The sequence below is a fragment of the Parasteatoda tepidariorum genome, chromosome X1 (assembly GCF_043381705.1).
Source record: "Parasteatoda tepidariorum isolate YZ-2023 chromosome X1, CAS_Ptep_4.0, whole genome shotgun sequence".
Taxonomy (NCBI): domain Eukaryota; kingdom Metazoa; phylum Arthropoda; class Arachnida; order Araneae; family Theridiidae; genus Parasteatoda; species Parasteatoda tepidariorum.
Genome location: NC_092214.1, coordinates 32,703,907 through 32,821,908, shown reverse-complemented (window position 1 = coordinate 32,821,908; position 118,002 = coordinate 32,703,907). Strand labels below are relative to the sequence as shown.

Sequence of the window (118,002 nt, the reverse complement as noted above, 5' to 3'; positions counted from 1 at the left end):
TCTTTACAATTTAAAAACTCCTTGAAAAAGTTTTTTTTTGCAATAACGGACCCTATTTGCACAAATTCATAAAAGCGGACCCTGGTTGAAAGAATGTGAGTAATTTTTTCACAATTTCACGAAAAACGGACCTTTCACAAAATGTCTGGACAGACCCCTGACAATGTATACATAATTCTAAATGTAGCTACAGAAAAATGAGTATGTTTTTCCTTTTTACAGAGACATTCAAGTTAGTCATATGATTCAAAATAGGTGCTCTTAGTCCTACCTCACTTTTTCAGATGGTTCGATTGTTAAGTTTACTCCTCCTAACACCTCCCTATCTCTAGATGGGAAAGATGGTAATACCTCCTTGAAAGTAAACCCCCCACTAAGCACAGAAAGAAAAACAGCAATGCATAAGACATGAGACTCTGTGGAGCTGACATTCACAATTGATAATCTGTCAGATGTCTGAAGAAATGTTTCATTTATATGAACACCTCAATGACTAGATTTCTGTTATCGTTTTTTAGACCCGGCTGTGTTGAATATAATCCCCAAATTGATAATAAGTAGAAAGCAATTTTCCATGGGGGAAGAAATTGAGAGCATTTAAGGCACATCAGCTTGTGGGACCTCATAACCAAGTATTATCCAGATGAAAAGATCAAAAGATGTCACAGTCTGAAATATTTCACATGAGCAGTATCATTTTCTTTCCTTTCTTTGCAAAGATAAAGGAAGGTGAGAAGAGAATATATATATGTATACAATCAGATCTCGATATAAGGTCATCCCCGCATATAAGGTCACCCCGCATATAAGGTCACGTTTCCAAAGTCCCGGCTCACTGAATAGGAATTCTTTGTTATAGATTATCGGATATATGGTCAAGTTTTAAAAATTATTATCGCATATAAGGTCATTTTTATTCAATTACCCCTCTCGAATTCTAGGAAAATGTTGCAGCCAACGAATTTCTGAAATTGTTTCACAAGTTGTGGACAGTGGTCCTGAGACTGTAGCTGTAAACCAAGTGGAAGCCTTCAATGCAATAAATGTCATACGAATTTTTTTTACAAACCATGAGGGAGCTGGGAAACATATTGAGAAGCTAAAAAATCTAGAAAACATTGTTCGAATAATGAAACCAAAAGCGAGACAGACCTGCATGAATGATTATTTTAAATAAGGTAAGATGTAATGTATGTATGTACACTTTGAGGAAATTTGCTTTACTTTAAGTACATTTTTTAAAAGAAATCTAACTTTCGTTAATTCTTTACTAATTCTGTTAAAATTTATTGACTTAAATATTTAATTTATCGTTTTCGCTTGTAATACCATTTTTAAAAAGTCATAATGTGTACTATTTACGTGCTTATTTACGAACTGTCAATGAATTGGTTAAAAGGTCACCCCGCTTAGAAGGTCACTTTTGCGACGTCCCTTAGGGTGACCTTATATCGAGGTCTGACTGTATATATATATATTTAAATCATGATAAGCTGTACAATATATGTAAGAACTTGGTCTATTTTAATTTTAGTAAGCTTTGTAATAAAGCATGTTTTTTCCAAGGGTTTAACTTCAAGACCAGATCAATTTCTTCGAAGAAGTTTTAAGACAAATGTGAAAACCTGTTAACATCATCATGTTAAGAATGAGCATTACTTAGTCTTTTTAATTATTCTGAAATCTTCAAAAAATGTTTGGTCCAAAAAAGCAGTGAGCATATATTGAAATGAATTTCTAGAACATATAATGTGCAACTTATTCATTTATTTGTATGAATTTAGTTAGCTTTGAAAACAAACAGCAAAAGCAAAAATAAATTTTTTAAAAAACTGGAATACAGACTACATTACTGAATGATAATAATAATTTAGAGTCAGTAGGAAAGTTCAAAGTTTTATAAAGTAAAACTACATTAGGGTAGGACCTCATTAGGGGATTTATATATTCCATGCAACAGCAAGTTTCTTTAACAGATTCAACATTACATGTTCTTACAGGAGATGAAAACTAGCTTTTCATACTTGTTGCATTAGGTTAAGGAAGTTAATTATTAGTTAAATAGAGGTCATAATATGTTTAAGTAATAAGAGTAAGCAAATCTGCTAAGACACTGAACGAATTGAAAAAAAAAAGTTTTAATAAAAAATACAGCATTTTGCTCTCTGAAAGTCAATTTCCTACAAACAAATAATTTTGAAACCATCTAAAATGAAAGGCAGGTTGATTGATATTGAAAGCATGAGAAAACAAGACATTTTGGAGATATATGTGGTCGGACATATGAGCCCAAGGGTACAAAAAGGATTAGTAAGTATAATGCAATTTCTCTAAGATACTTTTAATAAGTAACTAAGTAACCAAAAACTAAAACTCAGCGGCGCGACAGCCCAAAGAGGGCCAAGGTCTACTGTGCCCATCTCAGTTTTCTTGACCTTTGGGCTCTGGGGTGCAGGAGCAGATGTTCCGGTTAGGTGGTCAGCCAAACGTGAAACCCCCAGTGTTTAGTTCCCAAGCATGCTTGGTACTGATTTATCGACCCACTGAATGGATGAACGGCTGAGTCAACCTCGCCCGGCTCGAGGATAGAACCAGGGACCTGTGGCACGACAGCGCGAAGCGCTACCGCTCAGCCACCGTGCGTCAAGTAACCAAAGCTTTACATAAAAAACTTACACAGAAGAGGTGACTTGAAACATGCTTCGATCATAGTTGGTTCCAGAATACATCAGATGATCAGTTGAAGCAACCTAAGTGACACCCACTTTAGTTATTACAGATACAGGATGTTCTAAATTACGTTAACTTATTTGAAAAATTTATAACAAGAAAACATTTGAGCTTAAAACACTATGCTGGCAGTGAATTCATGTGACGGCACATAAATTTTTTCCCCAGAGCTTTTGATTTTAATATTAAAAAATTTCAAACACTGCTATTCCCTTTTACTGTTCTTTACTAATTTCATCCTTGGATTCAACAAATGATTACATCTAATAATGAACATTTAAAAAAAATTTTTTTTTCATTTTTATTCCTAATAGATTTTGAAACATATTGATGTAATTTTTAATTAGTTTTCTTCTGTTTAAAGGTTTAAAATCAAAAACGCTGGAAATAAAATTTATGCCCTGTCACACGAATTTGCTGTAAAAATTGTTTTCGTCTCCTTAACCATTCTACAGTAATAAATTTTTGCTAAAAGTCTAGTTTAAAACCTGGAAGTAAAAAAATTTTGATTCATCATAGTTGCATACATCTTAATAGCACTTTAATCAATCAAGTATTTTACAATTGCATAAAGTTATAGCAATATTTCTTCTCAATACATAGCATCCTTCTTGAATAATGAAGATGAAAACTTTTTTTGTTTTAAAAACACGAGGTGAAAGGACATCTTTAGGTGCAACAGACACTCAGTCAGTTAGTAATTTTATTCAAAGAAAGTAACATTTTATTTAAAAATAATAATAAATAAAAAAAACTGTGCTAAGAACACAGAAAAAAATTTTACTGTATCAAGACTTTTTGTGCCTAGGGATTGTTTTTAAAACTATAACAATGTAAAAACATTTTCTCAGACCTTGAGTAGACCTTTAAATTTTCATATATTTGTGAAGAGTATTTTTGTATATATATATTTATGCTTGTGATCTAATTAAAAATTATTAGAATTTTTTTCTTCTTGTTGTTTCTTAGTTAGCTAAAACATTTATTCTGCCTCAATAACCACATTAAAAGAGTTGTTGAAAAGACAACAGTGAAAGAAAAATAACTTTAGGGATAAGAATAAATTATGAATGGAATAAAAATGTTAAAAAGTCTGATAATAGTGAAATCTGTAAATGTTTAAATATAAATAATTTAGGCAGCATTAAAAAAAAATTGCAAGCATTATTTTAAAATAAATAAATCTCTAATTAATTTTTTAAAAAAGAGTAGATGCTGTATTTTGACAGTTTAAAAATAAATAACACAGCAATAGGTATATTTGTAATAAACTATGTAAATATTTTAATAGATAATTATCACTTCTAATATAATAAGTGTGATAAAAATAAAAAGCTGAAGCGGAAATTACATTTAGTTTTTTTTTAAATAATTTCTGATGTTCCAGATCTTCAACTTCAACATGAGACTTCTAATTAGTCACTAAAGAAATTTTCAGGGTTTTACCACAATGACAGTGGAATAAGAAATAAGATACTCCATCAATATTTCATTTTAATATTATATATATTCTTTTATTACGATTCCTGAAAATGCACCTGTATATGCATTTCTCTTACTCAGCAACAAAGAAAGTCCATTTTTCTCTTTTGAGTTGGCAACTAAGAATTGAAATTTCAAGTGTAAGCTGTCATAAGCATGAAAGTGTAAATGTAAATTTTTGCAAATTTTTGAATGAAAATTCTTTTCTCACATGAACTATGAAAAGCTAAAACAAACAGAGTTTTAAGTTGGTTAGAATAGAAAGGTTAAAAGAGAACACCTCATGTCAGCAAACTAAGTGTTCTATGTTATGTTTTAAATTTACTTATGCAGGTTCAATAATCATAATTTTATTCATTATTCATTGGAAAATGAGTATTAACTGAACTGTTATGCATTTTAAGGATTTAATAAAAAAAAAGCTTGCTTAAAGAGGAAAAAAAAACGTTGATGACAATTATGAAAGATGCAACATTGAAAGACGTGCTGTCATATATGTTGTTTACAAAAACAGAATTGTTTTCTTTTGTAAGGTTTTCTATTTCTACCACTAGTGAGAAGCAGGTGCGGAACTCACTAGTGGTGGGAAAAGCTTTAATATCTCTGATAAAAGTATTTTCAACCCTTCATGAAAATATTTTCCTAAAATTTACTTAGACAGAATTTTAAACATTTTCTATTGCACCTGCTATTCGCAAGGGATCTTTCTGCAGCACCCAGGAAAATTTCTCTTTAGACAAGTCTGTGGCTTAGCAAGAATAGAAAAAATTTGCCATATGTGTGGAAATTCAAGAAAATTTTTACTAAACTTTGCTCCATTACATGATAAAAAAAAAATTCCAAATAGATGGCTCTTTGACAAAATGTTTACACAATCACAGCATCACAGATAGTTAGTAATTAAGAAATATATCACAGACAGTTAGTATTAAAGAAAACAACAATCTGAATAAAAATAACATTTTTAAATCAAAAATTATTAAGTTTTAAAAATTAATTATGAAAAACTGCATTATAAATGTCCTTAAGAAGTGCTAAAAATGATACTGCTGAGGAGAAATATAATCAGCAAAATTTAGATATTTTAACACAAAGTGAATTGGCATTGAAAAATGTATTTAAGTACCTGCTTAACAACAGAACAGATACAATGTACTATTATCATAATGTAAAATGTTAGTATTTTATTCTTATTTTAGTAGAAGGACAAATTTATTTACATCACACTAAAGATGCACAATGGACTATTGACGTCAATCTGGAAAACAACCCTGAGGTTAATCCAAAGACATACGATTATAAATTTTCAGAGAGGATGTCTCCTTCACCTTGCTAGCCAGAGGAACTGTAGACGTTTAGTTGAGCACTTTATGGTAGAATATTTTAGCAAAAACCGATACCACACACCTTTGGTTACTTTCACAGGCGGATCAAAGTGGTCATTCACCAACACACTGACTACTGTCAGTGATGCTTGATTTGCGTTATCTACTAAAAAGAGTGTCTTACAATCAGTCGACAGTTGGACTATTCTTATTTGATGATCATATGCTGATAACATATTCGGTTGATGATGATTTTATATGTTATTTCTGTTAGAAGGCACTAACTAATACATGTATCACTGAATATAAAATTCCAAATATTTTTAAACCCTAACTTTGATTTTACATAAAACGTATGAAAAACAAAAATTAGAAGCTAAATTATAAATGTATTTGAAAAACATGCTATAATATCAATCTCATGTATAAACTAAGTACTTAATTCACAAATTAATTTAGAGTATAGAACTATAAATGGATTATAATTACAAACAAAAAGATATAATATAATTATTTACAAGAATCTGACCGTCCAGTTTGATAATTCAAAATAACTTACAAGAATGCGTCTACACTTCTGGTTCACAATATTTCCTTTATACATCTCAAAGTTAACAGAACTCAGAGTTTTCCTCAAACAAGCGTTAGAAAATTCCACTAAAAATAACATAAGAAACTCGATGGTTACAAAAGAAATGCATTACATTAAAAACATATTCCATGCTGAAACTGTGTTTCATAATACACAAATAAATAGAAGATGTATATGTATTGGCCCACACAAAAGGCACTGAATTTCAAAACTAGCACTATTTATTTTTCACTACAAATTTCAATCAAACTGCTAAATAACCAATAATAGTTAAGTGTAAAAAATCTGTTTTCCATACACAATATTTTCAAGAAACAGTGCCACACTATAATAAAAATGGTTATAAAAATTATTATAGTTATCCATAAAATGTTAACTAGTAAATATAAATTATTACTATAAAAATAATAAAGATAAATTTTAAGAAAATAAAATTGCGAACTCTCAGTAATTATCATCTGCTAAAACTCTTTAACAAAATATACACGACAAAGATACAAGATATACACGACAAAGATGCAAAATAGTTTTTATACATATATTTACACATAAGATCTATTCATAATTCCTTTTTACTTAATATTTGTTTTTTTCTACTCTTGTAACATTTTTGCTTTAAAACTTTCATTAATTCTGCCTGGTCATTATTAAATAAGCATAAATCAAAATGCCATCAAATGCATTCTTAGAAATTTTATCCTTTTAATTGAACTAGCAAATGATAATTGGAATAAAAAATTTCAATTCAATATTCTGCTGTTCAATAGATGAAAAACGTAAGAGAAAAGAAATTCAAAATTGAGATTTTTATACATTTGACATTTTTATATACAATGCTACATATTGCACATGACCACGCTGCATTATACATAAACTATATATTACAAAAAAAAGTTCTAAAACTTATTCTATTTTATCATTTTTCTAAAAATCTATTCTAGCACTCGTAGCATTAGAAATGGAAAGAAAATAGTTGTCAAGCTGTTTTTTTTAAAATCCAGATTGAAAAACGAAGTTTTTCAATTGCTCGGCAATATTATCATTTGCAAATTCATCTTCCCCATACATTTTTTTTTGTTGCTCAACAAGCTTTCTCTTATCATGCTCATTACTAATTTAGTATCTTTTCATACAAAGTAATCCCTTCAAGCACTACCACCATTTTTTTTTTAAACATCTTTAACATTGCTTCAAATGAAAACCCTTAAGCTACATTGAGAGAAATCCACAGAAAAAGAAAAATGGTAAATCTAAACTAAAATGAAACAAAGGATTAATAGTATTAAGCTTAGATTTTATTTATTGAAAGAAAAAGAAAATTAATGAAATTTTTTTAAAGCTAATAAAATCATTTAACGTAAAGAGGTAGGAAAAAACTGACTATTTATATAAGTAGGGCTTCCTCAACTGTCAAATGAATCTTAAAATCTCAACATAAAAAATTAAATAATCTGCAGGAATATAACTAAGGCAAACTGGAAATATCTGTGTATTGACTGCAGCTAATCTAAATTTTAATTTAAATGAAGTGAATGATTTCAAAACATTCTGACGGATATTTATTCAAAGACAGAATAAATTTTAAATTTTTAAAGAGATTTGACAAAAGTTCTAGTTCAATGAATTCTGACAAGCTCAGACTTTATTTTTAATGAAAAAAAATGTTCTCATTAATTCTTTGTAATTTAAAATAAAAATTTCGAACAAACTTCTGAAAATTTGTTAGGTCAATTCCTCAGAACCCAGTTTTTATCCTAGAATAAATACCATGTCATGTACTTCAAAAAATAATTTTAAAAAAAGCTTCTTTTTGGATCAAAAGTTCATCCAAAGTGTTAGTTTTTTTTTTAGTACAATATTAGTACAATAAGTTTTTTAAAATAAAGTTTATGTAAGAAAAAAATTCCTTAGAATTTACACAATTCTTGAATAAATGAGCATGTGTGTAATAAAATTATAGAACTCAAATTATATTGAAATAATAATAAATAATTATTTGAATTAAATTTAAGTTCAGACTTATAANAAAAGCTGGATTCAGTTCGCAAAAAACAAAGTATTGCAATTTGATCATATGTAACTAACAGTAGAGGGTTCACTTCAGAACATATCAAATTTTCATGCCATTTGAATGATTTTTCTCAGTTCTATGAACATTTGAATTTAGGCCTTTTCTTTGCAGATTTAAAAATTTTCGCAAACTTTTGACCGGTAGTGTATTTTTAACAAGAAAATTCGACAAAAAGCAACACATTTTTGAACACAATATTTAGTAGGAATTGTTTTACACCAAAAATAACTGCCCAATAGCTGCCTGAATATCCTCTAAAGCCTTATTCGCACAGTCAGACATAGTCTGCTTTTCTGAATATAGTTAATAACTACAGAGATTGAGAATCAATTAAAAAAATTATACATTGAGATCAGATAATTATTGGTAAAAGCACTTAATCTAAAAATTTTATCTTTACTTAATCTAAAAAATCTGCCTAAATTTGTAACATAATAGAAATAAAATCAAGTTTTTAACAGATAAATATCTGACCCAAACAAAATTTTTTATGACAAATTTTTCAAATAAATTTAAAACTTAGGCATTAGGCAAATGAAATTCGAGTATTCTTTATGTTTAAGGAAAACTTAAAATACTTTGTTGAAAATAACATACTTTTTACCAAAAAAATAAAAAACAATTAAGATAAGAGAGATCAAAGTGGTTCAGGGACTGAGCCTCTCAATAAGGTGGCCTATGTTCAAATCCCAGTGATGATTGGTTGATATGGCAGACAGAAAATGGGTTAGAATACCCTTTTTGGCGGGCGAGTTATGGGAGATTTGTGTGGTTTTCCTATTTATGTAATGCAAATGACAGTTTGTCCCCACCAAACTCTAACTTAAGGGCTAGTTAGTCTCGATGCTTGATCCAGGAGTTTCCTTGTCTTCTGGGTGGAGATTAAAAATTATAAGATAGTTGAATAATGAAGTCCAAATTGGCTCGGCTCTTCAATGCTAGTCATATACCAAAACAATTACTATAAGAATTTCTACTTGTATTTATCAGTGTNACTTGTAAATTTTTTATTCTTTTAAATGTTATATTTCTACCATTTTTTTTTTCTCTTTAAAGTTAGGAGTACCTTTCTATTTTCTCTTACTTTATGCATTACACTTGTCGGTATTGCAGATAAAGTACGATAAACAAATTCGTAAATTAAAATCCATATTAATAAAAGTCTAAAACGAAAAATATGCAAGAAAATTTCAGCATATATCTTGAAAAGAGGGGAGGAGTGGGGGAAGGAGGGGAGGGCCCAAAAACGGCTATGCCTAGGGCCTACGAAAGGTATAATCCGGCTCTGTGCCTAGGGCCTACGAAATGTATAATCCAGCTCTGCCCGCGCCACTTGCCCTTTAATCTCTGTAAATGCACCCTCTTTGCCCTTTTTGTAAAAATAAGCCGCCATTTCTTAAAAATGCAACCTTTTTATTCGATTTTTTCAGGAAAATATTATTTTCGTAACCATTAATTTTAATGAAAAGTCCACTTCTGATTTATTTTGTGGTTGACAGTTATATAATTTTAATTTTAACTTGTTTCCTTCATTTCAGTAAGATTTTTCTTATGTTGTCTAGTTGCATAGTTAAAATTTGCATAATATTTGGCCTCAGGGATATTCACATCTTTTATTTGGGGGAGGGAGTATTAATAATTTAAGTTGTCATTATTTTTTTGAACAAATACCTTTTATCTAAAAATGCACCTTTAAATGTGTATTTTATCATAATTTTCAGCTTAAAATATAAATAAAATGCTTTAAGCGATTAGTCCTTTTTTAGCATAATTTTTTGAAGAGAATTCAAACACAGAGAATGTCTTTTAGCTTGACTTTGATTATTTTTCAAAAGCTTCCAAACTTTTTGTTATTTTGATAATGAGTGAAAATTATTTTGTGAAATATACACATAAAATAGCATAAGAAGGCAATTTAAAAATTGAGGATCAAATTCAGTTATGACAAAACATTACATATTTTGATAAATTTTAACAGTGGTGAGTTAACTTTCACAACCCAAAGTGCCCTTTCCTGAGACGAAGCACCCATCTCTTTTTATTCTTAGGAAGAACTCTGCATTTACATACATATGAGTAAAATTAAATTTAAACTTTAATGAATAGGTTTATGAATAGGCAATACTTTTTTTTAAAAATTAAATTGTCTTTTTTTTTTAGCTCAATTCAGAGATTACATTACTGTAAAACACTTGAACAAGCCCCCAGATTTGATTTACCTACAGTTTCATACAACCCATCCCTCTCATAGAATAAGCATAATAAATAGAATAATAATAAAATAAGTACCCATCCATCTCCCACATACAGAGTTAAATAATACAGAAATATGCATGCACACAGAGAGCAAATACAACCATGGAAATTCTTAAACTTTGCAGATACTCTTTTAAATTAACAGGAGTGACCATAGGATTAAGGAAAACAAATATCCCGACTCAAATAAGAGTGATTCAAAAATCAAAAGTCGCGATTCATATTCACGCTTCATTAAAATTCAATATCACGATTCTTCAAGCGATTTTAAAATCAAAGATCGCGATTCGTATTTACGTAATTTTAAAATCAAACATCGAAATCACGAAATTAAAAATCCGAAATCACGATTTGTATTCATGCGTTTTTAAAATATAATATCGCTATTCAAATTCACACGATTTTGATATCAAACAACGATTTACGAAACTTAAAACTTACACATTGCAACTTGTATTCACACGATTAAAAAATTAAATATCAGGATTCAAATTCGCGAGATTTAAAAATCAAACGGAATCATTCGTATTCACGCGCCTTTAATGTTCAATATCAGGATTTGTATTCACACTTCTTTAAATTTTAATATTGTGAATCGCATTCACGTAATTTTAAACTCAAACATCGCGATTCGTATTCACTCGATTTTAAAATCAAACATCTCAATTCATATTCTGTCGTATTTAAAATCAAACATTTCGATTCGTTTTTATGCGATTTCAAAATTAAACAACTCGATTCGTATTCACGCGATTTTATACGCTTCATTAGGAGTGGTTTAAAAAGTATTCTCTCTCAATTAGATATGGTTGTAAATAAATATATTCAAATTAAATTTTTTGTTCTTTGTGTTTAATTTTTATTAAAGAATGTTTACTTTCTCGCTAATTGACGTTGGAATCATAATAATTTTGGAAAATAATGAAGATGAAAAGCAAGCTTCATAAAATGCAATATATTTTAATGACTTAATTTCACTTTAATTTGTTTTATACGTAATTAAAGAGAGTAACATTTCCATTTCATTAAAAAAGATTGCATTTCCATTTCATTTAACTATTCTTTTTAGAATCATCAAAATCCAAGAGTTACCATGATTGAGGCATATCTGTATATAATACTTTTATCTGCGATTTAAAAACTTATGAAAAAAAGATTATCATACCTAAGCATAAGGCTTTGTCGTTAAGTGATTCTTTTTCTTCATTGATTTGCTTCTTTTCCTTTTTAATTTCAAACTGTGACTCCATCATTATGGGTATTCACTCTATAGCTAATACCTAGAATTCGATGTTAAAAAATTTTATTATTTACATATAAAAACAAAATCATTACTTTCATCAGAAAATTATAATTCCCTGTTTAACATAAAAATGATAATAAATATTATTTAAAAGGATACACTTAAAAAAATTTTAATAAATAATAATAAAGAAATGACGAACGTGCAAAATTTAGAAATATTTTCAGTAGTTCGCACGATATTTCATGCTTTTACTTAAAAAGTAATAACATAGCAGCAAATTATTAGAAAAATATATATGGAAAATCTTTACGTCTCCTGTTGAGTTTTCCTACAAACATAAAATCAAAACTAGCACTCCGGCTCCAAAAATGTAAATAAGGACCATGACGTCATGCCCACCAGTGAATGAAAAAGAAAAATAATCAGAAAGAAAAATATTGTTATTTTATTATAAAAAATGCTATTCTTTTATTCTTAAGAATTAACTTAATCAATAAAGCATTGAAGCAGAGCAGGACAACGAAGAACCTTCAAACTTCCTCAATACCCTTGATGAGCGAGATTTCCGATTGGGCAGAAATAGGCAAGATCAATCTATGGAGATTTTTCATTGTAAACAAATACTGGAAGTACCGTATGAACTCTAGTCATAGTGTAAAATTTAACTTTATAGAATAAAACAATGGAAAGTAAACCAACTGTGCCACTTACTGTCCATCAAAAAACTCCAGCTGCAAAAGCTAGTGGACAAAACAGTAAGCTTAATGCTGAACAAGAAGCCGGTGGACGATTGAAAGGTGTTCAAGTCGTAAAACCTATTGTGTACGGCAACGTTGCTTGGTATTTGGGTGAAAAACGGCAGGAAGATGGACATACTCATCAATGGAATGTTTATTTGAAAGCTTATGATCATGAGGACATGTCAGTGTATGTAAAACGTGTTCATTTTAAATTGCATGAGAGCTATGCTGATCCAAACCGAGTTTGTCATGCTCCACCCTATGGAGTGACAGAAACTGGTTGGGGAGAATTTGAAGTTGTGATCAAAATATTCTTTCAAGACAGCAATGAAAGACCCGTAACTATTTATCACTTCCTGAAGCTTTTTGATAGGGAAAAGGATGGTAATGTCAAAAATACGACAGTGCCTGTAAATTCAGAATTTTACGATGAGCTTGTGTTTTGTGATCCTACTGTTAAAATGCACAGATTATTAAGTCACCCTAAACTAAGTACTCCAGAACAACAACATAATACTGATTATGAGGGGAAAAAGGTTCAAGATTTACAAAAAGTATTAACAGCTAAGAAAAAAGTGAAACAAGAAATTGATGAATTGAAAACAAGGCTTGCAGAAGCAAAAGAAAATATCCTGAAACTGAAATCTAATGTTTCTTCATAAGTTTCCGGATACTTCATTTGTTTATGTTGGAAAATGCCACTTTTTTACTGAATCATTAACTATGGAATTTGAAACTGTTTTTCATCAATAATCTTTAAAGCAAAACAAACAAAAAATTATTTCAAAATTTATTCACATGATATAGAATTTGTTGGCAATAATCTCTTTGCATTTTTATATCTGCTTTACTTTCACATTCATAAGATTTTAAAATTTACTTTTTTTTTATTCACATGATTTTAACATCCATTGCCTTCATTTACCATGCTATTTTTTCCCCCCTCTTTTTATTGAAAACCACAGTTTATTAATTTTATACTGTTATGTACTGTTTCTTCATCATAGACAATGTTTGAGCTTGATAGTATATCTTTCATTCATTTTTTAAAAAAATCTCATTTGTTGACTGTTTCTTTTATATCATCTGCTTTGTAAGATTTTAATCTGTGTATAATAATTTTTATTAAAATTACATTGTTATTAGTTTGTTTTTGAGGTAATCTTTAATAACTTCACATAAATTTACGATTTATTATTAAACATCTTAGTGTGTAATCTTAAAGTGGTGTGAAAAATATGATATATATTTATACTCATATATAAGCATTAATCTTAATTGGGAACAAATTTGCAGTTCTATTACAAGTGGATTTCAATTTTAATAACTTACATGTTTGAAAATGTCCAGGGATGGCTTAGTGGTTAAAGCTCTGAACTGTCATTGTGACAAACTGGAGTTCGATACCCGGTGGCGGCTTGAAGCCCAGCCAGCTTCACATCAATGGATGCCAGTTTGTCTGTTAAGTAAAGGCTGCTTGTGCGCAGTGCTGACGACATTTCCACACTCATGCCGTTGGTCTCAAAATTGTAGAGCCTTAATCTCTATGACCCCCCTGACTCACAATGGATTGTTGCGGGAATGCTTTACTTTTAAATGTCTGAAAATATTTATTGAACAAACGTTAATATGATACAAATTGTACCTATTTTAATGTTAAAGCGAAATGCATGATGATTACATATGCATACCATAAAACATGTATAGATGTTACTAGAAAATTCTGTTGCATAAATCATTATTGAGTTGAAAATTTATGAGCATTGTCTGAATGAAACCAGATTTTCTACTTGGATTCTAAACAATGGATTTATTTTACAATTTTTCTATAAAATTATAGAGTATTCTCTAATTCATTTTAAGAGGCCTGATATCAGACTAGTGACTTGCCATAAAAGAGGGACAAAAACCAGTTTAAATAGTTTTGATTATTTGAACTTGTTGTCAAATTTTTAGAACTTTGAAAAGTTTCATAAATAAGGGAATTTCAATCTAATCTTAATTTTTCATAATTTGGTTCACTAGTTTCAAATTAGTTTTTTTTATTATAAGGAAATAATTCAAGAGTAAAATTAGCATTTTTATGTTCTTTACTCAAAATTTTAACTCGTATCTTGTTTATTTAAATTAACATGAACTATTTCATTTAAAATGTCTGAAATTTTTAAAATCATCACATATATTTATGTAAGAAAAAGAAATATGTATGAAATGTTGACAAAAAATTCATTGTAAACAAATTAACTGCTTTAGAAAATAAGATTGAATGCTATAGTTTAACAAATAATTTTAGTCTAGGTATATTCCCATGTTTCAAAGTTTTGTGCATTTTACTGTGAGAGTTTCACCCACAAGCTATAGCACTCTAATGACCGGAGATCGGTGTCAGATAGTTTGGTGTCAAACTTAAATTGTTTCTTTATTACAACCAGAATCCATTGTCAATCAAAATTCTGTTTTCGAAAAAAGATTTAGAGTTCTGAAATCTCTTTTCCTGACAACAATACAAGTTTTAATCATTTCTTGAACTATAATAGGAAATTGTTACATTTAAGAAAATTAATATTGATGTTACAATTTAAAAAATTAATAATAATCTATGGTAGTAAATAAATTTATTTACATATTAAAATAATGGATTAAAAAAATGTATATGTACTTGTATTCGGATATAGTCATTGAGTGAAAAAAACAGGCAATTATGGATTTCAAAGTTAACAAATAAAGGCCGAAAATAGGATCAATAGTCATTAAATTGAGGGGTATATGATCATTAAGGAAAAGTGGTAGTACAATGCTATTGTGGGATTACAATAACCCAATAGGTTCAAATGGTCACAAAGTGTGAGGTTTCAAATTGGATAAATTGGTATCACCAAATTTGGAATAAGGGTTGAAAACTAAAATTAATCAAAATCAAAGATTAAAAGATAAATAAGACAAAGATATGGTATATCCAAATATAAATATATCATTTAGCACAATTTAGAGATGTTTCCAAAGAGAAATGAAACAAATACCCATAACAATAATAAAAGTACTCACCAAATACAGGAGAAATAAAAACAACTCTCACCAAATGGAAACAAATAATATTCACACATTTCTTTAAATTCAGCACAACATTTAATTGTGAACAAATTCGCAATTTATTTAGTAAAACATATCTTTTGGCACAATTTGTAACACAAGAAAGCCTAGAATTAGAAATGGGTGATAAGATAATTGAAAGTGAAGGGTCATGCATAAAAATAAAATATAAGAGAACAAGAAATTTGACAGTTGAACAAGATAAATATCGAAATAAATCTTGAATTTGAGACAATCTTTAATGCTAAAGGTATAAATGTAGATATTTAATTTTCGGAAATTGATTATGGTTTGTAGATTTTATTTAAAATTAAAGGCTAAGAAAAAGGATGTGCAAAAAAAAAAATATCTTCTATACGGACATTAGCCCGCAATTATCTGCCACTTTTAAATATGTTTATGCATTTGGTGTAGTGTGGTCTTCCAAGTTCAGTATCAAATCTTAAGATGTTATATTAATCAAATAACATCCTTTAGAACACATTTAATTGATGTGTCAAAAAATCTTATGTTACATTTGAAATTAATTAGTACATATTAAAAAAATGGAATTTATTGGTTAAAAATTATAAGAATATTAAACATAGCTAGTTTATCAAATTTTGCCAAAAAATTTATTCTTGAAACAAATCATAATAAAAATCTCAAGTTCTATGTATACTGAAAGTTGTTTTCTGTTATGAAATGAAAATGAATGCCATAAAACTTTTGACTTTAAAAAAGGGTGTCTTACTCTATGTTGATAAAAAAAAATTCATTACAATTATATTAGGTTGTCAAGGAAGAAACTTGTAGATTGCATATGTCAACTTTAGCTGTTTATTTTTTGACACTGGCTTAAAATTTACTACATTTTCTTTTGTAGAAAAGTTAAATCTCTCTTGCTTAAAGAAATCATCATAAGCAACCATATCATACCATACCCAATTTTTTCATTTTTTTTAAAAGCAAAAACTTGAATTTCTGACAATCTGTAATATCTGCTGTATTTAAGAAATATAGTTCCAATAGTTAAGTCAGAAAACTGATCAAAAGTTTAAGCCACTGCTATTGATTTGTTTCATTTTTTTTTTTTTTTTTCGTATCTCTAGAATTATTAATGTTTTTCAAATTATCTTTGCATTCAAAGATAGCTTCGAGCAAAAAATATACTTTCATAATAATTTATTAATTTTAAATAAAAAGTGGCAGTGATTGAATTTTTATGTCATCTCAAACTATGAAATTTGATATACCAAAATCAAAAATTTTAAAAAAAATTTATTTTATATTTCAGAAATAAAATTAAAATTTTTTATATCTCATAAACTAATTAACTGAAAATTTTCAATTAATAATTTAAAATGACATTATTAAAGAAAATTAAAAACATTATTATGAAATTAAAGTTTAAAATTGTTTCATCATTATATATAAAATAATAATGTTTGCATATGAATAATTGGCTGAGTACTATCAAAAATGGATAACATTTTAATTTGCACCATTATTCTTGGCGATATTGAAAAATGTGCATTAAGTTAAAATAAAAGTTCTTTCTAAACTATAGGGACTATATCTTCTATATTTCTACCTATCTCCGATATTGTGGGGCAAAGATCCAAATCATGTAATAAGGATACATTTATTAATTTGTGAAATATGGTGCAAATAGTTTAGTCAGGAGAGCGGTCGAAAGTTAATTACTTATTGGGTATTTATTTCCCCACATATCCAGGTCCCGCAATGGATTGATCGTTAAGTCACGGTTCCCAGCAGATCACTGGCAGCGGTTAATGTGCGGGTGGGTGACCACTTAGATTAGTTTGCGTAGGGATCGAGGGTGTGCGGTATTGGTCCTCGTTAAACTGTTCTACCGTAAAGTGCTCGACTTCGCATGCAGGTCGTCGAGGATCAAAATTGTGATGGCATGTCTTCGGATCATCCTCAGGGATGTTTCCCAGACCGTCGCCAATAGCCCATTGTGCAGCTCTAGTGCGACGTAAAATGAACTACAACTCAGGAACTTTTTGATCGAATCCAAAAATTTATACACAAAATAATTTTAGAAAATTATTTTTTACTATTTTATTTGATAATATTTAAAAAAAACTTTGAATTGCAACGTATGAAAATTTTTACATCAGTTTAAAGAATGTTAATGACGTATTTAAAATTTCGTAACTCAAAAATCATTCGACTAATTTAGCTCAAATATTGTATTTTGCTATTTAAAATTAAATTCTTTAAGATAGCGTAAACAATTGTAACGGCATTGTCTACAATGCAGTGACCGCATCGCTGATCAGAAAGATAAACATCACTTATCTGTTGTTTTTTAACGTCAATCTAAAAACTGAGCCTTTTTTATGTGCTTATTATTTCAACGGGATGAAAAGCATAAAAATTAACTAATGAAACTTGGAGGTGTTTCAAACAGTCGCCTTTCAACTTCTCTCTGTTTCCTTACAGCAATCGAACAGTTTTCGAAGTTTTCAGTCCCTATCTCTTCAATAGTGTACTGTTTTATTTTCTCTCTCGCTTAATTTGAGACCGTATCATATATACTTCTTTTAACTGATTTTTGATAGGTATTCTAGAAATATACATTAAGGGTGGTCAGTACGAAATACCTTGATCGCGAAAAATGTTTGAAATTAACAAGTAACTTACATCTAGTTTTCCATTATAAAGGAAAATGACTAAAGTTCATTTCAAAAATGAAAATACACTTTCAGAAATAATTTTCCAACGTTAACTTTAAATACGATGCAAATTTGCTTTTACATTACAAAGATACTAAACAGAACCATATTCCCGTTAATGTTGAATAATAGTAACAGGTAATGAAGTTTAAAAAAAAATACTGTAAAATGGTCAACTAAACACCATATTAAGGTTTCACCAAATTTAAACGATATTAAGGTTTACTACGCTCCGAAATTTCTAACAGTCGGCTTGCAATGCGGAACTGTATGATATTCTGTAGATCTCAATGAACTTTTATCACACTTCCGAATCTACCATATATTTTTATGGGAAAAAAAGTGAAAATGTTTTCGACATTTCTCGGTAGCTTTATGAGATATTTTTACATATCAGTTGTAGGACTTCATTCTTTATGCCCTTGATCGGAAATAATAAACTTTTTCCACGCGATCACATTTTTCCGAGCGAACAATACATTCCAGTATTATCGAGATTATGTACTGATTTTGAAAGGGAGCGATCTTATTTAAAGCTATTAAGTTTCAAGCACAAACTCTTAATTGATTGTGACAAAATAATTTACAATACTCTTTATAATATAGTCAAATTAGAGTTCAAAATCGACATTTAAATTCAATATAACAAGACGTAACTTATTGAAACTTGTTTTGTCTCCGATGAAAATTTAAAATAAATAAATCCAACCAGAGATTACGATAAACGATTCCCAATGAGTCTCGGCTAATTATTTTGAATAGCTGGGTATGGCTATTTTTATTTTAGCTTAATTTGACTATATTATCTTTAATTATACTTATATATACTATTAAATATTAACAATACGACAAATATTAAAAACATTTATTTCCAATAGCTTATGAAATACTCTTTTATTTTATCAGATAAAAATAATCATTATTTAATTTTCGATGTTTTATTTTCATTCCCAAGGAAATTGACTTATTAAATACAACATTTAATAAAAGTTCATATAGCCAGAACAATTGTATCTACGCTTTTATTTATAAATAAGATGGAGAGGAGCATGTTCTTAAAAAAATAATTTCGAATTAACTGATTTCAGCTTTTAATTCAGAAAACTATTTAAGTTTTCTGGCTTCATAAATTGTTCAAACAAAAGTCTACGCATATTTCTAAAGAGTAAACTTTGATATTTTGTAGAATTTTCTGAGTGAAAAATATGGTGTCGTTCAGCTAAGAAATTAAAATTATTTTAAATATGAATAGTTTTATTGTCAGGGAGGTAAATGTGTAGTCTAAGTTGCAGTTTTTTGTGTAGTTTGAAGTTTTATTCCATATAGTGCGAATGAGTATAGAAACATAAAATACATAAATGGCTCAGTGGTTATAGCACCCAAGTTCGAATACTAACAATGGCAAATGCGATTCATATATTTCAGGCAGCGGGTCATCCATAGTGATTATGCTTTTATAGTCCAATATTCGTAGGGCTAGCAATGAAAAATTTTCGCTTTTACGTCTCTATATGATGCAAATACGGGTCAGTTTCAGTTAAAAAAAATTCTGGTACGATGGCTGTTTGTTCCGATATTTGACTCATTCTTTTAAAACAGTCTAATGTTTCTATACAGCATAATTTCTTATGCTTCTTTTTTAAGTTAAATGCATCAACAACCAAAAGCTGACAGAAGTTATAAAAATACACTAACTATTGCACTCCTCTGTAAATTGAGGAATCATGAAAAGAGTATAGATTATTTTTTTGTGGGCTCAATCTTTAACATATGAGTTCCGTTTATGTATACCACATATGTCTATATTGGGTTGAGTTATTTAATTTAGTTAATTTTTCACATTTTTTAAAGTCATATATTTATATAAAGGTTAATCAATGATATATGTTCCTTTTTATTCGATGACCTCTTGCTATTGTTCGGTGAGCTTCACAATTCTTCGTACATAAAAAAAAACCTGACTTTATTCGCGAAAACTGGAAAAAGCATCATCTGAATTTAACGTTATTCCTCGCAAGAAGTTTTAAAGGGAGCGAAACAATGGGAAGTCTGTCGACGCAAGGTCAGAGGAGTATGGTGGTAGGGGCAACACATCCCATCCAAGCTCCAATAATTTTTGACCGGCCCCAAAGATGTATGTTATCTCGCGTTGTCATGATATAACACTTTTCCTTTACGATTGACGAGCTCAGGACAGATTGACGAGCTGAATGACAGATTTGTTCAAATTGTCCAATTTCGTACAGAACACGTCTGAATTGATTGTTCCGTTCCTTGGTTGGAGCTCAAAAAACACCACACCCTTCCAATCCCATCACACTGAGAACATAACTTTTCTCTAATGAAGTTCTGGTTTTGAAGTCATTGAGGGCGAATCTTCATCTTAGGACAAAAACAGTTTACGCTCCACATTGTTGTAAGGAATCCACCTCTCATCAATAGCTATCATTCGTTTTTTTTTTTTTCTTTTTTTTAAAGGGAGTTGTTTTCTTCACGTTTCATAAGCTTATCGCAGATGTTTATTCGTATCGTCAAGTGAACTTTTACGAATTCATAAGAACGCAAATTTCGAGCTTGCTTATGTAGCCCAGTTTCTTTAGATGAACGAGAAGACTTTTTTTTTATTGATCTCTAATGTCTCTGCAATCTATCGTGTCTTATACATATGTTTAGAGTATATGCTTTGATACTCTAGACATAGGTACATATGTCTAGAGTATATGCTATGAACTAGTTAATTAAACTACTATTTTGTATTTTTACAGTTAAAATAAAAATAATTAATTGCATTTCTTTTCACAAGTTTTGATATAAAGTGTGAAGTATATAAATATTCATATTTTGTCTAATGCTTTGTCTATTCCCAAATTTGAGTTTTTGTTAGCATTATATAGCAATAATAATAAAAAATTATAAATTTGAGCAAAGTTATGTGATTTTGAAAAAAAAAGTAGAATTTTGGTCTTTTTTTTTGGCGTTTTCTCCATTTTACTTATTTATTTATTTTGTTTCGTTGTATTTATATCATGTTTTAGTATATGATACACACATAAATCCAAATTAAAAAAATTTCAATGTTGTCTCTGAAGATATTTGTGTACCTTAATAACTGTTTCATTCAAATAACTACAATTAATAGATATTTAATGAAAGGATACTAATCCCTATGTTGCGTGTCGAATGATCATCAAAATAAAGCTATTATGATTCATGATTTCCAGCGACGAATTATAAATCGATTTATGTTGTTCACGAAAGAATTTTGAGTTATGTCAAATCTAAATATATTAGAATAAATCATACATTTTTGATAAAATAACTTTGAGGGATAATTGTTTTTTCTAATCTATTTTCAAAATTTCCCCAAAAGAATAAAACATTATGATGAGATCCTCCAAGATTGCAGTATCGCAAAACAAGATATATGTTCTTATGGACTTTTCTAAAAACAGAATGTAAAAACTTAATACTTTTCAAAAATGCAATTATAACCAGACTTAAACTGTTAAAAAAAGTAAATTGTTTCTTGTTTTAGTTTTAACCCAAGGAGTAAATTTTGACCCAAGGAATGAATTTTATAATCTAGTTTTCACTTTAGTCTCACTACTAAAAACATTAAAAGGGCTAATCATTTCATTAAAACTTGAGATATTAAGAGTTATTGAGATATTATACATGATATAATAAGAGTTATTGAGAGTTTGTGTTTGAATTGCTTCTAAGAGTTCGTTTAAAATATGTTTGTTGTAAGGACCTTTGGAACTTTTTTGATTAACTCACACAAGGAATGAGTGCTTCATTATTAAAACGTTGGAAAATACTTTTCCGATGCCATGTTATTCATTAATAATTAAAATTATTGATACAGTGTTGGTTCACAAGGTTAGAATTTAAGTTTATTGAAATGACTATGTTTAAGAGTCGATTGAAACTCTAATCTAGGTTCCCGATGTATGTGCCACAGCCTCCAGAGCACGGAATTTCTGGAGGCAGCAACTTTCAGAAGAAATTATTATAAATAATAAGTATTTTAAAATTAATATATTTCTTATTTGGAAATATCTTTTACATTTTTAACAGCTATGAATGTTGCAGTTCAAAGAATATAAAAATATTAATTGCAATTCAATAGTGCCATGTAATTTTCATCTAAAATTGCTTGCTGTTCTATATACAAAAGCTCTAAAAATCTGAGGCAATTTTTCTCTTGCTTTTTAAAATACAAACTATCATTTGTGAATTTTTTATCAAATTGTTTCCTTTATATTCATCGTTGTGGTACGATAGTTTACAATTTGTATACTAATTTGTTTAAGCGTTTTCTTACCTTCCTCAGTGTTTGACGCTGAGGAACCTTCCTCTGTAGTACTTGTGAGGAAGGTTCTTGTTTATAGAATCGAAACTATAGTATGCCCCATTTCTGTACTTTCATTTGAGCTTTATTTGCGCTTCTTTCTTTTTTTCTTCTTTTTTCTTTGCTTTATTTAATTTAAATTTCAAGGTAATATATTGAACGTATTTTATGCGAACACTTTTAAACATGAAATACTTTCAGGAAAATTGCTAAATTAAGTTTGATATGAATACTTTGGTGAATAATTATTTTAATTATTTAGAGCATGATGAAAATTACATTTTCATATAATTAAAAGTGTTAAGCAACTCAAAAAAAGCTTTTATTCAAGGAAAATCGAAAAGCATCTGTTTTGCAAAGTGGGCAATGATCCAAAAAAGGTTGGGAACCTACGCTTTTTTGGATCATTGCCCACTAAATTTGCTGTCACTGAACCTAATTTGCATTACATGGAGAGGATCCCCCACCACGAAAAACCCTCTATGGTTAGACTGACGGCATGAGGACTCGAACCCAGTATCCGTCCACTACTGAGGATATTTTACGTCAGCACTGAGGTCGGTGCAAGCCGGGTGCAGAATTCGTATCGACCAGCCATTGCTGGGATTTGAACCGGTAAATATCTCTGATAATTGTCTGCCGACATGTGCAACTAGTTGCTGACGACTTTGTGACCAAAGCATCTTGACGGGCGTGCCACGCCTTTAAGTGGTTAATCAGTATTGCGCTCTACTACTACCAATAAATTATATTTTTTTTATTGAATGGCTTGCTCTCTAATTGTTTAAAAAAACGAATAAGTATAAACTCGTTACATTTTTCAATAATTAACGAGATTCAATCTGTTTTCTTTCATATAATCTCAAAACTATGCACTCACATTCTTTTCAAGCACAAAGCTAATTAAAAGACAAAACAAACTATGCGGAAGAAATGTTATTCTCTGAGTCGTTCTTTCTACTTGAGAGAACTAAGAAGACTATTTTATTCTTTTTGAAGGTTAGTCAAGAGAAACTGATGGATCGAAATTACATGAGACAAATAGAAATAAAGCATTTCTTTTTTAAATAATTAATGCTAACAGTGTCAATGTATTTTAATGTATCTATTTTAAATTATTCTTTCTATAAATGAATTTAGAATTTTTTATTCACTGATGTAAATTTAACTCAAAGGGAATTTGTACAATAATAAATAGTTTTTTAATCAGTGGTTTTCTTTATGTTTAACGGTTGTTTCTATCGTTTAAATTAGCTTATAGAAAAATAGAAGGAAAATTTTCTAAAGTTTTTAAATTTAAATGCAACATTAAAAATAATTACATTCTTCAAAATACTGTTGTACTCTTTTGTGTCGAACACTGAATTATGCCGACACCTCTTAGAAATGAAAATCTCTAAAACTCGCTATGCAAGCATACTTCTCAGACTGCTTTAAGAAAACTGTTTTGCAAATTATCTAAGTTTTACAAGGAAGCGTTTTAAAACAATAAAAATTAAAGTGATAGCAAACATACATCATCATTATCATCATATTTGGCACGACAGCCCAAGGTGGGCTAAGGCCTTCAGTTAAAGATTCCTTCAGGACAACTAAGCTTTTAACCTGAACTGCCTGTCTTTTATCTCAATTACTTTAAAATCTGATTTCACAGAATCGAGCTATCGTTATTTTGGCCTTCCTGTTTTTCGATTAGTGAAGATCTAAGAATTGATGTAAAAATTTTCTTTACTGGACCTTTTTTAATTCACTCTGGTAATGTGAACAGACCAGTTCATTCTTTTAATCTCAAAAGAATAAACTGGTCTCATAGTCTGGAATTATAGTCTTGATGATATCGGGCTTTTTAAAAATTCTATCGATTTCTGCGTTAAAATTTCTTCCCCAAAGATCATTATCTTTCATACCACCAAAAATGCTTCTCAGAACCTTCTTTTCAGAAACTGCTGTTTTGTGTTTTCGAGTTTTATTTAGACTCCAGGTTAGCGACTATACACATTGAACTTTATTTTGTTGGAGAATAAGATTGATTTTTTTCACTTCTTTGTCAAACACTAGATATAAATAGATCAGATAAATAAATACTTTATTTTTGAAACAACGTTGAACAATCGACCTATTTAGGGTTCGTGGCTAACAATGTTCAGATCCGTAGCCTTGTAATTTTGAACCCAACGTAGAAGACAAAGAAACTCTTGGGAGTAATGATATCATTGGAGCAAATTTGCCTTCACTTTTTGGTACTTTTTGATTAAACTAATTTGCATTTGTTTCATAGTGAGCGGAATCATAAAAACTTCCTACTCTTAAACCAATGGTTAGGGAATTCTAACCCACGAATCATCTACAACTGTTGCCTTTTTTAAGTCAGTTCTGTGTCCAGTGTGAGCCAGGAACTACATATTTGAATCCAACGTCTATTGCTGCTATTCGGCAGAACCATCTCGGCCGATATATAAATACTGAGGTAAGACTTTGAGTTCGATGAATCTTATATACTTAAAGAAGTTGGCTAATGCCGCAAATTCAATAACTTCTTAAGATGCCTAAGCAGCTTACTTGCGAAACTTCTAGAAACTGATGATAATGCTTGATTCGTTTATTTAAATTGAGGTAAATTGAAAAATATTTCTATCCAGTACATGTATGGTAGTTGCAATCTTATGCGTAGTTCACAGTACACAGTTTAAAATTTCTAGGAAAATTGGTTAAATAACAATTTATTTAATTTTTATTTTATCATATTCAACTAAAATAGTCAAATAATCATTAAAAAGAGGATATTCAAGCTGTTAACTATATGAAAAATCGTTTATTGACTGTTTTCATCTAATAAGGTCCACCTAATGAAGCTACTCATAGTTCTAGCAGCTGGGTACATATTATAGCAAAGAGGGCTAATCTTTCAATCTCATGACCGGCTGAACGGGGTTCGAATCCCAGCGTTGACACCACAACATATCTTCAACACATGCATGAGCTTCCAGTATCCTGCATTTCCCAATTGGTGACCATGGACTTTTAAAATACGAAATTTTCATCCATGCACAGATGGCAGCACCACAGAGCTGCCTAACACAACAAACTCTAGTATTTCCCATCTCTCACGATAGATGAAACTACCAGAAAAACTACTTAAGAACATATTCTATTGTTTATTTGACAAAACACAGCTCAACTACAACCTAACTCCAATGTCCAGATAAATTTTTTATATATTTTTAACCTTTGAAACCATGCTAGATGTAAATAATTACAAAATCGCACAGTTTTTACTGATAGTTTCCAGTGCCAGTTGTAAATGGTATCAAAACCGTAAAGGTAAAAGAATGTTCCTAAACGTAAACTTTAAGGTTAATAGGATGGGCTGACTGCTGGTCATTTTACCGTAATTTTAGAATAAGAATTCTAATAGTGCGTAACGAAAATTTATCATTTTTATGATTTTGATAATTTTTTGTTATCAGAATTATTTTTAATTGCAATTTTTAATTATTTCTAATTTCTTAATATGATGAATGTGGTTTTCTAAAAAATTTTAAAAACTTACAGACACTGTTTAGATTTTGCCTTAACAACAAAACTTTTTTACTGCATTTTTTTAGAAAAGTTTTCATGTCCGTTCGGAATATCACTATAACATTTTTAAATTTAATCTGAAAATCATTTACTTTTTAAAAATTTTACAAAATTAACTATTTTATACTTGAATGATTTTGTTCATCTTAGTATTTTAAAAGTACAAATATCATGACCAATAATATTATTTCGTCATTTTGATATTGGGTCCTAAAATCAGATTAGTTTATTATTTAAGTAATGCCGTTCAAGTTTCACTGAATGACATGGAAGGACTTACTTGTTGAATTACAATTGAAGCACTGAAAAAGGAACCAACTCGGATGTGTACCTTTCTGAAATTTTAAAAACCAGGTGTCAAAATTACGTAATTTTAAAAAAAGGATGGAAAAAGTCGCCAACTATATTTCCATTAAGAATCATAAAAAAACTGTAATTTTTGTGACATCAGTATGAAATTTTCGAAGAATGTACCATATACGCCATTCATTTCTTTTAATTTTTTCTTAATTGCTTTGCTTTATATAGTTTTATAATCGTCTTTGAGCAGCCATCCTAATTTTGAGTTTATGACTACCAATTTTCAACTCCTTGAAATCTTGAAGCCTTGAAATTTTGAACCCAATTCAGAAAACAAGGGAACTCCTAGATAAGTATTGAAAGAAATTTGCCTGAGTGAAGGACTTAATAATGGAGCTAACCAGCGTTTGCTTTCAACGGAGAAGAAAACCACGAAAATATCCCATAGATAGCCTCACGGCAAGGAGACTCTAGCTCATGATCCGCCTACCATTGAGGATATTTTACGTCAGTACTGCGGTAGGTGTGAACTGGGTGCTGAATTCTTATCGACCAGCCGTCGCTAGGATTCGAACCAGGGTCACCTCATTGGAAGGCGAGCTCTCTATCCTTTGAGCCACCATATTGCTTCTCATAAAATTATTTCATTGATATGAAATAATTTTATGAGATGATATGTGAAGATGATATGTGAGGAGCTTAAGAGATTCTATGAGACATTTTCGTGAATTTGAGAACATCAGCTTTTTAAAATGTAGCAATATCAGGAATTTGTCTACAACACACATTTACACATTGAAAAATATCTTATTTAATGACCCGGCAGAAAAAAATTAGTACTATAAATACAGCTGTCCATATAACTTAAAAGTTTAAACTTTTTTGGATTATCACTTGGTGCTTTTCTCTATGTTCTTCATATATTAAATGTATTCTTATACTTCAAACATAAAATTTTCAACGGTACCTTACTTTCTACATATTTGGAAGAAATATAAAATTCAGTATTTTACTTTCTAAGTATTTTTAAGACTCAAATGTTTTGTGCAATTCCTTTTTACGTAGCATGCTTACAAACTTTTTCCAGCTACACGGTTTGTTTGCAAACTTTATCTGCACTTACAGATAAATCGATTCATCGTTGAACGATAATATCGCTGACTTGATCCTTAATATGTTCGATATTTTCTGCAACTTTAACGATTTTTTAAATTGAACCATGTTTTTTTTTTCAAGCTGAACATCCGCGTAATCAAGTTTAAAAGGTACTATAATATGGTTCAACTTAGCACATTTTTGAAGTTGCACTGACCCATATTATGGTTCAAAACTCTCCGAAAATTTCTATCAGTGAAAGCTTTTTTTTAGTAACCCTTTTTTAATACGGAATTACTTGTTAAGAATAAATTCAAATAAAAATAAAAATAACATTCGATAAAAAAATAAATAAATGAAACTGTCTTTTTCTTATGGCGTCTCCAAACTGGAAGAAGTGATGAGTTATCGGCTGAGTGGTTTTCAGATGTGCTAAAACATCTTGTTTACATTACAACAAAGTATCAGTCAAATCTGTCACCTTGTTCCACCATATGTTATTATGTCACTAGATTGATTGGCAGAAAAAAACAACGTGTTTCCTTACTAATTTGCTGTTACTAAATTTACTCATTACTAATGTTTAATGCACTAATAATGTTTTTACACTTGATATTGGTGCAAAGTTAGGGGCAGCTAATTTATGGGTACGAGGGAAGTTATCGTGGAAAATATTTTTGAATTTTATTTTTAATTATTATTTTGAAATATTTTGAAAATCTGAATTTCCATATGAACGGTAAAATTACCAGATGAGTGATCTAAGTACCTAACATTTTGTTTTTTTTCTTTCTGTTTTTTTAAGCAAAATTATGTTTTTTTTTACCCTAAATATCTTTACCATACAGCACAGTAGTTTTACCAGAATTTTTTCTCTGTGAGGAGTCATTTTGTTTATTTAAGCTCCGTACATCCATACATCCGTTAATTAAAAATAAAAGGCAAGGGAAATATGAATATTAAAATATTTCATAAGAATAATAGTTAATATTTTCTTATTATTAAAAATTGTCGAAAGTTGCAATTAAAAAGCAAATAAAGAATTTACTTTTTTACCATTTAAACCTTCAAAACTTACAGATAAATTTTGAGCGATCAATAACAAAATAATTCCAGTTGCTCACAGTAGCAAACCACAGTTTTCACATAAACCTCTCTTTTAACTACCTGTTAGAAGATAATATAAATAAGCAAAAATCAACTGGAATGAAAATTAAATAAAAGAATACTCATGTAAAAAAGGATAACTAATATTGTTGTTTATTTTGAACTGTAATTTTTTTTAAATTTCAGCTGGAAATACTGTATTTAATACTGTATTTATGCTGATGAAAGCACATTCTTCTTCATTGCAATCTGTATGCGAGTGCCCGAATTAAATTAAAGACTGATTTGAGGCGTCATTCTATTTGTCGACCTCCTTTTTTTCAGAACTGGTCAAAAGTATCGAAAGTTTTGCTTCCTTGCGGAATTTTGTTTTTAATGTAAATTTGTAAATTTTCTTGTTTTTGTTTTCTACTTACTTATGTAAACCTCATGCTATACTTTGTGGAGCATGAGAAATTTTCAATCATTTAAATAAAATAAAAATACTGTACTTATAAAAAATACAAATTAATTTTCTTCAATGAGCTATAAATTTTATTTCAAATTATGAGGCATTTATTTTTTATGAATATTTTTATGTGTATAAGTACTTATTTACATCTTTTGGTATTAGTGTACAAAATTCCACTTATTCAAAAACTTTAAACGCTGGTGTAAACACCTTGAGCATTTTCACTGTAAGCAAGTTGCAATTTAATTTTTTTTCATTATAATTTTATTTTAAACTAAATTGTGTTAAGAATAGCTAATTTTTTAAAAAAAGTTGAGAAGTTTTCTACTTATTTTGCTTTGAGGGAACATATTATTTAAGTATCTGGAAACATATTATTTCACTTGATTATTTAAATATAACTGACACAAATGTATGCTTTTTTTCTGTCATTTTTATCAAGTAAAATCGTTGTGTATCGAAAGATATATTATTATTAAACAAATGCCGATATTCATTATAATTTAAAATACTCATAAGTATTAAAAGCTTAACCGTTTGAAATAAACTTTGACTCATATTGAACAACAGTATATGAACATTTTATAACTATAACAGTGAAAGTATTAAAATATATTTATCAGAAAAAAAATCCCATTTTCTTATGATAAGAAAAGCAAATTTTTGCTCTCGCGTACGTCTGACTTCCTATAATGTGAAAGAGTGAAGAATTCGATGTTTTATAAGAAAGAAATAAACTATTTTCATTTTTTTATATTAATCCTTAGAGCTCTATGACGCCCTCACAAAAAGGATAACCAGTAAAAATGTTAAGATACTAAATTTCTTTTTTTAAAAAACTGTGGTAGTTAGTAGGTAATCTCAAAATTTTTATTGCTTATTACTAATATGCTTTTCCTTTTAAGTTCTCGGAAAACGAGAATCGAATTTAAGCTCCTGTAAAAAATATTTATAACCATTGCATGCATAATAAAATTTGATTTTCTTGCAATATGTCGATTAAAAACGATTTTTAATGTGGAAAAAGTTTGTAAATGTAACTGCTGCCTAGACTAGACCACTGCAATAGAGCGTGTAATAGTTCTTGTCCCTGGAAAAGTCTATAAGGACTCACGCAAGTTGACCTGAACGAAATTTGTATTGTTGAGTACCGATTTCCAAATACATGTCATATCATTGTAGGAGTTACGAACACTATTTTATTTTTCCGAAAAAAAATAGCATGATAAACGCTTAAACAATTATTATTTTTTTCTTTTTTACACACCGCAACCAGACGAAAAGATAGATAACTTGCTGTGTCACCTGTGAAACCGAACAACCAATCAGAAGAGACTTCTCTTTCCTATTCCTAAACAGACACTATCAGGTGGTTGCTCTTCACGGACCGTTGAATGAGATGACCGCTTCCTTTGCGGATCAGCATCAGAACGAAAAAGTTTGGACACATCGAAACATATCGTTTGGCGCTTTTCTTTGCTTACATGTGCCTTCAACGGCGCGGCTGATGAAAACACGAGGTCTCGGAACATATTGGTTCCGCTCTTATTTCACGATTTGATTCGTTTTGCGTACGAGAATATCTACTATTTACCTCTACTTGCCTATCAGCTAGTTTTTTATTCGAATACCTGAGATGCGTGGAATACTTTCTCTGTGACTGTGAATAGTGAATAAATATTTTATTCAATATCTATTTATTAGATGTGTTGAAAATTTCCTCGAGGGATACGGATTTGATCGCTACTCAAAACTGATTGATGAAAAAATAGATTTCGATCGGAAGTAAAAGAAAACGATTTTTAAAGAACTTTCAAATTATCGTTTGAAATCATTTAGTTTGGTTGATTGGTTAAGTTATTGTGAAAATTATATTTTGTTCTACGTCATTACTGTAGCACTTACTTAGATAAATATATTTATTCAATTATTTATCTACACTTTTGAAAATTGAATATTTAAAATCAAAATGTGAAAACGATATGCATCATTATTCTTATTAATTTACTAATAGCATGATTAATTCCATGATAAAGTTATACGTTTTCTAGTCTCACTTACAAAAAGTTTTCATCATGCCGCTATTTAGTGCAAGAAAAAAGAAAGAAGAGTTTAGAAGCAATAATCACACAAATGGCTCAGGATCTTCATCTCCGAACTCTCCAAGTACTCCGGAGCGATCTAATACACCTAATAATTATCATCAAAATGGACAACATAGTCCGGTGAGTCCTGAACAAGTACGTGAACTTCCAGTTCATAAACCAAAATTGGTTTTCCATTGTCAACAAGCGCAAGGAAGTCCAACAGGAATAATATCTGGATTCACTAATATTAAGGAGCTATACCAGAAAATATCAGAGTGTTACGATTTTCCTGTATCTGATGTAAGTAAAAAAAATTTTTTTTTTTATAAAATCAAAAATTATACCTTAAGTACAAATAAAAATAATGGAAGAGCGGCTCTATCACACATACTCACTAAAAGTTCGAAGGTGTAGAGAAGTTCGCAGATTACACTTAAATTTTTGCCGCTGTAATCTCAATATATCCTACGTAGCTATATGTCATATCTATATATTGTATAGCTATATATTATTTAGCTATATATTAAGTTGTTATGCGAAGTGAGAGCAAAGAGCAACGCTGTTATGCGTTGTTGGAGCAAAGCTATTCAAGCTATGCATTATATAATTTATATTATATAGTTTCATGTTTATAAATGCTTATTTTTTCCCTAATTATAGGTGGTTGTAAATTTTAGTTATCTTATTAATTATTTTTAATTAATGATGATATTATTAGGCAGAAATATTTTGTAGTGTATAATGAGTATATTAATTTTTATAAACTTAATGAACATAATCTCTCAGCTGTTCTATATTTTTTCCAGACGTACTTCGTCAATACTGATTTTTCAAGCATTTTATATCTATTGTTTGCATCTTTCTCTCATTTAGATGTCGTGCAAGTTTTAAGCTAATTGCGTAATGTTCCAGAATTTTTCTTTTTGTTCCTTGATTTTAATTTTAAATTAATAATTTATTGACAGAAGCTACAATTTATGATATAAGTGAATTTCAAAAAAACTTAATTGTATGTCAGATAAGTTAATATATATTTTTATACGTTAATATATATATATTTCTTATAAGTTAATTATATTATATTTCTTCGTGTATTTCTCTACATAACATCAAAGGCAAGTGAATAACGAATTTCATTATAAGCGATTTCAATATAAACGAATATGGCAATTAATTTAGCAATTTGATAGGTTATCAATTGATCACGATGCACGGAGAAAAAAATTCTGGTAAAAGTACCGTGTAATGACATTTCTGATAAAAAATAAATTTAAAAAAAAACAAGCAAGCATAATTCTGGTTGTAAAATTCAAATTACGCGGTATTTAAACCATTCATTTGTTAATTTTTCTATTCATATGGTAACGGTTTACCGGAAATTCTGATTATCAAAATTATAGTTCTTATTACCACACATCTAGTACAAAATACAAAAATGAAAAATAAATTTAACTGAATAAATGATTTTATGCCATGCTCTTAGGTATCATGATAAAATTACCAAATTTAACTACATTTACCAACTTTTATCACGCGTTTTAAAACCATATTTTATTGTTAAATTTACCAAAATCATAACCGAAACTCTTCGGAAACAATAATAAGAGCTGCTCGGTGTTCCCATAGAGTCAGAAATGGAGGAAATTTTATCACATTCTGGTAGTTTTGACAATACTTTTTTTTTCTCAGTGGGTTTTTAATACACACTTTTGTTATGCCTCCTAATTTGAATGTCATCAAAGTGCTGAAGTAAAATAAAATGTTGGGACTAAATATTCAGTTATAACTTGAACGAACAGCCTATGAAAAATATAAGAATCAAGAATATAAATTTAATTTTCTTTCATTCATAGCAGATTCCTTGAACTTATTAATGAAAAATTAAAGTGTATGGAATGGATGTATGAAAATATAACTATTTGTACTTTTATTCTTAATTCCAAAACTGTTTTGAACTCTTTAAAAAAATTGTGAAATTGAAAATAAATTTTGCCAAAAATTTTCTTTTCATTTATTGGATAAATTCAATGAAAATATATGAAATAAATATAATGGCATGTAAAATAAATCTGTTATAAAATTGTTAACATTTCACAGTTGTAGATTTTTAATGGACGGCCAACTGGTTATTAAATAGTTTTAGTTTCTATTGCTTATATTCAAATTTAGAACTTTTCAAAAATAAATAAGGAACTTCTATAAAAAAAATATTAACAGACCATGAACAAAAATGTGTACTTTTGAATTTATTTTCACAAATATAAATTTTTATTAAATTTTAAGCCCGAATGACAAATAATTTTAAGCCAAGTCGATGTTGGCTCCCTTTTGTTTTCGCTATATTTTCTTTTTAAAAGAAGTGTGCAATTTAAGGGTTCATTTATTTCTTTTCAAAGGAAATGAGTTTCAAATTGTTTCTTTCTGCTTTACTGTCATTATTGCTAACGATGTACCTAAATTTTTTGACCTGCATGTAATAATAAATCAAGTCATTTTCTTACTTTTTTGCTTGTCCAATAGCCCTACATTTCGTGAAGAAAACATTAAATCGGACGACACGGAAGTAGAATTGGGCAAGGAAAACCGGTGGGATCATCATTCTGGCAATATTAGTTTTTTTTTTTCAGTCAAAAACGGGACAAGTAAACTTGCAAGACAAGTTAAAATTTCCAAGTAAATTACAATCATTCAATAATTCAAGGAACTCCTTTGAAAAATTGATTGTAATAAAAAATTAAACTAAATTGAAATAACTGCATCTATTAATCTTTGAAGCTGATTCTATTACGGATATCCTTAATTACGAATCTTTATAATTGATGTTTTGCTTAGAAATGCACTAAACACGTATTAGAAAAGGAAAGAAAAGCTAGAAAAACAATAAGTAAAATAAATTTTTTTTTGAAATTTATTATATACAGGTTGCTTCGGAAAGACCAATTGGGTAATTGGAGATTGAAACTTAAAAGTGCTTCTAAAAATAGTCTTTTAATTCCTCCGATTCTTCAAACTTGTGTTGTTTATTACATTCGCCTTTCTGTTTTATGACTTGCAGATTTCAATAGCGTTATGTTTCTTTCTCGTTGAAACATTAAATTGCAATCCCCAAATTTATTACTTTTTTGTTTTTATTTTTATAAGGACTAAAAAAAATACATATTAAAGGGAATCTTTACGGAACACCCTATAAATTGCTTTTGTTAAATTTTTCTAACTGGCCAAAAAACTTGTTTTTAAATTAAATTAATTTATACGAAAAGAAAAGGTTTTAAAAATTTTTGCTTTTTCATGCAAATAAAAAGAAGAAAAACAAAACAGGCACAGAATATTCGATGTTAATAAAATTGCTGATGGGCTGCTTGACTCGATGAATATCTTCCTCATTCATTCTTTCTCATTTGTTTTACTTTCCATGATAGGTTTAGTTAACTGAATTTTATTAAATAACGTTCGCAATGCCGCTGCTTGTATAGTCAAATGACTACTTTGTGGTTCTGAAAGGGATAAAAAATAATATTTCAATAACCTGAATAAGTATTTTTGCTTTTCTTAATAAATCTAAAACTCAGTTTAAATCTCACCGATGAAGGAATTGAATATTTTTTATAAGGGTACATATTTTTCTTTAAGGGAAACGCATGTCGTAGGAATTACTTTTTTATACTAACTGATTAAATAAATTACAAAAAAATAGAAATTTTTAAAGCAACTACCTCAAAAATTATGAATCTAAATATGATATTGTTAACTAAAATATTTTAATTCGTGGTTCAATTACCTTGATAACATAATTACAAATATTTTTTTTTATTATTGAACCATAAAAATTGTACTTTTAGAATATATTATTTGGAAACTTAGAAGCAATGCTATATAAAAAACTATGTACTCCGTATAAATCTTTAGTCTGCTCTGTTGTTTATAAAAGAAACCCTGCAAAATTGTTATTTTTTAATTTTTAAATTAATTTCCTGAAATTTTTCTGCTAAAATTTCACTTTTATCCTCCTTTTCTCATAGAACTCTCATTTGTGATAAATAAAACTGTGAAACACAGAACCGTTAAGGTTAACACGAGGTTTAAGAAAATATACATAAATAATTTTATTTTCTTCAACGATAATAATAATTTTTTTCTTAGAAAATAAATCAGAGTTAAATATGCAGGATTTGTCGTGAAGGCCGTCTTCAGTATATATATTTTAACTTTTACGGGGCCCTTTTAATACCTCTTATTATGAAGCCATAAGAAAAATTAAACATTTAGAGCCCTAGAATTTTTACTTATATTATTGAAATAAGTATGATTTTTTTTCCTACTTTTATTCCTAAAAAGAAGTATTTTTACATTTTCTGTCTATCTTTCTTTTAAAAAAATTTACACTATCATTTTATGTAATTGAAATAAATAAATTACTGAAATAAATTTGATTTTTTTTCCTTAATTCATTTCGAAAAACAAAATAACTTAACATTTTGTCTATTTTCTTTTTTAAAAATTTACCCAATCATTTTATTTTTATACTTTACACGCACAGTATTCATGGTTCTTGAGTAAGGAATTTCGCATTTAATAGTTCACCTTTAATAATAGTTTAAAGATATCTAAATAAATCTTATTTTTTAATTCTATTTTTTTTTTGTGTGTTAGGGGTCTTTAGAGATGTTGTGACTACTGCCTCCTACCTATTTCATTTATATGAGACTAGAAATTAGGCTTACAATTTTCAATGCTAAAATTAACTTCAAGCGGCTCTGCTGTCTGGAACGTCCGGAAAATTTTCTAAATAATCCTTTGAATTTTTATCGCCTTATTTCATATTTAATGCGAGATACATTCTTCAAACGCTTATACGCAATTAACAGGCTAAGGGTATAAAATTACGACAGATGAATCTATAATATTATGACAGATGAATCTCTGAAATTACGACACATAACTAAATATTAAATTTTCCTTATAAGTATTGAAAAGTTTAATAGAAGACTGTACCGAGAAACATTCAGAAAAATGCGCCAAAGTTTATGATTAAAAACATGATGTATTAGAGTGCAAGTGTGTTTTAGAATTAAATTTATTTTTCTGTGAGGCCATTAAATAATATGATTTTTAATGAGATATTGAGTTTTTTATTACACTTTCACGCTATTGTTATATTTCAAGCTGATGTCACTAAACTCACTAAAATATTACTTCACTGTTGAAAATTCTAGATCAAATTCAAGTATAAAGTACCGGCACTTTGGGTGCATCATTCGTAAAATCCAATTTCACCGTAAAATATTATATCGTAATTTTCGCATGAATATTTATTTAACTAGAGGAATTCAGTGATTTTGTGGTAATTATTAATGTAAAATTACGGTATATAAGATATTTTGTTCCGTAACATGTTCCGGTAAAAATGGATTTTACGGTAAAAAGTACCGGCACCCTGAGTGACGGTTTTTTATACACTGTGCTCTGATGTTTCTAAATTATATTTCTGTGTTGAGAGCAAACCTATCAAGGTTAGTAAACTTTTAAACAGTCCGTTGCCACGCCTATTTCGTAATAATCTGAGCCAAAATCGTGAATATTGATATCCAAGCTCACCTGCTTTCAAATTTTGACCCATACTTTCTCTTAATTTAAAAACAATAAAGAATCACTTTGCATACTTTCCTTGATCTCATTTCTCATAAACGTCCGATTCTAAGTCATTTGTAATGCGGTTAAAAACAATGCACCAAGCACGTGTTTATTTTTCATTTTCACTTATTGTATTCTTAATTCAGATACTTTAGTGAAAACACATTCTTAACAGGGTCATCTTAGTTGTGAGAATTGTGGATATGCCTCTAAACTTAAACATAACATCTACTTTTTGGGACACGCATTTTTGACCTCATTGGGCGTCCGGTTCAGATTCATAACTAGAAACTAAGCTTCTACTGCATCACACGCAAAATATAAACGCCCAACAACAGGAAATAGAGAAAAAAAAATCTTTTTTTCTTTTTACCCATGCAAATCACGAAAACTATCCTAAAATACAATTATATATACATTTTTTTTAGAAAAAGCGTTAATTAGTTTCCTCTCATCACGGTTGACTTAGCTTTAGAATGATATCATTTGCAATGGGCTAGTTAATATTTGCGACCATTAAAATAAAAAAAACCGAATTAAGTTAAAGCAAAATTTAAAAGAAATAATTTATAATAAAATAAAATCTGTGGTTAAACTCTAGAACTGTTTTTTACATAAGGTAAAATAATTTACTAGAAATGTGTTAACTTCATTAGAATGAAAACCCGAAGTACATTTTAAATCTTAACTTAGTTTCAAAATGACCTTTTGCTACGAGCTACGTTGAAAAACTTCCCGGTCAAATTATAAAAAAAAGTACCGGCATTTAGCGTGCCTGTATTTTATCATAAAATCCGGAACATGTCACTGAACAAAAAATCTGATACACCATAATTTTTACAGTAAAATCAATGAACCACTCTTATTAAATAAATATTACTGTAAAAATCACTGTATAATATTTTACGGTAAAAATAGATTTTACGGATGATACATGCAAAGTGCCGGTACTTTTTATCGTAATTTGATCGGAATTTTTATGTTGCAGTTTATAATTGTGACTATTAAAATAAGAAACCGAACCAAATAAAACCCACATAAGAAATCACATAAACATTAAAATCTGCAGTTTAACTTAGCAACTCCAATGTTAATATTTTATGAAATATTATGTAATTCATTAAAATTGTGCTAACTCTTATTAGAGAGAGAGCCCAACGGTTTAATTGCGATATTTGATTTTATTTTAGAATGATCTTATCTAATAGGAGGTCTAATTAATCTGATTATTAAAATATAAAACAAATTAAATTAAAAAATAATTTTAAAAAACTGTTAAATAATAAATCTGATTTTATAACAATAATTATTTCATTGTAATGAACGAGAAAATATTCATTCTAATAATTTTCTGTGAATTGAAAAACGTAGTTTTCACGATTTTAAAATAGGTCGTTCTTACATTGAAGCCACGGAAATGGTTTCGAATTTCAATAATTTTCACAGTGCTTGAGTAATTGCTGAATCCAATGTATCAGATTCATTACGTTAGAATGACATTTGACGTTTTATCAATATTCTTTCTACTTTCCCCTTTTTATTCTTCTATCTTAATACTTCTTTCAAATTTTGTACAATTTTTTCTTCATTTTAATATCCTTCTTTTCTTTACCAGTTTACTTCGTTAGTTTCGTTACCAATATTTTATATTCGTCAGCGGTTTGAATAATCGTCGACATTATTATCTCACACATAGTCACTGAAATACATTTCTAACGTTTTTCTATGATTCAATGATTAAACATAACATTTAATTTAATTAAAATAAAGCAAATTACATTTCTAATTTTATTTCAGATTTTCTATGATTTTCAAAGAGATAAGGAACGTTGAAAGCTATTTACAATGATTTAAATTTCTCAACGTTTAATAAACGTTTCTATTACAATTATAACAATTGTTATTCCAAATGTTTTTGTCTTATTTAACAGCAAAAATGTTTAGGTTTTCAAATGCACCAGAATTATAACTACAAGCTCTGCTTTTTTTAAATTTTATTTACTCTCAATCTTAATGTTTTTTATCAATAAATGTTACCACCTTCTGTTCATTTAACAATGGCAAAATTTGTTAACTTGTTAAGGTTAAAATCTTACGACATATATGTTGCAGCAAGTCATAACGTTTTTTCTCAAAAGTGGCGTGGTATTTTCAATACAATTAAAAGAATTTTTGCAGATTTTAAAGAAACAATAATGTAATGTGCAATTTTAAGCGAGTTATATGCAATAGCTTCTAATGCTGTGTGATTAGACTTCTAATGCTGTGTGATTATTGCTAGGTTAAGGGACGCGTGAATTATAATTTACTTGCGTGCACACGAGTGCAAAACTACCTTAATGTAAATATAACTCATCAGACAGCAATGGTGTTAAATAGCTCACGCATTGTAACATCATGCTCCACTTAGCTGACGATTTGCACGAAATACTTTGTAACTGTGCTGTATATCTGGGAAAAACCGTTGTAAAAAATATTTATGAATTTTAATTTTATTTTGTTTTTATAACTTTCTTGAAATTTCAGATTTATGTCTGTAAAATTAAGCATGGTTCTGCTTAGGAGAAATTTGGACCCTTTAACGGAGTCTTCAGAATTTTTTTTTTTTAAATGGACCCTTTACAATATTTTTTTATTTTAAAAACAGACTTTTCACAAAAATCTTCCGTTTAAAAAAAGAAGATGATGACGTCATTAATTGGATTTTGACGTGTTTAAAACTCGTCTAAATGGTGCTTTTTAGTCCAGTGTATAAGCAATTGAAATTTATTTTTGGAAATATTGAATATATTTTTACATTCTTGTTTTTATTATAATTTTACAGTGTCAGATATCATCTTGTATTTATTTACAACTTAAAAGCTTCAACTTCCTGGAATGCAAATGGTTTTCAGGATTTCTTATAAAATCACAAAAATAGGTTTTCCTGTCCCCACAAAATCAGGGCTTTTAAATTTCATACATTCATAAGAATAGGAATCTGGCTGAAAGTACTTTAATCCTAATTTAAGATTCACAAAACTATGGGTAGATTTTTTCCTAATTCACAAAAACAGGATCCTTCACAAAAAGTTTGTACAGTTCCCTTCTTTAACTTCAATAAATGACAAAAAAAAGTTTGCCATGTTTGGAAAAATAGTTATTAGCCACTTATCACACTGAAAATAGCATTCCCTGAATAAATGAGAAGTTTACAAATCGTATGATAATAAATTAATGATTTACAAGTGATTTAGAAGTGCTAAACGTTTTTGAGTTTTCGCTTTACTAAAAATACCATTCTTATAAAATTATCTCAAATTTTAGTATTCTCAATCTTATTTACACAATCTCATATGAACAGGCTCGTAACATATTATTTCGATTGATAATAGAGAAAATCCGGAAATTTTCAATCAGATTAACGAACTTAGATTAATAATAAACTATTAATAAAAACTTGCATTAAATCGTTTTAGATAAAAATTTTAAAATATGTATATTTAATCAAAAAATGACGGAATAAAATTATAATTCCATTATAATAAATTCATTGAAAGTATATATGCGTATTAAATACACTCAGAAATCAAAATAACTCCATTTATATTTCCAAATTAATTATCAGTTTTCTCAATATTATTTACCCATTATCATTTTAACAGGCTCATGACGTATTATTTCGACTGATAATAGAGAAAATCCGGAAATTTTGGAAGTTATCAAAACATAAATCAGTTTATCGGAATAACAAACTTAGCTTAAAAAGAGACTATTAATAAAAACTTACATTAAATCGTTTTAGATAAAAATTTTAAAATATGTATATTTAATCAAAAAATGCCTGAATAAAATTATAATTCCATTATAATAAATTCATTGAATGTATATATGCGTATTAAATACACTCAGGAATCGAAATAACTCCCTTTATATTTCCAAATTAATTATCAGTTTTCTCAATATTATTTACTCATTATCATTTTAACAGGCTCATGACGTATTATTTCGACTGATAATAGAGAAAATCCGGAAATTTTGGAAGTTATCAAAACATAAATCAGTTTATCGGAATAACAAACTTAGCTTAAAAAGAGACTATTAATAAAAACTTGCATTAAATCGTTTTAGATAAAAAATTTAAAATATGTATATTTAATCAAAAAATGCCGGAATAAAATTATAATTCCATTATAATAAATTCATTGAATGCATATATGCGTATTAAATACACTCAGGAATCAAAATAACTCCATTTATATTTCCAAATTAATTATCAGTTTTCTCAATATTATTTACCCATTATCATTTTAACAGGCTCATGACGTATTATTTCGACTGATAATAGAGAAAATCCGGAAATTTTGGAAGTTATCAAAACATAAATCAGTTTATCGGAATAACAAACTTAGCTTAAAAAGAGACTATTAATAAAAACTTACATTAAATAGTTTTAGATAAAATTTTTGAAATATATATATTTAATCAAAAAATGCGGGAATAAAATTATTATTTCATTATAAGAAATTTATTGAATGTATAATGTATAATAAATCAAAATAACTTCATTAATCTTTCCAAACTAAGTATTATTTCTTAGTTATAATTATTATTCATAATTACTATTCTTGTTTAAATAAAATCACGCATATTTTAAAATGTAATTTGAAACATACATTCATAACAACATGCTTATAACTTTTTTTTCACTGATAACGAAGAAAATCCAGATAATTTGAAATTATCAAACCTTAAATGAGCATATACGCACATAAATTGAATTCGGAAAAAATTATGGATAAAACCTGGCGTTAAAATTTTTTTTTAAATTTCATATGTGTTAATAACAGCTTTGTCAGATAATGTGTGAATGAGATAATAATTTTTTCATTACAAGAAACTCATTTAATATATTCAATATATTCAATACATATTCTTTATATATTCAATGAATTTACAAATCAAAATCTCTTTCTTTGTAATTCGGAATTAGATATTTATTGTTTTTCAATTCTTATTCATTATGAAAAAAGTATTCATCAATTATTTTTTGTAAATGGGAAACTTCATCTACAAAAATAGGGAAAAACTTTTGAATGTCAAAATTGCGTTATTAAAGGAATATTTTTATTTAAATAGTTTGATTAAATTTTCTGACGAATAAACACAACTATTATCTCTCTGCACAATTTGGCATTGCTTTAAACAACTTATAAAGCGAAATTTTACTAAGAAAATAAGTTTGTTGCAAAATATTCAGTTGAGCATGTCATAAAACTGTTGCGTGCCAAGAGACGCTCATTAAATATGAGTAAATAGCATAAATTTTTGAATAAAAGCTTTAGTTTCACCATTTTTCTAAGTCCAGTAGCATTTATAAACATTAAAGTAATTACTATGTAAAAAAAAAATAAGTGAACTTGCTCCTTTTGATATTAGCAATTAAATTAAGTACATTAAAGTATTTTTGAATTTAGACTTGTAGCTAAATATTTCAGTTTTTTCATACATATCGCTGGTTCAAAACTAAAACGACACATCTGCAAACGTATTATGCCTGCAGATGTGTCGTTTTAGTTTTGAAGCAGCGATATAGCACGCAACATGAAATTATTATTATTACTATTATTCATTTTAGGGATTATTTATGTTATGTAACTTTTTTTCTAAATATTTATAAAGGTTTCAGAATTTTTTCCTCTTCAGAAAAATTTTGAAACTTTCTTTAGGATTCTTTTATTATTGGTCTCCACAGAATGTCAAATTTCTATTAAAATCATAATTTCCAGATTTAACATCGAAATTTTCAACGTGAATTTTTTTTCCAAGTTGTTTAATATCTTTGTATACATGAAATTAAATTTCTTACTGGACTGCATATTTCTATGTATTTTTCTCCATCACTAAATGTAAATTGATTATGTTTGCAATAATTGGACCGCATATAGTTCAGAAAGTGACCATAACAAAAATTAAAATATTTTTTAATTTTTTTTTGTTCTGAATTTGCCCTCTATTTTTAATCATTCTTCGCATTTTGAGCGTCAAAATAATTTAATGCTCACGTGAATTTATTTCGTATTGTAAGAACGGAAAAAAAAACTGCCAAAGCTGAACTCTTGTTAAGAACTGACATTAAGTTGTTATACATTCATTTTACAACTTGTAATAATGTAATAGGAAAATTTAGGAATAAAATTACTAATAGCATTGAATAAAAATATTAAAAAATGTATGTTTGAATCAAAATATCCCAATTTATAATACAAAATTAAATATTTACTGCTTCTTGACTGCAATTCATTATAATTTTTTGCTTTTTTGAAACCATAAATACTTTTTCTCATGCATTATAGAAGAAAACATGTCGGGTATTGCATTTCTTTCTTTAGCTATTGATAGTTGTTCACCTGTCAATATTTTTAAAACTCGGGGCCACGTGTATTTCAAATTAATTTTTAAAGTATCATTTAATTATCAAGTTTTCATTATTTAAAAAGTTTGAAGGTAAATATGTTAATATTTTGATTGAGATAGTAAAATCAAAAGTATTGGGAAAATCTGCAATACTTTCGATTTTCTACTTCAATGAGAAAAATAACCAACAAAAACTGTGCACTCGAATATAAAATTTGCTGTGCTAGTCATTTTTTGTCGATGAAATTAAACAATACATTTTATTTTAATTATAATAGAATGTTACTGTTGCGTTTTTTACTCACACAAAAAGATGTTTAATGAGATGAATAAAAGCAATCCAAATGTTGAATTACCGAAAAAAAAATAACGAAGCAAATGTTCTATAAGAAATTTTATTCACCAGTTTTTATATTCCTATTTTACTACTTTAAAAATTCTTATGATTTTCAAATCTACTATTTCCTGTAGAAAATGGAATCTTTTGTAGAGTAATATAAGTAAAGAAATTCCAAAAATATATTTAATATTTAATTGCAGTTATCAGCTATTTCCACAAGGTATTAGAAATATTTGCAAAGCAATGAGCATTGAAAATCAATTGCAAAAAATATATTTAATTTACAATTAAAATTCCACTTAGTTTCATACTTATCTCTTAATTTCAGAAAATATTAGAAACTTATACTAAGTCATGACCGTGTCGTTTTTTTTTATAACTTAAAGAAAAAGTTTTATATTTAATTTCTTTACAAATAAAATATTTTACTTCATGCAACTCTTCAGAAAATTTTGATTTACATGTAAAATCATTCAAAAACTATGAAAATTAAGATATGTGAGTCTTTTGAGATCTATAATGTAATCTTATTTTTATATGTAAACAGTCGTTGTTGAAAATATAGCTTTTTAAGAATATTTAGCGAACGTTAATAAAAAATAAAATACGTAAAGAGTGAAAGACTGCTATGAAACAATGTACACTGTCATCTCAAAAATATTTAATGACGATTGCAAATTTTTCACCACCTTTAAAGGATACGTTGTATAAATAAATAATATACCAGGTGTTCGAGGCAAGTGAGGCATGTCTAATAGTAAGCAGATGGAAAGTTATTATACTGAAAGAAAAGTAACTGTTAAAGCATGATAGCAGATAAAAAGACTCGGCTTAAAAAACCCCAAAAAGATATGCAGGATAAAGGAAAATTATTTTCCCAACTTTTCGCGCATTAATCAAAATCAAGTAATCAAAATTGCTCTATTCTAAATACGATGCCAAGTCAAAAGACATAATTATTCAAATTTATCTTTTTTAAACTTAATCACACAATCTTATCGTTCAACTTGAATTTGATTCCGTATTATGGTTGCAGCAAATTTTGCACGATGTTATAGTTCAAGGCACTAGTATTATGGTTCAACGTTCGAAAAATTTTTGTGAATACAATACTTATACTTATTAGGTATCAACTACAGAAAAAAATTATGTTTGCAACATGCTTAGAAATAATTTTTTTTCATAAATTTCTATGTAATGTTATCAAATTCATATTCACACTACACCAAAATATAAAAAAAGTTGCTTCTAATTTAAAGTGTTTGGTTGCATAGCTCACATTTTTAAATTCCGAGGACATCAAAACTCGCTTATAAATTATTTACGTAAACGTGTTGAAAATCATTGCCTCATACATTATCCGCTATATCCCGTTTTAGATTTTTCTTTAATTAATTTTATTGTTTTATTTTCCTTTAAGTTATAAAACAAATATGAGATATTCGTTTTTTTACTGACATTTTCTACTAAAACTTCTTTTTAAATTTAGATCAAGGTTTACTACTGATTTAATGCATATTAAGAGTGTTTAATTATTTATTTCGGAACAAAATTTAAATGATTGGAATGCATAATGAGCTTACAAGCAGTGAAGAATGATTAACAAAAATCGTATTCAGGATGATAAACATGACCTAAAAAGTTGTTCAATTCTTATTTTTGTTCGCAAAAAGTTTTTTTTTCTTTAAGCAAAAACATCTATATTAAGTAAACTTTTTTTCATACATTCTGAAAACACTACATTTCAATCAGTTCATACAAACTTTAATTAAAAGGTAAATTCAGATAATATAAAAATGATACTTTTAATGACGATTGGAAGATATAACTTTCATAGATAAAGAATGTTTGGAAAATGTTTTTAGTTTATTATATTGAATTAATTTAATTTTAATTGAAACTTAATTATGCATGCCTGGAAAACAATTAGAAGTACATAAAACTAATTGTATTGTATAAGTATAGGTCTTTGAAGTCTTGATAGTATTAGAAAATTGTTGGAATATATTTACGTAAGAATATATTACTTGTTTTCTGATTTTTAGCATTACTATAATTAAATCTCAATTGCATTTAAAAAAAAAGTAGATTTAAAAAAATGCTTATACCTGCATACAGGTGAAATAATGAAGCGTTTTAAAACGTTACATTTATTTCCATGTGTTTCAAATGTTTCTGAAATGTCTCAGAAACTAATATTCTTCTGTAGTAGCGAAACTTTCGCTTTTATATAACCAAAAAAACTGCTTCAAGTATGTTTTCAAATCATATTAATATTTCAAAGCATGACTATTACGAACGTTTTAATTAAAAGGATTTTTAACCTTTTCAAAATATTATTCAATACCATTTAATCTGTAAATATATGCAAGGCATTTATTTAATAGCTCTTATAGTTTTAATTACTACATCGTTTCACCATTGAAGTATGATGCAGCTATGTATGTTTCTAAAAGTAATCAACGATGAGGAAATGTAACAAAAGTTCGTAACGTCTCTAAAATATATTAGAAACATGTATTTGATATCATCATTTTTTTTAATCCCAGCATGGTTTCATCATTGACACATCAATGCAATTTTCGCTTATGGGTGTAAAAATGCAGACATTTTACCCTTCAAAACATCCCAAAGACTTATTGAATCATCTTAAACATTTTAAAACATAACAATGATACATCTTTTTATATGTTCATGAAATCATTTGCGATGCGTAGGTTCATCCAAAATCCTTCAATGAGAAAGAATCTTAATATAAAACATGAAACTTTGGTCGATTCACAATACATAACCTTTATGATGGTAATACGTGAAACCTTCATGAAAATAATACAGGAAATCTTTCTAAAAAGTATCATTCAACTCTTGTGGAAAATGAGGAAGACGTTCTACTTCAAGAGATGATACTGGAGAAGAACCGGATTGTTTTTTCTTCCTTCTTTCCTAACGATTTAAGCAAAGCTGATCGGCTAATGCCCCTATTTTCTTGTTACCATTTATTCTGTTTTTCTTTCATTATTCCTTTTCACTCTCTTTCAACTCTTTAAGTCAGTCATGTAGAAAGGAGATTATTTCTCCACTTTCTGAGCACGTTTAAAATGCAGTTTTCGTCAAATTTTTCCCACCCATAACAGTCGGCAAATGCATTTTTTATGTGTTGTTAGTGATATTCACTTTAAACTATTTATTTATGATTTACTTTAAGAATCGTATCAGATAAAAAAAATATTCAATTTGATAAAATATTTTAAAGATATCGGACAAGACATTTGATTATAGAAAAATGCTCAAATCGTAAAAAGAAGCTTTTATGGAATTAAGAAATTATTATGTTTCATTTAATACCCTAACAAAAAAAGAAATTATAACGTTTCTTTTTCCATCATATAAATTGTTAGCAATTCAAATTTGCATCACATATTTAAAAATAATAAATTTTACTCTGACCCATGGATGACTCAAAAATGGCCAGGATGTGAATTTTCTATTTTAAGTTTTTTAACATTAAGAACATTTTTCTCACAAATGTATGGGTTATTAGAACGAATTTTTGGAAAATTTATTTCTAATATATAAGCTCTTTGAATTAAATTTATGTATTTGAAATATATCTGCCTAAAAATATTATTCAACTCAAAGAATATTTCTTTTTATTTTTTTAATACATATTTGTGTTTAAAATACCATAAATCATAAATAAAAAATTACTTATGAAAAGTAAAGTATTTTAAAGAAAGCAAATGAAAAATAGTGTGAAATATGGAACAAAATTTGAGCCGGAATGGGTCAGTGGTTAAGGTACTGGACTGTCTTTATTGTGAAAAAGTAGAATTCGATTCCAAGTTGCGGCTTAAACTCCACCCAGCTTCAGACCGATGGGCACAAGCTTGTCTGGGAAATAAAGGCTACCATTGCTCAGTGCTGAGCACATTGCACAACATGTCATTGGTCACGAAATTAACTTCCATAAACTCCTGGCCCGCAATGAGATGTTGGAGGAAGGTTTTTGCTTTATGTTAGGGTTTAAAGTTATGGGAAAATAACATGAATGAGGTATAATTACCTGATTTTTCATTAATGTTAAGAATACAAAAACTATTTCAGTATAATATTTTTACAATGATTTTAGAAACCAATGTCTCAATATTTTCCTTCGTTTAACATTTATATGCTTCAGAATTGCTTTTATAAGTAAGAAACTTATAATCATTCTTACTGTAAATACTGATAAATTATTTTAATTATTTTTTCACATATTTCAAAAGCTCTAGAAAAAATGAATTATTATTGAATAATTTTTGATCAACTGTTCAACTCCTCAATGTGGGAAAAAACTATTTTCATTTTTCTTTTATTAAGAAAAATTAAATTCCCAGTTAAATTTGTATTTTCAGTTCATTGGGCTAATGAAAAACTTTTCCAAGAATTATATTCATTTTAAAGCCATTGTCTGGTATTTTTTTTATCAAGTAATTACAGATTCGGACAGTAATTAATTTTTTATTTATTTTAACATTTCTCTGATCTCATTCAAACTGATGCTGACAATGAACTTAAAACCTCTTTTTTCTCACTTTGATTCTGACAAATATTTCCATTTCATTCTTAAAATTCGTTACTGACTAGAAATCAATTTTCAATTTCTAAGGGGAATTTTAAGACTCTACTTTTTAAAACTTTTACAATATTCTAAATAGTTGCAAGCGAACTAAGGTAAAGTTTATCAAAAGATTTACTAAAATTTTTATATTTTGCCTTGTTGTTTTTTGAAAATTAAGTCTCGAAAAAATTCTCTAAAATGTTTATGTTGATTATTTTTAATTGTCCAAACTACATATTAATATCTATTTAGTAATTTAAATTTGTAAGAGAACTATTTTAAAATATTTCAGATTATGCAGTAGTTTATAAGAAATATTTAGTTTTTTTAAATTACTTTCAGTAGTAGAAAGGGATGTTTATCCATATCTATATTACCATAAAAATCCAAAATCTATATAAGATACTTTTTTTTTCATTTAATATTGACATTCACATAGTCGCCTTGGTGTACAAAGCGAAAAATAAAAAAATAAAAATCTAAATAACTTTTGATCGGATTGTCATATAATCTTATTGCTTATAAAGGTTAACCTTAGATATGGTTATTGATTTATGCAAACGTTATCTTAAGATATGAAATCAGACATAAAAACATACTTTCTCTGAATATACGAACCTTTTTTAGCGAGGGATTTTTTTAACCTAAAAATATTAGATTAATTAACAGAAATTGGATTAATTACTAGAAAAAACCATATAAAACAAAAGGAGTAATCTATATATTGCTTTTTACGCCGATTGAATATTATTCTTTTAAAGTAAATAATATTATCCAATAACATTGCCAATACATTCCAGTAACATTTTGGAAGAGTATTTTTTTTCTTTGAAGATATTTATATAATTTTACCAATACTGTTTTTAAACTATGCATGCTTGTTTCGAAAATGACCTTTTCAGTTATATTAGATAATGGGAAAAAAATGAAAAGTTAACTTTTATTTTTTTTTTTACTATTCAGACTTCCTTATATTGCAAAATAAAACAAGATTTGCATGCCCTTGAATTTTATGAAGTCTTTTCCAGCAACAAAGGAAACTTTAAACAAAAGTAGATAATAAGTACAGTGTTAAGCAATCCGTACCATTATTTTTAGAAACTATCAACTGGTTATAAATCCTTTACTTTGTTATTTCTAAAATTTGTTAATACGAATTTTTAAGTTTCTGAGAATGAATTTCAGAAAGAAAAAAAACAACTAGAATCATTAGTTACGTTTCATTACGTGTGCGTTAGCAATCTAATGCTTAAGGGATGTAACAAGATGCATTATATTGTTTGTAACATTTTACTAGAGGATAAAAGCTCTAAAAATATAGCACTAAATATCTGTTATTTTTTATTACAGATGTTGTATCTCCAGTCAACAGTAATGTGTCGTTTAATTAATTTGATTGTAATCGTAACTGATTACTGACAATTACTACATTATAATCAATTACCTGATTGCGTGATTACTAACTACGCTTACATGTTATCACGGTAATAAATATACACGTATAATAACGTTGATTACTTATCATTGTGATTTAAGATATTGGCGGAGAATGTTCATTTCGACAAAAAATTATATTTTATGTTATATTGGAAAAAATGTAGACAAAATTTTATTAAATATACGTCTAATTATTGTAATGATAAGCGATCAGTTTAAGCGTAATCGCGATATTTTGATTACTTATGAATATTTGTAATATAGGTCATATGGTTACTTGTAATCCCTATCAATGCAGTTGTTATCAATATTTTGATTACTTGTCGTCATGATTATAAGAAGTTGATAACTTATAATCATGATTATAATTATTTTATTAACTGTAATTCTCTCCATTTGATAATCAGATATATTTGTAGCAATTTATGACAATTTTAACAAAAATGACTATTAGATCGTCATCTTGCGCATTTTAAAGATTACTATGTTTGACTAAATGTATAACGTGGAAGACCAAATGTATAACGTAACTCTCCCCGAGAGTTATTACACATTGAAGATGGGCCGTGCTAGGGAAAAACGGTATCTGCGTGGATAAGCGGTGTCTGCGTGGAAACGCGTGGACAAGAAAAACGAAGAAAAGTATAGTGAGAAGAGGACGGGAAGAATAATGATTGGGGATGAATTTTGATTCAAAAATGTTTTTTTTTTTTCAATCAGATTTTCATATTTTATTCTTTCTCAACGTCAAAAATTGTATTTCTTTTTTTTTTTATTTATATATATTTTTAAATTTTTTTCCTTACAGTTTTGGGGGATGTAAATAAACGCTTCTGACATTAATATTTTTACGACTTCAATTTAAAGAAAATTTTAAAACTTTAAAATTCTTTTCTTTCAAATCAATTTTCAATGACGTTTTTTACCCCTGGTCTTCATTTTTGCTCTATATTTTGATAACCAACTTTCTATATATAAATGAAGGATTAATAATGCTAAAAATAAATTAATTGCGCTATTTATTTATTTTTTACCAATCTTTTTTTTGTATCTTTCATTTAGAGTTTTATTATAAATTTTTTTACTGTCCTTTTTGAAGATAATGAAAAATGTAATTGAATCTTGTTGTACCGTTTTGCACAAATTATTGATTTGCAAATCAATTAACTGCCTTATTAAAAATTATAGTACTTATATTAACAAGCTTCGTATTTCTATCTTTTTACCTGTTTGCGTCAAGTTGACTCTCATAATTCAATTCAGAAATAATTATAAAACGTTTTCTGAAAGTAAAAGCTTTTTTTTTCGAAGGTCCAGTATTATTAAATTATTCAATAAAGTCCAGTAAATCAACTTATTAAATTATATTCATAAGCTTAAAAATTTGCAAAATTTATGTTCATCGTTGTGGCATATTATGCACTATTGGCAGAAATTTCCGTTCATTATTTCAAAATTCAAACTGAAATGAATTCAACGTTGAAATGATTTTTCTGAGAAATGCACAAGGGCTTTATTTTTATCGAATCGAGGTAATCTCAGCCACTGGAAAATATTTTTATGAATAGACGGTTGACAACTAGACCAATAAATATCATATCCTTTACACAATAGCAAGATAAATTTTTGTGAAAGAAAGGCGTATAAAACTGATATTTCAAAATGAGGCTAAAGTCTTGTAAAACATAAATTCGCGCGGTAATATCCAATAACAAATAATCTTTCGCAAAAATGTTTTTTGGATTTAGGGTTCTTCACATACGGTCACTGGGTGCTTATAGAAGCAGAAACATGATTTGCTGGTCGGATGTAAAAAAAAAACTGGCAACGCCTAAAGCTTTTGTTAAAGAACAATAACTGTTACGGCGTGGCGGAATTTTTGTTCTAGAATATTCTTTGCGAGGCCTATTTCCGGCCTTACTATAACTTTATCATATATTATCAACAAACGTGACTTTTTTCATTAATCTACATGAAGATTTCAACTGTGACGTTTGTATTTAGTGGCTTCAATATGTGTCCTAATGACAAAGTTATGATGATTAGTAGAATAGAGAATATTTTAACTAGCTCATCTAATAACCTATTTAATTTAGGGAATCTCTTTTATCTTGTCTCCAAATCCATGAAATTGTTTTAATGAAATTTCATAAACTGTTTCTAACATTCACTAACTTCTTTAATACTATTCTTTTTTTCTTTTCTTTCTTTCTTTCCTTTACTAATTTGAAAACCTTTTCTATACATTTTTGTCAGATTTTAAATTTGAATGCAAGAGTAACAATTCATTCGTTACCCATTGTTAAAAATGACTTGGTGTAATAATAACATAATTATGATGATTGTAGAATGTAGAATCTTTTAACTGGCTAATTTAATAATATATTTTAATTCCAGGGAAATTTTTTTATCGAGCCTTTGTGTCCTGGAAATTGTTTTAATGGAATTTCTTAAACTGTTTCTAGTATTCACGAAGCTTCTTTATTGATATTATTTTTTTAAAACTAATTTGAAAACAATTTCTGTAAAATTTTTTTCAGATTTTAAATTTATATTCTAAAGTAAAAAAATTCATTCGTTACCTATTGATAATAATGGATCCTTGACGAAATTATGATGATTAGCAGAATAGAGAATCTTTTAACTAGTTCTCGTTTCTAATTGCTTATTTCAATTCTCAAGAACTTATTTTATCATGCTTTTGTTAAAATAAATTTTCTTTAACTATCTCTGTTATTGTGAAACTTTTTTATATGATCTTTTCTTGTTTCATTTGCAAACATTTTCTCTCTATATATTTTTTCAGATTTAAAATTTAAATGCGAGAGTAATTTTACTGTTAAGTTCCGCACATGACGCGTGTAAATTAACTGCTAAAAAAAAAGAAGAAAAAAAACATTTTTCAAGACTTATTTATGCCTGAAATATCTTTGTACAAAATGTGAATTGATAAAAATAGTTGTATTCATATTTAGAAAAACCTTCGCTGTCTAACAATGAATAATGTCTGATTGTTCAGCGCGTGTCATGTAATTGCCCAAATCTTTTTCAGATAAATTTATGGGACTTTCTATTTAGTTTATGATGTATGAGAATTTTTTTTTCATAACTTCGGTACGTAATAAAATAGGAAAGAAATAAGATAGCTAAAATACGTTGCTTTTACACGAAGCAACAGAAATAAAGTTTTTTTTAGTTGTTACATGTGCTGCATCTTGTGAATTGACACGTGTTTCATTTTTTTTTTCTGTATAAGAAAATCGTGTGTATCTGTTTTATGTACAGTATGCAAAATAATCAAAGGTTACATCTGGAATAACTCTTAACTTTTTACTAATAAGATTTTACGTACTGAATGCAATATTAGTTTGAAGAATCGACCTAAGATATTACGCTTATGTCCATGAAAGCTGATTCTGGGAAGAAACAATTTTTTGCGGGAACAGAGAAGATAAAAAAAAATTCTCGTAAACTTACCGTACTGAAGAATAGTAATACCATTCCTCGTCAAAAAAAAAAAAAAAAAAAAAAATTATAATTCAGGGGAATAAACCAAAATATGCTATATTTAAACCATTTGTTATATAATTTTTCCGTTCATATGATTAATGATTAACCGGGAATTATGGTTTTCTAAATATTAGTTCTTATTACCACACATTCAGTAAAAAATACAAAACTGAAAAATAAATTTTGCTGAATAAATATTTTTTTATATAATGCTCTAAGATCTCATGATAAAAGTACCCCATTTACCAAATTTTATCGCTTATTATCAAAGCATATTTTATTGTTAATTTTACCAAAATTATCACCAAAGAGCTTTGGTAAAATTTACCGAGCTTTTTGGTGTTTCCATAGAGCCAGAAGCACCGTAAATTTTGCCATATTCTAGTTGTTTTAAACATGCTTTTATTTTTTCTCAGTGCAGAAACGGTTTTTCTTCAACGCGACCCATCTTCGCCGTCTAATACTCTCAGGGTGAACCAATTTTCCATGTTATTGATTTGTCAAAACTTATTAATCCTCATAATGTGGCATATGGTGATCCAATATTCATTTTTAAAGAAAATGGACATACAGTACCGCTCAAAAGTATCAGTATACCTAGAAACTTATAAAAAAATGGCAAAATTCAAAGTGTCATAACTTCTTTAAAAAAGATCAGAAATGCTTCTGCTTTAGCTCATTTTGAAACTTAAAATCTCTACTTTTATGTATCTTAATTGTTTTTAATTAATATATTTTGAAACTATGTGCAATTACACTCTAAACAATCATAGAAAATTGTATTAATTTTTTGTAAAGTTTGACGCGATGTACGAACACAAAGAGGTTAGATATTGTTAATTTTTATTATACCATTAAAAAATTTGGACTTTTAGCTTTNAATATAATAATGATAAATTTCAAAATATTAAATTGTAAACGTTGATTCTTATTTCATTATTATATTTTCCCCAAAAATTACAATTTAGTCAGAAGTACCGTCGAATGTCATTATTCAATCCCTAAATGTTATTTTCGCTTTTTTGCATTTTTCGTTATATCTCTGGTACTAAGTGATGTAACGCACTCATAAAGCTATAAAAAAATTTACATATTTTTCAACTACTCAATTTTGAATGAAAAAATCAAGATGCAAATAACTCAATTCAAAATTAAATAACTCATTAAACTACGCAAAATTAAGTATAATAACTCAAAATTAAATAGCTTATTTTTTTATAATTTTTCTATTGAAAAATCAACCATAATAAGAGATTGTATTCTTGTTATTTGTATAATGTGTTTATTTTTAATCCTCGGAGTTTTTAAATTTTTTTCTCTTTTACATAGACGTATGTTTACGACGTTTTCGTTTCCTTTCGGCAGAATAACAAGATAATTTATAACGGAGCTACTATTACAAGATAATACAGAGATACTATTTAACTACAGAACAAAATAAAATTTTTGATCAGAAAAATATTGTTCTATGCAAAAATAGAAAATATTTATGAATTAAAAGTATCGTGACTGGATTTAAACATTTCGGTTATTGTCAACTTCTCATTTATTGCACGAATATATACAGTAAAGCACCGTTTATGAGTCTTTCATGGGACCAATGTAAATCGAAGTGTAAAGAAAAGTCATATAACTGAAAATTACCCAATAATTAATAGAAATTCGCAGTAAAATTAATAATTTTGCATTAAATAGTATTGTTAATTTGTCACTTAATTTTATAGTTATGAAAAACAATAGAGGTAGTAGCAATTAAATTTGAGAAATTGAATCAGTTATAAAAGGGGAAAAAATTATGGTTTTAGTTCACATTTTAAGTACACAAATGTATGCATGGAGTTAGATTTCAGAACCAACTCAGAAGCTTTGAAGGATTCCAAATCCAGCCCGAAATATCCAGATAACGTGGTATACACATGAAAAGTTATTTAAACTGTGCTTTGTTGTAAAAGTTGTAAAGGTTGTACCAAAAGTATAAGCAATTTCAAACAACAATTTCAGAGTCTTGAGTTAGTCTCTATTTGCATCGTATGCTGCAACATGCTTAAGTACATATGTGGAAATACAACACTGGCCAACACGAAGAACATTTTTTAAAATGGTGTGCGACGAATCAGCCTCATTAAAACTGCAAAATATTTTCCTAATCAATTCTGTAATAAATAAACTTTTATAATTAAATAAAATTACCATTGTTTTGAAAGAGAGATTTCAATGCATGTGATTTTACATCTAACTACTGTTAAGCGCAACGCTGCGCTCGTGTGACTCCAACGCTTTTGATGGGCTTATCGAGCGTTCATCCATGAAATTGTGAAATGAAGTAAACCTTCAACAAGGTCGATCTACTGATGGAAAAAAACCCGTTGGCCGTATTATATTTGAACTGCCGCATTCGATTTTTTTCACCTTTTACGAGCATTTAATGGAAAATCCTTGCCGGAAATAAACGTCATTCTTTGAAGAGTGGTCAAGCTAGAAAATCAGTTATAATGGATATGAAACTTCGATGAATATAACATCGAACTAGATTCTCGAATAGAAATGACCATTTGCGGTACACACCTATGCTGCGTGACCTTGCTTTCGTAATAAATGTCTACCAATCATGTAAAAATAATTGTTTGAAAAGATTCACTTCACGAGATATCTCTTTTTAACGTTATTACAATCACCAGTGAACCAGTTTCCTTGTTTGCCAAAGAGCTGCTGTAATTTGAAAAGGTCAAAGAGGGATTTTTCTTTCTTTTTGTGCAATTCATCGAATTTGTTTGACAACGACCTAGGTTTTACTCGCTCGTATAATAGAAATGATTTCTTTCAGAAACAATAGAAATATCGAGACCTTACGAAAAAAATATTTCCCTCTGAGGCATTCAGTTGGAAATGTAAATATAAACGAGGAAAAAAAAAGTAAACTCTTATGTGTGGTTATACACATCACTTAACTCCATCCTTCACTCTCTGTGTAAATTCTCTGCTTGTTCTGCTTGTAAGTTTCAAAAGTAATAAAATGCGAGTAGTGTAAAAAATTGTAGCATGTAAATTTGGTTGTCAAACTATGAAAACAGATAACTAAATAAAGTAGTTCCTTTAAAATATCTGAATATATATGTATGTATATATATATATATATATATANTTATATATTTATAAGAAAAGTTTGAAGACACCATAGGTTAAAGGTTCTAGAGATTTGCCCCTATATATATATATTTATATATATAAATAGATAGATAGATAGATAGATAAATTTCTGGCTAATAAGTTAATTGTCTTGACTGTTTCACTGTTAGAAATTTTGCAGAAAAAAATGGTTAAATAACAATTGATTTAATTGTTATTTTACCATATTCAAACAAAGCAGTCAAATAACCGTAAATAAAATGGTGTTCAAACTGTTAGCTGTGAGAAAAACTGTTTATTAACTGCTTTCACCTAATACGGTTAAACAACCAGATTTTTATCGCCCCAACTAAGCCCACCTAATGAAGCTACTTAGCTCCTTTCAGCTGAGTGCATATTATAGCCGAGAGGGTTAATCTGCCAGTCTCCTGAGAGACAGAACGGGGGACAGAACTCTCTAATGCTCATTACTTAACGAAAAGTCTAGCTCCAATGTCCAGTTATATTTCTTTTTTATGGTTTTGAAAACACGCTAGTTGTATATGGTTAAAAAAAACCCGTATAGTTTTGTATTTATGCTTTTATAACTATACTAGTTGTGAAGGATTTGAAAACCTTAAAGGTATAAGATCTTTTTTACCGTAAACTAATTAATTGTTGATTGGATGGAAAAACTGCTGCCGGCTATTTTGCCATAATTAGGATGAAAATTCTAACAGTGCTGATTGATTCAAGTAAAATTTCCTTTTTTTCTTTTTTGTTTGATCTCGTAATTTAAAATATCATTTTCCCGAATTACATGTATGGTAAATCTTTCGTTCGTATCTAAGTACGTGATAATCCGTTAGTTAGATCAAATGTTATTAAAGCGTTTAGCTTTTCATTTTGCGCACTAAACATTTAAAATTATGCTCAACGTATAATTTTAATCTCATTAAAAGATGTAACGCTTTTTGCATTGGTAAGCGAGAAATGACATTTTCAAGTTACAGTATTTTAAAATAGCGTTTTTTATTCTCGCGGAGGCCAGGTGATCAGTGTGCCTTACTGTGAAGTACCTCGGCTCCAATCTTCGCTGTTAGTAGATATAAAAAGATAAATAAATTTAGATTTTTAACTAAACTACCATAAAAATAAGTAAATTGTTGTGTTTTTTACAGTCTTCACTATTCCCGTGTTAAGAACGTATTTGCTTACCCTTAGACACCTCTCTAAATATTTTTATTTTCAAAGAATATTAATGATTAATTACAATATAAGTTTGCAGTACCATATTCTTGCAGTTAATATTATGTAACTGCTATGGGGTAATGTATATTTATTACTTATGACTTGTTATAAAGATAATTTAACATTATTGCAACAAGAGTTTACGTAAGCATTTTTATTTAGCAAATGAATTTGATGACTTTTTTTATTTCCCATTTATTTTCATAAAAATATTTTGTAATTCAGGAAAAACAGCATGATGATTTACTATTTCTTTACGGTAGTTAATTTAAAAATCAATTTTTTTTTGTAATCTTATTAATCGTGATGTTTGGTCAATTTTTTTAGAACGCAAACTGATATAGAACTCATATTAAAATACAGCTGCAATTATGCTAGAATTTTTTGAAAACACAGCTGATTTCAAAGACAATTTAAAACTTTGCTTAAATTGAGTCTCATTAAGCAAATTTTTTATTTGATCTCGATACACCTGATAACAAAATCAAATCTCGTAATTATTTTCTCAAGAATTATTATAAGCATTTATATAAAGTATTTGTTTTGTCTTATCGCAATTTCAAGTGCAGAGGTAGAAACTGAATAAACATTTAGAGTAAGCTTTATCGTTGTTTTCCAAATGATAAGCAAGGATATAAAAATATCAAAGGTGAATGTTTTCGTATTCATAAAAAATGGTTCAGTAATTTATTCAAATGATGTATCATAATTCAAAACTCGATTCAGAAATAATTTGTTTACAATTTCCATAAAAAAAAGTATCTGCATAAATGTTAACAAATTTCATTAATTATTAAAATTAAATGTAATGATGTTTTTAATACAAATAAAGAACTTTTAACAACGTTTTGGAACAACCTATTGTATCTAGCATTTTCAGATGTCAAAAAATTAAAGAAGCAAAATGAAAATAAATTACTACTCGGAGAAAAAAAAAGCATGGTTATAACTACTAGAATAAGAAAAATTTTACTTTGTTTCTGGCTCTAAGGAACACCAAAAAGCTTGGTAATTTTTATTGAAGCACTTTGCTAATGATTTTGGTAAAATTAACAATAGAATATGGTTTTATAATATGTGATAAGCTTTGGTAAATGTGATAAAATTTGGTAATTTTATCACGATACATTAGAGCATAGCGTAAAATTCATTTATTCGGTCAAATTTACTTTTCAGTTTTGTATCTTTCGCTGCATGCGTGTTAAAGAGAACTATTATTGAGAAAACCAAATTTTCTGGTGAACCGTTACCATACAAATGGAAAAATTACCAGATGAAGGGTTTAAATACTGTTTATTTTGGCTTTTGAAACTAGAATTATGGGTCCCACCACCCAGAATTATGCTTTTTTATTAAAAATGTTATTATCATATAGTATGGCAGTTTTACCAGAATTTTTTTCTCAATGTATAATTCGAATAATATTTGGGCTGTAAATTGTTTTCATATTTAAAATTGAACTTTAAAGATACAAGTTAAAAACATTTGAAGCCCATTATTGCTAGCTGAAAAATTGTTTCTTTTCGACTTTTTTTTTTTCATTTTAAAATATGGGTATTTTTGATTTCTATGAACTTTTTGGTCCATTTATTTTTTAGTAGGGAAAACTTATTGAAAGCTAACTTGTCCTTTATAAAAACTAAATGAATGAAAAATGTATTTGAATTGAACCAAGAAAATATTAAAGCTCGCTTGAAATAGAAAAATTCCCTTTTTGAATTCAGACACAAAAACAATATCTACTTTTTTATTGTAATTTTAGTTACATAAATATTGAGTGAAAAATTTTAATCTTAAAAGGGGCTGTGTCCCTTCATTTAAATGACATGAGGGGCTAAAGCCCCCTTTGTCTTCCTGTTCCCGCGGTCCTTGGTGTTAAGTAACAGGTCTCGCACTTGGAAGATCGGGAGAAGATACGCTCGCTACGATTCCAGGAATTTGTACTAAAGCAGTACTACAGTGTACAGTTGTGTATTTGACTGAGCAAGTTGAGCGCTACTTGCGTCAAGGAACTTGAGTATTGTTCTTAACGGAGTATTGTTATCCGTAAGCTGTCAAAATAAGTCTGACGAAGTACGGCAACTTTTCAAGGCTTCACAATTTATTTTAGCAAAAGTAAATTTTTCTGATTCTTTATTTATTTATTTTTTTTATTATAATTAAAATTCTTACATTTTTCTAGTTCTTCAATCATTAATGAGAAATGATTACGTCAATTATGATTTTGTTCATAAAAACCTTACCGAAATTTTATTTAAGCGCAATTATTATCATTATCGATTTAATTGTAGTTATCATTAAAAACAATCTCCCCTGCTTCACAAAGATAGATTGCGCGAAAGAACTACATTGGGTTTTTAGAGCTGGTGTTTAAAATAATTAATAATGAAAATGTATAAAAAATATGTGTAGTCAACATGATTAAGGGTTGTTGTTGTCATATGCCATTAAGGCAAAGGGGAGTGTGTTCTAGTTTTCTAGTTTCAAAGTGGCGCCATCTATGGCATCAAATTCGACTTCTGTCACACACATACATCATAGCCCCTTTACAGGGTGAATTCATTCTTACATCCATTCATTCGTCCACAGATCGTAATTTTGACATGAACCAGAGAACGATCAATCTCCAATTCAGTACCCTCAGAGGACTGATTTGTTGAGGGAACATGGAGGGCTATGTAACCCGACAGAAACAACGTGCATCAGTCACAATTCACTTCACGGGGAGTCTTCGGAAGGGCAGGGATCGGACTCGCGACCTCTTGGACATGGGTCCAACGCCCTTCTAACCAGGCTATCCTGGCCAATATTAATGGTTAGTTCAGTAAATAATTAATGTTTATTATTTATTAAATTATTTTGGTGAATTACGCACAAACTCTCTGAGCTTTAATTTGTTTTGTTTTTTTCTTCCATGTCTTTTCCCTTTGTTTAAGGGCAAAAGGAAGCTGGAAGTGTACTAGATTTAAAATAGGACTTGCATTAAGATGAAGTAAGGTTAATTGCATATTTTTCAGTTGAGTTGTCCCATAATTTAAATAATGACATTATATAAGCTGTAAAAAAAATACGGTAAAGAGTAGCAATACTCTAGGTACCGGTATCTTTTATTACAAAATCCCTTTTTACAGGAACATGGTACAGAACAAAAAACCTTTTTAATGTAATAATTAACGTAAAGTCACCGAATCACTCCAATTAAATAAACATTACAAAATAACATTTTACGGTAAAAATGAATTTTACAGATAATGCACCTAAAATGCCGGTATTTTATACCGTAATTTGATGCGGATTTTTTTGCAATATTCAGAATATGTATGAATATTAACAACGAATTTTTGATATTTGTATTTTAAAAGCTCTATGATTATGTACACTAATACAAATTACAAATGATGATTTTTATAAAAATCCAGAAAAAAAGTGCTAGGGTTAAAAAGTATGTTAAAAAAATACAAGGTCATGAATCGAAAAAAGTTTTTCATCATAAAAATTTTTTTTGGAAAAATATTCTAAATAACTGTCTACAAGTTCCATCCGTTACGGAGAGTTAAATAGATTAAATGAACAAAGACAAGACTATTATTAGTTCCAATGAGATAGGTTTTTCTTTTTGAATATAATTATTGCATCCTGCCTTTATCCTGCTTAATCCTGTCTTTAACATCATACAATGAAGCTTTGTAGTTTTTGTAATTTGTAATTGTAACTTGCATGTTAGAATTCTTTTGCTCCGTATAAAAATAAAAAATAAATAAAATAAAAAAAACTATTTTCTCTAGTGTCCCTCCCATTTCCTTTATTATAATGATGTCGGAAAAACGTTTCAATTGTTTCATTTATTTTACTTCCAATAAAAATACCTGTATATGCTAAATGTTCATTTTATTTATTTATTTAGTCTGTTGTATTAGTTTGGGAAGAAAATGTGACCTTGACTTTGATTGAATTGAAAGATAAGGCACTGAACCCTCGTTTTCTTTCATATTAAAGTTCATAGAAGAAGAAAAAAACATTTTTTTCTTATCTTTATTTCACTATTATCTGCAAGCACAAACCAACAAATACCTAATGCTGGTGAGGTCATCATTATGTACTTCGATTTTTTCTCTTCTTTCTGCCTTAAAAAGAATTGTTAAATAAAATATGTGATAACAATTGTTATAAGAGATAAAGAAATTATTTCAGATCTCCAAGCAAGAAAAATAACTTTCGAATTTTTTTTTTGTTGTAATAACCACATAAACTGGTTTAAAAAAATTTTAAAAATGAATTACTAAACTTAATTTTAAGTCCTATGTTTTCAAATATTTTAAAATCCCGCGGTATTATCGTTATCGGATTAATCGTTTTTATTATAAATGTATCTGCGCACATATCTGCGAATATGTGTGTACATTCTTTAATACTAAAAATGATTAAAATTAATAAGAAAATAAAGCAGCTAATTTTTACCGAATTGTTTTAATATTTTTAATTAGGAACCCAAACATTAAAATGTTTTTAAGTAAATTACGTTGTTCGAGATATTTTATTTTATAACCGGCATTGAAAAGCTGACACAATTCTGAGTTTAGTCAGCATTGGCACGACAGCCCTTTGTGAGCCTGGGCCTTCCTCAGAAGCTTTTCCCATTCTGCCCTTCTCCCAGCAATTGTTTTCCAGTTCTTTACTTTTAGGATGGCAAAATCCTCATCTACACAGTCCTTCCATCTCTTTTTGGGCCTTCCTCTTGGCCTTTTATTGGAGGGGGTTGTATTAGAGATGCTGTTCGTTCGTTCGTTCGTTAGCAATGCTATTCGTTCTGGGCTCATTCTCACTACATGCCTGGCCCATCTCATTCTACTTAATTTAATAGATTTAATGATATCATCTCCATCAAAGATCCTATATATTTCAAAATTATATCTTTTCCTCCAGTTGTCGTTATCGTGTATAGGGCCAAAGATGGTTCGTAGGACCTTCCTTAATTCTAAGTTTACGACTATCAATTTTCAACTCCGTAGCCTTATGATTTTAAATCCAACCAAGAAGAAAAGGGAACTCCTAGATCAATCATCGAAGCAAACTAGCTTTCCTGAAAAACTTTCCTGAAAACTAACCCGCCTTTGCGTTACATGGAAAGAAAAACCACGAAAACTTTTCACGGTTAACGGGGCAGCACGAAATTTCTAACCCATGCACTGTGGAGGGCTCGAACTGGAATATGAATAACCAGCTACCATATGGGATTCAAACCTGGGTCACCTCATTGGGAGGCGAGCATTCTATCCCCTGAGCCACCACGGCTCTTATTCAAAACATTTTATTTTATATTTTATCTTATATTTCATATTTTATTTTATATTTCATTTTATTTTATATTTAATTTTATATTTTATTTTACATTTTTTTTTAATTTTATTTTATAACCTTAGTTGAACAACCGACCCAATTTTGGGTTTACGACTACTAATGTTTAACTGTGTAGCTTTGAAATTTTGAACCCAATCCGGAAGACAAGGGATTTTCTGGATCAAGTATTGGGAGAAATTTCCTTCTTAGAAGACTTTTTTGATGGAACTAAGCCATATTTGCGTTACATGGAGAGGAATACCACGGTTAGACTGACGGCAGAGGGACTCTACCCCATGATTCATCAACCACTCAGGATATTTTACATCAGCACTGTGGTCGGCGCGAGCTGGGTGCGGAATTCGTATCGACCAGCCATTGCTGGGATTTGAACCCGGCTCACCTCATTGGAAGACAATCACTCTACCCTCTGAGCCACTACGACTCTGTTCGAAATATCGAAGAATTTGTAATTTAATGAACTTAAATATTTTATTAACTGATAACTCGGTAGTATGTTTTGGTTTCAAAGTGCTTCTGTAGCATTCAGTTTATTGCCAAGTGAGTCGTGGGGGTCTTAAGACTCCACAATGTCTAGGTCAACGGCATAATGGTGCCAATGTGGTCAGTATTGACCACCGGGAGCTGTAACTTTTCAACAAGCCGGTACTGAGGTATCTGCAACTAGGTGGGTTTCAAGTCACCACCGGGGATAGAGTCCGGCTCTTTGTAATGACAGTTTAGTACCTTAACCACTGTGTCACTTCAATTCACTTAGTTTTTGGTGTTTATAGTTAATATAGGTATTGACTAAAAATTAATTAATTTATTACAGCTATAATTGAATTGAAGCAATTTAAAGTATTAATTAGCTTCTTTTAATACATTTCTTTTGATATGAAAAAGATATATAAGTTGTACGTACATCTCCTCCAACCATACATATAAGTGCTTTTAGTTTCATTATCAATGTCGAAAGAAGTATCGTTGTTTGATTTGAAAATATTAAAATCAATCATTACTTTTCTTAGACTTTCTCAGCAAAATCTTTTCACGGAATTTTTCTGCAAAAAACAGTAGACACTTACAGTGAATACGCGGGTTTTAACTTAAAACCTATTTCAGAAGACATAGGAGCATTTGGTTAATCTTACCAATATGATACATTTTTTAGTGAAACTAACTCTTTTATGTGTTGCGTGGAGTTTAGGTTAGTCCGAGATAGCGAAATTCTTACCCATGATCTATCTACACTATTCACGAGTACCATGGTTTGTACAAGGTTTTGTATACATTGTATTTCACTAGATATTTATGTTCAATGTAAGGCTCTTTACATGGAGTAGAAAATGAATTGTAAGCAATTTAAATGTATCTGGTATCCAATGCACTCGCAGAAAAATCGGTTCAAAATTGAACCAAATTATAAGTACCTTGAACTATAAATATGGTGCAAATTTGATGCAACCTTAATAAGGTGTTACACTTATCCCTGTTTCTATTAAGGTTAAACCTTAGTATCTTGTAATCATATTTGCGATGTACACAAGAATCTGGTGCAAATTAGTATCCTATAAAAGTAACTGCGAATATTTTTCAGCTTTTTGTTGTCTATATTTTTTCTTGCGCTTTCGTTAAATTTATTTTGTTTGCATTATACATTAAAAGCATATCGCATACCTGTTCTTTTTTTAATTGGAGCAACATAATATGCATTTTCCTATTAATCTAGGGTTAATATCAGTGACAAATTATCGTGCATATAATAAAGTACTTTCCGTGTTATAAAATTGTCATGTAAAATAAATAAAGATGCATAAGGGTTATTTAGTTCGATGAATATTGATGGATCTTTTTATATAAGTTTCATGTAACTCCACATTTTTATCACTCTGTCTAATTATTGAGAAAAGGTTTTGTATTTTTATATTTCACTTCTAAAAAAATTATATTTTTTATTCTTTTTTTTAAGAAAAGAAGAAAACTTTACAAATTTTTTTTATTTTAAGTAATTGCACAATTTAACGAATTAAATAACCTCGTATCTTGGTGGACCAAGCTACGAAGCAATGTTTGCTGTATCTTGAAATGATTTTTTTTGTTTCAAAAAAATATTTTTTTCCTGAAAGGCCTAGCAGTGTAATCTTTAAAAAAATTTGCATTAATAAGCTAACGCATAATATATTTCTCACAAAATTTTTAAGTAATTTGAAATATTACGCTTTGTATGCAAAAAAAAAAAAAAATCAAAATCAGTTCAGGGTACAACATAATCCCCTACATTTTCGTTTTTGTTTTCGATTCCTGAACATGTAGTTTGTAGTACAAATGGCGAAATATTTATACACGAAAAATTTTACTTTTTAAGTTAGGGTGTTTCAAATGGTTCAAAAAGAAATACATAACCTAATTACCCGAAATGAATTAGTAAAAATGTCTAGACTAAAAATCTTCATGTTGTTTTATGTAAAAGAAATTTGTATGAGATTATTATTTTAAAACTAATGCGTTTTTCAAATTGACGTTCTTTTATTGTATCATGAGAAGCTGAATAAATATAATTCTTGCAATAAAATTACCGAATATTGTTTACATTTTGGTGAAATAATACAAATAGTATTTTTTTATATACTGATTTGTCTTTTATTAGAAAGTATTGAAAATATTTAGTACTAATTAAGTTTATTGATTTTGTGAGAAGATTAAAATAAAGTATTCGTATTGCTCTTTCTACTGTGATTTGCGAGCTTTTAAAGCTTTCTTCATAGAATTTGAAAAAAATAATTGAAAAAAAAAACACAACAAAACACAACTTAAATATTTGTTCAAAGTATTTGCAGAAGATATGTAAACAAAACTATTTCATTGTAAGAAATATTTTAATTTAGAAGTTATACTGATAATTTTAAATGTTTGATTGCAAATAAAATATTTATAATCAAACAAAATGTAATTAGTAGAATTAAACGTATGAAAAGTATTATAGAATAAGAGCTATATGGAAAATATAAAATGTATTTGCGGCACTTTTTTTTAGAATAGCGCTTTTATATTCAGTTTTGTTAAAATACACGTAGAATATATCATCACAAATTGTATTTAAATGGTTTTAAATCCAACTGATTTATCTCGTTCATGGATAATAAGTGCTATGCGTGTAAGTAAAAGATTGATCTTAAGGTAAAATGAGTATTATTTATAACAACAATTTATAATTTCAACAATTACTTCTGTTTTAAAATTTTAAATTCAATTTCAGTTTTAGTCTCAATATGACTGAAAATGATTATGAAAAATGTTTTCTAACTTATCATAACTATAGTTTCAAAGCTCTTAAAGTTATTTAATTTCAATTAGTTAATTTAAGATTAAAAAATTTAATTTCAACTTTCAAATTTTTTATGTTTTCAATAATAACATTTATAAAAGTACAGTTCTTTTTCAAGTTTACAAAAATAGCATCCTTGTATACTCAATAACTCTTATTTTGCATAAGAAAGGAATATATTTCTCAAAAGTAAGAAGTTGATATAGAAATTATTTATCAATCAAAATATAGAATGCATACATTTGATAAATAAGTTTACTGATGACTTCAAAAAATTATACAAAAAATATAGTTAAATTTATTTTTAAATGCGTAATTTTTTCAATAAATTATGTTTTTATTTAATCATGTATAATCATATTGTTTTTTCATTACTTCTTTACCATATTTAATGTTTTAAGTGATTTAAATTCTAAATCTAACATTTTGAATGAAATGGTTTATTAAACCATCAGGACAATTTTAATGTTAAAATTACGAATCACTTATTGGTATTTATTTAACATTATAATCCAGATTATATGTTTTTCCTATACTAACTAAACATGGAACTGAACATATTTCCAAATCTCACTATCTCAAAGAGGTATCTAACAAGATCGAAATGTTTAAAATTATTTACAATACAAATCCCTCAGTTTAGAATTGAGATAAATTATTTTATCACTTTTACTTTATAATTAAAGTTCTTACAATAACAGGTTAATTTAATGTAGATTTCCTTTTTTTTAAAAAAAAACGTATGTCTTCATTGCATTTTTAATAATTTAAAATCATGTCATTTGGTTCTTATTCATATTTTCCTTTGCCACCAAATATTTTACATAATTAAAACCTCACATCACAAATTTTGTGTGAAGCGAAAAACATCAAATCTGAACTTCAGTTTGTTTTAATTTAAAAGGTAAACATTTTTCTGTTTCCTTCAAATTAGAATTTTTGCTTCTTCCTTATATAGAGTTTCTTATGCAATCGAATATCTAAAATGTTTAAAGTTTAATCCATTTTGAATGAGATTAACAATGCATCAAACCAGTACAATTTTACTTTAATGAAAGCAAATACATAGTCATAACACAATATGTACTCTTTATTCCTTTAAAATCATTTTTTTCCTTCTCAGAGTTCATTATGCAATCGAATATCTAAAATGTTTTAAGTTTTATCCATTTTGAATAAAATTGATTATGTATCAAACCAGTATAATTTTACCTAAATGGAAGCATATGCATGCTCATAACACAAGGCACATGGAAAAAAAATGAAGCGTTCGGAACGGAAGTTGTTGCTGAATCAAACAAATCCTGAAGTCCAGAACAGGAAATAGTTCCTAGAAATTTTCATTTTTGTTTGGTTTTTTCCCTATTTCTAATTTAATGGCTTTCTCGTTGTTTCCGTTACTGTTAGATTTCAATTGCTCTTAGAATCGGAATTTTTATGCCGTACATTTATGTTTCTTTTTTATTTGTTGTCGGAAACCTCTTTAGAAGCTACTTTATGGGGTCATCGACCATTTTTAAAGCCATATGATTTGTATCCATATTGTTATTGTCCTTCACGCAAGTCTATAAATAAGAGAAATTAAAATGAAGTCTTGCCTTGACAGTTTTTTTACACATTATGCTTAACCATTAATTCAACGATTCAGAATATAAAGTTTTGCAATGGGGATGATTGCAATGGAGTATACAATGAAACTAAGAAACAATTTTTTGTTAAAAGTTTTTTTTTTTAATTTTGAAAATTTTTAATAATTTTTTTTATTTATTTAACAGTAACTAAATGCCTTCTTGTATATGGTTGTATTTTGGTTAATTCCGTGTTTTCGATTTTTCTGCTAGATAGCATTAGCATCTAGTAAAGGATCCATCGAGTGTACCGCCTTATCAATTTCAAAAACAAATTTTCAGATTTCGCGGAGAGAAAAAAACCCAAAATCATTACCAAAGTGCTTCGGTAAAAATTACCGAACTTATTTAGTGTTCCCATAAAGACAGAAACACGGTAAATGTTACCATATTCTGGTAGTTTTGATCATACTTTTTTTCTCAGTATGGGATGCTACCCTGTTAAAAATATTAAAGCAAGTTGAATTATAATAACCAACAAATTTGATGCAACCGTATAACACTCCTTAGAAAAATCGTTTCTACATTGAACTATATTATCTGTACTTTAAGCTATAATGTGGTTCTCAATTTTTTCAACTTTTATTAAGGTGTTAAGTTGAACCATGCTTCCTTTAAAGCGGAACCATAGTATAGCTTAATCAATATGTAGAAATATAATAATATGGTAAACCTTAGTACCATAATGGGTTGCAGCAAACTTGACATATTATACTCTAAAATTTCTAACAGTTTATAAGTTGCTAAATTAATCGATATCAAGCAAATTTACCATGACCAAAATTGATATACGATTATGGTTCAAATTTAGAGGAAACATGGTCTTGTTTTTAAATCGCATTAAAAAAAAGTATCACCATTTTATGCTTTAAAAACGTTAGCGTTATAAAACGTTCATTATGATTAACTAATTTCTCTGTAAGTGCTGGTACAAGTACGTGCATCTGCGTACCGATACTATGTATTGTATCTATGTAAAAAGCTATGTTTCGAGTGAAATTCTTGTTACAATATCAAAAAAGAAATCAATGTGTTTTTAAATTCTTTGTTGGTTACCAATATTGAAAGACAGTTAAAAGTTTTAAAGTGAGTATTGAAACATTGTAAGCAATACGTCATTAGTCTGTTTTGTGTTCTTCACGTGGCCTAATACTTGTTTTTTTCCACCTCATGATAGCTTTTCTTTTAATTTTATACGTGTTTTCCAAAAACTCTTTTAATGAAAATAGCAATAAAGTTTTGTGTTCTGCTTTGTTTTGAACACTACTTGTTGTTGTTTTGAAGGCATATCTTTGATGAGCTGTTCATTATCAAATGATTTTCGCCGAAAATGACCTGCTTTTGACTGATTATTCAGCAGTGACAATGTCATCATCAAAAAACAATGATAGACTCAAGTCTTTGACGTTAAAAGACATTCTTCTATTCTCTCTAATCACGACTAGAAATGTGTTAAATAATCTCATTTTTGTATTTTATTCCTCGCTCGAACTCTTGAGTCATTTCCATTTTGTTTTTAATATACTTTTGTTAAAAAATTTAAAAAAAATCACATTCGATGTTTCTTAATTCTAAATTATTTAATCATGAACTTAAAATTTGTGTAAATACAAAAATACAGTAAAATTTTCACGCCTTTCTTCCAGATATTCACTTATTTTTCTATTTAATTTTACATTTATTAAATCTTCAAACTTTTTCTTTAAAAAAATTAATGCTGTATATAATTTAATTCTGTGTTCTCTTATCAATTTTAACATGGGAAAAAGGCATAAAAAATTTTGGCATTTCAGATGAAAAAGATACAGTCAAAGTTTCTAAAATTTTTATGAAGTTTACAAAAACTAAGATAAATAAAACTCTTAAGCCGTCAATAAAATTTCATAGAAGCATAAGTCTTATTCTTCACGAAAAAGATACTTAAATTAATTCTACATGCAAATTGATTATTGTTAATTGTAAATGGAGAAAAAAATTCTGTTAAATTACGGTACTATATGATAATGTCATTTCTGGTAAAAAAAACTATAATTCTGATTAATAAAACCTTAATATGAGGTATTTAAACCATTTATATGGTAATAATGTTTTCGTTCATTTGGTGAACGGTTAATAGAAATTTATGGTTTTCAAAATTATAGTTCTTCTTACCACACATTTAGTAAAAAATACAAAGCTGAAAAGTAAATTCAACCGAACAAATTGTGTTTATGCATGTCATGCTCTGAGGTATCATAATAAAATTAACAAATTTTGTCACAGATTATAAAACTATGTTTTTTCATTAATTTTGCCAAAATCATTACCAAATCGTTTCGATAAAAATGACTAAACTTTTTGATGTTCCCATCAAGGCAAAAACACTGTAACTTTTTTCATATTCTGCTAGTTTTGTCCGTATTTTATTTCTCAGTGGACGATTTTCGGTTACTCTAGAAACATTTTGAAGTTTTTATATTTCATTTTTCTAATTTGTGCAAACTTGCTATGTATTTTAAATACTTAAAGTTTGAGAAGATTAATGAAGTTTGTATGAAACGCATTTAATCTAAGGTGGCTTAAATGTTTCGAATTCGAACTACTAATGTCAACGTGAATCAGGGTGTAATAAAAAAGAAAAAAAAATTAATTACGTTTGCATGCTTTCTTTAATAATATTTTCTACAAAAATATTACAATATTTTGTTTTATTTCCATTTTTATAAGAGCCACGAAAATAAGGACGAATTTTGAAAACATTGCAAACTGAGATTTTGAGTTCTCTTCAACGAATGGTTGATATTAAAATATTAATCGAAATGTTGCGCGAATTTGTACTGTACTTTTTATTTTTACAATAGCCACGCGAATTATGATAAATCTTTGTTTCTTTTCGATTCATGACCTTCTTTTTTATAAAAATGCAAGCAGCATGTCACACAAAAAGGATTCCTCAGATTATACTACATTTTTGTCTATTTATTCAGCTTTATTAACTTTCAGTGTTTCCAAACTTGTGGTTGTTTCTAAATCCTTTCTACGACTTACTTTCTAAATTAGCCTTGAACGCACTTTTTAGTTTTGAATGACCAGAGCCGTTCCTCGAATTTATTCAAACATATGTTTATTTAAATCCTTTTTTAACATGAATTTTTTATTACGTATTTTTTTTTTTTGAAAAAAAAGAAGAAAATATTTGAAGTAGCGACTAGAAGTAATTTGTTTATGCTAAAGCTAATTCTTTCTCGTATTTTGGTTCAATTTTTACCAATTCCAAGTCACATTTCTAGCAATATTTTATATGTTACTTAGTTTAGAGAGATCATTTAGAAAAGTATTTAAAAAATCTTACACGAAAATGCTTTAAGAAGAATTTAAGCATCCTTGAACCTTAATACCACGCACCAAAACTTCTAAGAGGACGCCATACCAAGGGATAAATTTTTCTGTGCAAATTCTTTCATCTCCGTGACTAATTTAAAAATTTGAAAGAAAGAAAAATCGAGTTCAAGCAAACTTTGATTAAGACACCAAATTGAAATTGCTGAAATTTTTTTTCTTCAAAATTTTAAAATGCAAACAAACTATTGGAAGAGAACTTCTCCATTACCAGGGGTCTGTTTAGAAGAAATTTAAGTCCGTTAACGGACCCTTCACAAAATATCTTTTCATAAAAACGGACCCTTCAAAAAATATTTTAACTTAAAAACGGACCCTTCACAAAATGATTTTTCTTTTAATCGGACCCTTCACAAATTTGTTTATCTTTATTACTGTTTTGTTAATCGAATAAACCTTTCCCAGGGAGAAAAAAGAAAGAAAGATGGATGTAAACGAATTAAGTTTTTGTCTTCGGCAGACGCTTCTTCCATTATTCGTCCGAAATGAATATTCTGCGTTCAGCAGTATAGGCTAAATACCAAATATTTGTATGTTGCATCTCTAATTTAGAAACAGCAATTGCTGTTTATTTCTGAAAATTTAATTTTTTTTAATTTTAATTTTACAGTATTGAGTATAATCTTGTATCTATTTACAATTTAAAAACTCATTGAAAAAGTTTTTTGCAATAACAGGACCCTATTTGCACAAATTCATAAAAGCAGGCCCCTGGTTGAAAGAATGTGAGTAATTTTTTCACATTTTGACAAAAACCGGACCTTTCACAAAATGTCTGGACAGACCCCTAATTACGTAATCCTAAATTATGCTCTCATAATCTATTTTCATTTTGATATTTTAAAATTTTCTTTTCAGTATTTGAAACTTCATGGCTTATTCTAGGTTTGTCTGAATTCACTTTTTCTGCACTTTAAACTTTAAATCACCTATAAAAGTGAAAGTGAATTTGCGACGAAAAGTTTCTCTCGTGATATGGCCTTCTTAACAAATGCCCATTGCATTAAGTCACTCTGACATAACCTATCACTGAGTTTTTTTTAATTTTCTGTTATATAATTCACATGTAAATGTTGCCTAAAAAACCTTAATACTACACACCTTAATACTACAAAATTGTGAAAAAATGAAGCTAAAATGATGAAATTTCAGCTAGTTGAAGAAATGCTGATTTTCATAACAAAGAGAAAACCAAGAAAACTTATATCGATTCTTTGTATTCACATGTTGAATATTTCCTTGGCCTGATAAACCACCTTTTACTGATCATTTTTTTTCTCAAATCCAAACATGACATCATGTCCTGACTTTCTCGCATTTATAAGGAAATAATTTTCAAGGAAGTATGACTAGTCAGGACTATTGTTTTTTTGAAAGGTCAACCACTTCTAAGAGGTCTTCAAGGTCTAGGCCTTCTTAAAATGATCTCACTTATTCCAACTCAAAATGCATATTCAATGAAACATATTAAGAGAACAGATATACTTAGATGCTAGCAAGCAAGTTATTCTTGCAGTATGTGTGGGAAGAAAATGTAAGATACCGTCTTCTGATGATTGTATTTTCTTTAGGTCTATAAATGCTCATCTTTGTAGCTATTCTCTTCGTATTTCACGAATGTGACCTCTTTTGTAATATTCAGGAACGCGTTTTCTTACATCAGAACAATAAACGAGTTTTTTAAAGAATCTAGTAACAAGAACTAGATCGCATAACCTATTGTTTGAAGTGATCTCTTTCTATGATTTTATACTTTATGTTTAAGTAAGCTTTCTAAGTTATTCAATGATTCTTATTATCTATATCACTTCATACAGTTAATCGTTACATAATTCTGTTTCTATTTGATCTAAATTTGGGTATTATACACAGCATTATATTTTTAAGAATATTCATTGCAGAAGACTAAATAAACCGAAAGATGCATGTGTTTTTCTAGGGTCGTATTGGAGGCATCATTAAGTCAATAAGAAGCTTTTCAAAAACGATTTTTTTTTTATTGTTATATGATTCGATTGTGTGTAGCTACTGCGTGCAAGAAAAAAAAAACATCCAATGATTAGAATTTGACGTTCTAAAATGTAAACTTAGCGGATAAAAAGAAAATGATCTAATTAATTAGTGCAGATGATGTTTAGGTTACGAAAATTGGCAAAATTTCCCCGGCGGATTCGGATTTTGGGCTCTCAATCTAAAACCAGGCAAAGAAAATGTTTATAAAAATACTCTCTTTAAAATCTTTTATTTAAAAAAATTTAAAGAGAATTAATTAAGAAATTTCCAATTTAAAATTTCAGAGTTAATTTGCACGAATTTAGTCTTCAAATTTACACTAAAAAAATGTTTAAAACAACAACTCATTTTGAAATTTGAACTATAAACAATTTAACAGATATTCTAATTAAATTAAAAATTTTCAGTGAGAAATAAAAAAATTAGTAACAAAAAGGTGAGGTATATAAAGGTAAAAATAAAATTTGAGAAATGCTTTTAACTGGAATTCATAAGTAATTGTTCTAACTAGATCGCATTAAGATAAGACTTTTTCAATTGTTGTAACAGAAAACTAAATAGGAAATCATCCGGCGTAAAAATAAAGTGAATCATTATAGATAGTGTTAATTGATATGTTTATGATATTTAATCTTATCAATGAAGTTTATGACATTTAATCTTATAAAATAAATTAATAAAGGCCCAGTGACTGAGTGGTAGCGCCTCGCGCTCTTATACCGTAGGTCTGGAGTTCAATTCACGGACCGGGCAATGTTGACTCAGCCTTTCATCCCTTCAATGGGTCGATAAAATCGGTACCAAGCGTGCTATGGGACTAAACGCAGGGGGTTCCGCATTTGGCTGACCACCCAACTGAAACATCTACTCCCACACCTCAGAGACTAAGGTCACGAAATTTGAATTAGGCACAGTAGTCCTTGGTCCTCCGTGGGCTGTTGCACCGTTGAGTTTAGTTTAGTTAGAAATTAAAATATTAGGTTGGTAAAAAAAATTTAATCCGTTATCAATTGTAGTTTGATGAAAGGTTTAAGGAGAATTTTTTAAACTTTACAGTCACGCAACAGGAACTCAAAACATATTTTAGTTTTATTACGAATCATTAATACAAATTTTAAAAAAAAGCATTAATAAAAATTTTAAAAAATATTTTAAAAAAATATTAGATTAGAATATATGTTAGTTAAAAACATTTATTAATAGATAAATTGTTAAGTCATTCTTTAGTACACAGTTTGTTGGAAAGAGGAGAAAAAATATGAAATTATTTTACGTTTTTAGATCCTTACCGAAAGACATTGAAAAAGTATCAATACTATCATAATATCGATATTTTTTTTGACAGTCTCGTTTGGTATCGATCGATATTTTCTTTGTAACTATCGAAAAACTTGCTGTTTGAAAAATTTGTATCGATCGTAAAACTCGTAATTTTTTTGATAATAACATAGTACAAATATGTTCCATTCATCTATATTATATATTTACATTTATTACTTCTCTTCACAAAAATCTGTGGAACTTGTGCAACACACAGTCCTCGGGTTAAAGAGAGTTCTAATAATTGTAAATATTGCAATTATTAGAAGTTATTGTTTTTATTGTTATTGTTATTATTAGAGTAAATTCAATCAATGTTAAAATATGTATCCTTATTTTTTTTTTTATCATGTTTAAAAATCTTTTTCAAAGATTTAAGTTCTAACTTAAATTATAGATTAAAAATTTTTCAAGATTGAAAAATTAAACTGGAAAAATTTATATGACTTTAATAATTGATTAAAAAAGTATGCAAATTAAAAAGTAAATCCAAGCAAAATTCAAAATATCTGTTTCCTTTTTTATTTATTTTTTCAGAAAACTGTTTCGTTATATTTTCCATTGCAATACATTAAATTAACGAGAATTAAAGTAGTAGGAAAAGGTTGTAAAGCCAATTAAAAACTATCAATTTTGAGGAATGTATATTTTCTGATTGAGCTGATATATTTGGAATGTTTTTACTTGTTTTGTTTGTTTTTATAACTAGTTTCATTTTAATAGCATATTTTTTAAAATTATTTAATAATATTATAGGGTATGTAGCTGTAAAAAAATTAAGAAGCAGATCAAGTTCAATTAAAAAACGTGCTTTTCAGGGATTTATTTGATTTAACTATTACTCACTAATTCACTGATGATTTATTGATTCGTTTGTAAACAGATACATCTACCCACTTTTTAACTAAATTTCTAGCTCATTAAAATTCTGTATTAATTAACTTATTGGAAGATTAAAAAATCTGCTTTTTTTAACTACATCCTTTTATTTCTGTAGTTTGTCGGTATATCAAGAATCATTCATAATTAGCATTTTGACATTAAAAAATTAATTTTTAAATATACATTTAAGATATGTAATGAAAATAAAACAGTTCTTAATTAATTAATTAAATTTTATATTAAATATAAATCATTACAATGAAAAGTAAATAATAGTTTCATTTGATTCATATAAATAAAAACAAAAAATGTTGGAGAAAATAGTTCTCACGATTACTATTAGCTGCGAAAAACTGCATAATTACTGAGTGGGCGATTCTTCAAACAGCGGGAAAATATTGAAAAAGAATGAAAAGTGAATTAAAACAGTCGGGAATATAAAAAAGAACCAGAAACGATTGTTGGACTGTAATATGATTGAATTTTGTGAAATTAAAGTTCAAACTTTTTCAATAATAGCCGATGAAATTGACTGGTTTTTAAGTTTTTTAAAGTTTAATGACCGTGTATATGAGTTTCGAAAATAAAATAGTTCTTTTATCGCACCGACCATCGAATTTGGTAATTTATTTCATTTTTATTTTAAATTAATGACAAGGACGGAATAAACTGATGTACGGAATACAATAGCGACTATTCATTATCTGTTTGAGGCGAGATGTTGTGTGAACTTTTTAAAAAAGGCGGTATTACTCACAGAATTTTGAAGAGGTCAATGTAATGGATTTCCTTGAAAGTTAATGAAAACTATAACAAATATCTTTTATAGACATAAAAAAAAGGAATTTGAAACTAGCTATATGTAAAATAAAGTTCATTGTTCGCGGTTATTTTATGTTGTTTTATAATTATAAGTCGCATTTTTAAATTGTAGTAGACAGTGTTTCTTGAGATTGTTTTTGGTGAAAGACGCGGCGATTTCCCTCCCAAAAAAAAGATTTTTTCATACATTTACCTGTTATTTAGTTGAAATTCCGCCATATTATAAACCAGGGGTTTCCAACTTACATGAGGCCGGGGTCACAATTAAAAACACAAATCAAATGGCGGGCCGCAACTTTATCAAAATTATTTGTAGGACTCTTTTATGTTTGAAGGAACATTAAATATTACTGTCATAGTTTTACCAAGTTGTACAAAACAAAAGTATTGAATTACAAATTAAATTAAGAAGTAGACTTTTAAAATTATTTAATTGTTAATAATAATATTTTTAAAGATATTAAATAAATAATAAAAATTCGGAACTACAAAAACTTTAATGTGCACCTATGTATTAAACAATTAATGTGCAACAGATATCTAATTGTTAAGGTATTCAAACTTACATAACATAGTAGCACGCAAAATATTCTATGAGAAAATTGAGGTTTGTCTGTTGCAAACTACCAGAGAATAGATATTTACATTTTAAATTTAAAATTTACAAATGTGTGTGTAAATATTTTCGTTAAAAATGAGTGGTTTCAAAAAGTTAAATCGAAGAATTTCTTCGAGAAATTTTTTGATGGGCACATGCTAATTATAATCCCAAAATACAAAAAAAAAAAAAAAAAAAAAAAAAAAAAAAAAAAAAAAAAAAAAAAANAACCATATAGATTTTTTACGAAAATTGTCCGCAAAAAAATGACAACTAATATATTTTAGTTCGTGGGCCACAAAAAAAAGACTTCGCGGGCCGGATGCGGTCCCCGGGCAGCCAGTTGGAAACCCCTGTTATAAACTATCTACATAGAAACAATACCAAGGAAAGATTCGACAATAACTTTTAATAATTTTCCATTTCTCTTGTTTTTAAGTTTAGTGTAGTTGATAACATTAATTCATCCTCCAATTCAGTACTCGAATTCTGACTTATCCAAACAGTGAAAAAAAAATTCTTTTTCTCCCATTACCCATCCGATTGAGACACGTTATTCAGGCATCAGTAGGGCAGATTTGTTGGCCACTCCATCAGGGGCTCAATATTAGGTAGGCTAACGTTGTTCCTACAGTAAGGACAGATAGTATAGAGAACGAAAGAACGGGATTCGAAACCAGGACCTTTCTGAAGTGAAGTCAGCTTTCTGACCACTACATACTCCTGATGGCACAACAATAAGCTAAATTCAAGTTTTTTAAGAGATATTTAGTTTGAACTATTACTTAATTTGACAATGGCAGTTGCTTATAAATCAGGTATACTAAAACACAATTGAATATCAATATAATTAAAATATTATTTTCACATTCAATAAACTAAATCATATAAGTTGAAATTTGGTGTCGATACTATGAAGTATAGAGGAGCATCGATACTTTGTCTCGATAGAATCGATGGTATTGATTCTTTACTTTTAATACTTTTACTATGCCGAGTATCGATACTTTCCTTTGATACTTAAAATCTGCATTTTATTATCTATATCATATCAGATCGCCGGGATAGCCCGGTCGGTAGGGCGCTGGGTCCACGTCCGAGAGTTCGTGGGTTCGAACCCAGCCGGCCGTAGACTCCCCGTGTAGTAAAGTGACTGATGCGCGTTAAATCTGTCGAGTCGCAAAAGTCCTCCATGTTCCCTTTACAAATCAATACCTCTGGGGGTACTGGATTCGAGATAGATTGTTCTCTGATTCAGGTCAAAATTACGATCTGTGGATGAATGAATGGATGTATGAATGGATCCGCCCTATAAACGGGTGCGACATATGGTGTGGCAGAAGTCGAATTCTTGGCAATAGATGGCGCCACTGAGAAACAAGAAACGCACACTCTGCCTTAAATTTGCTCGGTTTCAGCAAGCAGGCTTGCCCGTGTGGCAAGTTGCATTAGAAACAACAACAACAACATATCAAATCAGATATGTTATCCTAAAAGTGAAGCGTCACTCAGTCATTTTTTGGATAGAAATTGTAAGATTTCAATTCAATGTAATGCTCCCCAACCTAATAATAAAATAATTCAGCATTCATGAATATTGAATATCAGTAGCAATATTAAATAAAATTTCTTTTTTTTATTTTAGATTCTATTTTGCACTCTGAATACACATAAAGTGGACATGTCAAAACTGCTTGGTGGACAAATAGGTTTAGATGATTTCATATTTGTACATCGTAAGGGACAAGCAAAAGAAGTGGAAATTACCAAAAATGAAGATGCACTAGGACTAACAATAACAGATAATGGAGCTGGATATGCTTTTATTAAAAGAGTCAAAGAGGGTAGTTTAATACACCAACTTGGATTTATTCAGGTATAGTCTTCTTTTTCAAATTTTAATTTTACGCGACTTTGAGAATGTTAAACTATATTAGTTATTTGAGCAAAAAAGGCTATGTCAGTATAGGCTGGTAAAAAATTGTACAGGTTTCAAATATATTTGTATTTTTAAATAAAGAAAAAATACTGTCGAAAGCACTTAGGATTATTGATTGAAAAACAAAGCGACAGCATTTAGCTTCGCAAAAGACTTACAAACAGCAAAAAATATTTCTGCATTTTCAAATCATGAACAAAAAAAATTGATAGCTTTAAATATTATAAACTCATTATTTAATTATAATAGTATAAACTTATTATTAAAATTTAAAAACTTAAAGTGTATTTGAAAGTTTTAACTAACCACCGAATGATTATTATAAGCAGTTAGGATAAAAACAAAGTGATGGTGTTTAAATTGACATCCAAGTTGACTTTCGAAAACCAGACAATATCACATATTTAACTCATACACTACATTTTTAAATAAAAATGATGATAAAAATTTATCAGATATAATCTACAAAAGCAATTTTTTGTTGTTTTTATTTTTAGCACTTAAAATACTTCAAGAGAACAATAGTTTTGGTAAATAGTATGTACCTTTCTTCTTAAAATATTTGAAACTTTCAATTTAAAGAAAATATATATATTTTATGATCTTAATAAAATGTCGATTATACATAAATATACAAAATTATAAACATTATTTAAATCAATGGAAGTAGAAATCGCGAATTGCATTAAAGTTATAAAAACGAACACAATCTTCTATGTTAATCATAAAACATTAAAATTTCGCGTTCAAAATTTAAATGGAACCAGTTACCATTTTAAATTTGCAAAAATTTAAATAAATTGAATATATTGAACTGAAATATTAAGCGTGAAACATTTAATTAGAAGCATCCCTTTTAATTTGCAACACAACGGAATTAAAATACAAAATAAAATAAATCCCCCAACCCAAATACATGTAGTTCGTGAAATAAATGATGTCGTATTTTTCTTGTTTATCTATAAAACAAATAAAACTCCCTATTTTATGTCATCTGTATTAAAAACCATCAATTTCTCAGAAAGATAAAAACTTTTCTTTCACAAGATTTTTAATGGCGCAATAATTTTTTATCACTCGAAAATAAACTAGTTTTATGAATTGAGTTATTCAGCTCAGTAAGAAAAGTGGGCATAAAATTTAATAAAGATTTTGCGTCCGAATTTAAACTAATGTAGAAGTGTTTATTATTATTTATTATCTTAAATGTGCAAAATTCAAAATTTTAAACAAGTAAAAAAGTGAATGCATAAATTTGATCATTAAACTCTTCTTTTGAAGCATCAATCTTAATTTTTAGCTGCAAAATTAAATATAAACTAAACAAAACTAGAACACATGCAAAATAAAATATTCCCGCTACAGCCTGTTGTGGGCCAGGGGAATCATGAATGTTAAGGCGATTTTGTGACCAACGGCTATTCTCCACCAACAGAAACAAATGTGGTTAGTGCAATAAATGAATTGGTATATTTCAATTTTTATCTTTAAAATCCCTATTTTATACTTTTGTAAAAAAAAAATAAATAAATAAAAACTATCATTTTCTTATGGAAATAAAAAAGTTTCTTTCATAGAACTATTTTTAATAACTTTTTGATTTTTTATTGATCAGAAATATTTAAATAAATTTTGCGAATTTTTTTTCTCAGCAGTTAGATAATTTTGCATCAATTTGCCTAATAANTTAAGTAAAAAAAAAAAAAAAAAAAAAAAAAGCTATCATTTTCTTATGGAAATAAAAAATTTTCCTTCACAGAACTATTTTTAATAACTTTCTGATTTTTTGTTGATCAGAAATATTTAAATAAATTTTGCGAAATTTTTTTTCTCAGCAGTTAGATAATTTTGCATCAATTTGCCTAATAAAAAAAATCATTAAAAATTTGTGCCAGGAGTTTATTAAATTAAAATAGAATCATTTATTATATTAAATCATTTATTTAATTAAAATAGAATCACTTATTAATGTATAAATTTGAAAATAAAGCACTGTATTTGAAGCATCAGTTTTAATTTGCAACTACGCAATTAATTTCAAAATAATTTTTCTTTTCGCATCCCAAACACATGCAATAAATGATGTCGCATATTTTAGTTTCTTATCTATAAAATAAATAAAATTTCAGATAATAAGTCATCTATATTAAAAATCCTCAATTTCTCAAAGCAATAAAAACTTTTTTCACAATATTTTCTTCAATGGCGTTCTTATCACTATAAAATATTTAAATTAGTTTTGTAAATTCACTGACACTAGAAAAATTTGCGGAATTTTCATAATACTTTATTATACGACAATAGTAAAAATTAAATTGCTTTGAAATATATTAACTCTGTAACGTAAGCTCTCGAAAAATACCAATTGTTTTTTCGCTGGAATGCATACAAATCGACTAATCATACGATACTAAAGATGCGCTTCAGCACTTAACGCTTCGTTGCGGAATATTTTTCTAATACTTTACCTGGTGACACGATGGATTAGAATTCCAGAATATAAATGATTTATTCCGCTGAAGATAATGGTTATTTTAATCTATAACGATCATGATTAATGTAAAGAAAGCTCTCAATTGACCTAAAGAATAAAGATAGCTTTCACTTAACTAAAATACATTTGAAATTAAAGATTTAAAAGCAAAATGTCTTCATTATGGGTTTGATATTGTTTTACAATCATAATTGATTCGACAAATAATAATTATTTTAAAAAAATATTTTAAATCTATATTCTATGTGAGAATGAAACATTGGTGCAGAATCGATTCTCAAATGAAGAAACTTCTAGGTACGTCTCCGTATTTATTCTCGTTTCGCAAATAAGTGATTAAATTCTTCAGAAATCTCGGATTACGGATTCAATATGGGAAAAACACTTATGCNAAGGTACCCCGACATAGAGTCGAGTTAACATGTGTTATATACTAGTGAATTGTAGTTGTAATTTTGTAGTGGTAGATACGCTACAACTTCTAGGTACGTCTCCGTATTTATTCTCGTTTCGCAAATAAGTGATTAAATCCTTCGGAAATCGGATTACGGATTCAATATGGGAAAAACACTTATGCAACAACCAATTTTAAAATTTTCACAAGAAATTTTTTGAAAGTCGGAAAAAAAAAGTCTAGAATTTATTGAAAATTGTCCGCCATAAGCCTTCGGTTTATTTCGAACATATTCGTGCTTTGTTGTTGATGATGGCTCAGATTCTCACTTTTTCACATCAAACTATTGCGACGTTCGAAGAAAATTGCAGAAAAATTAATTGTTAAAGCGTGTTTTTATATGATTCCGTAACGTAATTAATCCTAATTAATAAATTACCTCATTTTTTATGCTTTCCTCTAACCCTGAGGATTTCATGCGTGAAAATCTGTTTATTATAGGATACGTAAGCGTTTTCGGAATCCTTAAAAAGTACTTGATTTATAAAACTGTTTTCAAAATCCTTAAAAAGTTAAGAACTTATTTTCAATTGTTCATTTTCTAAGGGGTTCCATGTTCTTAAAATGTTCAATTTTGGTTCTACACTCTTAAATAAATCGGATCAACGTTGAACCATAATATCGGTATCTTAGAACCATAATACCGACTTTCTGCATTGCATTGTGAAAATGAACCATGTTTCAATTTAGCTTGAAACATAGCATCGAGTAATCATGTTTTAGAAGGGTTAATTTGCACTATAATATGGCCCAGCGAAACCAAAAATTTCCAAAAGTTATTCTGTACTAATCAAAAAGTTTTAATAACGTCAAGCCTAAAAGTTTTAAAAAGTTAATAAAAACTTCTTTTTTCCCTTTCTCTCTCTTTGCTGCATCTTCCAGCGCTTTAATCTTTCTTTCGTTTTTTATATTTCAGGTTGGAGATCATATTGAAAAAATAAACGGTGTTTCGATGGTTGGTTGTCGACATTTTGAAGTGGCCAAACAATTAAAAGATATCTCCAAAGGAGCTAATTTTACACTTCGATTAATTGAACCATTGAGAGCAGGATTCTGTAAGTAATTCGCTCGCTATTACTGCCTTTGTTTATTCAAGCAAAGTAAGAACTACTCAATATGAGTGCATTATGAAAAACTTTTTTCCGAAATACAAATTTTAATTCGAAAAAAGCTCTCGCTGTGTTTTTTTAATTGAAAACTATTTAGGTCATACGACATGGACCTGAAATTTCAAATTTCGTAAATTAAAATTTTTTTTTACTGATTTGAAAGTCAATGGAAGCAAGGAAAAGTTAATCTCCCGATTTTGGGGGTAAGAACCTAAGTTATACGTTTGCTATAATCTGCTAAATAAGAAGTGGTAATGTAATAAATATTTCTCAATTTTAAATCAGAGTGTCTCTTATTTACGAAACGAACTTTATGAACTAGTACACAAAAATTAGTTTTCAAGTTCGAAGATGTAAAATTTAGAATGTAAAGAAGCAGTAACAAAATTGTATTTAAAAAAATTAAATTTAACAGTTAGGTCTCCTAGAACCTACATGAAAACCTTAATCTAACTAAGAATCTACATGAAACCTAATTGAGTTTAAAACTGTAAATATGTGAATTAGTTATTAAAAGTTATAGTCTTCATGTAGATTCTAGGAGGCCCAATTTTAACATTTCATGTATAATTATTTTACTGTTACTAAATGTCTGAAGCTTCACACTTTTGAATTTAAAGCAAAAATTTGTATTATATTTATTTTTAAAAATTAAAAATCCACAATATTTTTCAATTTGACTAAAAAATGCTTAGTAAAAACATGAACAGTGAAAACTTTTTATCAGCAGTTTGAATTTCGAAAAAAAAAAGGCTTTTGTGATTTTCTTCTATACAAAATGGCTTTAGTTTTCACGGTTAAAACGAATACATTTTAATCAACAAAATAGCACTTTTACTTTAGAATATTTTAACTTAAATATTCCAAAATAAAGATGAATTAAAATTTTAAACAATATTAAAATATTGGATTTTGTATTACTACTAAGTACATTTCTTTTTTGTGTATAAAAATAGCTCATATCGGACCAAGAAGTGGAACAGTGTCTGGAGGAAGCAACAAAAAGGGAGGGTTTGGAACAGGCAAAGAAACATTACGACTTCGAGCTAAAGGTCCAGCAACTATTGAAAAAGCAGTGAGTAAAAATATTTTCGTTTATATGTGAACAAATCACTAAAAATTGACAATGTCTAAGAAAATGTGGAAGAAGGCTACATTGATGTTTCTTAACGTGAAAGTTGAAAATTTGTATAATTAAATAAGCTTTAAAGTTACCTCTTTTTTTTCTATTTAAAACGTAGAGTATTATTCCACTACAAATTTAAGAATGAAAACACTAGTTTTGAAAAAAATGTATTTAAAGTACTTACCCATGCAGCATTCCCAAAATGAAATTCATCTGGCTGTTGAGTCGGAACAGAATTTTTTTTTTTTGCAGAAGTTGTAGTCAAAAAAATTTATGGAATCTGTCTACTTATTTAAAAGTTAAGTACGGTAGGTTAAAGGTTTTTTTTTTCTTTTCGATTTATGAAATTTATCTAGTATTTTATAGTGTTATCCAGTATACTTTTACACACACAATTATAAATTTTTGAAATTTATTAACTATTTATAATTAGATGAGTTAAAATATTAATCAAATGAATGAAAATTATTTAGATTATAACTAGATTATTTAGATTATCACAAACTTAATTTTTCACAATTGAACATTAATAAGCCCATAGTTGGTTGAACAATGAATTATTAATAAGTTATATTTTGATTCATAAATTCAAAAAATAAATTTATTTAGCTAAGTTGAAAAGTTAATTAATAAGATATGCATATATCTTAATGTATCATTCTCAGTAGTTGTACTATATGTCGATTTCATGAATACTCACTAAGAAATCTCTTTGTAATAAGATGTTAATATGTGTGTGAGTGTGCATTTAAGATATTGATATTTAGCTCTTTTCCTATAATGATTCTGTGCAATTTCAATATTTTATTTCTTAAAAAAAAACATAAAAAAAGTAGTAATGATTTTGTATAAAAATATAAGATGTGACATTTATGATATGACTTTTTCAAAGCCTAAAATTTTATATAATAATTTTTCAGAGTATTTATTGGATTTGTTTTCTTGACAGTAATGTAATGATTATACACTATTCTAATAATGATTGTCTGCAACATTAGGTGCTTTTACAGTTTCATATGTTAAACTGTTAAATTTATTATTTAGCCCAATGATGTCGTACAAGCTGCAGTTGAAAAAATCAACAGTCTCTTAGAATCCTTTATGGGAATCAATGATTCTGAACTTGGTAAACTTTTTGCCTTTCATTTATTAATTTACAATTGTAACAGACAACGTAGATTAAAAATTAATATTAAATGTACAAAAAATATGCTAGATCTATTTCCTATAAATAACATTCAGATAATTTGCTTACTTCAAAAATAAATAAATTTATATTGCATTTCTCAGTACACTATGAGAAATATATAAGCTTTTCCTTTAAATCATACACAATAGATTTTCACTCTAAAAATATTGATCATGAATATTAAAAAACATCAGTAATTACAATATATATCAATACAAAATTTTTTCTGTATGATTTAAAAGAATAAAAACACAATTATTTAAAATACAAAATTATAGTCAAATCGATCAAACAGTTTCTGAATTTAAAAGTTTAGCAACAAACTAGAACAAAGTTCAGATTTTTAAATATGTATTTCTCAAGAACTATTAGAACTTGGTCATTATTTTTAAAAAACGCACGCAAATTTTAAAATGATATAAAATTTACCATATCTTAGAATTCATAATTTCTTGAACATTACTAAATAAAATAATAAATTATTATTAAAAATTATTTTTGCACGTATTTATACTTATCTTTAGAAAACACTAGTTTTATAAATGTGTACAAAATTTCTTCGATTCACTTAAAATCTTCTAAGACAAGAAAAAATAGGTAAAAGTGAAATTAACATAAGATGCTTAATCGAATTCATATCTGCTAGATCATGACTACCCCCATATTTAAAAAAAATCAAGCATCCAAATCTTTTGAAAAAAAAAAGGAATGTTTATTCTGAAAAATACATTTTTGTGTCTGGTTTCAAAACTCAAATAATAGTTTATACTATCACCTTTAATATATACTATTATCAGAATCCTTCTAAAAACGAAGTTTAAAAAGTGTACACATAGTATTCCCAAATAAATAATGAAGTGAGAAATAAATAAAAGGTTTTGAAAATTTGGTAAATCATTATTGAAGGCAAGATTAAAAACAGCATAACCAGTTTAATTACCTGATGAATACTTCTGCTTATCACTTTTCGAATTATCTCTATTTCCATTGGCAATCAAACAGGTTTTGATGTGTTTAATAGTTATGTTAAACAATAAATTATATTAAACAAAAATTATTATAAAAAATACTTAAGTTCATGTTTTTTAAATTTACTTATATTCTTTGCAGCTACTCAAATTTGGGATCTTGGTCGTGAGAAAGGTAATCCTCATGAATTTGTTACTGCAATAGACAGCTCAGATTTGGAAGCATTTGGATTTACAGATGATTTTGTGTTTGATCTTTGGGGAGCCATAAGTGATGCAAAATCTGGAAGGCTGAAAAGTGACTCCCTTCGGACATCTATGTAATGCTATGTTGCACTGAGTTAGAACTATACAAATTTAAAAAACTCAATGCAAAAACTAAAGTTTTATGAAAATTGACTGTTAAAGTGATAATGATATATGCTGCCATTATTGAATTGTATTTATATAGAAAACCTCTTGACATGAAAATTTTATAAGTTTTATGTAATTCTTTAGTGTATATAAAAATATTACAAAAACCTTTAAAGTACTGCATACTGTTTCTCACTTTTTTGAATATTGACTATTATAGAGAAAAGTATATCTAAATTTCTCACAAATTTGCTCCACAAAAGTTTAATTATCCTACACTGTGCCTTGCTGAAATAAGTAGAATTAAAAATATAACTATACAGTTTATTAAATTTTAAAAAAATTTCTTGTGACTATAAGTACATGTGAATGTCTGTATTAGTTAGAACTGTATTTAAGTACAGTTACAGAATAAATAAATATCTTTCATACAAGTTTCATATTGCCTATTGATAGAATTAAAATAAAGTTCAAAACCATGAATAATTTATGTATCGTAGTATTAAAACGAAAATTTGAAATTAAACATAATTAACGAAAACTATCAATTATGTCATTGCAACAAAAAAAGTAAGACATTCAAAGAAAATGATCTAACATAATGCGTAACTAATTGTTGCAAATGGATCTTTTTAAAAGGAGATTACGATTTCTAATTTGTACAAAGTAAGCTAATAGTTTGTACTTAAACTAGTATAAATAATGATATTTGTAAAAAGAATAGTAAACTAAGAAACAAAACTGTATTAAATAATGCAATTTAATGTTACATAGTTTTTTTCTTCTTCAAAAAAAGGATAACAGAAAGTACAGAACAATGTAAGAGCTTATTCATAACCATTCAAAATATTACAAAGAATACATCATTTATGTGAACATCGTTATAACTCAATTTACTATAGTATAAGTCAATTTAATGTACATCTCATCAAACAACTACAAAAGTTGCATTGAAAATGTAAAATAAAAAAATACAATTAATTTAACTTTATAAATAATTAATTCAGTTTACTAAATTATCACCATGAAGATTGCAAAAAGCAAAATAAAGTAATATAATTTATGCAGGTAAGTAAATCCAAATGACACTATAATAAAATATTAAATAACACTATGAGTCATGTCACACATATTTTTTCAAAAAAAAAAAATTTTTCAATGGATGAATAAAATTTTTTCTTTTCTTTTAGAACTGTTTTTGCTGATTGAACAATTTAAATGCAATTGTAATAACAAGCTGTAAAACAATGCTCCTTACACACAATAGTGTAATTACTATAAAATTTTAAAGCATTAATATTACTATGGTTTGTTTTCATAGAATAACAAAAATTAATAAGTGCTAAATTATAAATTTAGAGAAAAATGTATTTAAAATCTTCTCAAAATATATTTAGTGTAAATACCAGTAGCTGCAATAAACTAATCAGTTTTTATGGCAGTCTTTCAAATTTTACTTCATTGTATTGGTGTTGAAACTTACATCTTTCTGAGTGAAAAGTAAATTTTTTTTTTATAAAAATGGCACTTTGATAACCGGAAAATTTATTTTTAACATTTTCATTGGCACAACTCAAAGGGCTAAAAGTAAATTGCAGTTCTATAAATATAACTGAAATAAAAATTCTAAAAGATAACATAATTCAAAAAAATCACAGAGACAATCGCCATAGATTTTCAATTTCTTCACAACTTTGATTTGAACAGAAAAACATTTACACAGAAATACTACCATCTCTAAAATTTGTTTTGCCAATCAATACATTTATTAAAACACTTTGACCCTTTTCAGTCAGTTGCAAAGCAGTCTTAATTGTATCTTTTATTGTGCTTTTATTTTCACCTGATAACAAGAATCCTTTGGCACCAAATGGTTCAACCACTTTATGATAGTCTGTGTACTAAAAGGAAAAAAGATAAAATATGGCAGAAAACTCTTTAACTATCTAACTATAACACAAAATAAAAAAGTGGAGACAAAACGAGAAAATTACTTGACAAAATTTAAATAAAGTATTAACAAATTATAAGAATTTCAAATGATAAAGCTCATAGAATCACTCCATATTTATGTGCTAGCATATATTGACCGGAGAAAGTTACTTAAACGCAAAAATTACTTATATTTCTAAAATTTTATTTCATTTATCTGTACACATTTTTTTTCATTTCATATTTCTATGAAATAATTGTAAATTTAATAAAATTCAACAAATAAGGAAAAACTTTTTAATATCAACAATTTAGCATGCTTAAGAGTAACTGCATCTAAAGTAATTTGATTCATTTTTAAAAAAAACTGTTACTTACTGATAAATTGCATGCTACATCACTTTTAAAACGAGGCACTTGTTCCCTAGCTATTTGAGTCCAGCAAGCATCATTTCCAACTATTGCTGCAATAGGTAACTATAACAAATAAAAGTCTCAATTATTAAATATTTTCTTCCAAGCATACTAAAAGAACATTACAAGTTTTATAAAATAAATCAAATAATTGTAATTTTGGTTGTGAGTCCTCAACAAGTTGCAAGGTGGGTGTTACAACTCATTGTAACATGCTTTAAAAGCCTCAATTATGTCACATAAGCACTGAGCTATACATGTGGATTAAGGCTGCATGAAGACAGAAGAGTGCCCACCCATTCGGAGGATATATCACATCAGCGAGGGGTTAAAGATCAGCAGTAAATAAATTGCATTAGCAGACCTCTCCTTTTGATTCCTAGTGTGGCAATGCAAAAAAAAAAAAAAAAAATATGAAGAATGTGGTTTTTTTGGCAGTCTGTTTTTGTCCCCAGGCTGATGATTCCAGCCTTACTGTATGTTGATGAAGATGGTGCAATATTTTAGAGTTTTTGACAAAACAAGGATCGCTTTCGATCCATTTGCAATTTTTCTCCCTACTTCTTTTACAGAAGTTTGTTTCATCTGGCTTCACCATGTTATTAATTTTGACCTATTTTAAATTATTTTTTGAAGGATTTCTTCCCTTTGATATTTGAGCAGCTCAATAAATGTTGTGAATTATTTTTTGTGTTTCAGTCTCCTTCTATATCATCTTATTTAATAAATTTTTTCAACTATATTTAAAAATAATTATTATTCTAGAGAATTCGATATTCGCATTGTACTATACGATTTAAGTGTTAGTAATCTTTCATACGCACGTGTAATGGTAATATAATTTATTAAAAGTGTTCTAAGTTTTCAGTAAACAGTGTCATCTAAATTTGTAGTAATTAATTTTTTTTGCCACCATGTGCAGTAGTGTTTTTGTAGTTACTGGTCTAATATTAGGGTACCATGTGTAGGGTGTTATTAAGTTTACTATATTAAATTTAGCCATGAGAGTTATTAGTGGGTAACAATAGAACTTCATATTTTAGTTATTCTATACATTTTTAATTCATATTAAATTATCTGTGTTTAGTGTCTTAACATAAGAAGTGTCAGTAATTAGAAAATTTTATTGTCTGGCTAGTATATTTTATGATAAAATGGAATATTTTTAGTACAAATTAATATAGTTTTATTCTTGTTATTAAATAATTTGAAAACATTTATCAAAACCAGATTGATTATATTGAAGGATTTATGCCCCAATGGGTGGGGGACTATATAACTTTAATGTGAGCAACTGGCAAAGAAATTTGTTCAAATATTAACTTAAGATTTTTTTATTTAAAAAAAAGGCATAAAACTCATTTTTTGATTAATGAGACATCAAAATGAAACTTTTTAAGTTCTAAGTAAACTTAAGTAAACTTTTTATTAAACATTAATTTAAAAATGATAGTTAAGGAGCAAAATGAAAACCAATAAGACTAAAATGTGTCCTTATTACAATAAGGCAGCTAGATAAATCTGTAAAATTGTTTGAAAAGGGTTATTCAATATGATGAACTTAAAAAAGTAAAATAAAATTTGAGACACTGCACATTAAACTTTGCCAAACTAACATAATAAAAATTTGATACAATTATGAAAAACAAGTTAATTAAAAAAATCTTAAAAACTTGAAAATAGTTCATGATTCTAGACATAAAGACAGTAAGTTTTATGCTAAATTGAAAGTTTGGGACTTAAAACTTCTTAGCTTTTGATATGAACCTAATGATGTTTAGAGACAAGATAGTGAACTAATTTTGTAACAAAATGAGTGTATAAGTTTTGTAAACTGTATGATTTTTTTTTTGTATTAATGCAAAAATAAATGTTGAAAGGCAATTATTCTTTGAAAGATTTGTATATTTTGTTCATCAAAACTTTTTAATACTACACACAATTAATTAAAGAAAACATGCTTAAAATAGGCCACTATTACTTTTCAAAAATATAAGCATTTTCATCAGATGTTTATTTACATCCTTTTAATGAAATATATTATAATGTGTGCAATGGAAATTTTTTTTAATAAGAGTTGGTGTTTCTATTTTCAAGAAATGCTAATTCTAAAAAGTGGGCTTCACAGTTTTTGATTTGAAGTTTACTAAATTTACATGATAACTGAAAAAAAGACACTCAATTTAGTTAGTTTTAAGTATAAAAAAGAAGAGAAGAGCAACATGTGTTATAGGAGAGCACAAAAGAGGCATTTTAAAATATTCTTATACATTTATTTATTTATACTTTTGGACTTGACATGCTTAAATAAACATTAATTCCGTTCTTTTTTCAGCTTATATTTGTTTATAAAATGTTTTAAAAAAGTTTCTTTTAAAAACAAAATTCTAACTTTAAGATTGTTTTATAAGTTAATATAAAAAGATTCCTAAAATAAGTTACAGAAGTTTTTAACAAAATTTTCTCTAAATTATCATTTTTAGTAAGAAGGACGATTAAAAGGAATGATTTAAAATAATTTGTACCTTGTGACGAGCAAAGGTATCATATTCAACAATACTGTATCCACAAGAACCATCACCATAAAGAATGACAACATTTGAATCAGGGTTACATGCTTTAGCTCCTAAAGCAAAGCCAGCACCTACTCCTAAAGTCCCAAATGCACCAGGATCAAGCCATTTCAAAGGACCACGAGGTCTATATTTCAAAATATAAAAAAACGAAAATAAGATTTTAAAAAATTGTTCACATTCATTTTTCTTGTTTCTGCTGAAAGTCAAAATTTTTTTTAAAAAAAACTTCAAAGCACAGTTGTTGATTTTTAAAGGATAACAGTGGCTTTTAATTTTAAAAATTCAGCCATAACAACTTCCTTTTCTAGTGATACCATTATAGGAGTATTAACTAATTTAAAAAATAATATAATAACAAACTAAATAAGAAAATTAATATTGTTTAAAGATTTCATTTATGTTTTAAAGCACTTGAATCATAAATAATTTCCTTTTGTTGAGTGCTTAACTTTTTAATAGGAATTTTACATCAACTACAGAAAAAAGTTCAATACATATATTTTCGTATAAATCATGATCATAACTAATAATTAATCAATATAATTTTAACGAAAAGATCAAAACAGGTACCAGACAACCTTAATATGTATGAAGCCGTAGCAACAAAATCTCCTCCATCAGCAACAAGGATTGTATTATCAGGCAAAACCTCTTCCAGCTGGTTTATAAGATAAATAGGATCCAGATATTTAGAGTCAGATTGAACTATTTTTTCCCTGTAATAATAGGAAAATGATTTGGAAAACAGTCCTAATGATACAATTTGAAACAATATTAAAGAAAATTAGCTAAAAATATAGAAAGATATATAGTGAGACTAATTTTTTCATTTTAAAAGTTATATTTGCAAAACTATGTGTTTTAAACATTTGCTAAATTTATGCCACAGATGGTATGCAACTGTTATTATTTAAGTGCCTAAAACCTGAGCCGCTTTTAAAGATCTATGTTGATAACAAAATTTTACCAGTCTATTAAATTTCTTAAGAATAGGAGATTGTTTTTAGCCCAATGCTTAGATTTAATTTTAAAAAAAATCAAAAGTATGTGGCTTGAGACATTTAAAGAGATGATTACTATCTCATTATAGATTGCAAACAAATTTTTATTCCAGAAAAAAAATATATAGGGGAAAGGGGGCTAGTGTGGAAAAGGGGCTAGTGTGAAAAAGGGGCTAATGTGAGCAGCTAAATATTTCTTTTACTTATTAATCAAAACTTTGTTAAATTTCCACTGTAGCAAAACTGTTAAGGCTTTCATATGCAGTTGCATAACAATACACTTGATTATCAAGCAGCAAAAAAAAAATTAAGAACTATTATTAAACTATCAGAAAACAAGGTACTCTTGGAAGAAAAGTAAATTCTTAATTTGATTTTAAATTGTCAATTAACACTATTTTAAAACACTTTTTAATTATTGGAGCTATGATACTCTTTGTGAACAAGCTAATAACATACTAAAATATTAACTTTTGATATGCCTCTTTTTTCATTAAACTGATTAAGCTTAAATAACATCATGGTGTGGATGGATGGTTGTGGAGCTACTATGGATGGCCATGTCAATATTAAACTCTCTGTTATAACAATATAAACAGTATTGGAAAAAAAACATACTCATTCTGCCTTTCAGTAGCTTCATCTCTTTCTCGGAGTTTAGAAATCCAAGAATTTTGAGCTGATCCCCAAGAATATTTAGATGCAAGTTTTATTAAAAATTCAGGAGCACTACCTTGAATTGCTATATCAGGATTCCAAAACACACCAGAATTCTAAAATATTTTAAAAATTTGCATGAATTTCATAAACACTTTTTATTTAATTTTTATTGCAAAATTTAATTATAACTTCTATTTGAATAAGCATTAAATACAATGAAGTAATTTCTACAAAGGAAAGGTTAGCAGAATTTCTTTAATGAATAAAAAAATAATTCCAAGTAAAAAAAAAAAGAATACCTTCTTTAATTGCTGAGCATCTCTATTTACAGAAATAATTTTTGATTTAGAACTAAGGACTCTTCCATATGATAGTCGGAAATCACAGACAGTACCTACAAAAAAATAAACAATACTTTTCAGTAACTTAACACACATACTAACTATATTATGTTTAACATGAATGTTAACTTGATAATAACATTTCAGAAAAAAAATTAGAAAATAAGCCTTCTAAAATGTCAATAGATTTTCTATAGTTATGTTTAAAATTTAGTTCCAACTAAGGGAATGAATCAATAAATATTGAATTATGTTTTATTAGTGCATATTATTAAACCAAAGTTGAAACTTCTCAAGCAGATTTTAACAGCTCTATTACTTTAAAAGAAATAAAGACAGTCCAATTCAGTAAAGAAATGACATATTGTTTACAAAAACTTTAAAAAAAAAATCAAGTATTAACAAATATTATAAAATAATCTTGTTTCTTCTGTTACATTAGCACTAGTGTGAGATTCATTCTATCCTATTTTGTATATGATTAATATATAAATGGCTTAAAACGATTTTTAAATTAGTTAGTCATAAATCTGAATATTTTAAGACAATTTACTGAAAATAATTTTGATATTAATTGCAAAACATCAATTTTCAGTAGAGCATGGCTTTTTATGAAAAAAAAAAACTTAAGTACAAAACTTTTAATAGAAGAATTTTGCCATATATATTTCACAAAATTTTTGCAACAGTTTGATAATCTTAATATTTTGAAGCAAAATTTCATAGTTTATTTTATATTTATTATAATTCAGAATTCTCCTGCTTCAAGAGAAACATTAGTTACAAAACTATTATAGAATTATACTCGAATTTAGAAACGCTAATTGTTAATAAGATCGCAGTTCAGAAGTAGTGCCAAAGTTTATTTTGGTCCTATGTTCACAATCTTGAACTTAAAAGTACCAAAACATTTTTTCAAAAAGAAAAATGACAGATTTTTTAAAAAATTAATTTATATTATGTAACAATTTTTGATTCTTTAGTTAATGTTTAAAATAAGAAAAGTAAAAACGAGAAGTACAATTTTTACCGTAAATGATAACAAAATATAATGATTTGCATACACTTTACAACTTCTTTCACAGTCATGTTACTTAAAAAACTTATACTGTTTGCTTTATATGATAATTTACAAAACAAGTTTAACTTTTGTAGGACATTTTGTTGCATTGAAAAAGAGATAATAAATATTTAAATGCTAATTCTTACTATTAAAAATGCATTTTACGATTGAAAATGTATATTCGTCATTAAAATGTAATATCATATAAAATGTATAACTCACACCATTTATTATTAAAAATGTGTTGTAAAAATGCTTAACTTATAATCTACAAGATGACATAAGATAAGTGATGCACAAATATACATACAATATCATAAATGTGTCTAAAGTTTTTATATAATTAAATTTTGACACTCAAAGAGCACACCTGCTAAAATTACTAAATCTGCTTCTTTTAGAGCTTCTCTTCTTTTCTGTCTCATATGTAGATTTCCTTTATGTCCAAGTAAGCCACGAGACATTCCACCAAGAAAGCATGGGATATTCAGGTGCTTCGAAAAAAAAAATTTATGTGACATGTAATCAATGTATTAGATAAAACTTTCAAAATTGCACTGATTTTACTCAATTAAATGCAATAGAGTTATAACATGGAGAATATCACAATGTTTGTGATTTATAAAAACTTTTCAGTAAAATAAAAAGCTAAGTTCATCTCGTTTGATTCTTTATTTTAGAAATGCATTGCTTTAAAATTAATTCTGTTGTTACATTTTATCATTTTCAATACCAGATCAATATTTCAATAACAATCAAAACTAAGTCTTCTCATTATTCATCTAATTAAATTATTACATACATCAAAATCCAAGAAAGTAAAAATGAAATTTATATATATTACAGCTTAAATCATAATCATTTTATAGATGTAGAATAGTTTCTATAAAAAGTGTTGTATATAAATATTTCAAAAAATATATGATGCTATTTTTTTTTGTAACTGTGTACTGTTATTTTTGTACTGAATCTGTACAATTGTGATAAAGATAGAGGGTCATTTAAGCAGAAACTAGATGTGTTTAAAATAAAAGTGGTTTCCTTTTTGGGGCTTCTTTAAGCAGTTTGACACATTTATCATATTTCATAAAGCTTCTGATGATTAAACTTAGTATATGTATGTATATTATATAAAAATCTGAATTATTAAATGATATTATATCATCCTCATATAGTTCCACTGGGAGAGATAATACAACAAGAAATTACCTAATAAAACTATTTTAGTTTAATCAATAGCATGAAAATTTATTTTAGATGTCATGCATCTCATAGTTTTTCATCCAGAGGCTGATAGTTTTACTTTCTAAATTCTTGTACACCCATTTTTTGAAAGTATTTCTCATTATTTGCAATATTGACTAACAGTAAATTTTCAGCATGAGCAAAAAACACATTTCACTCAATTTCTGTATTTACAATTTGAGGAAAATTGTCAATGATGTTTAAACAACTTAAAAATCCTGTTAATTACACTCAGTAAAATATTTTTTTTCTTCTAAAACATGCCTGGATGTATTATTTCAAAATGAATATAACTTTTTATTTCAGATTCTCAGAACATTATTTACAGCTTAGTACCACTCCATTTGTCGCAGTTAGTCATCAAAAATACGACATATCTGTTCATGATTACAGTGAACAGTTGATAGAAATTGCCCACTCATACAAATCAGATTATTATTATTTTACAAATACCGTTAACAGTGATAGCATATTTATAAGCAGTAACATAAAAAGTGAAGTATTAATTCATTTTAATGTAACTAACTTTTACCAAAATGAATCTATGTTATTGAATTAAGTTTTGATTTTAAAATTGCATATATAATAAACAATAATTAATTTTACAGTTCAGTAGTTCGATAGTTTAGGGATAGATGCTTTGATAAAGATTATATTTTTTTAGCACTATTGTCGCAGTTTCTTTAGCAAAATGTATAGGCTTGCCCTATAATTAAATTGGAAATTTGAATCTGCCTTTGAAACAGCATCATGAAGAAAAAATTTGTTTTTTGGTAGTTTTCTCTGAAGAAAAAATTTTCAAGGCCCAACTGTGAAACATTCAAAAACCTATCTATTCTTTAACTTAATGAACTACTAATGTTGGTCATTGTCAATAAACATTACTACTCTGATGTAAGTTACCAAAAAAGTATCAAATTAATATATTATACTACACAATTAACTGATATAATAAGAGGTAAACTAGATAACTGACATAATTAACTGATATAACACTACACAATTAACTATAATCAAAAAAATTTTTTAGAATAATGTTGGAAAAGCTGGATGAATTGAAGAAAAAAAAATTTCCAAGCAAAAGGAAACATATTTAGATATTACAACTGTTGAGCTGAAATCTTAAAGGCTGTTAGGTGATGCTAAATATGCACCTTACATAAAAATACTGGTTAACATAAAACGACAATAAATATTTCCTTACAGATATCATTTAAATTCTTTTGTATCTTAGTTTTAAAGATTTGTCTTAAATTATCTTAAATTTTCTTAATTATCTTAATCTTAAAATTATCTTAAATTTTCTATATATATATATATATACAGAGAAAAAATTTATTCATATCTTTTCATTGAGTAACGTTAGCAAAACATTTGTTCAAATAGCAAGAAAATTTACATTTCCTACCACAAACTAAGTTCAAGATTAAAAGCAAATATTTTTGTATTACATAAATAACATAATTAAAAATTATTTAAGCAACTTTTAAAAATTTAATCACAATGTATGCTTATACAACAACAGTTGAAAAAAATACTATAACTGTCTATGAACTACACTATGATAGAAATTGTACTTATTATAAAATGAAACTTACTTCTAAAGACTCTTTCAATGATGTAGACAAAGTTGGTGGAATCATTGCTTGACTTCCAAGTAAGATTAAAGGTCGTTCAGATTTTGCAATTAGTTCCATACATTTATTGACTATATAATAATTAAACAACATTTAACTGAAGTACTTATACTATAAAAATGGCAACAAATATTTATGCATTGGTAAATTAAAATATATTCTTTTTTTTTTCCTTCCATAATTTGACCCATGAGAAGAAGAATATTCGATATTACACAAAAGCAAGTTTTACAGATCATCATCAAAGCTTTCAAATATACTTTATTCGTAAACAATATGCAAAATACACAGCATAATAATAAAACAAAGTATTTTTACAAGAATATGTCAATGATTCATAGAAAAATATACCCTTTTCTACTAGACCAAGAGTATCTTTGTTGTTGCTTTTTGTGTTCTGAAAACTATTCAAACTCAATCTTAAACATGCATTTTTTATATTACCATTCTCAATAAAGTTTTGCGACAACTGACTAGAGCTTTTATTTCGAAGTTACTTTTTTTAAATTAATTTAAAGGTTATGTTCACAATATATATATTTTTTTATTTCTTACAAAAAATATATTTCATGCTATTTTAATCATTGTAATTCAATGGATCAAATGTATTGCTAGAACAAAGTGATCTAAAGAAACAAACATAAATATTTTTAATGGTTCCATAATGCTCATTTTGATCAGCTTTTTTCATTTTCTTCCTATGAATTACAATGAATGAATATAAATAAAGAAATAAACAGTTTTGCTTTACTTCACTAGAATTGAAGATGTAGATAGGTTAATAACCCCCTTTCACAAAACATTGTGCTCAATGTACTTTTTAGAATTTTACGGCATTCTTATACTTTCAGTATGAAAAAAAGGAGGATCTCTCTTTTGCTGGAGTTTAAGGTTAAAAAAATAAAATATAAAGCACAACTATATAGTTTAAAGACCAACCAACCATGTCTGGCTTTTTTGATTGTTTTATTTGAGCTTTTCACATTATTTTCCATTTTATTATACTAACCGTGTCTACGAGGAATTTTTTGGTTAAGTGATAAAAAATAAAAGTCAGCGAAATAAATATACATTAAAGAGTACATTGAAATATCCTCAAAGTCAATGAAAATGTATAAGATATCTTTATAAACAACATTTAGTTAGATTGTGTAATTTAGGATTACATTTTGGTGAACATAATAATATGAACGTAACATTTTGGTTATACTATGACAATTTTATAACTTAATCACCTTTATAAATTGCAAAATTATTAAATTGTGCTTGTTATTCAACTGTAAAAATATCAAGAAATGATTTATATGTAAGTTATATGGAATGGAAATTAAAGGAGAAAAAAATACAAATTATGATGGAAAAAGCTAAAATTAAATTGTACAAGTCCGTGATTCTCGAGCTGAAATGCAATCAACTCCTTACTTTAAAATATAGGTAATATTTTGCATGTGCAACTTAGTAGTACTGAACAACTATTTTCATTTAAATTGGTCTATAATTAAGTTTTACACCATACATTAATATGATGAGTAATAATTTTAATTTACAACAGAATTTTAAATTATTTAAACTAATCATAAATACTCTAACTTACTACAAAATTTATTACTTATACTTTAATAATATTTAAAAGCAATCTTACTAAAAATTACTATGTTTTGTAAAGTAAAAAAGGGCTTGAAAAATAAATTTTATATCAATAACATGTGTAAAATATGACTGGTACTTACTATCGTTATCAGATGCTTTAGGATAACTTACAGGTAGAGGAGAAGTATCTTGTTCGTCAAAAGCTCCAGCAAATTGATAACGTAGGTATGTTTTTAAAAACCTAAGAATGTACAATGAAAACTTTCAGAAAGATAATATTGACATTAAGATAATAAAATAATGATGGAAAAAGTTTTCTTAAAATAAACACAACATGCTCTAAAAAGTAACACATTTGATACAAAAAAAGTTTTAGAAAGATAATATTGACATTAAGATAATAAAATAATGATGGAAAAAGTTTTCTTAAAATAAACACAACATGCTCTCAAAAATAACATATTTGATACATCTAGAAAATTAACAACTGGAAAAAAGTCGCCATGGATAGGAGGCATTGGAGGCTACGCGTGGTTGAGGCAGCCAAGGCCTATAAGGGCTGTCGTGCTGAAGAAGAAGAAGAAAATATTTATTCAAAACTTCTGCTCAGAAAAAATTTATAATCAGCTGAGGTATTTATTAAAAAAAAGGTCATGATCTTTGATTACAAATTACCTCTTAAATTAAAAAAACAAACATTTTACTTATACAAATATAAATATGTAAAATACTAAAACTCATGTTCATTTATGGATATATAGTGGTTTATTACTTATAACTGATATGAAAATCCATTATTTTTATATTGATAATATTTAGGCATTATAGGATTTATATATATATATATATGAATATATAATATGTATATATGTGTATATATGTATATATAAAATTAAATATTGAGAAAATATGGAAAATAATACAGATTAATGACGAGAAGAAAAAAATTATTAAGCATTCGAGAAATGAATTAAAAGAGGTCAGTTCACACGATTATATCCTCAAAAAGGGCTGCTTTCTAATATNATATCTTTTTTATTGTATTGTCATTACTTATTTAAATCACGTGGGCCATCCAATTAATTCCATTTATTTTTATGTATTAAATAATATCAGCTCGTTTATAAATCTTGTACAGTTCAAAGTTAAATCTCCTTCTCCAGTTATTCTTTGCATTTACAAAACCAAGTATACTGTGCGAAATCTTTATCTAAAATATTGGGATACAATTTCCCTCTAGTTTTGTCATTGTCCAAGCTTCAGAAGCATATGTCAAGACTGGCCTGACAAGAGTTTTGTAAATTAAGAGCTTTGTTTTTCTAGAAAGAAACCTAGATTAAATAAATCTTCTCAGCCCATAGACAACCCTATTTGCCAAATAGACTCGATTTTCTATTTCAGGAGACATTCTGTTACCATTCAGGGATGAGAGTAGTCAGAGAGTAAAAAAGAGGAAATCCAAGTAGATATATAGATATATATATATATATAAAAATTCAATTAAATAACAAATGATATGATGTAAACTATCAAATTGGACACTCTCCAGACAAAACCAAATTCTTCAGATTTACAGAGTAAAATTAGAAAAGTTTTGGAAATCGTCATGATTTAAATCAATATAATTTAAAAAGTAATTTAAAAGTTTATAAATGTATCTATGTGCATTACAAATTAATATCTAATATAGAAAAAGAGAAGATTTACATTAAAATAGTTGATTTTTGAAACTAAAATTTATCATTGTTTCATATCTAAAATTTTTACATTAAACAAAAACATGATCTTTTAAAATGTTAAGAACTGACTTTGTTAAAATAGGACTAATGAAGAGAAAGATTAAAATGTGACTGGATAAATTTTATGAGATTGGTCACATGAAAGTGCCTAATAACATATTGAGATATAGCGATGATATAGTTGTGTGTAAATATAGTAATGTCATATTCAGAAAAATGAAGATGATTAACAAAACTGTCAATTGTTAAAATTTCCATAGAGTTCAGATTAAATTTCAATGATAATTTCAAGTTTTATTGTAGTATTTTCATATATCTTGAGAATTCCAGGTTTCTCCAGAGCTAGTGACCACACTGGCTATTTTCACAAAAATAATTTCTTTCCAAAATAAAGGTAGGACAAAATTTCAAACTCAATAATCATTAATTTAATATTAAAATCATTTACAAAAGTTGTTACACCATATTATATCAAGTATACCATAACTTAATTGAATGCCAGAATCATCCTTTATTATTATTACCTAGCTTTATTATTATTATTACCTACCTTTATTAATATTATAGCCTAACTTTATTATTTCTATATCTTTTAAATTAGCACTATATTGTATCTTTAAAAGATATAATAAACAAAAGACAAAAACTCTAAATTCATGTCACTTGTTCTAGACACATAATACATATAAAAAGGGAAAAGTAATACAAAAATTATTTTTTGGCTAAGCTTATGAGTACTCGCTCTTCCTAGAGGCAGTCTAAAATATACATGATCATTTTATAAATCAAAAACTGGAAGACTACTGCAATAAATGATGCCTGGAGAAAACTACCCAAGAAGGCCAAGGGCCACCTAGGGCTGCAAAGTCAATGAAGAAGGAGAATATCTTGAATATTATAAAAAAGACCTAAATCAATTCTGTGCACTAAACTAAAAATATGAAATAGATGCATCATAGATTGAAATAAATTAAAACTGATTCAGATACTTACATACTTGTGATGTTTTGAACAAATCCTTTAGGATTTTCTTTAATTTGCATTTCCTGCATAACAACTTTATACGGATAAAGAACATTTAAAGGAAGTTCTACAAATACTGGCCCTTAAAAAAAAATTTAGATAGATTTAAGGTATGACATATAATAATAAATATTGAAGTTTAGAAATTAAATTGATATTAATAGTATGTAGCTTTCTTTTTTTGGAATGGCTTGAATTGGATTATAATATATATTAATTTTAAATCAAATACAAACCAGATTTAAACAATTATCACATTTTTTTTTATTCATTGTTTTTAGAATACACACACTTTAAGGGAAAGGGAAATAACTTAAACAAAATACAACATAGCTTAGAAAAAGTTAAAATTTATATATTTAACTCTTTTATAGCATGGTTACTGTTTTATATTTTTCTTTTCATAGAACTATTAAAACATGAAATAATAAAATTTTAGATACAAATGTACTTAACTGTAAAGCAAAATCAGTAACAATATTTTGTTTAAGCAATCAATTCAAACAAATACCTAATTTAAAAAAATATTTAAGAATATAGGTCAGAAAAATAATTTAAAAAAAAACTCAATATACCTGGAGTATTGGATACAGCTTCTTTCATAGCTTCACGTAAAACAGGAACTATCTGCCTCAAAGAAGTTACAGATTTATGATATTTACAAATAGACTTCACTAAACTAATCTGGTCAATATCTTGTAAGGCACCACGACCCTATTTAATAAACCATATTTTTAAATGAAAACAGTAGTTGAGAATATAAAACATAAAATTTAATCTACCAACACACTCACTTTTAATAAAGTTGCTGCAGCTCCTCCTAGCAAAAGTAATGGTGTTTCAGCCATCTGGGCATTTTTTAGAGCAGTTATAGTATTTGTCACACCTAGAAAGGTTTATTATTTAGGAATGACACTGAAACTTCATTTGAAGACTTTTGTTCCAAAATCAGTTCAACACATTTTCAGGATTTAATAAGGAGAAACTAATAAAATATATTTGATCCAAACATTTGACTAAAAGAATAAAAGTTATTTTTACAATCAGAATCCATTAAAGTGGTTCAAGAACTGGAATAAAACTGAAACATTTTAGTTAAAAATCTAGATTCAACTGGTTTTAAAATGAAATGCCACAGTTATAAATTTCTTTAAAAAGATATAAAATATTATTTGCAATATTAAATACAATAAAGTAAAAAAAAACAATAAATAAAAACTAATTATTTGCAAGCATACCAGGCCCAGCAGTAACAGCAGCCACTCCCATTTTCCCCGAAAGGCGAGAAAATGCATCAGCAGCAAAAACACATGTAACCTGATATAAAAACAATAACTACTATGAGCTTTCAGAATTGGTAAAGCAACAACATTTAAAATATCTTTAATAAGATTTTCAAAATTATAGTCTATAATTCAGTGATGGCACACATAAAAGTTTAAAACTTGCATGAGCAAAAATATTTAGTTAATAAAATGTACTGGATAAAAAAATTTTGATACAGCAATTTTTAAATTCTTTTGTGAACCGTAAATTGTATTTAATTTGATTACAAGAGTTTTTTACTACACGCACTGATCAATGAATTTGAAACTTGAGATATTTTCTCTTGCCTTGTTTGCACTGTTCACGGGTCTGGGGGACTATCATGACGTCAAACATGTTATGTTGGTATGGTAGTGGTGCCATGGTATTTCTCAAGGTGAAACAAAAAGCCATGCAACACCTGGACACAATGGCAAATCAAGTTCGTCTCACAATGTTACATTTTTGCTGCAAAGGTGAAGGATACATCTTAATAATGCAATAATGCAACTGCACATCATGCCAGAAGTGTACAAAATTGGTTCAATGAACATCAATCTGACTTCCAACACCTTCCTTGGAAATCGCAACTATCCGGATCTTAATCTTAAAAAAAAGTTCGGAACATGTTGGAAAGGCTCATCCAACATCAATCTTGTCTTCAAACTAATTTGAATGATATTCTATAGAATTGATGTTCTTGTGAATATGGGCTGTTATCCTTGCGAAAGGAGAACCAAAAAACATCATTAATTCACTGGCCAGTGTGTGTAGTTTTAATGTATATGTATGATGACAATTTAATGAGATAAACTAAAACAATTAAAAGAGCTCTTTTAAACAAATTTAATAAAATTTTAATACTATTTAGAAGTAGATGAGAGCTATGGTGAACTTGGACCCATGATCAGAATTTCAGTTCAGGACTCTCTTTAAAAGAATGTACTATTTTTCCTTTTCGAAGTTAAAAGACCTCAATTAAAAATGTCAATATTTTTAAAGGTAAAAAAATCCGAAATGTAAGTAAAATCTATAAATTTTCTTAAATTATTACTTTTTTAACAATAAAGAGTTTGTACAATAAAGAGTTTTTAAATTGAAAATCTTGTATAAAATACTAATGGTATTTCTTGAAAGTATATAAGAACAGTGAATACTAATCACATTGTTCACATAAATATGTCATAAGCATGGAAAATGAAAGATTTCAGTTAATTATTATTGTAATTATTAATAAATCACAAAAATAATGTTTCTCAAAATGTAGCAAAATGCATCTCAAATATTAACTGATAAGTACAGAAAGAATGAAAAAATACTTTTCATATTTTTTATCACGAGTATTTAGTGCCCTATCAGAAAGGGAGCACAGCCCAGTCCCGTGCAATAATAAGACCCTGAATGCTGACGAATCAAGCCAAGCACACAAGCCAACTTAGCAGAAGCAGCAAATACTGCTGCTTTTAATGGGTCTATGAAAAAGTCAAGATGTTAAGATTGTACAAAGAATGTTTAAACTAATTATATATATATATATATAGTTAAACTATTGAATCAGTTCAAATAAGTTCCTAAATGTCTTTATACTTCAATACTTTCTCAAACACATTTTTTATATCTAACATACTTTTAAATCTTATTTCGTATTTGGTGAAGCCAAAAATTAAAAAATTAAATTCCCTAGGTCTTCAGCCTCCAGGAAAAATATTGCTGAAGTTTTTATGCTTTGCACTACTTTTCCTCTAAATTACATTAGGAAAACTGTTTCTTGGTGCAAGAAATCCATTAGTTTAAAGTTTTAAAAAGTTTAGGATAATGCTTAAAGTTTTAACATTTATCATTTAATTTTAATAAAATAAAATTTTAGAATATAAATAAAATTTAGAAATAAAATTTTTAGAGCTAGAAAATAATGTTATTAACCTCATGTCTTGTATCTATGACCTTAATCCCCAATTTCTCAGCAGCAATAAGGATAGGTGAGATATGTCCTCCAATCAAAGTAAAAATGTGTGAAACTCCATGGCTCTAAAACAAATAAAATATAAATTTAAAACAATAAATATTCCTAATGTTTCAGCACAATAAAATAAATATTTAAATTATTGTCAGTTTTACTAGGATACAAGGTGTTAGTGTAAAGTGTTAAATTAAAGAAAGGATTTTTGAAGGGAAAAAATTTTTAATTTATATCTCTAATTTTAATTTATAACTCTAATGCACTTTTTTTTTCTCAAATCAAATAAAAAGTTTTCAAGCAAGTCTGTTGAATTCATAACAATGCAAATGCATATAATTGACAAATTGTGACTTCGGCATCAATTGGTTAAGCAACAAATGAAACTTTTCCTGCAATAAAGTTAGATTCCATAGGAAAAACTGAAAGGCACATCTTAACCTCTCAGAAATTTTCTCGACTAATATAATCTATTAATACAGTTAATGAAAATAGCTGGTTGAATAATGAGGTACAATTTAAAGAACTAAAAATCTTAAATATATGATACAACAAAACAATTGAATGTCCCATGACTTTTAAAACAATGAATTTCTCCCATATATACTCCACAATATTGTCATAAAATTACAATTTGTATTTCTTAAATGAATTTGTTAAATACAGGTATCACAAAGTACAGTAACCCCTATCGTCATTGTAATGGGTAGACATGTAGGTGATTAGGTATTGATTTATAGATTTTATTTTATCTAATATTTATTAGAACTGAGCGGTAGTGCTTCGTGCTCCCATGCCACAGGTCCCCAGTTCGATCCTTGGGCCGGGCAAGGTTGATTCAGCCTTTCATCCCTTCAGTGGGTTGATAAATGAATACCAAGCATGCTTGGGAACTAAACACTGGGGGTTCCACGTTTGGCTGACTACTTACCCGGAACATCTGCTCTTGCACCTCTGAGCCCAAGGTCAAGAAAACTAAGATGGGCACAGTAGGCCTTGGCCCTCTATTTGCTGCCGTGCCACTGAGTTAGTAAGTTAATATTTATTAGAGATATTTAAAAAAAAAATTTCAAAACTGGTGAATCCAAAAAAATTGATAAAGAAAAATTAATTCTGAAAACATATGCTCAATGTTATATTTTTTTAGTAACTATTTAAAAAAAAATTTTAAATCCAAGAAAATTAAAAAGTCAAGTATTTCGTAAAAAAAAGAAAATTTTTAATATAACAAATATGATGTGTTTTATTGATAAACAAAATTAAGAATATACCTTAAGAACCTGCGCAACAAGAGTTCCCCCATGATTCTCAGATTCAATATCAACCTAAAAAAGCAAGATTTTTTTTTTAATTTTTAAAAAGGAAGAGTCAAGAAAGAAAATAATTCACAACACTCTGTATAGATATAAAAATTATTATAGAAATAAAACCATATGAGAGAATATGTAATCCCCATGCATCCATAGAGATTTCTAANAAGTGACGTCACTAGAGTGACGTCGGAGGATCGGAGCGGCAAGAGATACTTCAAAGGAGTGAACCAGCCCTTCTATTCTCTTTAGCCCTGCCCTGAAACAGCAAGGAGTACGATGAAAGTAGCTGTGAGGTTTCAAATATAATATTAATCTTTTAATAATTTGTTGCTATTTAGAAGGTAAAAGTAACAAGATTGTTAACCAAAATGTTTTCCATTCTCATGGCATTAAATGAGTTCACAACCTGTTCGAGAAAGATTGAAATCTTTCTTCATTTACTGTTTTTTCATAATTATAAACACATACAGTGTAGAACCCGTTATCCGGAAATCAGAAAACCGGAAAACCAAAAAACCGGAACGAAATTCGATAAATTTTCCTGCCATTTAAAAAAAAAAATTTTTTTTTCCTCATAAGAGTTTAGGATTTTTTTTTCTTTTTTGAAAGATGTTTACCTTACCATCATTTTGGAAAAAATCATTAGTGTATTACCTCATAGTTTTTTCTTCTTTTTAAGATTATTTCCAAAATTATTTTTTTTTAGTCGGGTTTAATTTAACAATAAAAAAAAACGGCTTTTTGTAGCGATTCAAAAAACCGGAAAAATCAGTTATCCGAAATAGCGATGGTCTCGATCGTTCCGGATAATCGGTTCCCTACTGTACATTATATTATATAATGGTAGGGATGCAGAGCCTATAGCCTGCAAGACAAAAATAGCCCACAAAGACTTTTAACTATGTTCCTGAACTGTCTGAATTATTAAAAAAATATATAAAAGTAAAAAGTTATTGATCTAGTTCAGAGTCTTTCTCAAAGTATCAGAATTAACTATTTCATTATGAAAGTTTGATTGATGGAATGGATTCAAAATTTTTAATAAAATGTATTTACTTACAGATTTGCAAAAATAAAAATTAAATAATTTTAAATTTCAAAATTCTAGCTAAAGTCATAACATTAATCTGATACTGTCTAAGTAACAGATTTCAATTTCTAATTAATAGTGAATGTTATTTTCAGGATAAATTTAAGTTACCTTTTTTGTTGTATACCTATAATTTTAATTTAATTTGCTTTGTAATCTAATAAGTATGTTTAATTAAATGCATTAAAATTAATTATTTTTATTATTTGCATGGAAGTAAAAGATTAATTATACATTTGTAACTTATTCATATTTCTTTCAAACAGAATCTAAATATTACCTATATTTTTTATAATTACAGCATTGAGTTATTGTTGGCTGCTAACACTGTATTTTATTGGTTTTGTGGCCCACAGCCCAAAAATGGTTGCACATTCTTGATTATGATTAATACCTTCTAATCAATTACAATGAAAACACTTGACTGGATTTAAATACGAGTTGTGTTAACTATCTTTGCATTCTTACCACTTACTTCAATAGTTTCTATCCCACAATCTTACCAATTATATGTATAGAATGTTATACAGCAGACAAATGTTTTATGACTGGGATGCCATGAGACAATTTAAATCTTCTAAGCTTGGGAAACCCTTCCCTATTTAATAAGTGAAGAATAATGTAGCCTAAAATGTGATTTTATACCAGAGGATTAATGAACCAAGGCATAAACTAATAATCTCAACTCAAGCTCCTCCTCAAAAAAATAAACAAATAAAAAAATTTAACAAAGTTAAAAAAACATATATTTTGTAAAAAAAAGTTCCACCAATAATTGTGTTCCACTGTTTATGAAAGTTGTGATTTGAACTTAAAATCTTACAACTCTAACATGAGTGTTGTTGATGGGAGATCAAGTCATCCCCTCAATATTTAGAAATATTTTTAAAAAATGTCCCTAATATTTCATATAAATATAAAAATTCACCATCAATTTAAACTAAGCTAGGTTAAAAACAAGCCAACAAATGGTAAACATTAATCATTTTGCAAAGATTTAGCAATGGAATTAATCTTTTCAATTTTTTTAAATTTGAGGATTTTTTGAGAACTAGTAAAACCAATTTATTTTAATTCTGCCTCCCTTAAAAATTGGAGACCTGAGACAACCCATGAAGTCTAACAAATTAGAGATTTAGACAGTGATGTGAAGATCTGTAAGGATGTCAAGTACAATCCTTGGTGAGCCTATATAAATAGTTGCACAACCTACAAAAGTGAGCAAAAAATAATAAGAAAAAAAAAAGATATGTATTAATAAAAATCTAAATTACTAACTGTTTAAATAAAATGGAAGTAGAAATGATACTGTTTCAAAATCATATTTTATTATTAATAAAAATATTTTGCTATAGCTAAATATTTACCTTTTATGAAACAGATAAATATTATGGATAAGTGACTAAATGTAACTAAAAACAAGCTTGCATCCTAAAACTGGAAGAAATATAGAAAACTTTTATTGCATTCCTCCACTTATGATACATTTATGAGGGAATGTTGGTACAAGCTTGATATTCTGGGAAGTTTTATTATTGCGATTTGTAATAAAATTTACAAATAATTTTATCATTCATATGAGTTTTCTGTTATTTATAAATTTTAAAAGGTGATGAGAAAATAAATTTACCAAATATTAACATCACAACACAAATAAACTGTGAGGTGTGCTATGTTTTGAGCGTTAGTCCCTATTTGGCTAAATTTGTGTTAAGTATTACTTTGTTATTTATCGGGTAACATTGTAGCATGCTTGTAAAATCTTCCAAAATTTTTGTTCTTCAAAAATTAAACAGATTAAAATAAAGTTAAAATGAAAGAACGTGTTTTATTGTAAACATTACAATTTTAGTAGTATTGGCTGAAGCGCTAAGGCGTTAAAATAAATTGGAAGTAGTAACCTGGAAAATTAATCATGAACCTCTATCACCCCTGGGCCTAGCTTTACATGGTCATTTATACATAAATACAGTAAAAATAAATATAAAATAATATATAACTAGTAAAGTATATACAGGTATACAATAAAAAATATATACCATGCAATTACCAATGAAATTTAATATTCCTATAGGTACAAGTATAAGTAAACAACCCTATATCCCAGTGTATATGTCAATGTTTAAAGTTCCCAAAATTTTATGAAAATCAGGGGTCGACTTACACACAGGTAATAAAGTTAGACGGTTGATCTCGAAATATCAATTCATTATAAACAATGAGATTACATTCCAAACTTTAAAAACTATTTTTAATATGTGATATACAATTATTTTTACAAACAGAGGTTGTTTTTTTTTTAGAAAAAATTCTTTGAATGGTGTTCAATAAAATTCAGAATAAAGAAAGTGAATATAATTTATTCAAGAGCATATAAACAAATATAAATCAGTATATTTCAGAGTATTTCATAAATATTTTCAGCAGTCAACGTATACACCTGATATACAAGAAATTTGCTATCATGTAATTAAAAATAGAGGATTGTCTTATACACCAGGAATATACAGTATTTTCATTTAGTTATTTCAAATTACTTAAATAAAATTATACAAATTAGGGATTGAATAAGTGGACAAATTTATTGAATGAAAATATAAATCGTAAAATTAAAGAAAATAATTTATACCAATAGTTTCTTGAAACAAAATAAAATATAAACAAAAATTTTTTTTAAACAATAACAAAATTTTTTTTAAAAATTGCCACCAATAATGTAAACAAATAATGTAAAATAAAAACCACAGTAGATGTTACTTGAAAACTTATTAATTTTCATTTTCATACTATTAAGCTTTTACTTAGAGGGAGGGCGAGGATAGTAGATATCATAAAATAATCATTTAGAAATCATAAAATAATCATAATTGCTTACACGAAGTTAACATAATTTTTTTAAAAATTTTTGTACCTTTAAAAGAATTGAAATTAAAAATTTAATTTTATAACAATATATATTTAATCAGTTATCACACTTCGAATAGCCAATAAAAATAATTCATGATGCTTCGATGGATTTTATATTAAAACTTATTAAAACATTATCGCACAATAGAAAACAGGAAAAAATTATCAAAAAGAACCTTAAAATATTGCCTATTTTGAAAGTTTCTTAAAACAGATAGTTGCGAGTTTCGTAACAATCTGCATCTAGAAAATAAAAGATGCATCGTGCTCGAAGATTAAATCAAAACAAATTCAAAACACACGAATCTTATCAACAGGTGTAAAAAAAAAAAAAAAAAAACATTTTAGAGTACGGTACTAATGATTACGCAACAGTTCACGTAATTTAGGAACTTTTTTTTATATTTGTTTTGCAAAATTAGTTTCCTACCTCTGGCGCTGTCAAAATAGTCCACAAGTCATATTTGATTCCAAACAAAATAAAAGCAGTTGTCAATATGACAAGAAGAGAAAGACCTATTTCTAAGACAAAATCGTAGCAACACATATTTATGAATGAAAAATTCTCAATCGAAAGTTAATAAAAAAAAAGAACTATAAAAGTATCATCTAAAAACGCCTTTAGAGCTTATCAAGAAGATCTAGTAGCATTGTTCCTGTTTCGAAATTTTCTTTTTTAGTTTTATTCACGATTAATTAACTAAAGATTAATGTTTTGATAATAAAACATAAATAAATTTTATTAAATCACAGTAAGTTAAATCTTTTAAAGTAAACAAAAAATTTTCCTAATTAACATCCAGAAAATGCTAGTGTCGCCATCTTTGTGTACACATCGTAATGATCACTAGAATTACTTTGAAAGATTCGTTTTTACTTGCTATTATGCTATTATTCAATAAAAATAAAATGAAAACAAAATACATTGAAGCTAGAGTATTGAATTTTTATCTCTTTTTGACTCTTGTATGTAATGATTGAGTGAGGATCCACATTTCTGTTATTAATGAATGCAGATATAGCGTATATCGTATGTCATTGAAAACCGGAACAAAACGAAAATTTCCAAAACGTGCAACAAAAGAAAAAAAAAGAGACCACCGCAGTTTACGAAATGCAATTGTATGCTTAAAACTTTTGACTCTCGGATTTCGAATAATTATGGAATTACAGTAAATTATATTTAGCACTTCTAAACTAAAACATAAAACTAATTTCAATGCTAAACTAACACTTAAAACGAAAAATCAAGAGTGTTATTTTCTTCAGATAATAAAAATAAGGAAATCAGAAACCAGAGTAAGTAATCAATATTGATTCACCAGGGCGTATTATCATGAAACGAATTTTAATAAAAATTATCATGATTTATTTTATTTTTTATTTATTTTATTTTTTGTTTATTTATTTAGCTANAATTATATTTAGCACTTCTAAACTAAAACATAAAACTAATTTCAATGCTTAACTAACACTTAAAACGAAAAATCAAGAGTGTTATTTTCTTCAGATAATAAAAATAAGGAAATCAGAAACCAGAGTAAGTAATCAATATTGATTCACCAGGGCATATTATCATGAAACGAATTTTAATAAAAATTATCATGATTTATTTTATTTTTTATTTATTTCCTTTTTTGTTTATTTATTTTGCACTGTTTATTATCTATCCATATAGTTATTTGTGTAATATGCATACTAAATTTCCCTACTGAGAATCTTTTTCCATTTTAAACATAACGAGAAGTTAGTTTGTTGTGAGAGAAAGCAACTGGATTTTAGTTCAAACTCACATTCGGCCAAGGTCACTTACAGGATTAAAATTATACATATTGCTTGATATTTATTTATATTTTTTAGAAACTTTTAATATCACATTTATAAATAAATAATTTATCCTTCTAAATTATCTAATAATTACTTTTGAAAATGATTTCATTAATTTAAATATAAACTAAAATCGGTTGATGGTGATGGGATCGTGGATAAACAAGATGTTGAATTTTTTTTCCAAAGTGTTTTAAATAATGCGTGTATAATTCTAGTTTTTATTTATTTATTTATTTTTTTAAATAATAAACCGTGAATTAAGCAATATTAATAAACTGAAACATATATTGTATTTTATTGGCACATGCATTAACAAAAATTTTTGTCTGATTTATTTATTTCTTTTCATTCAACAAAATATCTCTCACCTTTCAATAATTTTACTCTTTTCACCCCATTCTGCAATTTCTTCTTAAGTAATCCTACAGTTTATTTTACATTTATTTTTGTAAATGCTTTTTAGATCTTTTTCGGTGTTCGTCTTTCCTAAATGCGCCAGAAATGGAGCATTTAGGATAATTTAGGAAGTTTAAAAAAACAATTACGCCTTTACGAAATAATTATAGGCAAATGAGAACATCAAAGCTGATAAGCGAAATGGGTAAAATATAAATACACTAAAAAATAAAATAAATAAAAAATAACAACAAAAAAAATAATAAATTAATTAACGGATATTTTATACGATCATTTTAAAACTGAACCGAGTTTTTCCAAGAATTGTAATTTTTACAAATTTTAATAAACAACTTTTAATGAATAATTTAAGACATAAAAGCAGATTTTAATAAATAATTTAATTTATTTGATGAGCTTGGTGCAAGGACAAAGCAAATTTAGGTAATATTTAAGGAAGCAAAAACAAAAAAGTTGTCACCATCTGTCGTTTCACTATTGAAGAAGGCGGTATTTTAAACATCAAAAGCAGTTGGATTGCCTGATGCAATTTGAAGGAGTTTTTTTATAATCACATTTTGTTTACTCCTCGTCCCCCCCCCCAAAAAAAAAATCAAACAGGTTTTCATGTTTTTATTCTCGCTTTTCTCGACAATTGACCATTTTGAAACAATAATTTGCGGCCCCTAATTTGTATATTCTTTTTTTTATTCATTTTTAACAAGTATTTTAAAAGTACTTTTTAAAGACGGTGATTGAGGAGCAACCTACATAAATTACCGAAATGCAGAAATTCTGAAAATTAAAATGATAATGGATAACTTTTTTTTTCCTTCTTAAAGAAAACAACTCAAAAATGATTGTTTAGTAATTTTCTAACCAAATTTTTGAATCGATAGAAACATGCATAAATTTTCCAAGTATTATTTTACTCGTTAATACTTTGTTTAATATAGTTAATAAAAAAAAATTGAAACTAATGCGAATGTTATAGATGGGGTAAAATTGCTCCATGATGAAATCTTTTATTATTATTATGACCGTATATATCAGAACGATACATTTGTGACAAGGGATGCCTTCTTTTGGGCATTCGAGATATAACGACCTATTTTCGATTTATATAATGAAATTTTAAATCATATATGAACTAAAAATGGATCATATATGGACTAAAAATGGATATGGAGGTTTTATTTATTTTTTTTTTTTCAGTTGAAAAAAGTAATATTTTAATATATTTTTCACTCCAGTTTTTTATTATTATTAATTGTTTCACACACTTTATAGTTTTAGATGAGTTATTCAGCACAGTAAGTCTTTTTCGTTGAAATTTTTTTTTTTTTTTTTTTTTTTTTAAATGGACTAAAAATGGATATGGAGGTTTTATTTTTTTTTTTTTCACAGTTGAAAAAAGTATATTTTTCACAAAAAGATTATCTTTGTCATTTTCATAAAAAACAAAGATTTATTTCAAAAATCTAAAAATAAAATGAACTGAGTATTAAGTTGCTTAACCGAAAATGTTAATAGCACTACCATAATTGATCCCAAAACTTTAAAACATTTTGTAAAAAGAATTCGCTGAGGATCTATTGTCAGCATTGTATTGTCAAAAATTTAAACAACCTACTACAAACGCTAGTCATTAATTATATGTTACTGTATTAGTTTTTATGTAATATTTTATATTATGTTATTATATTATATTATGTTATTATATTATGAATTTATTTAAGCTTTAAATAATCTTTACTTTCCCCATTTTGAATTTTAAGCCATTCGTGCAATAAATCATTATAAAAAATAACAGGATCACAGTTTATGGTTATCAAAAATTGATCGCTGAAGGAACAACGAGTTTTAAATATCGAGAAATAATTTAAGCAATTTTAAATCTTCTCCGGTTGTGTTATTTCCCACTTTGGTGGACAGAATGGACCAGCCTTGTCCAGGAACCACCATAGAATCTTTTTTCTTTAGTTTTTTCTTTCTAACTCAAACGTTTATGCTAACAAATCCATAACCACCTTTGCATTAAAGAAGGAAATTAAGTGAGGTATTAACGAAATTTAGTTCTATATATGCAAAACGGTTGTTGAAACTTTCGACAAAATTTTGGAATCCGTTTCCCCGAAAGGCAATTCCATACATAAACTCTATATTGTAGTACAACTTATGAATGAAGAAATTTAAAAAAATCCCGATTTTTAATTAAAAACCCGTGATTTCTATTAAAACTCCTTTTTTGAGTTAATTTAGAAACGCCCTGTACATATATTCCAAAATAATTCAAAGCCTTCAGACAAGACTTGTCTTAAAAGTTCTGTACCATATTCTTCATCTGCAGATATATTAATTTTTATATATTCTTCATCTACAGACATATGTATTTGTGCTTGTATGATAATAAGAGTATAAATTTAATAAAAATTAAGTTGTATTGTTTCAAGTGCTTTTTCCAGAAAGTCCAGAGAGAAACATGAGACATTTTTAAAAATCTTATAAGGGGATTGTAAGTTTGAATCTTTACAATTTAAATTGAGTAGATCTTAAATGAAATTTAAAGTTCAAAGCATGTAATTTACAACAATACTAAACAACGAGAGTACAATGAAAAGCCTACAAACTGTGCAATCCATTTCAACTTCTAACATTCGGATTACCACTTCTGCCTACAAGATTCCTGTAGGCAGATGTGGTAGTCTAAATGTTAACAGCTAAAACAGCTAATGAACAGCTTAAGTTACAACCTTGGGCCTATTAATGAAATCGACAGTAAACTTTTGCATAATTTTTCCCTAAGAAAAGAAAAGGCTTTTGGAGGGGGAGTGTTTTTTCGCACAAAAGCGTTTAGGACTACTAGTTCCTTTTAAAGGGAACTATTCATTATGCAGCGACCAGCATAAAAAATATTAGGCCAGAATTAAACAAAATGTTTTCATCAAAAGATGGACTTATAATTTATTCATAGTTTATAATTATAATTAGATTATAATACTTAGATAATAATTCATAGATCATATTAACTTATAATTTATTCATAGATTTAAGAATGGTATAATAATGAAGAATATGTCGAAAACTATAAAAACCCGTTTGAATCTATGACAAAACGAGTGAAACTGGTATGATAATAGAAGGGGGAATATTAAATACTAGTAAAAAACAAACTGTACTAACATATTCCCAGTAAACTGCTTTCTAAAATACATGCTAGATTCAATTAAGCCCGTTGTAGCTTAACTTAGTAGTCCCACATAAGAGAAAGCTTATTTCCATCTTTTACCCAATTTATGGCATAGGGGCTATTTATAAAATAATGGTGTCACCTTTCTTTTTCAATATTTTAGACACTTCTCTTCCCTTTTGTCACAGTGTCACACTTCACTATACCCCCTTGCACACACGTCACGCTAGATTGTATAAAGATATACCAGCAGTTCAGAAACAAAATACATTTCTAAATAATATATCAAATGTATATATAGATATTTTTCAAACTTTTAACTTTATGTTTTAATGTCATTTGTGAGCATCACTATAGTAATGATTTCATGCATACTCATTTTGATGAAGAAAAAAAATTGAAGCAATATAAAATATTATATCTTTTGATAATAAAAAAATATTTTATCTATTTTTATTTTAACCAAAATTAAAGTTGTCATAGTTTTTGTTATTCCCTTCCTCTCATCCAAGCTTGACATAAATTGTCAACAGCTCCATAGTTTTTTTTTTTTCTCAATAACTTTTACTTTGTTAAAATGATTTAAACAGAAAATGCTAAAAATATTTCTCACATTGAGTTAAAAAATTAAAATTGTTAAAAAATTGTTCTAGACAACAATGTGCATTTTATTCCATCACCTTAATCCGATTATCTATCATAATAAAGACGCATTATTGCATTTAATAAGTTGTAAAACAAGAGAGTTAAATTTCTAAACGTATTTTTGCGTGTTTAAATACTTATTGTATAAAGGAAATGACATTATTTTTTATTTTTTAATTTTATGTTCAAAATACCAGAAAAAATATTTAAAAGAAAACCATATCTCACCTATATTTGTTTCTATAGCAAAGTTTCTTCTAAATTTAACTTTTATTTAGTTTTTGATTTATTTCATTTTTTAACTTACATGGTAATACTTCTTATCTGTTAACTATTTTTTTTTCATTATGTTATTCTATAACAAGCATACATTTTAAAATATATATTTAGAGATTATTTAGTAACAAAAAGCGATGGTGAGTATTCCTTATTTTTAAATTTCTCGTCATCTAGTATTTTAACGTATTTATTTAAAACTTATGAATTAAACTACTAAATTATGAATAAAGGTTAACAACGTTTAAAAAGCGCCATCAATGGCAAAGAGATGGGCATTCTATGATTTCGGTCCTAAAATGAAAAGCCGATTTAAGTGTCGAATTGAAACAGAAAATAAAAGGGGGAAACACGCAGATGCAGAAGAAAATTTCAAACAAGTTGCTCGCCAGAAGAAAAGAGTTTTGACCAAGAAAGATAAGAAACAGGAGTGGTGGAATTAGGTGAGAACCACTGATGATGCAAGATACAGAAATTAAAAGAAAATAGATCTCCAAACATTTGGAAAGAATGGAATATTAGAAAAGACATTAACTAAACTATTAAAACTTTTGAAAACATGGCCCACGATTCCCAGAAATCTAGATCAATGACTGAGAGCAGTGTTGCATGATATAATCAAGCTGCTCTTCAACCATTCTTAAATCATTCAGTACTGTCACTTGAACAATGAAATTGGTTTCTAAAAATATAAATAAGAGTTATTGTTACCGAACACATATAGAGGCTTTAAACGTCTGAAAATATACAACACAGTCCTAAACAATATCTGGATAAAGAGAGCCTAGAGAAACGACTAGAATCGATAAATTTCTAACTTTGTAACTTTATTCTGTCATCTTCGAAAGCTGCTCGTATCATTAAATAATTACATAAATGTCGAGTGAATATTACTGATGTGTAATGTAAGTCCAAGTAGTGAAACTGTCAAAACTTTCTAGTAAATAAATCAGAATTACTCACACTGAAACGGGAAATCTCATTCTCAACAAATGATAGAAACTATCACTTATCTTAAGTATTGACGGGTAAATTGAACGATCTTAGCTCATTTAATTTTTACAAAACTTGAAATATCTTTTGAAATTTATCTAAATCTTAATCAATTTCAGTGGTATAAATAAGAATTTATAAACAATATTTCCATTGAAAATTATATTATCTCATAGAAAATAATATATCCTATTTTTGTTTAAAAGAAGTTTTTTAAGTAATGTAAATTTATGAGATGCGTTTAATATTTGTTTGCTATGATTTCCAATTAATGATTAAGTTTTAAAGGTTTCTACAAGGCTCAAGCCAGTAACGTGTTTAAAATAAAAATTATATTTCCCGATTTTCAAAAATCCAAGTGTTATTAATAAAAATTATATTTCTAAATTGTCGCAAATTTAAGCTTTTTTAATAAATTTAATACTTCGATTACCACAAATTTAAGCATTTTTAATAAAATAAGCTTCTGAATTATGCTTAA

The 118,002-nt window shown here is 27.7% G+C and overlaps 4 protein-coding genes across 10 annotated transcripts in view; 2 read left to right on the top strand and 2 right to left on the bottom strand.

Moving 5' to 3' along the window:
- The window catches only part of LOC107445930 (DNA-directed RNA polymerase I subunit RPA49), a 36,419-nt gene extending 24,171 nt beyond the window's left edge, over window positions 1-12,248 (bottom strand). For 3 of the 6 annotated variants that reach the window (XM_071187951.1, XM_071187950.1, XM_071187952.1), the window contains exons 1-4: window positions 12,013-12,135; window positions 11,622-11,736; window positions 6,097-6,194; window positions 2,677-2,750 (exon numbers count right to left, since the gene is read on the bottom strand). In XM_071187951.1, coding sequence (XP_071044052.1) covers window positions 2,677-2,750; window positions 6,097-6,194; window positions 11,622-11,709 — 260 coding nt within the window. In that variant the 5' untranslated portion in view covers window positions 11,710-11,736; window positions 12,013-12,135. Of the gene's footprint in view, window positions 1-2,676; window positions 2,751-6,096; window positions 6,195-11,621; window positions 11,739-11,901 lie in introns of all 6 variants that reach the window. The other 3 variants (XM_071187949.1, XM_043050348.2, XM_071187948.1) reach the window with 3 other exon arrangements.
- A 30-nt stretch (window positions 12,249-12,278) lies between these two features.
- Window positions 12,279-13,587, top strand: LOC107445932 (YEATS domain-containing protein 4). The gene has a single exon (XM_043050339.2). It carries the CDS (start codon window positions 12,385-12,387, stop codon window positions 13,102-13,104), a length of 720 nt encoding a protein of 239 aa, XP_042906273.1. The 5' UTR covers window positions 12,279-12,384; the 3' UTR covers window positions 13,105-13,587.
- Window positions 13,588-30,406: 16,819 nt separating this feature from the next.
- On the top strand, window positions 30,407-86,573 carry LOC107445935 (PDZ domain-containing protein GIPC-like protein kermit). The gene is made up of 6 exons (XM_016060443.3): window positions 30,407-31,489; window positions 78,411-78,641; window positions 82,569-82,707; window positions 83,718-83,836; window positions 84,932-85,013; window positions 86,187-86,573. The coding sequence occupies exons 1-6, from the start codon at window positions 31,178-31,180 to the stop codon at window positions 86,366-86,368; spliced, it is 1,065 nt and encodes a 354-aa protein (XP_015915929.1). The 5' UTR covers window positions 30,407-31,177; the 3' UTR covers window positions 86,369-86,573.
- A 567-nt stretch (window positions 86,574-87,140) lies between these two features.
- On the bottom strand, window positions 87,141-111,021 carry LOC107445933 (2-hydroxyacyl-CoA lyase 2). Of its 2 annotated transcripts, none has more exons than XM_043050321.2 (16): window positions 110,622-111,021; window positions 106,153-106,206; window positions 104,848-104,952; window positions 102,858-102,936; window positions 102,414-102,505; window positions 102,195-102,333; window positions 101,590-101,701; window positions 98,998-99,098; window positions 97,229-97,338; window positions 94,756-94,879; window positions 93,281-93,375; window positions 92,940-93,094; window positions 91,899-92,036; window positions 91,270-91,444; window positions 88,709-88,807; window positions 87,141-88,299 (listed from the first exon to the last, which is right to left on the bottom strand). In XM_043050321.2, exons 1-16 carry the CDS (start codon window positions 110,736-110,738, stop codon window positions 88,114-88,116), a joined length of 1,881 nt encoding a protein of 626 aa, XP_042906255.1. In that variant the 5' UTR covers window positions 110,739-111,021; the 3' UTR covers window positions 87,141-88,113. The 2 variants fall into 2 exon arrangements, with proteins under 2 accessions (XP_042906255.1, XP_042906258.1); XM_043050324.2 differs by having other exon boundaries at window positions 110,368-110,631.
- Between the last annotated feature and the right edge of the window lie 6,981 nt (window positions 111,022-118,002).

What these genes read in the sequence shown, in the direction of transcription:
- LOC107445932 (XM_043050339.2), top strand. Translation starts at nt 12,385, where the DNA reads ATGGAAAGTAAACCAACTGTGCCACTTACTGTCCATCAAAAAACTCCA.
- LOC107445935 (XM_016060443.3), top strand. Translation starts at nt 31,178, where the DNA reads ATGCCGCTATTTAGTGCAAGAAAAAAGAAAGAAGAGTTTAGAAGCAAT. An exon ending in ACCATTGAGAGCAGGATTCT is followed by an intron (nt 82,708 to 83,717) that starts GTAAGTAATTCG and finishes GTATAAAAATAG; the next exon opens with CTCATATCGGACCAAGAAGT. An exon ending in CAGCAACTATTGAAAAAGCA is followed by an intron (nt 83,837 to 84,931) that starts GTGAGTAAAAAT and finishes TTTATTATTTAG; the next exon opens with CCCAATGATGTCGTACAAGC.
- LOC107445933 (XM_043050321.2), bottom strand. Translation starts at nt 110,738, where the DNA reads ATGTGTTGCTACGATTTTGTCTTAGAAATAGGTCTTTCTCTTCTTGTC. An exon ending in CTGCAGCAACTTTATTAAAA is followed by an intron (nt 102,334 to 102,413) that starts GTGAGTGTGTTG and finishes TTTATTAAATAG; the next exon opens with GGTCGTGGTGCCTTACAAGA. An exon ending in TAAAGCATCTGATAACGATA is followed by an intron (nt 97,339 to 98,997) that starts GTAAGTACCAGT and finishes ATTATTATATAG; the next exon opens with TCAATAAATGTATGGAACTA.